Source organism: Oryx dammah, unplaced genomic scaffold (assembly GCF_014754425.2).
Source record: "Oryx dammah isolate SB20612 unplaced genomic scaffold, SCBI_Odam_1.1 HiC_scaffold_21, whole genome shotgun sequence".
Lineage (NCBI taxonomy): Eukaryota > Metazoa > Chordata > Mammalia > Artiodactyla > Bovidae > Oryx > Oryx dammah.
Genome location: NW_024070205.1, coordinates 29,645,777 through 29,761,615, shown reverse-complemented (window position 1 = coordinate 29,761,615; position 115,839 = coordinate 29,645,777). Strand labels below are relative to the sequence as shown.

General features: G+C 53.6%; 5 protein-coding genes across 32 annotated transcripts in view; 3 read left to right on the top strand and 2 right to left on the bottom strand.

The window, feature by feature from the left end:
* The first annotated feature begins 4,301 nt into the window (after positions 1 to 4,301).
* NADK (NAD kinase) lies at positions 4,302 to 23,813 on the top strand. Of its 2 annotated transcripts, none has more exons than XM_040264110.1 (12): positions 4,302 to 4,473; positions 13,435 to 13,656; positions 15,149 to 15,232; positions 18,303 to 18,432; positions 18,677 to 18,785; positions 18,899 to 18,984; positions 19,875 to 19,977; positions 20,330 to 20,484; positions 20,636 to 20,735; positions 20,811 to 20,968; positions 21,574 to 21,656; positions 22,082 to 23,813. In XM_040264110.1, exons 2-12 carry the CDS (start codon positions 13,484 to 13,486, stop codon positions 22,260 to 22,262), a joined length of 1,362 nt encoding a protein of 453 aa, XP_040120044.1. In that variant the 5' UTR covers positions 4,302 to 4,473; positions 13,435 to 13,483; the 3' UTR covers positions 22,263 to 23,813. The 2 variants fall into 2 exon arrangements, with proteins under 2 accessions (XP_040120044.1, XP_040120043.1); XM_040264109.1 differs by having other exon boundaries at positions 4,311 to 4,473; positions 20,799 to 20,968.
* A 4,971-nt stretch (positions 23,814 to 28,784) lies between these two features.
* Positions 28,785 to 70,259, top strand: LOC120880608 (cyclin-dependent kinase 11B). Of its 11 annotated transcripts, none has more exons than XM_040264055.1 (28): positions 28,804 to 29,695; positions 32,501 to 32,734; positions 37,844 to 38,249; positions 38,531 to 38,666; positions 38,851 to 38,978; positions 40,601 to 40,721; positions 41,590 to 41,643; positions 41,963 to 42,035; positions 44,671 to 44,816; positions 53,459 to 53,582; positions 54,379 to 54,494; positions 55,646 to 55,743; positions 56,785 to 56,923; positions 64,455 to 64,591; positions 64,954 to 65,076; positions 65,353 to 65,448; positions 65,530 to 65,685; positions 65,873 to 65,938; positions 66,456 to 66,634; positions 67,346 to 67,436; positions 67,927 to 68,048; positions 68,230 to 68,335; positions 68,545 to 68,666; positions 68,744 to 68,851; positions 68,934 to 69,050; positions 69,141 to 69,289; positions 69,379 to 69,568; positions 69,650 to 70,259. In XM_040264055.1, exons 3-28 carry the CDS (start codon positions 37,928 to 37,930, stop codon positions 69,740 to 69,742), a joined length of 3,312 nt encoding a protein of 1,103 aa, XP_040119989.1. In that variant the 5' UTR covers positions 28,804 to 29,695; positions 32,501 to 32,734; positions 37,844 to 37,927; the 3' UTR covers positions 69,743 to 70,259. The 11 variants fall into 11 exon arrangements, with proteins under 11 accessions (XP_040119994.1, XP_040119989.1, XP_040119988.1 ...); XM_040264054.1 differs by having other exon boundaries at positions 55,646 to 55,773; positions 65,876 to 65,938; XM_040264053.1 differs by having other exon boundaries at positions 55,646 to 55,773.
* Positions 70,260 to 70,670: 411 nt separating this feature from the next.
* Positions 70,671 to 72,986, bottom strand: MMP23B (matrix metallopeptidase 23B). The gene is made up of 8 exons (XM_040264119.1): positions 72,798 to 72,986; positions 72,352 to 72,488; positions 72,131 to 72,270; positions 71,899 to 72,066; positions 71,370 to 71,534; positions 71,183 to 71,293; positions 70,982 to 71,108; positions 70,671 to 70,890 (listed from the first exon to the last, which is right to left on the bottom strand). The coding sequence occupies exons 1-8, from the start codon at positions 72,954 to 72,956 to the stop codon at positions 70,716 to 70,718; spliced, it is 1,182 nt and encodes a 393-aa protein (XP_040120053.1). The 5' UTR covers positions 72,957 to 72,986; the 3' UTR covers positions 70,671 to 70,715.
* A 1,598-nt stretch (positions 72,987 to 74,584) lies between these two features.
* MIB2 (MIB E3 ubiquitin protein ligase 2) lies at positions 74,585 to 86,775 on the bottom strand. 17 transcript variants are annotated; one of them, XM_040264074.1, is made up of 20 exons: positions 86,550 to 86,775; positions 84,983 to 85,138; positions 81,029 to 81,284; positions 80,777 to 80,948; positions 80,526 to 80,643; positions 79,745 to 79,851; positions 79,369 to 79,563; positions 79,073 to 79,215; positions 78,862 to 78,969; positions 77,773 to 77,877; positions 77,528 to 77,690; positions 77,317 to 77,450; positions 77,083 to 77,231; positions 76,841 to 76,997; positions 76,588 to 76,748; positions 76,372 to 76,498; positions 76,052 to 76,285; positions 75,502 to 75,680; positions 75,100 to 75,434; positions 74,585 to 74,923 (listed from the first exon to the last, which is right to left on the bottom strand). In XM_040264074.1, exons 3-20 carry the CDS (start codon positions 81,044 to 81,046, stop codon positions 74,685 to 74,687), a joined length of 2,844 nt encoding a protein of 947 aa, XP_040120008.1. In that variant the 5' UTR covers positions 81,047 to 81,284; positions 84,983 to 85,138; positions 86,550 to 86,775; the 3' UTR covers positions 74,585 to 74,684. The 17 variants fall into 17 exon arrangements, with proteins under 17 accessions (XP_040120008.1, XP_040120005.1, XP_040120003.1 ...); XM_040264071.1 differs by lacking the exon at positions 80,526 to 80,643 and having other exon boundaries at positions 75,100 to 75,165; positions 75,241 to 75,434; positions 78,862 to 78,957; positions 86,550 to 86,773; XM_040264069.1 differs by lacking the exon at positions 80,526 to 80,643 and having other exon boundaries at positions 75,100 to 75,165; positions 75,241 to 75,434; positions 86,474 to 86,772.
* Positions 86,776 to 115,329: 28,554 nt separating this feature from the next.
* Positions 115,330 to 115,839, top strand: part of FNDC10 (fibronectin type III domain containing 10) — a 7,388-nt gene continuing 6,878 nt past the window's right edge. Inside the window, exon 1 of the mRNA XM_040262819.1 lies at positions 115,330 to 115,390. Coding sequence (XP_040118753.1) covers positions 115,330 to 115,390 — 61 coding nt within the window. The remainder of the gene's footprint in view (positions 115,391 to 115,839) is intronic.

The window sequence follows — 115,839 nt, the reverse complement described above, 5'->3', positions numbered from 1 at the left end:
CAGTGCACTTCAGTGAGGAGAGCCCCTCACTCCACCCCCCACCCCCACCACAGGATAGAGTCCTGCTTCTGCTGCAGGATACTTTTCCTTCAGCCCTCAGTATTCCATAAGGTTAAGGCTGCCTCAGTATTCCCCTGGGTCAGGTTCATGAATAAGCGAAGACTGCTCTCAGTGGGAAGCGTTCCCGCCTGAATCTCCCATTTCCGAGGATCAGGAAGACACAGGCATCAGGTCCACACCACCTCCCCCCCCCAACAGCTTTGTCCCTGGGGAGGGGTGGCTGGGACTGGCACCTTCTCGGGTTGCTTCTGCAAGGACCATGGGTGCAGTTTCTCAGTGACTGACAGCCTGAACAGTGGGTTCGCCTGGTTTCAACCTCCGCCCCCACTTCTCTCTGGAATAAATCTATTACTTGAATGTTTTAACTGCCAACTGCCTCACAGAATGCCAGAGAGCATCTAAGGTGCTCCCTGGGCTGGCAGCCTGAGGTTAGGGAGGGAGGGTCTCCTGGGGTCAGGAAGCCTTTATCCTGGCAGAGGGCACCCCTGCTGCTGGCCACCTGCAGAGGGAGCAGATGGGCACAGGAGCCTCTGTGAGGGCCAGCTCACCCAGAGATCCTCTTGAGTTGGGGCCGGGGATGCTGAGACTGAGCCCTCTGCTGCCTTGAGGCCACTGGTCCACCTTCTCCGGAAAGTGGTCACTGAAAATGGGTGTTGGGGATGCCGAGGGCAGGCAGCCAGCCAGAGGTGTTAAGTGAGGACCTCCCTATTGTGTGGGTGCTGGTGCTGGGTGGGATGGACACCACGTGTGCACGTGAGAACAGAGATGGGGGCCCAGGTGACCCCAGGCTCCCTGCAAGGACTGTGTCCAGCAACCATGGGTCCAGGGGTCTAACACGCAGATGTCGGCACCTCTGTAGAGCTCTCTGCACCCTGTCCCTCACCTTTTGTATTTAATTTTAAAGTCCAATGTGAACCTTGGACTTGCTGGAAGCCCAGGACCCTCGGCGCAAGCACGCGGCTCCCAGGGCCTGGATGCACCTGGGACGTGACATCCCCCTGTCCCACCTCCTCTCCAGGGCGCCTGCTCTTCTCCTTTCTTCCTCCAGCCTCATCCCACAGCCTCAGTCCCTAGCGTCCAAAGTAGCCGCTAGTTCTGGTGGGCATCCCTCTTATCAGGTGTGATGTCCATACTCTGCCCTGGACCCATGGTTGCTGGACACAAACAGTCCTTGCAGGGAGCCTGGGGTCACCTGGGCCCCCATCTCTGTTCTCAAGTGCACACGTGGTGTCCATCCCACCCAGCACCAGCACCCACACAATAGGGAGGTCCTCAGAGCCCCTGTTCCCACCCCCAGGGTCCCTCCTGATGTGTGAGAGCAGGAAAAGCTGCCCTGCCCCCACCACTCTTGCTCCAACTCCCCCACATCTCCACCATTCCCCACTCCTGGAGTCCAGCCAAATGGAAGGGGCAGAAAATCCTGCTCTTTGACATCTTTGTGACCTGGGGCCAGTTACTTGGCCTCTCTGTGCCTGGGGTTCCCTGTGAGAAAACTGCAACAACAAAAGCACCTGCTCTGAGAGGCCTTGTGAGAACTTGGCGAGTCCCACGTGTGAGCGGGGGCTGCACCATCAGAGAACCCCCCACCCCCACCGTAGGCCCGTGCTGTCTGCTCCCTAGGCCCAGGTTGCCTCTGCTGGGGTTCTTATGGGCTCTTGGCAGGGCATGCCCACACAAACACAGGCATGCCCCTGTGCCTGAAGGTTTGGTTCCCTGCAGTATTGTGTTCCAAGTGGGCAGTTCCGGACACTGGTCCCTGGGGAGGACTGGGAAGGGTGGGACAGGAGGGGTCAGCAACCGGCCTGTTGGCTGGAGGCCAGCACTGGGGGACACCCCCGTCCACAGGGAGACGCCATGTCTCAGCCACTTTCCCTTTCAGGTGTGAGGCAGCCTCCCACCACCCTGTCCCACACAGCCAGGCATAGCTGAGGCCTACATCCCCCAGAGCTTGGAGCAGGACCCCAAACAGAAGTGCCATCTCCAGACCCTGCACCCAAATCCAAAGGTGCTTCCTGCCTGAGTGAGTCCAGCTCTGGGCAGGCAGCCCTGTCTGCTCCCTCTACAGCCCCACTTCCTCCATTTCCATCCCCCACCCTTGCTGTCCCCCATCTTTCCACCCTCAGAAGAGGAGGGGTCCAGGTTTGGGGTATCTAAAGCTAAAATGGTAGGGGAGCCATGTTTACAAAAAAGAAACATTAGAGTCCACCAGTGTGGCACTGTGAAAGGTCACACCCATGGCCTTTCCTGAACCCTCAGCCCCTCTGAGGCACAGTGGCATACCTGCCCAGCCCACATGGGCCTGACTGGCGTCCACCCCCCATCCCTACACCTACCTGCATTCCTGCTGCTGACCTTTCCCTCTGCCCCAGCTCATTCCAGCTCAGCCCTGCTCTCAGCCCAAGCAAGATCTCCTCCAGGAAACTTCCAGAGGCCTAAAGTACCCCTCCCTGCACTATCCTGGACCGCAGGGTGTAAGCCGGAGGCTCTGAGGCCTGGGAGAAGCCTCAGGGCCTCCTGGGAGAAACTGCACAATAGGTTCAGCTGAGGGAATCCACAGCCCCATCTTCTCATCTCTGAAATGCGGAAGCACTCCTGCCCGAGGTCTGCCTGATGTCGCGGGTGGACAGACTTCCGTGCTCACAAACACGCACCACACAAGTTCCCTTTAGAAAGGGGTGCACAGGAAGGGTGCCTGCTGGGTGACCTTGGCTTGTTACCAGGCCAGGGCTGCCTTCTCTGCCCACTCTGCCTGCTCTAGAAGGTTCTTGGGGCCCCTAGCCAAGCATTCGTATTATTGTGCTGCTGCTGCTAAGTCGCTTCAATCGTGTCGGACTCTGTGCGACCCCATAGACGGCAGCCCACCAGGCTCCTCTGTCCCTGGGATTCTCCAGGCAAGAACACTGGAGTGGGTTGCCATATCCTTCTCCAATGCATGAAAGTAAAGAGTGAAAGTGAAGTCGCTCAGTTGTGTTCAACTCTTATCGACCCCATGGACTGCAGCCTATCAGGCTCCTCCACCCATGGGATTTTCCAGGCAAGAGTACTGGAGTGGGTCGCCATTGCCTTCTCTGCACTAATAATATCCAAAAAATGCAACTCAAAAGGCTTTTCTTTTCTGTGGGTGTGGCTGGGGGGAGGTCACTTTGAGGAAGTGGTTGAGTTTTCAAAATAACCAGATATGGGGAAGTTTGGAGCTTGAGAAATCCCCCCAAATTACCACCATCTTTGCCCTGCTTGCCATTCACCCTTGATGATCCCATGGTCCTGTGGTCATGTAAGAGGTGTCCTTTGCTGTGCCCAGGTGTGTTCGAGGTCTCTGAATACAGGGCCAGGAGTTCCCAGCCAGAGATGTCAGCAGCAGGTATGCAGATGCATAAATTTAGAGGCCAGGCTGCTGCAAAGGACCTCGTTGTCTGCATGCGGCCTGGACCAGATGCTCTGTCCAGGAGGCCTAGGCGGGGAGGAAAAAGGTGGCTCACCCAGGCTCATTTACAGAGGCCCTGCATCATCGCATCCAGGAGCCCAGCACACCACTGGGACACTTGACTCACTGCCCTGGTGGTGGGTAACCTGTCAATTCAGCAAGACTTGGGTAACCTACCATGCCTGGACTTGGGGGTGCAGGAGAGCAGTTCCCTCCTGGGCCTTTCCTCCCTCCTTCTAGGTCCTTCAATGAGGAAGCACAACGTTGGCAGGTCACCCTTGAGGGCTCCCGCTTGAGACCTTGCCTAGAGTCCCTCAGGTCCAGGGGGTGTGCAAGGACCCGCCGGGCTGCTTGGGGTGGGCCAGGCCCACGACGGCAGGACCAGGCCGCTGCCTCCACCTGTGTCCTGTGCTGGCAGCCAAGGGGCGCAGTTCTATTCCAAAGTACTTTCCTTCTAAGCAGTGGCTAAGGAGTCCGCGGCAGGTAGTGTCACCACTAGCTGGGCCGCAGTCAGCCCACCTGGAGGGATGCGGGAAGGGCGGGGCCCGGGTTGGCGAACGTGCTTAGGACACAGCGAGGTGAGTGGACACCTAGCGTAGCCCTGAGGCCCCCGCTCCTCCCCAGAGGGCAACTCCTAGCTCGCACGCACTCTGCGGACAGTGCCTCCAACCCAGGCCTCGGTCCCGCCCTCTGTCCAGGTCCAGCTTCAGAGCCGGCCTCCCCACCTGCGAGGGGCGGGACGAGCGTGCAGCGCATGCGTATGGCGCCGGGCGCGCATGCGCGGGGCGCGGAGCGCGCCTGCGCACTGGCGGCGCGGCGGTATTGCTGCTCGGCGGGCCGGGTGGCTGTGGGGCCGGAGGCGGCCATGGGGCAGGGGGGGGCCGCGGTTCCAGGGGCCGGCTAGTGACGGCGAGCGGCGGCGGGGCGCCGGGACGCGCGGGTGCGGCCTGGCGAGGAGACGGCCCCGCAGGCGCCCGGGGCAGCGAACGGTAAGTGCGCATCCCCTCGGCCCGGCCTTCTGCCCGGGGTCGTGGGGTCGGGGTCGTGGGGTCAGGGTCTTGGGGGCGGGGCGGGAACGACCCTGCCCACTGACTGGCCACACCCTGCCCCGGGCGCCGGCGCAGGTGTCCGGGTGGCCGGACCTCGATCCCCGCGACCGCACTGTGAACGAGGTGGCGGGCCCGGCCCTCACGCGGGGCGGTCAGTTAGGGGTCCACGTCGCGGTATTCATCCTCGGAAAGCTCCTCTGTGCTCGGAACCCAGCGCCCAGCCGACGACCCCTGAGGCCGGCGGCTGGCCCGTCTGAGCCGGGTCCGAGCCCCCGGTCTCTCTGTCTCTGCGTTCGGCGCGCTCTGGTTCTCGTGGAGCCTCCTCACTCGCCGGGGACCGGGCCTGAGCCCAGGCGTACGCACTTCCTGCTGGACGGCGCCCTGGGCTCTGGCCGTGACCTTTGCCCCGTTGCGGGAACTCGAGGACGAGGACAGGGACCCGCAGGTGCGGCCGACCGGCTACGGCCCTGGGACTCGGGTGCCCAGGTGTCCTGGGCCTGCCATTCAGGTGGGCGTGGGATGGGCCCGAGTCGGCCCCGGGGGTGGACGGGGCACCCCGAGCCGGGCTGGAAGGGAGGCCGGGTTCACCCGCAGGATGACTGGAGGGGTCGGTTCTCTGCGGGGGCTGCGGGCCACCCCCCAGGCGCTGACCGACAGTGCACGGGGCCCAGTCCTGCGGGCGGGGCTGCCGGCTCGTCGTTTGCGATGTCCCCGACCCGCTGTCTCAGCCGAGTTCAGTGCGTGGGGCCGGGCAAATGCGTGTGTAGACTGTTAGCGAAAAGAGGAACTGGGTGAAGGTGTCCCGGAAGCGGGCTGTTGTGCAGAGAGAGCTAGATGTGCAAATACCTGGTTCAGCCCAAACGCGTGCGAGATCTCCCAGGGGTCGGGTCTGCCACTCTGGAGCCCCCCTCACGTCTCTGATCCTGTTCTTCCGCCCAGCAGGCTCTGCCGCTCTGCCTCTCTTCCGCCCAGCAGGTCCTGGCCAGCACTGGGCATCACCTACCAGCGCGAGAGGGGAGATTTAATAGGTACCTTTTATTGCCTCAGTGTTAAGGAGGGGTAAACTTTGCTTTTTCATTCAGCGTTTCAGCAGCTGTATGTTGAGAGCTCGCACTGGGCATCATGTTATGTTTATATTTGTGTGTGTGACTTTTGCTTATGGGCATCACGGTGTGTCTCCTTTCCTTCTGGGGAAGTTCTTTATCTTGGTCATTATGCACCCAACACTTTTCTGTTAAAACTTCCCAGTGTGGATGTCTTTTGAAAATGAACTGAAATAATTCTAGACTCCCAGAAAGTTTTGAAAAACAATACAGAGGAACGCCTGCACTTATCCCCACATCCGTGGCACAGTGACGTGAACCCTGGCACCTCCGTCACACTCCTTGCTGGGGTTCACCACTTTTCCGGGGCACAGCTGTGTGGCTGCCACCACAGACTCAGAGCTGGTGAGCCCACCCCAGGCTCCCCACACTCCCTGGCCACCAGTGTTCTGTTCTCCATGCACTTGTGTTTTGTCATGTCAAGAAAGTCGTGTAAGGGACTTCCCTGGTGGTCCAGAGCTTTTGACTCTGAGCTTCCACTTCACAGGGCCCTGGTGGAGAACTAAGATCTCAGATGCTGCGTGGTATGCCCCCAAAAAGAAAGAAAGAATGAATGAAAAGCGAGTTGTGTAAATGGGAGCATTTATCATGTGACCTTCCTTGCCCTGCAGTCAGCCTGGAGTCACCCAGCTGGTTTCGGAGTCCATGTCCACTCCCTCTGGTGTCCGGGCCTGCTCACCAGTGGGGACGCTTGGACTGTCTGTGGTGTTTGGCTGCTGCAAATTGAAAGCTGCTGTGAATGTTGAGGTGCAGGTTTTTCTGTGAGCATCAGTGTTTCTCTGGGGTAAATGCCCAGGTGCACTTGCTAGGCTGTCTGTTTAGTTTTTAGTTTTTATAAGACGGCATCAGCCCTTTCCAGAGTGTCTGGCCGTGTTCTGGTCCTGGGTGGTGTGTGAGCAGGTGTTGCTCTGCGACCTCCAGCGCTGAGTTGTCTGGCTGTTCTGGTCAGTGTGCAGTGGCATCTCACTGTGGTTTTAGTTCCTTCTGGCCCATCGGTATGGAGCATCTTTTCACCTGCTTCTTTACCATGGGCGCATCTCATCTGTCCAGTCAGCTCTTGTCTACTTTCTAATTGGACTGTCTGGTTTTTACTGTTGAATTTTGATAGTTTTTGCTATTTTATAGGTACAGATCTGTTGGATATCTAGTTTGAAAATATTTTCTGTCTATAGCTTGATTTTTTTTTTTTTTTTGGCTTTCTTTACAGGGTCTTCCACAGAGCAAGTTTCTAAGCACAGTTTACCAATTTTTTTTTATCTTTTATGAAGTGTGCTTTTTATATCATGTACAAAAAAGAGTCTGTCTAACTTTAGGTCCCCAAAACTTTCTCCTGCATTTTATTTACTTGTGTATTTATTCATGGCCATGCCATGTGGCTTACTGGACCTTAGTTTGCTGACCAGAGATCAAGCCTGTGCCCTCCGCAGTGAAAGCTTGCAGCCCTAACCACTGGACCACCAGGGAACCCCCTCTTCTCTATTTTATTATGAAGGCTTTCTAGTTTATGTGGAGTTAATTTTTGTGTCAGGTGTGAAGATTAGGCCTAGGTTTACTTTTTTTGCCTATAGATGTGAATGATTCCAGCACCCTTTGTTGAAAAGATTGTCTTTCCTTCCTTGAACTGCTTATATACATTTGTCAAAAATTAATCGAGTGTGTTTGTGTGGTTGTGTATCTGGGCTCTCTCTTCTTCGTTGACTTGTATCTGCCCTCCCCCAAGGCCACAGTCTTGACTATTACAGCTAAAGAGAAATCTTCAGAGTCACTCATCTGCCTTTATCCTTCTTAAAAAAAAAAAAGTATGTTTGCTTTTTACACATACATTTTAGAATAAACTTGGCCATATCTACCAAGAAATCTTGCTGGGATTTGTGTAGAAATCACACTAACCCTGTAGATCGATGTGGGGAGAACTGACATCTCTGCTACATTGAGTCTTCTCAGTTACATCTTCTTTGATTTATCTCATCAGGGTGTTTAAAATACAATTCAGCATACAAGTTCTCTGTGTATTCTGTTATATTTCATCCAAGTGTTTTTTTGGTGACTGAAGATGATACCGTCCCTGACTTCAGACTACCTTCTTTGCCTGTTGCCGTGACATGCAGAGCTGTGCTGATTAAGGGTGGTCAGAACAGACATCCTTGCCTGGCTCCCAGTCTTATGTTTTCACCATCAAGTTAATAGTAGTGGTAGCTTTTTTGTAGGTGCTCCTTACCAAGCTGGATAAGTTACCCTTGATTCCTAATTGCATGAGAATTTTTACCACTATTGGGTGTTGAATTTTTTCCACTTTCTTGCCCATCAGTTGGTGTATATGAGATGGGTTACACTGACTGAGCCAGGCTTCCGTTCCTGGGATACGCCCCACTTGGTGTCGATTGATCCTTTTTAAACATTCTGTGTTGTGTCCGTGTTGAGGATGCATCAAATAATGCATTACGCTGGGAGTCAGTGCGATGTAATTCTTAAACTGCAAGTAGAAGCTGAGATAACATCACTGGCATACTTAGCTGCAGAAGAAATGACATCTCAGCACTTGTCCCAGGGTCGGTTGAGAGGCTGTTGGAGAGATTTGGGTCCTGGTCAGTGAGCAGCTCAGAAGGTCCTGCACTGCTTGTAGGTGGAGGCCCCTGGTGGGGATGGGGGCAGCATTTGAAACATTTTTAACAGACATAAATTCATCTCGGCCATTTAGATGAGAATTACTTTGAAAAATGGTTTGTTCTTTTGAATGAATATATTGCCCATAATAGCAAAGTATGTAAAAATCCAATGATTATATAATCAGTTATAAGACTTCTGAAAATTTCAGCATCATAGGATTTAACTACTTCCTTGTCTGTATTTTCTCAGGATTATAGTAATCTAACTGGATTATAGTAATCTAACTAGATAGTTATTTCTGTGTCTTCTTGGGGTGATAGAATTTTCCACACCCTCCTAGGATTACCATATCGCCTGCATCTTCGTCCACACCTTCTCAGGATTGCACTACTGTAACTGGATAGTTATTTCTGTGTTTTCTTGGGATGGTAGAGTTTTCCACACACTCCTAGGATTACCGCATCACCTGCAGTCTCAGCTGGCTTTAAGGCAGGCTGGTGGCTCAGACGGTAAAGAATCTGCCTGCAGTGCAGAAGACCTGGGTTCAATCCCTGGGTTGGGAAGATCTCCTGGAGAAGGGAACAGCTACCCACTTCAGTATTCTGGCCTGGAGAATTCCATGGAGGAGGCTGGCAGGCTACAGTCCATGGGGTCGCAAAGAGTCAGACACGACTGAGCAACTTCCACTTTTCACTTTCCTGGCAAGCAGGTTTCAGGTTCTTGCAGCTGGTGCAGTGCCAGGATAGTGGTCTTCACATTCTGTTTGGCCAGGGTTCTGACATCACTGCCTATAATCATTGTCTCTTGATCTTACGTGTTACTGGAGCCTGGGGTATGTGCCCTGAGAGAACCTTATTGTCATTCAGGAGGGGCTACGTCAAAGGCCTCTTTTCCAGAAGATGAGGCAGGAAGGGTCCTCTCTCCTCCCAGGACCCTGGGCCTTTCTGCTGGGTCCTGTCGTCTGTGTCACTGAGGTCATGCCAGGGGCCCAAATACGAGCTCTGCTCTCCTCACTGTGTCACCTTGGGCTTTGGTCTCCTGGACACCCCCACGCAGCTCCTTGCAAGGGCAAGTCAGGCAATTTGAGTCAAGTGCTTGGACAGGGCCTGGCAGTGTGGGCGCTGGTTCTGCTGCTCACTGGTCATCCTGGCCTGGAGTGAGTGTTCACAGTCCCACACTATGATCCTGGCCTCCCTGGCCTGCTCTTCCCTATGGCTGATGTCCTAGGCCAGGGTAAGCATCCACACTCCTACACTGTGACAGCTGTTCTTTATGTTATTGTTGTTCAGTGGCTAAGTCATATCTGACTCTGTGACCCCATGGAATACCGAGTGCCAGGTTCTTCTGTCCTCCACTATCTTCCGGAGTTTGCTCAGATTCATGTCCACTGACTTGGTAATGCTATCCAACCATCTCATCCTCTGCAACCCCCTTTTTCAGGTCTCAGAGTGAAGCCACTACCAGGACTCTTAGTAACAGCTTAAAGCAAGTTTTTTTGTTTTTTTTAAAAAACAATATTTCCTCTTAAAGTTGTAAATTCACGGTCCATCACAGCAGTTTGTGGGGTCCCCATGGGGATTAAGTGATATACATGAGTGAGGCAATCAGAGCAGGGTCAGCACAAGAAGGCAAGCAATGAGGTTAGTGATTGCATTTTTATCTTGGGCAGTTTTTACTGAAATGAGGGAAACGTGTGCATAGCTTTTGTATATTAACTGAGCCCAAACCTGCCTTCTTGTATTTCTTGCGAATTTGTCCTGTGTCCTTTCAGGCATCGTGACCTTTCTGTGTAGCCAGACTCGTGAACTCACTCTGCCCCCTCCCCACCCCACCCCACGGCTGGTGGTCTTGTCCTCATCTCCAAGCACTTGAGCCCGCCTCGGGCTCTCCATCCCAGCACCCTAGCACTCTTGTGTCCTCCACTAAGCATTCCAGGATTCCCCCAGACTCGTATCCAGACCCGTGTATTTGGTGTGTCCCGGGTTCAGTGCTGAGAGCCTGTCTGGTTCTATGGTTGTCAGTGTTACCGTGTGCTGACAGAGCCCAGCCCCTCATGTCCCCGAGCTCTGGGCTTGAACTGTTACCTGCCAGCACGTCATCTCCCCTTGGCCAGTAGTGATCACGTGAAGTCAGGCCCGAGAGATGCAGAGTTTCTGCAGCATTGCTTCTTGGGCTGTGAGGAAGTCAGACCCCTGTGAAGAAGAACTCGGCAGCAGGTGGTGGTCAGGGTTGAGGAGAAAAGGAACTGGGCACCGGTGGGTAGGAGCGGGAGGTACAGGTGTTCTCTTGAGCAGGTGGCATCTGAGCACAGATCCAAGGGACAGTCGTATCACGGGTGAGGTGTCTCAACAAGTCGTGTGGCCATGCTTTCTTCTCTGTTGGGTAAATGTCTCAGAGTGGAAGGGCTGTAGCAGATGGCAGAACCATGCTTAATTAACATTTTAAGAAACCGCCAAACTGTTTTCCAAACTGGTTACCCCGTTTTCATGCCACCAGCGCTGTCTGAGGGTTCCATTTCCTCCTCAGGCTCTGCGACACTTGGCGTGGTCAGTTTTCTTACATTTTAGCTGTTCTCCGTAGGTGTGGGATGATGTCTCCTGGTTTTAATTTGCATTTCTCCAGTGACTAAGGATGCTGAGCATCTTTTCATGTGCTTTTCAAGATGCAACCAATGTATCTTGGGGAAGTTGCCCAAAGTTGGTATCTTTTGCCTGTTTTTTTAATTGAGTTGTTTTCTTACTAAGCTTTAAGAATTCTTTATATATTTTGGAAGCAAGTTCTGTGTCATATATAAGTTTAGCAAATATTTTTTTGTCAATTTCATATTTTCATTAAGATTTTTGTCAGCTCATATTTTCATTTTCTTAATAGTGTCTTACAAAGGGTACAAGTGTCTTACAAGGGTACATTTTAGTGAAATTCAGTTTGTCAGGTTTTAAACTTTGTACTTTTTGTATCCTATTTAAGAAATCTTTGCCAAATCCATGGCCATGAAGATTTTCTCTAGTGCTTTTTTTTTTTGAAAGTTTTATAGCTTTTATTCTTACATTTAAGTGTATGATCCATCATGAGCTGACCTTTGCTAACTTGTGAGAAGAACTGAACTTCATAGAATTGGGTGTGGCTGTGGAATTTACCTGGAAAGGTCTGGAGGAAAGATTGTCCTCTCCCTGTTGACTCTCCTCGGCACCTCTGTTGAGAACCCCTGACTGTTGTCTGGGTCCTTTGTCTACGTGTATGTCTCTGTGTCAGTACCATACAGTCTGGTTGCAGCAGCTTTATAGCAGGTCATCAGATCAGATAGCATTAGTCCTTCAACAGGGCTTTTTTTTTTTTTTTTTTTTTTTTTTAGCTATTCTCAGTCCTTTTAAGTTTCCAGTTTCCAGCTGAATATTAGAATCAGCTTGTTACTTCTGATAGAAAAGGCTGGGCTTGGGAAGAATTGAGATCTCACCAATACCATGTTCTCTGGTCTGTGAACATGGCATGTCTCTCCACTGACTTGTTTGCTTTCAGTTGTGTCCACGGTGCTTTGAAAGTGAGGTAGAGCAGGAAACCTAGTGATTCAGTATTTGTGTGTGTTGTGAAGTGACCACCACAGTAAGTCTGGCACCACGTTTAATCACCAGGCTTTTTTCTCATGGGAACTTTGAAGACCTCCCCTCTCAGCACCTTTCAAATAAGCACAACAGTATCACTGACCGGAGTCACCATGGTACGTGCTACACTCTGTGACTGACTGACTTTACAACTGGAAATAAGGCTCACTCTCCTTTTGCTCACTACATCCGTATATGTCTTATATCTTAGTGCTACTGTAAATGGTATGTTTAAGCTTCAGTTTCTTTTTAATTTTTCTTCTTTTTTTGGCCACATCACAAAGCTTCTGGGATCTTAGTTCCCTGACCAGGGATCGAACCTGGGCCCTGGCAGTGAAAACACAATGACTGCTGGAGCCTTTGGTCTGGGTCCGGTGTAGGAGTTAGTATTTCGCAAGCTCCTGATGTGAGTGTAAAGTGCATGTGGAGGCAGGGGACTCGGGGGCCCTCACCTTCAGCCTCGTTGTAGAGGCCCGGGACTTCTCTTGGCCCCTGCGCTGTCGCTTCTGATGCTGGCACCTGCCTTGTGGTCCTGCCCCATTCCCCTCCCTTGTCCTCAGGGCGTCTCGAGCCAGGAGGCAGGCTGAGCTGCTGGGCCTTTCTGAGCGCGGAGGATGGGCAGGCCCCATGGCCCCAGCAGCAAGGCCAGGCCTCTCCCGTTAGTCAGTGGTTTCCTAAGAAAATGACCTTTTGGCCCAAATTCTCAGAGTGTAGCTCTTTCCACCGTCATCCAAACTGGCTTGTTCATGTGGTTTTTGCCCAAGCTCTGCTCTGCTCTGCTCTTTCTACTTGTCGGCGCTCTGGTTTCTGCCGTATTTCTGTCACTTCTCTTAGGCTCGTTTGATTCCTGCTCCAGCTCTTTGACTAGGCCTTGGCTGTTGACCGCTGTTCTCAAGGACCTGGGGGCAGCTCAGTGGGCATGTGGACCCGGCCTGCATTCCCTCTGTGCTGTAACATCACGTTGGTCTGGATGGGCGCGTGGACCGGGCTCGCGCTCCCTCTTGGCTGCAGTGTCACATGGGTATGGGTGTGGTTGTGAGCCCTCAGTGGCTTAGGAGGAAGTTGAGATGTTCCCAGGTGGTCGAGGACTGTTGTTTTATGTCTGCTTCCATCTTTTCCTGCTTTACTGCATGTGGTTGGGAGATGAAGCTCTTGGAAATTGAAGTTTTCTTTGAGGACCAAATAAGTCAGTTTGGGCAAGTGTTTCGTTGGCCCTGGAGGAGAGTGTGGCTTTGTTTGCAGGACGAGGGTGCAGTGTGCCCATGGTTGGTCTTCAGTCATGTTCACCCAGACTTTTCTGGGTGAGAGGTACCTCATGACCGTTAATTCTCTCATCAAAGTCCCAGCATGTGCCTGCGTGCTAGGCTGCTGGTTGTTACCTCACTCTTGGACTAGTCCAGGAGTGGCCCCATGGCCCCATGGGGATTCATGGAAAACCACAGTTGTTAAGTGCCTTTGGGATGAAAACAGACTTCTCAGACTGGATAGGCTGGACTTCAGCCATTTTCCCTGATGAGGGGTGTAGGTGTGTGTGTACACTGCTTTACTTTATTTTATTGAAACAATAATAATATTTATTTTATTAAATCAAGGCATCCTGGGTTTTCGGGCCAAAGTCCTCCACGTCCATCAGTTGCAGAAATGGAACAAGAAAAAGTCAACGGGAACAAGGAGCCGTGTGCAGAGGCATCCTCGTACCGCTGTTCTGCATGCCATGGGGACGAGGACTGGGGCCCGGGCCACCCACTCCGGGGCCGCTCCAAGTCCCGCAGCCTGTCGGCCGCACCTGTCCTGGCCAGCGCCCGTGAGTTCAGGTACTGGCCTTCTGGGCCTGTGGGGGTGCTCAGGAGGCAGGAGGGGGTTGTGCTGGCTGGCATGGCCTCCCAGAGGGCACTCCCAGCCGAACCTCCCAATGCCCATCCTCACTGTGGAGGCTGAGGTGTGGGGGTGCTGTCCAGTGTGGCCCCAGGCCCTGGGCACGCAATGCGGGGTGGGAAGGGTATGCCGGCCTCAGTCATGCGAACGTCGCTCAAGTCCAGGGCGAAGCTGTCCTGGCCAGCACTGCCATGGGTGCGGGGCCTGAGATGCTTCCGTGTGAGCAGCTGCGCCACCCTCCCGTGTCAGAGTCCCAGTGCGGGGCGGGAGACCTTGGCTGCCAGCTCTGCGGGGTGGGGTGTTCCCGCCCTTTCCCTTCAGAGAACGTTGAACTTGGTGCAGTGGCAGCGGGTCAGAGGTGGCTGCTCTCAAAGGTTGACTGTGATGCAGACTTAGAGAAACCTGCTGTGAACAGCATTTCCCCAGAGGCCAGGCCGTGGCCGGTGGCCGCTCCTGCATGTTCTTGAGCTGGGGAGTTGGGGGAGCCCTTAACCAGGCCAACTCTACTCTGCTCGGCTGCCCTTCACAAGACAATAGGAAATCTGCCTTGTCCGTGTGGGGATCTGGCGTTTGTTGAGCCTTGAGATGGGCAGAGACGAAAAGCAAGTTTGCCATATGTGTTTGGCTATCTTTGTGCCAGTATTTTTGGTGCAGAAAGGGACCATGAGGGGATCTTCCTGTGGTCCACTGGGGAGGTGGCAAATATCCCTGGTCAGGGAACTAAAATCCCACAAGTCATGTGGTGTGGCCAAAAATTAAAAAAGATAACCAAAGGGACCACAAAGCCTCTGGAGCTGGCACTCTGCGTGAGGGTGGACACACCTCCGCCCTGTCTCCATGGGGCATCCACATGGCTCCCAAGGACCAGCGCTGGACCTTGAGGGGAGGACAGGGAAGGCCACCGAGCAGTGTCGTCCCTAGGACGTGTGCTGGCCATGGTGCCCTGTGATTCAGTTGTGGCTGGAAATGCTAAGCTGCTCAAGTGCTGTCTTCTTCGTCGACAGTGCAACTCAGCATGGGTGTTTTGTTAGAACCCGGATGGCTGGGGGATGGTATCTGAGGTCTTAATTCCCAAGGACATGCCCAACAACTGGTCCTCAAGTAGACTTGCCTGGACAAGAATTCAGAGCCGCAGGCCCGTGCCCCATGGTACATCCCCTTTTTCTAGGGTGGGGCCCGGGTGCCTGCCCTGGTTTGGGTCCTTTGTTGTAAGGAGTTTCTGGGAGTCCCCTCTGAGGGCAGTGCCACAGCATGTTGCCCTCAGAGCAGCTCTGGGGATCAGGTAAGTGTTCTGGGACCGTTGCTCAGGTGCTGGCAGATGGCGGTGCTCAGGCTGTTGGAGTGAAGATGGCAGAGAGTCTGAGAATCAGTGCCTCGTCCGCATGTGTGTCTCTCAGCGACTGAGGGCCCACCCTGCATCCTCTCCCACAGGAGGACCCGCTCCCTGCACGGGCCATGCCCAGTGACCACGTTTGGACCAAAGGCCTGCGTGCTTCAGAATCCCCAGACCATCATGTGAGTCAGCGGGGGGCTCCACGGGGATGGGGAGCTATGGGAGGTTCTGATGCTCTGGGGAGCAGGGCATGGGCCTGGCAGCCACGTGGCACTGTCCCCGACTCCGCAGGATGAGAAGGTGGTGGGGTCTGCTCCTTAGGCCATAGGAGCTTAGACAGGAAAAACTCAAGGAGAAAAAATAACGTATTGCATGCTGATGCATTTGGTGACTCACATGTGTTTCTCTTCATTACTATTGAAATGCAGAGATGTCAGTTGGTGTTTTTTGAAAATCTGAGGTGTTTTTTGAAAATCTGAGTTGACTTGTTTGAGTCACGCCTTGTGGGCATGGCTCTCTTTTTAAAGATAAGCCCTGCATTTTAGCAACACCTGCCACCTGAGAAACTAGTTAAAAACTAAGCAGTTTGGGTTGCTTCACAGACACTTAGACCTAGGCTGTCTTCCCCACTCGTCCACCGCCGCCTCCTAGCACTGGACGCTGCCAGAGAGGGGCCGTCGTCTGTTGGCTCTGTGTGTTCTGTCTCGGGAAGAAGACACGCAAATGGCTCCGGCCACCAGAGCTTGGCGAGGAAGCAGCAGAATTCCAACCAGCTCTGCGGTCGGGCCTGGCAGTGGGCTGCCCACTGCATAGACCATCTGTGCCCCCTCCTCGAGGGAGCTGTGGAGGGTTGACGTCTATGGGGGGTAGGCCAAGGCCCACACCCAGCACAGCAGCCAAACTGGCAACTGGGCCCCCAAACCCTTCGCCTGGCTGCGCCCTGCTGTGCCCGCCCTTTGTGGCCTTCGCTGGCTGCCCAGACCCCTCCCTGTGCCCCAGCCCTGCACTGCCGCGCCCTCCTCGTCACTCACAGCCCGGCCTCAGCACATGCTGGTGGCCCTTGGCTGTCCAACCATAACTGGCCGTTGCCGCCCTGCCCAGCCCACAGCAGCCCAGGTATGTGTGCTTTGCCCTCACAGCCCTTGGGTGGGGTCTCAGGGCAGTATCTGAGCTGCTCCCCAAGGTCAGGTAGAGTTGTGGGGTGCTCCAGGCAGAGGAGCAGGTGCCCCAGAAGTGTCGAGGGCTGAGCAAGCAACTTTCTCTGCCCACTGGCCCTGGCTCAGCTCAGTCAGATGGGCTGAGCACCTTGGTAGGGTGTGATCCCTTCCTGTGTGGTCCCTGCCCCTCCTACAGCCTGGCCAGGGGCAGGGGTTGTGTGCTAACCTAACTTCTCCCCTGACAGTGTAGAGGAGCTGATTACGAGAGTCTTATCTTCTATTTGGTTGTCTCACATCTCACCAATGAGTGCGTGTTTTCTGTTATGTTGAAATGTTGGAATTACTAGCATCTGACGCCTTCAGCTTTTGAAACTGTGGCTCACGTGGGTGTCTGGCCAAGCTGTCCAGCGCCCAGAGCCTCCTTGGGAGGGGTCAGTATCCTTCTTCGCAGTGACCCAACAGGAAGTTGAGTGACCAGTTGGCGCCCAAGACCGAGCCGATGGCGCTACAGTGGCTTTGGCTGGGTGTGACTGACTCACAGGTCTGGAGGGGCTGTAAGCCTAACCTACCTGGTCAGTGGGGAGGGGGCTTCAACGTCTACCTCACCAGCCAGGCAGATTTCCATCTGCCCTCCTTCTAGGCCCAGAGCCAGGTGGAGTGACGAGAGGCCTGCCAGTGCCCGCCCTCCGCGTGTAGGCCCCTCCCGTGGGCCAAGCCGGTTCTGCAGCCCAGGGCTGTTGTCTGCAGCTGGACAGGGCCCGTCCTGACCGCCCAGAGCGGCAGAGCTCAGCAGCCAGCTGGTGAGGAGCAGTTGTCTGAGGTCTGGCCCCTTTGCTGTTAGAGGCGATTGGACAAGAGGATGGTGTGAGCAGTAAGATCAAATATAGTTTGTTTGGTTTGAGTTTTCATTTTAGGAAGCTCTGCACTTGTTTTTTGCAGCCTTTAGCAAATCACTTTACTTTATGTTTTGCTTTCAGTTTTGAGGAGACAGACAGCGGGGTTATGGTGCCAGTGCACAGTTGGGGAGTCTTGGGGGGGCTGGGGTGCATCGCACTCCCGCCGTTAGTGAAGCACGACCGAGATGCTGGGCACCCAGCACCATCCTCCGCCAAGCTGCGCGTGTGACCCAGGCTGGCGGAGATGCCGGCAGAGGGCCATGAGTGACCCCCTCCTTTGCAGAAACGCCTGGAGAGGGTGAGTGATGGTCAGTCAGTGACAGCCTGCAGCCAGGGACCTACCACTTGTTTAGTGGTTCGCATCATGGTGTGGAAGGTTGCTGGTGGGGCCGTCAGGTTCTCAGGGAGGCACCGGCCATGGGGCGTGATCTGGAGCAAGTGTCTCGGTTGGGGAACTTGCGTCAGAAGGGCCGTTCCCATGGCCTGCAGTCCTCAGGGCTGTTTCCCAACAGGCGGAGGTGCTGCCTGGGGGCCAGCCCTAACGTGAGGGCTTGGTCTCAGACACCCCTGCCCCTGGGGGAGGACCTGCTGCCCACAGACTGTACCAGGCCCTGCCCCTTTCTGACCGAGGCTGGGTGCCACGGGACTCTTGGAGCTGTCATTGGCAGGCAGGCCCAGCTGACTTCTTTTGGTTTTTGTTTTTTAATTTTTTGAGGAGTTTCAGGTTCGCAGCAAAAGTGAGAAGAAGGTGCAGAGCTCCCTGTTACACTCCTCCTAGCCTCCCCACCGTCATCATCCCCGAAGCCAGTGCATGTGTGACAATGAACTTACACTGACGCGTCGTCGTCACCAGAGTCCTCTTTGTATCAGGGTCCTGGACACGCATGGTGACATGTCCTTGCCATTGAAATCATACAACACAGTCTCACTGCTCCAGATCCCGCCACTGGCTTTAAAAGAGGCTTTTACTGTGGAGGCAAAGGTCCACTGAGTTGCGTGGGCCTGGGTCAGCGGAAAGCCCAAGTCTCTATTGGCTGGTCTGGGTGCGCATGGGACGTCCTCTGAGCAGGTCCCTGTGTGGGCCTCGTCCCGAAGGAGCCTCAGGCAGGGGCACGGCCGGGCATGAGGAGGGTCGCCACACTGTGCAGGTGCCAGCGGGTCAGCCTGGGCCCCGTGTGAGTGCTCCTCTCCCTTCAAAGGCACATCCAAGACCCTGCCAGCCAGCGGTTGACATGGAACAAGTCCCCGAAGAGTGTCCTCGTCATCAAGAAGATCCGGGACGCCAGCCTGCTGCAGCCCTTCAAGGAGCTCTGCGCGTACCTGATGGAGGTGAGTGGGCATGGGCGCCAGGCTCTCCTCCCATCCGCTCAAGTCAGGAGGCCTCGTAAGCCAGGCGCAGGAGCTCAGAAGTGTTTACTGTGAGCCCAACAAAGGCACTTTGCATCTGAGAGACCGAGGAATCGTGCCCCTCTCCCCTGACCCCATCAGAAAAGCCTGAGACGCAGAAGGAGGCTTCTAGACCAGCGCCCTAACCTGTCTTCCCGGTGGGGCTGACACCACCATGTCCTTCCAGGAGAACAACATGGTCGTGTATGTGGAGAAGAAGGTTCTGGAAGACCCCGCCCTCTTGAGCGATGACCACTTCGGGCCGGTAAAGAGGAAGTTCTGCACCTTCAGAGAAGGCAAGTTGTCCCTGGGTGGCAGGGTGCTGCCCCCAACCCGGCGGGCTCTCTGGTACCCCTGCCTTGGCCCACGCCCAGCAGTTGGGGTGCTTGACGTCTCCTGTGTCTTCCAGATTACGATGACATCTCCAATCAGATCGACCTCATCATCTGCCTGGGGGGCGACGGGACCCTGCTATATGCCTCCTCCCTCTTCCAGGTGAGGCCCCAGTTGCCTGAGGCCGTAGGGCTGCAGGTGATAGGACATGGAACTGGGACTGCTATGGGTGCTGTAAGCTGTGCCAGGCCAGCTGATGGCGCATGAGGGCCCAGGGACCGGGCTGGGAGGAGGGCGACCCCTGGGAGAGCTGGCGTGCGGGCTGAGTGAGGGGGCCAAGAGTCAGGGGCAGGTGAGAGCAGCAGCCCCAGGCCGCCGGGGAGGCGTGGTGGGGGAGGGACTGTGGAGGCTGCAGATGGCAGGGATCTGCTGGGGAGGGACCTTGCCAGGGTGTGTTAGGAGGTCGGGTGGGCCCCCAGGGCGAGGCCTGGAAGTGGGAGGGAGCCAGGGGGGCAGGAGGGTGGAGTCCAGCAGGGCCTGGAGCAGCAGCGGCTGGCAGAGGCTGAGGTTGAGGGTCCCGGGATGTCCCACCTCCTCAGAGCTCTCATTCTCTCTTGGGAGCCTTCTCGGCGGAAGTGGCTGCAGAGCCGCCTGGTGGGACCCGAGTCCCACCCTAGGCTTCCTGCCCCGGCTGCCTATGCTCTTCCCTGGCATCTCTGTGGGGGCTCATGCCCTCCCAAGCCTGCTGGACATGGCCTGTGTGTGTCAGAGCCCCCATGTCCTGCTCTGCCACACCTTCCTGCCCTGCCACACCTTCCTGTCCTCTGGCCAGTGGTCGGTCCCCCTGCCCCCATTTCTTGTCAGCTCTCCAGCTGTTCTTCTTCTGGCTCCCAGGCTTCTGGCTGACCCTGCACCCTGTGTGTCAGCACCGCCCCCTCCCCCCACCCCCCCACCCCTCACAGGGACCGTCCAGGTGCAGGTCCATCTGGGCTATTGCTCACGTGCCTTCCGCGTGGTTTGGCCAGCGAGTGACCTGTCTCGTTGGCTTGCAGGGTAGCGTGCCTCCAGTCATGGCATTCCATCTGGGCTCCCTGGGCTTCCTGACCCCCTTCAACTTCGAGAACTTTCAGTCGCAAGTTACGCAGGTGATACAGGGTGAGTTGGGGTGTTCCTGAGCCCAAGAGCAGTTCCCATGGGGGATAGTCATCCTGCCTGGTGTGGGAGGTTTTTAATGATGCTGAGAACAGCGCTGAGTGCTTGGGGCTCAGAGGACTCTGATTCTGAGGGTCAGACACCTTGTCCTCACAGAGAGGAGCTGAAGCCACCATAGTTCAGCTGCCGTCTGTGTCGGGCGGCAATGGATTGATTTCCACAGGAGCCCAGGGTGTCGCCTTCCATTTGTGTGAAGATGGGAGGGGGTCCCTGGTCGAGGGAGTGGGGAGCTCTTCTGTGGCATGACTGTCCCCACCTGCTGACTTCCCTGGGTATGACCCCTGCTGGCCTCCAGGGAACGCAGCTGTTGTTCTCCGGAGCCGGCTGAAGGTCAGGGTCGTGAAGGAGCCCCGAGGAAAGAAGGTGGCCGTCCCCAATGGCATCAGCGAGAACGGGGTGCTGGCTGCAGGCCTGGACGTGGAGGTTGGGAAGCAGGCTGTGCAGTACCAGGTCTGTGGGCCTGCCCCTCCCCAACCAGGTGCCGGGCCTTGCCCTCAGGCAGGGGGTGCAGGGCAGGGGCTTTGGGCTGGACCTCCTAGGGAGCCTGGGAGCGGCCCACGCGCTGCCCTGCCTGCTCAGTGTGCGGTGGCCTCGCCCCCAGGTCCTGAACGAGGTGGTGATCGACAGAGGCCCCTCCTCTTACCTGTCCAACGTGGACGTCTACCTGGATGGACACCTCATCACCACAGTACAGGGTGATGGTAGGTGGGCATAGGGCCTGCCCGGGGGTGGGCGTGGGGGCAGTGCCCTAGCCTGACCTGCAGCCTGTCCCGCAGGCGTGATCGTCTCCACCCCGACAGGCAGCACGGCGTATGCAGCCGCCGCAGGGGCGTCCATGATCCACCCCAACGTGCCCGCCATCATGGTCACGCCCATCTGCCCCCACTCGCTGTCCTTTCGGCCCATTGTGGTGCCCGCGGGGGTTGAGCTGAAGGTCAGAACCCCCACCCTTGTTTGTTGGAGCCCTTGTGGGGCTGCCTGCCTGCCCTGCTGAGGGCGGGAGGGACTCTGTCCGCTCTGGCCTTTGGTCATGTGTCCTTGCCCCAGAGGGTCTAGTCGGCGGGGCGGGGCTCTCAGCCTGAGTGGGTGGGGACGGTCGGGGTGGGATGGCCCTCAAGCGATTAACCACTGCTGCCTGGCACGTCCCTGGGGCCACATTCTGGTGTCTGACTGGCCTCACTGCCCTTCCACATCCACCTCTTCTTTCCCTGGCCCGAGCTCCCTGCTACAGGCCACCACGGGCCAGCACGTCCTTGATGTGAACCTTGGCGGGCAGGGCTACGTCTGCTGGACACAGCTCCAGGCCTCTATGCCCTGTGGGCCTCTGTGCGCTGTGGTTGGTGTCCGCATAGTGCAATGACTTCATGGCCTGGAGCTGACCTTGGCATGTGGTGGGCACTGTGTTGCCTATGAAGTTGTTCCTGGCTGGTGCAGTGCCCCAGGGTGGGGTCCGTGGCACTTAGCTGTGCTCAGAATGCATCTGATCCTCAGAATCAGAGTCCTCTGAGCCCCCTACACATGTGCTGCTTGACCCTTCAGATCATGCTGTCACCAGAGGCAAGGAACACTGCATGGGTGTCTTTCGATGGACGAAAGAGACAGGAGATCCGCCACGGAGACAGGTGTGTGGACTGTGGGGTGCAGTGCCCAGGGCAGGTGGGCCCAGGGTGGCGGTTAAGCTGTGGACCTCTGCCTGGGTGATGGCGCCCTACCAGCTGCACCTGCTCCTCATCTTCCCACCGCCTTGCCCTGGGAGTCCCCTTCACTGACCTGGGTGGAGTGAGGGGGTCCACGGCTCTGTCCTGGGGGGCACAACGGCACCACTGAGCCTCTAGCCCGGCTGTCCTCAGGGCCAGACTGGAAAATGGCCAGGTGCCCATGACACCAGAGGACATGGGGCCAGGCTGCACAGCAGAGGGTACAAGCAGAGCTGAGGTGATCCAGCAGCCAGGCTGTCGAGGGTCCTGCACGGTGGGCGGCAAGGGGCTCAGCTCCGTGAGGGGGCTCAGTTCTGGGAGGGGCTACATTCACCTCCTTTCTGCTGCAGCATTAGCATCACGACCTCTTGCTACCCTCTTCCCTCCATCTGCGTCCGCGACCCCGTGAGCGACTGGTTCGAGAGCCTGGCACAGTGTCTGCACTGGAATGTGCGGAAGAAGCAGGCCCACTTCCCAGAGGACGAGGAGGACGTGGACGAGGAGGGCGGGGAGGAGCGGGCGGGGAGCTAGGCCGGTGCCCTGTCTGTGCTCTGTGAACGTCACGGGCCCCGCGCCACTTGTCTCTGGCCAGAGGAAGGGCCTGCAGTCTGCCTTGTGTCGACCAGATCAGTTGTTTTTAACGTTTTAAATCTGACTTTTCTGCATTTCTAAACAAGCCAGTCAGCAGGCCACACAAGCTCTGAAGTCAGCCCAGGCACACCCACCAGGCAAGCAGTCAGAGCCCACTCCAGTTGGGGATGGCCGAGCCGGGTGGTTATGGCTGAGGTGGGTGATGGGCTCCTTGTGATTCCTTGTCAGGAAACTTCCACGAATCAGTCTATTGAAATTGAGAGGGGATCAGAATGAACGGGTCTATCCTACAGTCTTGAAAATAAACGTCTCACGGCCAAAAATCTCCCTTCAGCTTCACAACGTCCCTGAAAGCCACTGGGGGGAGTTTGTGCCGAGAGCTGCTCCCCAGCTCGGGTTCATCCTGAATCTGCCAGGCCTCCTGCCTCAGTCCCCAGGCCTGGTCTCCTCCCTGCTTCCAGTGATGCCATGGCAGGCAGGGGTCGGACCACACACATTCCTCGGGAAGCAGGGGTATGCCTCCCCACCCTGGAAGGTGTTTTCAATCCTGTGTCTACTTTTCAGAGATTCTTTTAAACTTTTCTGAGAGTGCTTATGTACAGATTTTCTTGTACACACTGTGAGATTTTTGCGGGAGGGCTTGTGCTGTGAAGTGGGACCATTCTGTGCTGCCCAAGTGGCCATCTAGAGAGCTGGGTGGCTCTGCTCAGAGGGTCTGGCACTTGGTGGACCGGGAAGGTATGCTGCTGCTCTGGCTTCTCCCCAGGGGCCTGGCTTCAAGGGCACATCTGTCATTCCAGCCCCTATGCCTCTCTTGCTGGCTGACCGACTGCCTGGGCTGGGCCCACAAGGAGTCTTGTGAGGGTTGTGGTCAGTGGGCCTCTGGTTACTGGTGCCTAACGGGTGTCCTGGTTTTGAGTAACTGAATAATTTCTGAGCTGCATTTTCACCTGTGAAATTGGCCAGAAACGATGGAGGGCCTGTACTTTCTCGAACTCACTTCTGGAGGGCCAGAGGCCGGGAGGTTGAGCTCCGCCCATCTGGAACGTGATGGTCTGATAGGAGGGCACCTGGGGGCTCCAGGGCCGGCCCTGTAGCCTGAGCACCGTGGCCACTGTTCACGTGTCTGTCGAGAGCTGTCCACCCGAGTGGCTGTCTGGGCAGCTCGGCCAGTGCTGGGGTGGAAATGGGCTCCTACCCTCTGCCTGCGAGCTCCAGCACAGAGGGTGGCCCACCAGGCCTCCCACAGGCTGAGGGGGCGACACCCTCAGCTTTAGCTCCAGAAGAGTGGTCAGAATGCAGGTCACGCATTCAGACAACAGAGCAGGTGCAGACCAAGTCCTGCAGAATGATGGGGAATGACCTAGGAAACTGGGTTTTTGAAGTAAATTCTTAATGTTTCATATTGTTAATATCTTGAAATTTGTTAAATGTTGAAAGCCTTATTACTATTTTCAGATTCTTTCAATAAACAGACTTGTTTAAAAATTGGGGTTTAGCAACAACTTTATTTGGTTCTTTGTAACCAACACCAAATCACGGAGGGGGTGGGCGGGCCTGGGGAGTCCCGACGCACTGAGGCTACCCCTGGCACACCTGTAGGGGGTGTGTGTGGGGGTTCACACTCCAGCAGCACCCCACCCGTCACATCCTGGGGACAGGCTTCTGGGCCTATCCTGCAGGAACCCAAGCTCTGGGCCAGGGGTTCCCCACGGAGGCCAGTGGGTGCATGGTCCCCTCTGGTTCTGGGCCTACCCCTCTCGGGCCTGGGCTTAGGCGGGGCCAGGCTTTGCCAAGAGCCTGAGCAGGTACTTTGGACACAGACACAGCCTTGTGGGCTGGGGCCTGGGAGCTGTGACAAGCACCCTGTGGGCACTGCTGCGAGGCCAGCACAGGACAGGTGCAGTGGGTGTCCCAGCAGCGGAGCGGCTCAGGGCCTGCTCGTTGGGGTCAAAGGCATGTGTGTGCGGTTGCCTCCCCAGCTCCCTTAGCACCCAGGCACATGTGGGAGCATGACCCCATCCTGCATGGGAGTCTCAGTGGCTGTGAGGCCTCTGCTCTCTCCTCTGCAGTGGGGCTCGGTGGCCAGCATGTCTTCCTGGAAGCCAGTGTGTCCGTGGGCAGTGGGGTGGGCATGCTATCGGAGCCCAAGTTTCTATGGACTTAGCTGAGCATGCGCGGACCTCAGGCTGGGCCCTGCTGCTCCAGGAGCAGAGGATCTACTTGAGGGCAGGAGTCAGCCCACTGGCTGCGGTTTCTGGACCGCAGGTGCAGGCTCTGTTGGCACAGGCACCACCTGCAGGGTCACCGTGCTTATCAAAGGCTGTTGATCTCTGAACTTTGACCTTCCAGGCTTTGTGGAGCACATGGAAGGGGGCGGGGAGCTGGAGGCACAGAGGCCGCAGGATGGGAGGGTATTTATGTGGGCTCAGGCCTTTGGTCCCTCAGAGATCCCAGCTGTCAGGGTGGTGGCCTTTCCTGGCCTGTTTGACCTCCCAGGCCTCAGTGCTGGGCACCCACCCAGCCAATCTCCCTTCTCTCTCAGATCAGGCTCCATGTCCAGCAGTTCCTGCCCTGGGGCAGCCTGGGCCAGGCCTGTCCTGCAGAGGTTCCCACACCCGGGAGCCACTGGCTAGAAGGACACTGGAAGTCTGCCAGGGTGCCAACCGGGAGGGGGAGCTGCTGTGGAGATGGAGGCCCTGTGGGAGGGGGCTATCAGAGGAGCCCAGAGAAGTTGGGAAGGGGGTGTTGGGGACAGGGGTCAGGGTACTTGAGTCATCACATCAGGGAGTAGGCCACTGCTGGCACATTTCACCCCAGAAGGGCCAGGCTGGAGCTTGGGCTGCGCGCAAACCAGGAAACACCAGGATATTTGATGGAAGAGGTGAGGTCAGGGCGGGCGAGGCCAAGGAGGAAGGAGCCCACAGAGGACACTCAGGGCTGGTCTGGGCACTCTATGGGGAGGGCCTCTCGCCCCCAGAAGCTCCAGACAGGCAGCCTTGGGGACAGATGCACAGCCTGACCTCAGCTCGACTTACTGGAAGCTCGGTGAGGACCCTGGGTTCCCAGGACACTCCTGGACACTGGTCTGAAGCCACAAGGGGGCCACCTGCAGCCCTGGGGTCTGGCGGGTGACTTTCAGATGTCCTCTCCAACCCTCATGGAGTTCAGAGGCTGAGTCCCAGGGTCAGGCCAAGGTGGGGACTGTGGAGGGCCAGCCAGGGCAGGGGTCATGGCACTGGGCGTGTAGAAAGGGTACCCAAAGGGCAGCCAAAGTGGTGCTGTCCCTGTTTCCCCACCTGGCAGTCAGGACGGGCCAGAGCCCCTAGCAGCTGCGGCTACGGCTGCCCCCACCTCCATAGGCAAGGCACAGTGCCCATATAGACGGAAACCTGGCTCCCTAGGAGCAACTGGCTGAGGTGATGGCCAGGATGGCAGGTGAGTGGACCCACAGGACCAGGGGCAGCATCCAGAAGGGCTGCTTGGCCATCCCAAGGAGAGCCTAGAAGGAAATACCCAGGAAGGTACCGGAAGCCTCAACTCCCTACAGCCAAGTGACCTGGGGTGGCCAGAGGCCCGGCCCAGGCCCAGGCAGACCCCAGTGGGCTCATCTGATGGTGGGGTTCCCCCTCCAGGCCCTATCCGCTAGCTGGGTCTGAAGGCCCACACACTTGGGATTGTACTTAAGATCTGTGAAATCCTTTCCCAGGGGACCACGTCCTGGGATCCCCTCACCCTCAGACACCTAGAACAGGCTCAGATCCCAATGCCTTGGGTGCCCAAGGGCCACCTGTCCCTGGTCTGAGCCTCCGCCCTCTTCTGCCCTGGCAGCTCTGGTGACCCCTCACTACTGACCACTCCACCTGCCCTCCTCCAGAATGTCTAATTAGGGGAGGGCAGCACAGGTGCCCAGAAGCACCCCAAGATGTGGTGAGGCCTAACGAATGTGGATGGTAGGCAACACAGAGACACCTTGAGGCCTAATGTGCAGCGATCAAAAATGGGCCTGGAGGGGCTGTGGTCAGGATGGGAGTCCTGGAAGCTACATTATGCGAGTCAGTGTTGGCAGTGGGTCAGGAGGTTCAAGGTGGGGGGCCCATACCCTTTCTCCCACCCACGGATCAAGACCCAGTTCTCAGGACCCTGTGGGCTCCTGAGCCCAAGCCCACATCTGCTGCTATCTCATGTTTCCCTGGAAACATGGGCTCCTCTGGGCCCACCTGACTGCAGCCATCACTTCTGACCAAGATATGGATGTAGGTCAAGCCTGTGAGAGGGGGCAGGGGACAGGCTTGGCAGTGGGGAAGGACTGAGAAGGCCCAGCAGATACCAGCATGCCATGGGGGATGCGGGGGAAGGGGCTGTGCAGGAGTTTCAGGGAGCGGGGCCAGGGCAGGGGGTCGGCTAGGGCTCCTTCATAAGAATAACTTCCTAACAGGTATTGTATCTAACTTGCAAATAAGCAAACAGGCTGAAACGGCCACATTTGAAGCTGACAAGGGTGTGAAGAACCCTGGTCGGTCTACTGTCTTTTACCCCAAATTCTACTTCTTGAATAAGTCGAAACTCCAGCAAACATCGGTAAAACCACTCAGGTCCTTGCTGTGGCTTCTCTGATACTGGAAGTCACACACAGCCCTTCACAGGCAGCAAAGCCACGTCTTCTGCAAACATTTAGAGAAGAATTATCTGAAAATTAATCAAGGGACACCTCAACTAAAATGGAGTTGGGAGGCCACAAGGTGGAAGTCCTCAGGCATGTACCCCCAATGTCCACGCAGAACCAGAGAGGAGGGGAGTACTGCACCTGTGACCAGAGCAGCCACCTCACCACCACCAGGCAGATCTCCCTGCTTGGCAACAGCTCAGCCAATGAGAAGCCACCTTATTTAAACTCCAATGTTTCCTCTAATGGACTTCTTGTTTATAACAACTTCCCTTCCTCCTCTATAAAAGAATGTCCTCTTTGCTTTACCAGACTTGTTTGTGGTTATCACGGTTGCATGTCCTGAGTTGTAATTCTTTACTGCTGCCAAACAAACCTGAAAGAAAGTGAAAGTCACTCAGTCCTGTCCAACTCTTTGCGACCCCATGGACTATACAGTCCATGGAATTCTCCAGACCGGAATATTGGAGTGGGTAGCCTTTCCCTTCTCCAGGGGATCTTCCCAACCCAGGGATCCCACATTGCAGGTGGATTCTTTAACAGCTGAGCCACAAGGGAAACAAATGTGACTTTCTGGTAAAATAACTGGCTGTTTTTTTGCTTTGTTTAGGTGAAAAATCATTAACAGGACAAAGAAAGGGGGGCAGGATACAAACTCTGGAAGTGTGACCATGGAGCAAAGACTTCCTCCAGCAATGGTCGAAGGCCTGGGTAACACTGTCCCCTGTGCTGGAGTGGCCAGCCCAAGAGGGGAAGGTGACTTGGCACTCCGACATCATTTCAGAATTGTTACAGTGAACTGTCTCAGATAAAATGTAGAAAAGACTCAGCTATAAAGTTTTTGCTACTTTTCATACAACTGCTTTTGAAATTATTTGACTACAAGTAACTCACTGACCAGCAACAACCGGTGCTGCTGGGCAGTCATAAAGCATCTCAGAGTTGTGTGCAAAGTAGGAAAATCTACCCCATAAACTTTGTTCAGTGTCCTGAATACTCACTTTCAGGAATGATGAAGGTGTCATATTCTGCTCTGAGATACAGATGTTAAGAGAACTTCACTTTAGCTTTCTTTTTTGCATTTTAGGCCCAGGCCCCTGACCAACCCCTGGGGTGTCCAGGCCTTTCCTTCAGTCATACCTTCTGGAGGATCCCAAGGAAAACCCTTCCCTTGCACCTCATGGCCCAAACCCTGTCTGTAGACGCCAGAGGTAGGCAGATACCACCATCCATTAACGGACCCTCTGGCCAAGATCTAAAGGAGAAACTATTAATTTTAAAACAATATGAAGCAAAATATATGAAAAGTTTGACAAGAAGAATAGGCCTTGGACTTCCCTAGTGGTACAGTGGATAATAATACACCTGCCAATGCTGGGGCACGTGTTTGATCCCCAGTCCGGACAGATTCTGCACGCCACAGAGCAGCTAAAAACCGTGCACCCAACTACTGGAGCCCATGCTCCTGGCCTGTATGTGCTCGGCAACAAGAAAAGCTACCACAATGAGAAGCCCAGGCACTGCAACAGAGTAGCCCCTGCTCGCCACAACTAGACAGAGACCCCGGGCAGCAACATGTGCCCAGTGCAACCGAAATAAATAATTTTTTTAAAGTAGGCCTTAAGAAGACCCCATTAGAAACTTCTCTGGTGGCTGACCAGCTAAGACACCAAGCTTCCAACGCAGACGGCATGGGTTCAAAAACTAAGTCCCACATGCAATGACTAACACCCAGGACAAACAAATAAAAGTAAATATTAAAATGAAGAGGAAGAAGAGCCCGTTAGCAGTAACCTCGCTCCTAAAAATTACCTTTAAAAGTAAGTGGAGAGAATTCCTTGGCAGTCCAGTGGCTAGGACTCCTAGCTTTCACTGCAAGAGCCTGGGTTCAATCCCAGTTCGGGAACTAAGATCCCACAAACAGTGTGCACGACTAAAAAAAATTTTTACTAAAAATTAATAATGTAAGCCAGGAGGAAAACCGGGCCAGGAAGATGCTGCGCATGGTGCCAGGGATGGGTTGGGGAGTGAGGGCGCGTGCGCAGGTATGACAGTCCCACTGAAGCCCCTCACCCACTAGGGCCAAGGCCACGCCCCCTGGTGGAGACTCCCCAAACTCAGCCAACCAGCATCCTCGTCAGGGGCGTGGCCTCGGATTCTAGCTGCCCCTAGAGCACCCCCGTGGCTGGCTTCCTCAGCTAGGACGGTCCCTTTGTCTTTCCTCTTCTGGGGGAGGCTCCTTGAAGCTGAAATTTCTGTCTCTTGAAACCAAAACTCAGAGCCAGCTTATAGGTCGGCTCCTCCACGAACTTGCCGCCCCTCCTGGGTCGCGGTGGTACGGCCAGGAAGTTATCAAGGGGAGGGCGGTTCCTAGAAGCATCACCCCTAACTGGGCTGAATTGGTATGGCCCGGAGGATACCAAGGGGACGACCGTGAGAGGGTGCCGTTATCCAGAAGCACCTGCCCCGCTGGCCGAGATGGTACGGCCCGGAAGGTGCCAAGAGAACAACCGCGAGGGGGCACCATCGCTCAGCAGCACCACCCCAGCCTGGGCCGAGGTGCTACAACCCGGAGGGGACCAAGGCTGCGGGGGCCGCCATCGCCCAGCTGCACCACCCTCGCCTGGGCCACGAATTACGGCCCGGAGGGTACCAAGGCCGCGCGCCGCCATCGCCCGGCAGCACCACCTCCACCTGGGCTGATGAGGTACGGCCCAAAGGGTGTCAAGGGGATGACCACGGGGGTCGCCATCGCCCAACAGCACTATCCCCATGTGGGCTGATGTGGTACGGCCCAGGGGGTGCCAAGGAGACGACCACGGCGGGAATCGCCCAGCAGAGCGTCCCCGCTCCCAGCACCCAAGCGGCAGCTTAGAAGCCCGGACCCTCAGGACACTGCGGAACGAGTCCCGTGGGATAGGTCACGCGGGACGGCTAGGAGCCGTGGCGGACTTCAGACGCGTCACTTCCGGCGCGTGGCTTCCGGGCCAGTAGCGGCTTCTCCCCGCCTCCGGCCCCGCCTCGTCGCCCGCCGGGGCCTGTGGGTTTTCTCCCGGTCCGCCCACCCAGCCCAACCCGCAGCCTTCGGCTTCTTGAGCCGCGGTCACCGGGATGAGGGCGGGTCGATGTGTGGAGTAGGGGGCGGCGAGGCCCTAGATGACCGCTTCGTCCGTTCCGGCGCGCCGGGTCCCCGCCGGGCCCACGTCCCTGAGGCTGGGCGTCTACCCGGGGGCTCCTTGGTGGGTGAAGGGCTGAATAAAGTTGGCGGGGCGGGTCACCTGCGGGGGTCGCCCTTTGAGTCCGTGCCGACCCCCCGCTTCCCCTGGCAACTCGGCCAACCCCGGGCCTTGGCACGCGCGCCTGGCCGTCCGAGGCCGCCCGGGGGCGGGAGGGAACCATCCCTAGCGCTTTCATGCCGGGTCCGCTCCTGGAGCGTCCACCACGTGGGCCCCAGCCACGCCTTACAGGCGTCCAAGTGGACCTTAGGTCTCCGAGGCCGGCGCCAAGTTCCCGCTCCAAATCTGCCCGCGGCGGGCGGGGCACAGGCGGGGCGGGAGCTGGGAGTCCGTGGGGCCCACAGCGCCTGGATACCTGGGGGTACTGTCAGAGGCCGAGGTGGGGACACAGGGTCGGCGCTCTTGCGTTTTAACCCCCCGCCCCCCACCGATGCGCCCCGAAGTGGGCACGGCCCTGGAGCAGCCGGTGCAGCCGCTCCTGAAAGAACCGGGCAAAGGTGCTCTGTCCGCTCCAGGCACAGTCGCCCGCAGCAGATTCATTGCAGTTGGTGTCTTCGCAGGATTTAAAAAAAAAAGGAAATTATATAATGACTGACGTCCTGCCAGGCGCGGGTCCTAGCGAACTGTTATTTTGTAAATTGGGTTGGGAAACTCCCAGTCAGGCCCAGAGCTAAGACTTCATTGTAGTTCTCAGCCTACTTTCTGTACGGGGTTTTATGGGGCCTGCAGTGCCGCCCCCTCCTCCCCCAGCGCTCACGCTCTGAAGCCTTGAAAATCTTGCTCACCCGTCACTGCTGTTTAAAAAAAAACACACAACTATTTAGAAGCAGACTGTTTGTTTAATGGCTTAAAGTTCTTTGTTTTTCAGTAGAGTGCAATGTTTTTTACCCAAAATCCTTTAACTTGCAAGTAACATTTTAAAGTAGAATGAAATAATATTAAACTGCCTGAAAAGGAACATTGAGAGGGAACAGGAAAAGTTTTTACATTAAAGAAATTGTTTTTGTCTTAAAATTGAAGTATAGTTGATTTACAGTGTTGTGTTTGTTGCTGGTGTATGGTAAAGTGATTCAGTTGTACATACGTAACGTTCTTTGTCATTCTTTTCCATTGCATCATAGGTTATAATAAGATACTGGCTATGGTTCCCTGATTTATATATAGTAGTCTTGTTAAAAAATCAATTTTCAATGCAAATAAATTAGAAATTGGAGAAAATGCAAAAAAAAAAAAAAAGAAGAAGAAGAAAACTGAAGGATCTGAGATTCTGCCTCTGAGAGTTGACCACAGTTGTTACCTTGGCCTGTGTTCTTCTGAACCGTTGGTACTTTTTAAACCTGAAGACAATGTACAGAGAGCTTGTAACTCTGACTCTGCTCTCATTTTCTCTTATGACAAATATATTTTTGTCACAACTGGTAGGCCTACAGCGTCCCGTTATGTGACAGAGTTTGTTAGTTTTTTTAATCTGACACTTAGCCAGTGTCAGCTTCTCAGTCTTAAAAACAAAGCTTTTGAACATCTTTGTATGTACAAGCCTGGGCCTTTGTTGGATTATTTCTTTAGGATAAAGCCCTAGAGGTGGAATTTCTGAATTAAGAATATGAAATTTGTAGACTTTCAGTGTATTTTATATAAACTGCCCAGCTGACAGTGTGAACCGACCTAGATTTCCTCACCAGCTGTTTGAGAGTGTCCTAAGTTGCTTGTTGTAGAACAACAAGAGACTCTTAAACTCTTGACTGATGGGCCTCAGAATTCAATGTTCTGCAAAACTGGATGGGAAAGTTGACAACTTCCTGTCAGTAACTTCCACCCCGAGCTTCCCTTCAGTGGTTAATGTGCCCACGTTTCAGAACCAGACAGCCTCCCCAGGGTCTAGAGCCCTTGTTGCAGGGTTGGTGGAGACTGGGAGCGTCTCAGTAACTGCATGTGAAAGCATCATGTGTGTGCTTTTTGCAACGTGATGCTAGTTTCCTTTCAGTGCCCCATCTGGACCTTGTCCTATGCAGGCTTTGGACAGGAAAACAGTGGAGTCAACCCCCACCTCATAGGCTGCTGGCTCTGAGCTGAGCGGAAGAGGCTACATTACAGTTCTTGTCATTTGTGCTATAAGCCCAGAGGGCAGTAATTCAGACCTGTGTCACCAGGAGCCTGGAGGTGGGGGGCCCCACAAGCCCCGCGCTCAGCCTGGTCTGCCCCATCTCCAGGCCGCCCTGGGTGAGGTCAGTTTTCATCGTTATCAGGTTGGGCTGATGACCTTTGGCTTTTCACAGGATAAGAACTGCCTCTCGTGAAAGTGCCTTGAGTCACAGAGACAGAAAGAAGACGGCGGTCAGAGCCAGGGAGGGCAGCTGGGGTCCCGGTGGGCCTGGCTGAGCTGGACCTGCTGGGTTCTAGGCTGCTGCCCCCGGCCTCCATGTGCAATGCCAGCACAGCCACTGAGGGGCTTCAATGCACCCGGGAGCAGGCCGCCTGCACAGGACTGCTGCTCTGGCCAGTGACCAGCGGTAAGTGCTATGTGCCCGCCTGCTATCTGAGCAAGAGGACCTGGCTGACCGTCAGCTGTGGGTGCCACCAGGCGTTTCTCACTCCTCGCGGGTGGATAGTTGTGATTCCTGATGGTGGTGACCAGCAGTCCCGCCCTGGGCACTCCTGCTGGACATCTCTGGGGGACCCTCAAGGATGGAGGTTCTGGTTTGTAGGGTGTACAGGTATGTCCCTCTCAGCGTGGTGCCCAGTCCTCTCCCAGTTCTGGTACCATCCACTCACTGTAGCCGTGTTCAGGCCTCTGGATCTGTACCTCCCAGCAGCTCTGGGTGTTGTCAGACCTGATGGCTTTTGGCAGTAGGGGTGGGTGGTGTGTATCTCCCTGACCATGGATGAGATCATCACCTTTGGTCAGCGACCTCCAAGGTAACACCTGTGACCCTGCCTCCTGGTGTTCTCACCCTCTGTAGCCTCCTTCCTTGACGGTGGGCTTCTCATGAGTGCTGTCCAGCAAATGCTAAGGGGCCAAGGTTCCAAGAAGACTCGGCCTCCGCGGGCGCTGGCTCTCAGCCGCCAGCCCTGATACAGGCCTGGAGCTGTGTACACAGCCCTGTGGAGGGTCTTCCCCTCACAGCTGCTGGAGCTGCACGTGTGGGCTTGGAGGTGAGACCCCAGCCCCTTCCACCATCATGCTGGTCGACCGCCTGAACCACAGAATCTGTGGGGTCATGAGTGTGCTGTCACTCTGAGCCTCCAGCTGGGTGTGTGTTGTCCAGAGGTGCAGAGCTGACGGCTCCTTGTGTTCACTGGGCGTGTGGACATTGTCTCCCTCCTGGCATGTTACCCACGTTTCCTGTTGATAGTAGGTATCCATCCTCTTTCCATGTCGTGTTGTCATGACCCCTCCAGGTGTCACTTGTCATTTAGCATGTTTAGTGTGTTGGCGTTACATCATGATGTACTGTGAAAGCACAGAAGCTCTTCCTTTAGCAACCTCATCTGATTTGTTATATTTGTAGGTAATGCTTTGGGGGATTGGTTTAAGATGCTCTTTTCTGGGAATTCCCTGTGGTCCAATGTGGGATTTGGCATTTTCACTGCCGGGCCTGCATTCAGTCCCTGGTGAGGGAACTAAGGTGCCACAGGCTATGTAGCACAGCCAAAAAAAAGGCACTCTTTTCTTACCCCAGGATCAGGAAGATACTCCCTACGTTTTCTAAGTGTGAGGTTTCACACGGTTGCATTCCATAGCCCAGCTGCCCAGGTTCAACCCTGGTCAGAAGCTGTGTCTCACACGGTGACAGCAGCCTCCCCAGGATTGCTGGGAAGAGCCATGGAGTCATTATGTGTGCCCTGCTGGGTCAGACCCTGCCTGGTTCCTGGCAAGTGCCCTGTGGATGTTGTGAATTGTTAGCATATGTGTGGAGCTGTGAGGCTGGGATCTGGTCTCTCTTCACTGGCGCGGATGACAGTTGTCCTGGTAGCAGGGAGCTGAGGCCACCTTCTCCCGGAAGCTGCAGCCCTGCTCTGTCTTGGGTCCGGGTTCTGCCGGTGCACGGACCCTGAGCCCCGCATCCCAGCTTGTTTACATGTCTCTGCACCAGTGCAGCATGTGGCCTGCTCTAAGTATCTAGGGGGTAGCCCCCCTTCTTCAGTGGAGTCTTCTTCCCTTCTCCCTTTTGTGCCTCCATCGTGCTCTTTGTAGTTGCCTAGTACCTTGTAAGGACGTGACTAAGACTGAACATCCTGTCACTGCTGAACTTTCACCAGCTTCCAGCCTCTGCTGGTGGGTCTCACCTGGGGCTGCAGCCAGGGGCCTGGTGGCACATCTTCTAGTCACGTCAGTCATGTGACCCTATACCTGAAGGAACAGCTTTCCTCATTTGTTGATCCTGGTGGTCGTCTGTGTGCTGGCCCTTTGCATGCTGGCCCTTTGCTGTTATTTACTTTCTCTCAATCCTCCTGGATTTCGCTGGCAGGCACCCCTTACGCTGGCCTTGTGCCATCCAGGAGCCCACCCTCCTCCCGGCCCAGCTGTGGCCCCAGCCCTGAACTCAGCCGTCTCTGCGAGGAGGCTGATGCGGTTCAGCAGAGCAGAGATTCAGAAACCAGCTCTGCCCCTGCTGCAGGGGCGTCCCTGTTCCAGGCCGCGCGGGCAGAGTCGCACGTGGACATGGAAGCAAGCACACTGTGTCCCCCGCTTCCACGCAGCCCACTCCCTTGTCTGTTCCTCCTTAAGTGCTCCCCACCAGACTCACCCAGGTCTCGTCTGGAGCCCGCGCTTGACCTCAGCACCCATGCATAGGCTCCCCAGTCACTTCCTTCCCTTTGCTCCTCAGTGGGCTGAAGTTGTTCCTCTGAGTTGTGCTTTGGTTTAGGTATTTCTGTCTGTATTGCGCATTAGAGACTTTGTATCTAGACGTGTTATTGATGTGGGCATTTTTTGTTTTTTAAGCACATGGAGCGTGGACCTGGTTCCCAAGGGCATAAGTGTTTAGAAAGTGCTGGCGTTGGCAGGATCCAGGACATGGTTCCTGTGAGGATCTGCACCCTGGCCTGGTGCTCGGTCCTCTGCCGTCCAGCCTCCTCTGCTCGGCTTTCTTTCAAGACCCTCACTCTCTCACCGTCAGAGTTGCGCTCGTGGCAGGGAAACTGCAGCGGCACCAGGTTCAGTGTGGTGAATCAGGACGTGTGGTGTCTGTCTCATCCCTGGGGGTTCCAGTTTGGTGACTCCGTGGCAGGGCAACCGCTTATTTCTCTGGGGAGGAAAGTTGTGATGGGCTCTGGTCACTGGCTAACGCCCTGCTGGGAGATAGTCTGAGGCCACCATGGGATCGTGGTCGCTTCCTCTCTAGGCTTTCCATTTTTTCCTCCCACTGGTTTGTTCCTGACAGTTTCTTGTCTGTCCGCAGGACTGTGTCCTGCCTTCCGTCCCTCCTTGAGTTTTGCCTGTCTCTCCTTGAGTTTCCGGGAGGTAACTCCTCCCTCACCCTCAGGGTGATTGCTGATCTTTGATCTTCACCCAGGAAGGTCCTCAGACTGAGTTGGAATCGGTTCTCCAGGGCACCCGACCCCTCCCTCTGGTGCAGGGCCCCGATTGGGCTGCTTTAGCGCCTACAGACTGTATCCAGAGGCAGGATCCTGGTCAGTGTGGTCCCTGCTGTCTGCTGCCTGACCCCTCGCGCTCCTTGTGTGCCGCTGGGGCTCCTTGGAGCGCCCACATCCAGGCCCGCCTGAGTCGAGCTCCCTGGGAGCCTGGTGCCCTGGGTGAGGTTTCCGTCTCTCCTGCCCTGGTCTTTGTTTCCAGGGGACCCGCTTCTGGTGACTTTTAGAGCAGAACCTCCCGCTTTTCGATGGGCACTTGGCCCCCACCATCTCCATGGCTCAGGTGCCAGGGCACTGAAGGGTGACCAGAAGCCCAGGCTGCCCATGGAGGTGCAGCTCCCAGCATGGTATTGTCTGGAGGGAATGGGGCCCAGGCTAGGAAGAGGAGGGAGGACGGGGTGTTGGTGGAGATCTGACCCCAGCAGTGCCAGAGGGGTCGAAGGGCTTGTGCGTTTTGTGGGGAAGTGGAGCCCACAGGAGGGCCGGGCGCATCCGTCCTGGGCTGGGGTGCGTCGGGACAGCTGTGGTGTCCCCAGGGTCAGTGTGCATGTGGAGGCTTGGGTGCCCGGCGACCCCAAGCGTTGCTGAGCTTGTGGAGTGAGTGAGGACACTAGGTGTACACTGGGAGCCAGGGGCAGCTTAGCTAGGAGCCCTGGCCCGGGTGGGAGTCAGAGGTCACAAGTCCACCTGGACTCAGAGGTCCAGAGTTCATTGGAGGTCACGAGTCCATCACAAGCCTGAGCAGAACTGGGCCTGGGGCAGTAATGGTAGAGGAGCCAGCCCTTTTGGTGGGTGGCACAGCAAGCTGAATACCTGATGCCTCTTCTACATACACCTGGCAGTTAGGTGATAACACGATGGGCATCCCCCAAACACCAGCATCTGAGGGACCAGGACATTGCTGGCCGGCTTGGCTGCTTGGGGGCGGGGGATGGGCCAGGGGCTGGGACTTCCTGTTTGGTGTCACTGGGGAGGAGTAGCCAGGCCTCCTGGGCTGGTGGTCGTCACTGGGACACTGTTTATAGCCCAAACTTGGAATTTCCTGGAAGTCCAGTGATTAGGACTCTGCTCTCATTGCTGGAGCTCGAGTTTAATCCCTGGTTGGGGAACTAATATCCCATAAGTTGTGTGGCACAGCAGGGAAAAAAGCCAAAACCTGAAGCACCCACCTACCAGCACACATGAGAGGCTGGGTCTGACTGAGTGTGGTCTTAGGGCTGAGGGAGGCCTCTCTGGAGAAACCAAGACTTGGTGTGAGTCTGTGGAGAAAGCAGCGTGCTTTCCTGGCTGCAAGACAGAGGCAGCCCCCTGCCTGCCCGCAGGCAGGCCCTCAGGTTCAAGAGGAGTCTCCTCTCAGGGTCTGTGCTCAGAAACTGCCCCCTCAAGCTGGAGGTGGCTGACCACTGAAGGATGGGGACTGTACTGTCCGGTCCTGGGTGATGAACTGTTGGACCATGAAAGAGATGGAAGGAAGGAAGAAAGGAAAGTCATGAAAGGAGGAATGGAAAGTCAAGGGGAACAGGCTGCTTTGGTCAGCCCTCCCACCAAGAACAGCTCAAAACTCTGGATGAAACATCAAGGGGTGGGGGAGGGTGCTGAGCGCTGGAGAGCCAGCTGGGTGAGAGGGAGCTCAGGGCGGCCCCTTCTGGGCTCTGTCTGGTCCCGGTGGGTGGAGAGAGATGCAGAGCACTGGAGACAGCTTCTGAGGTGGGGGCAGGGGCGGTGAAGACACAGGCTTCTCCGAGCTGAGGGAGAGGCCGAGGGAGGAGGGCAGCTGGAGGAGGCCAGATCACCAGGTGCTTTGGGCGGGACTTACTGGAGGGTCAGGTGTGTGGGGAGGGAAGGGAGGCTAGGTTGGTGTAGGCCATGGTCTCAGCGGGGCGCCTGCTCCTGCTCCTTTGGGGCTCCTGGATGTGTGGCTGCAGACTGTGTTCTCGAGTTTGCTTTAAGTTACTGTAAAGGGGTGACTGAACCTGGCAGGACCTTGGCTGCTCACGACAACCTTGTCCCGTCCTTTCCGTCAGCTCCAGCCCACGCCCCTCTCGGTGTCACCATGGCTGCCACTTCTGTCCCTGGGTCCCTGACCCGAGCCCTCTGCCACCCCTGAGATGTCGGCGTCTGCGAAGCCCCCAGCCCTGGTGGAGCTGGACCCGGGCCCTGGCGAGAAGCCTGGGGGACGGCCACTCCTGGCCTGGGCCCCTGTGTTCAGCCACCGGAGTGAGAAGATCGCGTTGGGCCAGAGTGATGGCAGCCCGGAGGAGCAGGTGCTCACGGTCACCGTCACGGAGACTACCGTCATCGAGGCAGACCTGGGCGTGTGGGGCACCCGCGCCCTGACATACCTCACGCTCTGGTTCTTCTTTAGCTTCTGCACCCTGTTTCTCAACAAGTACATCTTGTCCCTGCTGGAAGGGGAACCCAGCATGCTAGGTACCCGCCAGGGCTGGTGGGGACGGAGCCCCAGGGAACCCAGCATGCTAGGTACCTGCCCGGGCTGGTGGGGACAGAGCCCCGGGGAACTCAGCATGCTAGGTACCCGCCTGGGCTGGTGGGCACAGAGCCCCAGGGAACCCCTCTGTTCACTAGGCCCCCATCTGGGCTTGTGGGATGGAGCTCCGGGGAACCCCTCTGTTCACTAGGTACCTGCCCGGGCTGGTGGGGACAGAGCCCCAGGGAACCCCTCTGCTCACGGGCCTTGTCTCCTCCTCCAGGGGCTGTGCAGATGCTCTCAACCACGCTTATCGGCTGTGTTAAAATATTCGTTCCCTGCTGTTTGTATCAGCACAAAACTCGGCTTTCTTACCCACCCAATTTCATCATGACCATGCTGTTCGTGGGCCTGATGAGGTAAGCCCACTGACATTTCAGGTTGGGTGTCTGAATTTTTTGTTTTTGTGAAACCTCTTCCCCCAGCTGGCTGGCTATTCGCATCAAGTGACCCTGGGAGTGGGGAGCAGGGTCGGGGCGGACCCTCCAGGCTGCCTCCTGAGGGAGGGAATGTACTGACTCGTGAGGCTTTTGGTTGTCTTAGGTTTGCAACAGTGGTGTTGGGTCTAGTCAGCCTGAAAAATGTGGCGGTGTCCTTTGCTGAGACCGTGAAGAGCTCGGCTCCCATCTTCACTGTGATCCTGTCACGGACGGTCCTGGGGGAGCACACTGGTGAGCAGCCCCCCACGCCTGGCCTCAGTGCGCCTCTGTGTCCCTCCCAAGATTCAGCAGATGGGACTCAATCACAGATCTCTAAGCTGGCCCAGGGCAGACACTGTCCAGCTGCACACATGTCCCTGACTCTCCTGCCAGCCTGTAGGGGGTGGGGTCCTGGGGGTAGGAATGCTGCTCAGAGAGGGAGCTGCTGCTGTTGCTGCCTAGTCGCTTCAGTAGTGTCCGACTTTGTGCGACCCCATAGATGGCAGCCCACTAGGGATTCTCCAGGCAAGAACACTGGAGTGGGTTGCCATTTCCTTCTCCAATGCGTGAAAGTGAAAAGTGAAAGCGAAGTCGCTCAGTCGTGTCTGACTCCTAGCGACTCCAGGGACTGCAGCCTTCCAGGCTCCTCCGTCCATGGGATTTTCCAGGCAAGAGTACTGGAGTGGGGTGCCATCGCCTTCTCTGGAGAGGGAGCTGAGTCGGCTTCAATTAGGAAATGGCCAGAAGGTAAAACCAGGCAGCACCCGGCACCCTGGGGAGGAGGTGGTGGGAAGAAGGCACAACTGGGCATCTCGCAGACCGCCCCTGAAGCCAAGCCAGTGTGCAGGTGATGGTAAAACAGCATCAGATCAAAGTGTGACCGCAGTTCCTGCAATCCCACACAGCGGGAAACAGCCTGACCACACTGTAGCCTTCACCACACAGAGGGGACTTCAAGGGCCTTGGGAATGTCAGGCCATGGAGAAGATGCTGTTTTGCTGGAACAGTTAGGAAATCTTGATAAATGCAATTGGTTGGGAAGAATGACTGAGGTACCCAGACTTGTGGGGCCAAGGTAATCCCCAGAGGGATGACCCCCGAAGGCACCCCAGCAGAGCAGCCTCATGGGTCCTGGCAATGGGCACAGCCCCAGCAGAGCCCTGAGCCCACCACCGCCCACCGCGCAGGCGTCTGCCTCCTTGGTGGCCTCCCAGCCACGGCCCCGCGTGTGGTCCGCGCCCAGCAGACATCTCCTTCCATGGTGACACTCAAGGCCTCACAGGCCCGTGCATTTGCTGTGTGGACAGCACTGTCCTGGGCGGGGTAGTGGTCATAGTCTCAGGAGGTTACCAGATTGTCTGAGGGCTGCACTCCTGCTCTGTTTTGCTAAGCGTGAAAGGCTTGTCCCTTCGTCTGCTTTGAATTTCAAGATAAATGAAATGCCATGTCTGAAATCAAAGTAGAGGCATGGGAGGTGGGGGAACTGGAGGCCCTGTGCCCAGTGACAAAGTTTTCTGTTGTCCCGAAAGGACTTTCCACCTTTCTGTCAAGACTGTTGGTTATGAAGGCAGGCAGGCTGGACGCCCTGAGGTGTGGGGCCTCCTTCCTCCCCTAGCCTTCCCTAGAGACCACCCTTCAGCCCCTTTGTTTCACAAGTGAGAGCTTGGGGACTGTGGGGTGGGGTGCAGAAATTGGGGCTTAGAGCTGGCAACTCTAGTTTGGACCCCTCTGCCCCACGTGCCTGGCTGGAGTGGGTGACACAGGCATGTGCTATTTTTTCCCTCCAGCGAGAAGTAAGCGAGCAGAGCACCCCTGGGGGGCAGCTGGGTCCACTGAGGGGCACTGCAGCCCAGCCATGTGTTCTCCCTCTGTAGGGCTACTGGTCAACCTTTCCCTCATCCCGGTCATGGGTGGCCTGGCACTGTGCACTGCCACCGAGATGAGCTTCAACTTCCTGGGGTTCTCAGCCGCCTTGTCCACCAACATCATGGACTGGTGAGTCTGCAGGGTGGGAGCTGGGCACATGGGGCCTCGTGTCCCACTGCCGGAGTGCGGGCATCAGGCCCAGTGGCTGACAGCTGCACGCAGCCTGCTCCTCACGCGTCACCATCTCTGAGGGGAGAAGGGAGGTGTCTAAGCTTGTGTCATTGCTGGTACTTGAGAGAGACCAGAGAGTTTCTGAGTGGTGCATGAGTAAAACGAGAAGCCACCTTTCATCCCATCTGATGCTTGCTGTGTTTCCTTCGGCCTTCTCCTCTGCTCCTCTAGTTCCCAGAACCTCAGCTCAGTCCCCGTTTGTATCTCACCTGTTAACTCCAGCGCAGGATGGTCTCAGAGGCCTCCTCACTCACCTGCAGGTGCTTCAGACCTCCTGGCCGCATCCTGCAGGGCCCATCCTCGCACAAGTCCCGCCAGGTTTCCCACTGGCCCGCAGTGTCAGCCCTAGAGTGGGCGGGCCTGTGAGTGTCTTCCCCCAGCCTCACTTTGGTTCAAGTCCCCTTGGCCAGAGCTGGGGGCAGTGTTGGTGGTCTGGAAGCTGTACACTGTCCTGTCTCCTCTCAGCCACCACTGGCCTTCCCAGCCAGGAGTTCTATCCCTGTTTCCCTGGGTCTTCCTGTGCTCATACTGTCTGTCCTGTGGCTGCAGCTGATTTGTGGGAGCTCTGGGTGCCAAGAGGGGTTCTGTGCAGAGCTGGGTAACCCCAGGTATGCCCTCCACCTCCGAGACCTCAGCTTCCCCACCTGTGAAAGGGGCAGCTCGGCCTCGCTCATGGATGCCCCACGTGTACCTGTTTCCAGAGGACAAGGCACTTCGAATGAGGTGGCCTCTGAGCTCCCATAATCTCTTCTCTTCTTTCTTCTAGTTTGCAGAACGTTTTCTCCAAAAAACTCCTGAGTGGGGACAAATACAGATTCTCGTAAGTGTCACTGCCCCACAGAGACCAGAGTGCCCTGGATCCCAGCCCCAACCCTCCCATAGAGCCCTGGACCCCAGCCCCACCCAACACTCCCAGAGCACCCTGTGCCCCAGCCCTGACCCTTCCATTTCCCTGGTGCCTTTAAAAGAACCTTGTTGAAACGGGAGAAAAACCTACCTGTTTCCAGTTGCTCTCAGCCAGGGATGCTGTCACTGTCCTGTAGCAGGGGAGAAGTGGGTAGCGAGGCTGGGGGCAGGGTAGGGGAGGCCGGGTGAGGCTGGAGGGGTTGGGAGGCTCAGACGCCTGCCCTGTCCTGCAGGGCTGCGGAGCTGCAGTTCTACACTAGCACAGCGGCCGTGGCTATGCTCGTCCCAGCCTGGATCTTCTTCATGGTGAGTCCCACCATCAGTCACCTTCAAGGGGGTGAGCCTGGCACTGTGTGGCTGCCATATGCCCGAGGGGGCCTGACCGTTGCAAACCCAAGCAGGTCCAGTGCCCGTGAGGGCCGGGCTACAGCCCCAGTTCTGGAAACTTTGGCAGATGGGTGTTAGGCACACTCTTGTGTTGCTTTTTGGCCACACCTCATGGCTTGCAGGATCTTCGTTCCCCAACCCTGGGCACAGCAGTGGAAGAGCTGAGTCCCGACCACCAGGCCGACAGGGAACTCCTGCAGTTGTTTCTTATTTCTTCTCTTACTTAAAAACATTGTGACGACCGTAGAGTAAGTCACAGGACAGAAACATGTCAAACAGAGTGGCCTCTCCCCAGCCCCTCGCACGCCCCCTCCTAGTGCAGCTGCTCCCTCGGTGTGTCTGTGGGGCCACAGACCTGCTGACGTGTGTCGTGAGTCCCGTAGGAGCACAGGTGTGCGTCTGTGTGGACCTGTCTCCTCAACACAGTGGCGCTGGGCTGTTCAGTCCAAGCTCTGCCCTGACCCACCAGACGTGCTGGTCTGGCCCTGCCACTGCTCTGTACATGCAGCACATAACAGGGAATTCCGTGTGTCATGTCTTTAGTGGGTGAGGATGTTCCTCTGGGTTGTGTTCTTGGATTGGAATGGTTGAGTAAAAGAACATTCACATCTAAACTTATTTTATTATTATAAAATACTATCAAATTTACCGTTCTAGCCATTTTCCAGTGTATATCAGGTACGTTATTCACATCGTTGTGTGACCATTACCCCAGTTTTTTCATCGTCTCAAACAGAAGCTCTGACCCATTAAATGCTAACTTCTCACACCACCCCACCCCACTGGGTGGAGGGGGCAAGACTTACCCCCCACAGGAGTTCCAGCTGGGCCTGAAAGTTAAACTGACTTACATCAACAGGAGACAAGGACATAAGTTCATATAATACGAGCTTCATGTGATGCTGGAGCAAATGAAGCCCCCAAACAAGTGGCAGAACCTCGGTGCTTCCACGTCAGGGTGAATGAGGAGGTGATTGTGGGCAAGTGACTGAGACACTGGGGCGGCTGAAGGGGGACGAAGGGGATGATGACAAGGCCCCTGAATCCCCTCTCCTGGTTGGGGGGAAGGGGCAGCTCCCATGTGGGGTTTGTCTCCTGCTTCTGGGAAGGAAAAGAGAAGTCAGAGCACCCTTCTGGCACCTGCTGTTTTCTCAGTGCTTTCAGTTCAAAAATAATCCTTACGCCAAAGAGACATACGCTGGGGGAGGGGTTCTGAATTTTGTTACCCTCTCCCCCCACCCCCGGTTCCCACCCTCCTACCTTGTGTCTCTGTGACTCTGACTCCTCCAGGGACCTCATAGAAGTGGAATCACATAAGATTTGTCCTCTTGCACGTAGTTCATTTCACTCAGCTTCATGTCATAAGGTCTATCCACGATGGAGCAGGTGTCAGGCCCTCTTCCCTGTTTAAGGCTGAATAGATGTATGGCGGAGAAGGTAATGGCACCCCACTCCAGTACTCTTGCCTGGAAAATCCTATGGACGGAGGAGCCTGGTAGGCTTCAGTCCATGGGGTCTCGAAGAGTCGGACACAACTGAGCGACTTCACTTTCACTTTTCCCTTTCATGCATTGGAGAAGGAGATGGCAACCCACTCCAGTGTTCTTGCCTGGAGAATCCCAGGGACGGGGGAGCCTGGTGGGCTGCCATCTCTGGGGTCACACAAAGTCGGACACCACTGGAGCGACTTAGCAGCAGCAGCAGCAGCAGCAGATGTATGGCTGGACCACATTTTGTTTACCAATCTTCCAATGATGGACATTTGGGTTGCTTCCACTTTTAGTCTGTTGTGAGTAATATTGTCCTGATCATGAGTGTGTAAGTACGTTTCAAGACCCTGCTGTCAGTTCTTTGGGGTACAGACCACAAGTGGAGTCCTGGATCACACGGCAGTTCTGTGTGTAATTTTTTGAGGGTTGACTAGTCTGTTTTCCCACGGCAGTCGCACCATTTTGCATTTCTACCTACAGTGCTCAGGGTCCAACTTCCCCTATCCTCACCAGTGCTTGTTATTTTCTGGTTTTTGTTTTTTGATGGTAGCCATCCCGATGAGTGGGAGCTGGTACCTCATTGTAGTTTTTTCCCCCGAGGCATTCTTTTCACTTGTTTGTTTTGGCTGCACTGGGTCTTCACTGCTATGCTTGGGCATCTCACTGTGGTGGCTTCTCTGGTTGCGGAGCACAGGCCTGGGAGTGTGGGCTCAACTGTGGCACACGGGCATGGTCGCGACGTGGCATGTGGGATCTTCGTTCCCTGGCTGGGACGGATCCCGCATCCCATGCATTGGTAGGTAAATTCTAAACCACTGGACCACCGGGGAAGCCCCCTTGGTATAGTTTTGATTTGTTCTTCCCTGATGGTCAGGGATGTTGGGCATCTTGTCATGTGCTTAGAGGCTGTGTGTGTTTTGTGTGTAAAGTTTTGATCATTGCCATCCACGTGCCGCCCCAGAGTCCTCTGCAGTGTCATTCCCTTTACCCAGACCCCGGGGCACAGGTGCCACCAGAGTTCCCCCGAGGTCCACACAGCAGGCGTCCCTCTGGCTCTGGTGCAGGACCTGCCGGTGATCGGGAGGAGCGGGAGGAGCTTCCGCTACAGCCAGGATGTGGTGCTGCTGCTGCTGGCGGACGGCGTGCTGTTCCACCTGCAGAGCGTCACGGCCTACGCCCTCATGGGGAGGATCTCCCCTGTGACCTTCAGGTAAGGACAGGAGGTTAGGTGCATCCAGGTCACATGCAGAGGGGAACGCTTGCCATCTGACGTTTTATCAGAGGGCTCTGTGATTGTGGGTCACAAGTGTAGTGATTGCGGTGCCCAGGGGTCATAATTACTTGGCCATTCTGTATTGGTGCCATTTGAAACATGAATAGGAAAGTCTGTGAAATGGATTTTTAGGGGGATCCCCACTGGGAATCTGTGCACAGAAGAGAGTTCCTTTCAGTGTTGTGAGGTACTTCTCCCCAGAACAGCACTGTCCGGGGAATCTCCTGGGATGATGGAGGGTGGGAGCCCCTGGCCGTGTGTGGATCCTGAGTATATGGAACTGGCAGAGTGCTGAGGAGTTGAAGTCTGTTTGTTTTTCTGACTTTCATCAGTTCACACTCAGCAGCCCCACGTGGCCACTGACTCCCTGCTGGGAACTCAGCACCAAGCTTGGGTCTCATGAGCTTCTTCCCTAACTAGACAGCCTTAGTGCTGATTTGACACCAGAGGGATTTTGGTAACAGAAAGGAAGGAGCCCAGGTCGCCAGCAAGCCTGAAAACCCATCCAGTGATTGTCCTTGAGTTTGGCTGTCATGTTGTTGTGGAAACTTTTTAGCGGCCCTTTGTCCTTTAACTTCAGAACAGTCACGGCAGAGCAGGACTGTCCGCATTACTGAGGGCCTCAGGGGCCTTGTGCTGCTCTCAGACCTGGCAGTCTCTTCCCACATCCTGGGAGAGGGGCCTACAGGGCTGTCAGGGCTGTCTGAGTGCCACGTCCCCTGACACTCACATTGTCAGTATGTTTTATGAGTCTGTTTCCTGTACAACAACAGTAATTATTTCCAAATATCCCTGAAACTTTGCTTTTCAGGGGTTGTTAGTGACGGTCCATATAAAGACAGGAAACTGGTTCTTTTTAAGGGAAATAGCTTATGGCAGAAAAATACAAAAGTTAACTTTAATTCATCCATAATGGTAGCCCAGGAGACAAACCCTTGTGGTCGTTGCATCCTCACGAGGTCCCAGCAGTGAGCAAGCAGCATGGTGTCACTCCCAGACAGCTTTCCTAAGGGAAAACTTCCCACTCTGTGGAGAGTAGGCTACAGCGTTGGGGGTGAAAGGTCGTAATGCCTACAGTTCACTTAGAAATATTTCCATCAAAGAAAGGACAAAGTAAGGCACAAGGCTGATCCTGAAGATGCCACCCAGCTCTGTTGTCCCTCTTCTCTGTGATCTCTGTTCTAGTAGGTAGGACCCCAACACAAAGAGGGGTTAGTGAAGGCACCTATGGCCCCGGCTGACCTTCCTGCTCTCCTGCAGCGTTGCCAGCACTGTAAAGCATGCCCTGTCCATCTGGCTCAGCGTCATCGTTTTTGGTAACAAAGTCACCAGCCTGTCGGCTGTGGGCACCGTGCTGGTCACAGCTGGCGTCCTACTCTACAATAAGGCCAAGCAACAGCAGCGTGAGGCCATGCAGAGCCTGGCCTCGGCCACCACCCACCCCCCGGATGGCAGCTCCGAGCTGCTGCTCCCCCAGGACCCCCGGCCACACCACTGAGTCCCAAAGCCATGGGGGCACCACACCACACCCTCTTCGCTGACGGGGGAACCCCTTTGCCTCTCCCTCCCCGTGGACAGCAGGTGTGGGACCACCTGGCTCTACGGGTCACAGTCATTGTGGGAGGCAAGGTCGGCAGCCTTTCCTTTTTTGGGGGGCTGTCAGAACTGGCAGGAACTTGAATTGGGTTGGAGAACACAGCTGCCATTGAGCCACGGCTGAGCCCCCTGACAACCTCCTCCTGGCAGCCTCTGCGCACCCCAGCAGCCGGGCCAGGCCCCAACTCTTCTGTGAATGATGACCACTTGGGACAGCTGTGAAGCTGGAGCTGTGTCCAGGTGCCAGCGGGCACCCCCTCACTTGAAGCCAGTGTGGGGAACCGGCTCCAGCATGTCAGCCATCAGCAGCTGCTGGAGTCCACTCTGCTCCTTGGCCACTGGGGGCTCTGCTGGGCTTGGCCAGGCTGAGGTCCCCAGGGCCAGGGCACGGAGGCCACTGCAGTGGGCAGAGTGGCACGGGACAGATGGGGTGAGAACCTGGGGTTCCCTGCTCCTGAGGACAGGGCGTCTATCTCCTCTACCCAAGGTGGAGCTGTCATATCACAACTACTTAGGGAAGGCGGGCTGCCCCTCCCCTCATCCGCTATGCTGAGCCTTCCACCTCCAGAGTCCTGTCCCTTGTGGGCAGCCAGGTTGCCCCCCCACACACACTGAGACCCAGATGTGGTTTCTGGCCTGAAAGCTGCAGGTAGATGACCACAAGGCAAGGAGGGCCTGTGTCCCTTGTGTTCCCGTACTCGTAGGTTAGAGGCAGGCTCTTCTAAAGAGGCTCCGGGAGCCCCTGTTTCTGCCCAGCCAGTCTGGAGCCTCCTGGTCTCATTGACAAGGGTGTTACAATTTCCCCCTCGTGAATGATGAGCAGGACAAATGTGGAGTGTTTACACTTTTGTTATGCTGCATTTTAAATGACAGTGTAAGTTTTAAAAGGACACACAGGTACAGCTGGCTTCTGAAATGCATGGAGTGTGCTGGGTAAACCAGTCAGACCCATGGCCCAGCCCAGCCCTCCTCCCCCAGGGCAGACAGCCAGCCAGCCAGGTGTTTGAGGCTCCACCTCTCTCTTTACTCCTCGCCCCACATCCTGTTGGAACTTTTGGTCAGGGTGGAGCCCCTCTCCCACCTACCAGACTTGAGCTCTGGGACTTGTCAGGCACAGCCCAACTCAGGGGCCTCGGACTGGCCACCTGCCCGTCTCTAGCCAGCCTGTGGGATGGAGCAACCCGAGGGCACAAGTGGCCCATGAGTCTCGGGAACAGTACCTGCTGTCCAGGCCCTGGGGCCTTAATTGCTTCTCCAGTTTTCTGGTTGGCTTCTCAACTGGAAAATATAAACCAGCCCTTCCTGGAGAGCAAGTCTCTTGGAAACAAAGAGCAATAAGTGCGTCTCATTAAGTTCTGCCGACTTTGAAAGTCTGTCCTGATGAGGGGTTAAAAATGGGGCCTTTTAACTACAAACAACCTTTTATGAAGCTGACCTCATTGCTCAGAGGTCGGCAGGTCATGCGTAGCTTCCCCCTACAGGGTAGCAGGTGTCTTTCCCAGGTTTCCCCCCTTTCCTCTTTTTCTGCTTACCCCTAAACAAAGCTAAAGAGGATGCCGGGGCAGTGGTTGGGGCAGCGCATTGCTCTGTGAGGACCAGAGGGAAAGCACCACTTCTGGGGGGCTCTTGCCTCTGCCTTCAGACTGGGGCCACAACACCTGCAGCTACTGGCGAGACATGAAGAAGGGGAGTGTGTGTGTCGCCAGCTGCAGACTGTCATCTGAGAGTGATCAGGTGCCAGCTGCTTGTGTCTGAGCGTTGTTAGGGGGCTCTTGATTTTCCAGATTTGGGGACCAGAAAGATTTTCCTAAATTATTAGTAAATGAGGCAGTTTCTAGCAAAGCTGCTTTGGGGGCATCCCCTCATCCCTAGCAGGGAGTCCGGGGCCTGGCACCCACAGGACACATGCTGTGGCTGCATTCCGTCCATTGACTCTGCCCCAAGTCGTCCACGTGGCAGGCGTTTCTGGGAGGAGACTCAAACCCCACAGCCTGCGTGGGCATTTGCTTAATAACTGTACAGACATGTTTTTAAATTAACTTTGTCTAGTAGTTTCCTAGTATGTTCCTTTCACTGAACCGTTGCAGGCCAGCTTGTACCAATGCCAACACTAGGTCCATTTCCTCTGGGTCCGTGGTCGTTGTCCATGTCTTTGTAAACAAACTTGTGAACCAGGCTTCCAACTCTGGTCATCTGCTTGCTTATGTCAATACTTAAAGATCTCTGGCTTTCAAGGAAATTTCCACTGTTGAGTGGCATGAAAGGCTTTAAAAAAAACTTCTGATAGTCATAACTTCCTGCATATTAGCATTAAAATCATCTGCCTTGGAAAGCTGAGAATACTCTTGCATAATCCAAAATGTGTCTTTAATTTGTAAATCACACAATAAAAAAGTGCCGCACAAAGAGGAAGCCACGTGGAACCGCACTACCGGCAGGCCCTTGAAATACTTGCCCCAAACCGAGGGACTTTGCCTTCTGTGTGGCACTGACTGTCCTGTGGATGGTCATTTATAGACAGGTCAGCAGAGACCACAAAAATGCAACATGACTTTCTACATCTGTCCAGGGGATGTGCTTCCTGAGGCCTGGAAGTATTTTCACTATTTACCTAGGTTGGAAAAACTAAACAAGGATGCTATTACAGGTAGAAACCCTCTTCTGTTTGCCTGTGACCAGTGTTGTAGTAAGGGCTCTGTTCTTTTCCAGAATACGTTCATGCCCTGGTTGGGACCTTTTCATTTTCCTAGCTTATAATAAGACCGCTCCTGCTTCCCTGATGAGTCAGCCTGTTTCTCTCTCCTGAAGAGCAAAGGGCAGCCAGGTGGTTGTGCCGACTATCACTTGGCTTGCTCACCCTGATGCTCTGGGTATAAAACCGTCCAGTTTTCTCTCTCTGTAGTATTTCCTCCTCTTCTCCGGAGGGCTTGGATGCTGCCATTGCATCCTTGCCTAGATGTCCAGACTGACTTGGGAATTGTTCTAATTGGCATAGTCTTTTTTTTCTTGCTTTTAACTTGAGGGAAACTGGCATTCAGTTGATGTGCTATTTCTAGACTGTAGATGTGTGAGTTGAGTCTGAACCCACCCAGGGAGTATTGTGGACCCACCATTGCAGAGGGTCACAGTGAGGGTGACTGTCCCATACTGAAAAACTTGAAAATTATATGAATAAACTGTCTATATCAGAACCAAATTATACTTGCTTTACACCCAAAAAAAAAAAACAAAACCCTGTGAAGAACTAAAAGTACATTACTAAAAATTTTAGTGTTTTTTATTTCACCTATTCCAGTATTTATGCAATTAGATCAGTTTTTCCTAGAAAAATGGTGGTTACATAATTTAGTGAGTCACTCTGTATTCTGCTATGGTAATACATCAGTGCTGTATAATTAATCCTGTGGATGCCTACTGGTTACTTTGTCCAAATTAAGCTACCATGGTAGCAACTATCTAGGACTCTTGTTCTGGAAAAGTAAAATAAATGTTCAGTGTGTACTTTGTTTTCTCCTTTGTGTAAGACTCAAGTGTTTGGGCTACTGAAATGAACATGGGTGGGTTCTTACTGCCTTCATCTGTTTTTTGAAGGTTTTTCCTGTCACCAAATACTCAGGAAGCAAAATAAGAGCTTGGGCACAGTAAAAACATTTCTTTCCAGGAAGAGAAAGAATTTCACTTCCATAACCCTCTTTGGGCCCTAATTTCTTGTCACATTTTTCTACATTTTCCATTTCTGGCCAGGTAGTAAACTGGAGGTGGCGTTAAGTGGTAAAGAATTCGCTTCCCAAAGCAGGAAATGCAAGAGAGGAAGGTTCAGTCACTGGGTTGGGAAGATCCCCAGAAGGAAGAAATGGCAACTCACTCCAGGATTCTTGCCTGGAAAATTCCATAAACAGAGGAGCCCGGTGAGCTACAGTCCATGGGGTCGCACAGAGTCGGACACGATTGGGTGCACACACTGCAAGTGAATGATACTTGTTTACCGTTCTCTTCCTGAGATTCACGATGTCGCATTACCATTTTTCTGGGACCACAAAGGTTCGAAGAATAATTTGCTTGACTTCAGCAGGTTTGAGGCCGAACCTCAGGATTCAACGTCTTTAAAAACCGCAGGCGAGCCTGAGTAAGCACTAACTTTGTCATCCCTGGTCTTCGCACAGCTTAAAATCCTGCGGTAACCGCTCTTCCCGCCCCGCTCCGTAAGCAAGATTCGTCTCCTTTTAGGAAGATTCAGGATCTTGCCCCGGGGGTCACGGGAGCGGGGAGAGGGGACACAGTCACGACCACCCAACCAGGCTGGTCCAGACACCTGCCGGCTACGAGCCTCCGCCCCTAGAGTTGTCACCAGCCTGCGCCAAGGCCGGAAGTGACGCGCAGCGCCACTCTGTTCAGGGCGGGAGTCGGCGGCGGGGACGCGTCTTAGCTAGTCATCAGCCCGGCGCCGACGCAGGAAGTGACGACATTCCTGTCGCGCGCCCGGCGCTGTTTCTTCTCAGGCTCCGGGACCGGCGGCGGCGGCGGCGGCGGCGGCGCAGGGGTAAGTGGAGCCGGGCCGGGCCGGGCAGGGGCCACGGCGCTACCAGCTCACTCGATCTCTCCGGTCCTGGCGGGCCTCGGGCGCGAGGACCGGGCTGGGCTACACTCCTCGCCTCCCCGGCCCATCTCGCCCTGCGCGGAACTCCGAGTCGTGGAGGCGGCGGGCCCAGGCGTTCCCCGAGCCCCGGGTTAACACGACTGAAACTCTAAAACCGGGACCCGCTGCCTGGTTTGCGAGCGCGCCTTTCGAGTCCTTCACTCCAGACCTCCCCTAATCTTGTGATGGGGCTGCCTCCTTCAAATGGGCCAGTGGCTCACGCGGCCCAGGTGGTCTTTCAACTAAATCCTGACGGCGAGAACAGTTCTTGGGGAATGCCAGGTACCTAATTACGAGCATTACCTGGGAGATGTCACTTAATCCTCTGTAATACCGTTACACAGGTGGTTTTCTTACCGTTTACATGATGGTAAACTGAGGTGAAATAACTTGCCCTAGACCGTACAGGAATGACAGAAAAGAGGTTGGAATGCAAGCAGTCGCTTTCCGCGACCCATCACCCTTTTTTTGAAACCTTTCCACCCCCCACCCGTATTTTCAATTGTTAAAAATCAGAGTATAGTTGATTTACAATGTTGTAAATGTTGTGAATGTTTCTGCTGTACAGCAAAGTGATTCAGTTATATATATATATACACACACGCATGTTTTTAATATTCTTTTCCATTATGACTTATCACAAGAAATTGAAAATAGTTCTCTGTGCTGTACAGTAGGATTTGGCTGTTTATCCATCGTATTTATACTAGTTTGCATCTGCTAATCCCAAAGTCCCACTCCATTTCATTTCCATCCCTTCCCCCTTGGTAGTCCCCAGTCTGTTGTATATGTCTGTGAATCTGTTTCTGTTTCATAGATAAATTCACTTGTGTCTATGTTTGAGTCCACATATAAATGATATCATAAAGTATTTGTCTTTCTGACTGCACTTAGTATGATAATCTCTAGGTCCATCTACGTTGCTGCAAATGGCATTTCATTTTTTTTTTTTATGGCTAAGTGGTATTCCTGTATATATATGTGTGTGTTTGTGTGTGTGTGTGTGTGAGGCATGTATAGGTATATATACCACATCTTTTTTATCCAGTTATCTATCAGTACACATTTAGATTGTTTCCATGTCTTGGCTATTGTGAATAGTGCTGCTGTGAACATAGAAGGCATGTGTATAACTTTCTTAATTATAGTTTTGTCTGGATATATGCTCAGGAGTGGGATTGCTGGGTCATAGGGTAGCTCTGTTTTTAGTTTTCTGAGGAGCTTCCATACTGTTCTCCATAGTGGCTGCAGAAATTTACATTCCCACCAACAGTGTAGGAGGGTTCCCTTTTCCCACACCCTCTCCAGCATTTGTTATTTGTTGTTGTTCAGTCACTCAGTCATGTCTGACTCTTTGTGACCCTGTGGACAGACATGCCAGACTTCCCTGTCCTTCATGATCTCCCAGAGCTTGCTCAAACTCATGTCCATTGAGTCGGTGATGCCATCCAACCATCTCATCCCGTCATCCCCTTCTCCTCCTGCCTTCAATCTTGCCCAGCATCAGTCTTTTCCAATGAGTCGACTCTGCCATTAACAATTTTCAAAATAAATGAACCAATAATGATGGCCATCCTGACCAGTGTGAGGTGATACCTCATTATGTTTTTGATTTACATTTCTGTGATAATTAGTGGTGTTGAGCATCTCTGCATGTGCGTATTGGTCATTTGTATTTCTTCTTTGGAGAAATGTCTATTCAGGTCTTCAGTCCATTTTTTGATTGAGTTTTTTGGGTTTTGTTATTGAGTTGTGTGAGCTGTGTGTATATTTTGGAAATTAAACCCTTGTCAGTCACATTGTTTGCAGATATTTTCTCCCAGCCCATAGGTTGTCTTTTCGTTTTGTTCATCATTTTCTCTGCCGTGTAAAAGCTTGTAAGTTTGATTAGGTCCCGTTTGTTTAGTTTGCTTTTATTTCTGTTGCCTTGGAGACTTACTAAGGAAACATTGGTACGATTTGTGTCAGATATTGTTGCGCCTATGACATCTTCCAGGAATTTTAGAATGTCATGTCTTATGTTTAAGTCTTTAAGCCATTTTGAGTTTATTTTTGTGTATGGTATGAGGATGTGTTTGAATTTCATTGATTTATATTCAGCTGTCTAACTTTCCCAGCACCACTTGCTGAAGAGATTGTCTTTTTTCCATGGTATATTCTTGCCTCCTTTGTTGAAGATTAATTGACCATAGGTGTGTGGGTTTATTTCTGGCATAGCCCATCCCTCTTAACAAAGATTTCTACTGAAGCGCTCAAAAGTGGTGAGGCAGAAGTGTTCAGGAACAGCGTAGCATCAAAGCATAGCTTGCTGTGTGCTGACGCAGTTTGAATTCTTGTCTTTTTGCAGTGTTTTAACTCAAATGGGTGATGAAAAGGATTCTTGGAAAGTGAAAACTTTAGATGAAATTCTCCAGGAAAAGAAACGACGGAAGGAACAAGAGGAGAAAGCAGAGATAAAACGCTTAAAAAATGTAAGCTATGTTTTTTAAGTAAGTGTTTTTATTTTAAAGGAGATTTAATTTCTTTGCCCTCATTTTTCCATTAGAACAACGCTTCTTCGGTGAAGTTCTTTTGTACTTCCAAATGTCTCAGGTGAGCCCAAAATCTTCTAAAAATTAACAAAAACATTCAGATGCTCAGTTTACTTTGGAGACAGATTGATAACTTACTAAAAATCTGCATATAGATGACCACAGCTACATGGAAAACAAAGTATTTTGAACCTAAAATCATTAGTGCAGTTGAACTAATTTTTCTCATTTCATCATTATATTCATGATACCATTTCCAAGTATTTTTTACTATAGTAGAAAATTGCCTTGAAATTAATGTTTTACACCTTTCGTGGTTTAGTAATTTAATGAGGAGCATTGAAAGAAATACCTCTTCTTTAAGATTAGCAACAGACTTTTCTTTTTTTTTTTTTTTATCAGAGACTTTTCTTAAATATTTATGAGATATTGCAAATTATTTAGTGTATGAAGTATGCTTTAAGGCTCAGTTTTGGCTCATATAAACAACTAACATACTTGGCATAGAGTCTAATGTCCCTTTACATATATGCTGGTTTTAATTTCTCAGGTTCTGGTTCACAGAGTTATTTGTAATTCTGATGTCATGGGATTTGAATGAAAGTTTTTTAGATTTTATCACATTGGTCATATGAAAAAGTGTGTATGAAAGTTGGTTTTGGGATGTTGGCAAGGTTTGCGTCTTATTAAAAATAGGCTTATCTGTAAGGAAAAGTACTCTCTCCTTGCTTCTTAGTCTGATGACCGGGATTCCAAGCGGGATTCCCTTGAGGAAGGGGAGCTGAGGGACCACCGCATGGAGATAACAATAAGAAACTCGCCATACAGAAGAGAGGACTCCATGGAAGACAGGTGAGCAGGGTGTGGCCCCGAGGAGCTCGCAGGCTGCAGGTGCACTCACATCTGGCTGTATGTGACCCTGGCTGGCCCTTCTAAGTGTGATTTTGTAAGTTGGAGGTCACAACCTCCATGGAAATGAGCCTTGTGTGGTGTCAGGTACCAACTCCCTGCTCTGCTTAGGAGAAGTGTGAGTGTGTGTTCCTTTCTTTGTGATTGCTCTTCAGTGAAGTCAGCACAAGTCACATAGTACATTTAAGGAATTGGATGTTTGTGATGATTTCTATAAGTACTGTCTAAAATTATCTACAAATAAACCAGAGTTGCTGCTGGAAGATACTTGAGCAAGGCCTGGGAGAAACAGAAACAGTCCTGCCAAAGCTGTACCTCTGACATTTCTTTCTATGCTGTGGCTTCTCCTCACTTTTTTTTCCCCTTCATGTCCATCATCAAACAGTCAAAAACACTATAACCAGAAATTAAGGCAAAAAGGTATAGACTGTGCATTCTCCCAAGGTTTTGGTTTTATGCTCAGTCGGGAATATGAAATGACCTTTTGAAGTCATTAAGTTTGACTAAAATTGTGGGACCTTCTTTTTTAACAGCTTTTTTAAGTGAGAGACTGCACAGATTTAACGTATGCGGTTTGATAAGTTGTTATACACGATCAAGATAATTAACACTGCATGTCTGTCACACCCTAGAGTTTCCTCAGAGAGCATTTTTGTTCCGTATAGCACACTGATTTCCACTGTACTTTCCATCTGAATCTGTGTTTAATACACAGTTTGGGCTTAAGTTTCATAATTGTTGTTGTTAAAGTCAATAAGTCGTGTCTGGCTCTTTTACGACCCCAACGGACTGTAACCCACCTGGCTCCTCTGTTCTTGAGATTTCTCAGGCAAGAATACTGGAGTGGGTTGTCATTTCCTTCTCCAAGGGATCTTCCCTACCCAAGGACAGAACACGTCTCCTGCATTGGCAGGCGCATTCTTTACGGCTGAGCCACCCCGGAGTGTCATAATGAGCACAGTCTTTGAGCTGACGGTTGAGGCTCTCCTTTATGTTCTGAACCCTTCCTTTCCCTGGGTTGGGGAGACTCCCTGATGCCCTGGTGCTCCCTACTTCTCTCTCAGGTGACATAATGCCATGATGTCTCATTGCAGAGGAGAGGAAGATGATTCTTTGGCTATCAAACCACCCCAGCAGATGTCTCGGAAGGAAAAGGCACATCACAGGAAAGACGAAAAGAGAAAAGAGAAACGTAGGCATCGCAGTCACTCAGCAGAAGGGGGTACAGAGCATTTGTTTCATTTTGTGTTGTGTTCAGATACGATCTCCTTCCTATTTCATTATCTGCTATGTTCTTCAGAGCACAGCTGAGATAGAAGAGAATAAAATTTTAGCTAAAAGTATAAATTTATTATAGATAATTCTGAATAGATACTTCATTTTCCTTCTGGTGTGTTTTCCCCTCACTGCTTTGTTCTGGGGAAGCTGGTCTGTCTATAAAATTATTGTGTTAATTCAGCGTGGGAAGGCCACTCTTCAGTGCTCAATTGCTTATAAGAAACATGCTTGAAAAAAAAAAAAAAAAGAAACATGCTTGATAAAGTCCAAGTAGTGGGTTTGCTGTCACACCAGTATCGAGAGCTTCTTAGGGGTGTTGGGAAACTGAACCTGGGCCTGATGTAAATCTTGTTAAACGCAGTTGGCTAATGTGGTTTATAATGTGATGCAGAAACTAAAAGGAGTTAAGCTTTGTCCTGTGTTCTTTACAAAGGATGACTTTTTTAAAATCGTGAGACTAATGTAGCCTAATCACAGTTTATTTAATACATAAAATTAAGAAGAGAGAAGAGTTCTGTTCAGTGATAATCACATTATTTTTGTTTTTTTCTTAACTTCAGGCTTACTGCGTAGAGTTTTATGTCTTCATCTTTTTTTTTTAAAAACAAAAGTCATGGTTGTTTCTCCAGGTCTTTTTTTTTTTTGGCTGCACTGGGTCTTCATTGCTACTCAGGCTTTCTTTAGTCGCAGCAAGCAGGGGCTTCTCTTGTTGCAGAGCATAGGCTCTAGGACACACAGGCTTCAGTCGTTGAGGCACATGGGCTTGATTGCTCCGCAGCATGTGGGATCTTCCTGGACTGGGGATCGAACCCTTGTCCCCTGCATTGGTAGGCAGATCCTTAACCACTGCTCCACCAGGGAAGTCACTGATTAGACATTTTTTCTTTTTTTCACTGGGTATTGTTGAGTTTTGGAGGTTAAGTCTCCTCTCACAACACATGCTATTTGCCCATAGGGAAGCACGCCAGAGTGAAAGAGAAGGAGCGGGAGCATGAGCGCCGGAAGCGGCACCGGGAGGAGCAGGACAAGGCTCGGAGGGAGTGGGAGCGGCAGAAACGGAGGGAGCTGGCGCGGGAGCACTCGCGCAGGGAGAGGTAGGTGCCCTGATGACAGCAGAGAGGGCACGCAGGTCACACAGATGGGAACTGGGCAGGAAGCAACCCAGAGGCTTGTCCTGAAGGAACCGAGGGCTCCCTGCACATGGGGCTGCCTGTGTGAGGTGACGGAAGTTGACAAGGGGGACAAAAACCTGTGCACCAAGGCTGCTCAGGTGCCCAGGAGCCCGGCTGAGCGGTTGAGAGAATGTGGTCCTGACTCAAGGCAGAGTCCCTGACTCAGCTTCTGAGGTGGTCCCTCAGGGAGGGATACTGCTGGAGGGAGCTGGGGGTCTAGGAGGAGCTGAGAGGTGAAGCGTGAAGGTTTGCAACAGCGGGGGAAGGAGAGTAGGGAGGGGTGGCGGCCATTAGGAGGCGGGGGCCTGTCCACACCCTGAGGTGACGTCCGTGTGGGGGTGGTAAGGGACGAGCCTGGGGCGAGGCGGGCTAGGCCACTGTCCCATCCCTGTGGAGCATCCTGGAGGCGGCCCTTCCTTGCGTGTGCACCTGCAGCACAGCAAGGAAGGGCTTCGCTGTGAGTGACTCACCGCCTCCTTGGTTGGTGGGCATGTGCCAGGCACCTGCTCCGTTCTAGGGACCTTGTCCAGGAAGACTGACTGACAAGGCGTACTGCTTAGAATTCTCAGGGGTTACAACAGAAATAGACTCGGGTTCTTCCAAACAAACAAACAAACAAAAAAGACAAAGAAACCCCAAAGGTCCTGAAATGGCCAGGAGCTAGGACACCAGCCTCTGGTGCTTTTGTCTCCAGGGGCCTCTCTGTGGGCTGAGAGTCCCAGAGGAGTGTCTCTTAACCCAGGTCTGCCCTCCATGGCCTAGGCGTGACCCCTAGGGTACCTCTGTGTCCTGTGGTCATTTCCAGGGAGAGCTTGGGAGCTGGGCTGCTCTACAGGAGAGGAATAGTAGGGCAGAAGGGGTGGACATTCCCAGCAGCTGGGGCCCCACAAAGGGCAGGGAAGGCAGGTGTGAGAAGGGTCTGTGTTTGCAGGCCCCGTGCTCTGTCCAGTGTGGTGTGGGCACACAGCTATGCAGACACAGTAGTGACCCCAAGGAATCCATGCTTGAAAATAAAGAGAAGCACATGGAACAGCGCAGCAGTGGCCACACTGTACAAGGCGACACAAGCTCACAGGGTTAGCCTCATAGTCACTGAATGGCAGCAACTGGGAGGAAAGATTGGAAGGCATGGTTGCTGCAGGACATTGTCTAGAATGTCCAGTGTTCAACAGAGCGCTCTAAAACAAATAAGGTTTAACCCTTTCTAAGGAAGAAAAACATAGAAACAGTGTGTTGCAGACTTGGCAAAGACCTAGAAGCATGGAGCTTGAAGATGGACATCGTGCCTCTAATGACAGCGAGGAAAAGGTTGAAGAAAAGCTGAGGGAGCCTCCAGAACCAAGGGACAGCATCTACAGGACCAGCATGTGCACAGCAGTAGTCCTGGAAGGAAGGGGGAACAGCTGAAAATGTCCCAAATCTGATGAAAAATATTTATCTACATATCAGAGAAGCTCAGTGAATCCCGAATAGGATAAGTACAAAGTAACAGTTGTACCAGGAAAACCAGTGAGAAACTGGGGAAGGGCAGGAATGCTGGTAGCCCAGAATTCTGTGTCCATCACAGCCTGCCTCACAAGTGAGGGGCAAGTGAGCAGAGGCTCTCTGCCAGCAACATGGGCCTTCTGGGAAATGCTTAAGAACAACCTTCAAGCTGAGCAGAAATGACACCAGAAGAAAAGGCCAGCCCTGGGCGTAGCTGAATTGCAGGTTGGGACAAAAGCCCCTGTAAACATGCTGCTTCTCCTATGTTGTCTGAATTACTACAAGAGACACAGGATTGCATAAAACAATGATTAAAACACTGTGTGCTCAAGTAGCCATAATGTGTATAAACTGCAGGAGGAAACAGGAGTGGGGTCTGTATGTGAACAAGATCTGCATTTCCTGGAGCCTAATCTCAAGATGCACACTGCGATCTCTAGAGCAACTTCTAAAAAATAGTAAATAGAGGAATTAAAATGGTTTGCTAAAAATCCTCATTTAAACCCCAAACGGGTAACTGCCTGGTAGTCCAGTGATTAGGACTCCCTCTTCTGCCACAGGGGGCCTGGTTTTGATCCCCGGTTGGGAAATTAAGATCGCATGCCTCATGGTGCAACCGAAAAAGAACCCATCCCAACTGGGAGAAACAGAGAAACCAAAAAAAAAAACAAAACAAAAGAAGGTGGGGGTACAGGGGGCAGCACCAGCTGTATCCATAGTTACATTCAATGTGAGATGGTCTCTGCACCAAACATGGGAGAGCCTGTCAGACAGAAAAGCAAGATCCAGCTGTGTGCCATGTCAGAGGGACATCGTAGAGTTGGAGACAAAAGTAGCTTGAAAGTAAAGGAGGAGGACTTTGTTGGAGGTCCAGTGGGTAGGATTCCATGCTTCCAATGCAAGGGGCACAGGTTCGATCCCTGGTCGTGGAACTAGGATCCCACACCCCATGTGGCAGCCAGAAAATGAAATGATGGGAAAGGATGGCCCATGCACACACCAACGGTAAAAGGGCCTGAGTGGCTACACTGACGTCAGACAAAATGGATGTTACAAGAGACACTGAAGGTAGAGACCCTCATGACAGCATAAATGCAGAGCAGGAAGATGCGACCAGGATAAATGTTTTGGCACCTGGTGTTGAATCCCAACCTGACACAACTGAAGGGAGTACTAGTCCACTGACTAGGGGTGGAAGCACTGGGGTCCCATGCCAGTCATCAGTAGTAAAGCTGGAGAAAATCAGCAAGGATGTAGACAATTTGGAAGATGCTACCAGCCAAACGTCATGACACGTGGGCACAGCAATGCAGCTGCAGGACACACGTCTGAAAGCATCTAGGATGTGTTTCCACAAAACTCCAAGCTGTGTAAGGAGTCTCAAAAGAATTGAGGCTGAACAAAGTATGCCCTCTTATCACAGAAGAGTTCAATTAAAGTTAGCAACAGAAAGAAACTGGACCAGGTGGGGTATCCTCAGATGTGTGAAATCCAACAACCCATTTCTGAAAAACCTATGGCTGGCAGAAAAAATGATGAGGAAAAATATAAAATTTTGACTTTTTATTTTGGGGGGGCCAAAAAATACATACAACTTGTGGGATCTTAGTTCTCTGATCAGGGATCGAACCCAGGCCCCACCAGTGAAAGTGCCCAGTCCTAATCACTGGACCGCCAGGGAACTCCCTGGAAATGTTTTGAACTAAAGGAGAATAGAAGCAGTATATCAGAACCTAGGGCTGCGGCTGCCGTTTTGCTTAGAGTGAAGTGTTTTGGCTGTAAACACCTAAACCAGATCCCTGCGTGGGGCTGTGGCTCCTCTCCTTTCCTTAGACAGAAGGCCCAGGAAGACTTGCCTTCTAGTAGAAATGGATTAAAATTATGCACACCTGGGGAAAGCCTTGGTGCGTCTCAGAGCATCAGCTGAGCAGAATGTTCTGGACCAAGTGGGGTTTCAGCTCCAGGCAGTTACCTCCTTGGACCAGAGCTTTCCTCTCTGCTGGTCGTTAGGGATGGGGTTAACAGGACTCGAGTTCTGGTTTTTAAAAGCCCTTGTGGGCTGAAAAACCCAGTTCAGTTCAGTCGCTCAGTCATGTTGGACTCTGTACCCGACGGATTGCAAAACGCCAGCCTTTCCTGTCCATCACCAACTCCCAGAGCTTGCTCAAACTCATGTCCGCCGAGTCAGTGATGCCATCCAACTATCTCATCCTCTGTTGTCCCCTTCTCTTGCTGCCTTCAATCTTTCCCAGCATCCAGGTCTTTTCCAACCTATCGGGTCCTCCCATCAGGTGGCCAAAGGATTGGAACTTCAGCTTTAGCATCAGTCCTTCCAATGAATATTCAGGACTGATTTCCTTTAGGATTGATTGGTTTGATCTCCTTGCAGTCTAAGGGACTCTCAAGAGTCTTTTCCAGTACCACAATTCAAATGCATCAATTCTTCAGTGCTCAGCTTTCTTTATGGTCCAACTCTCACATCCATACGTGACTATTGGAAAACCATAGCTTTGACTAGACGAACCTTTGTTGGCAAAGTAATATCTCTGCTTTTTAATATGCTGTCTAGGTTGGTCATAGCTTTTCTTCCAAGGAGCAAGCGTCTTTTAATTTCATGGCTGCAGTCACCATCTGCAGTGATTTTGGAGCCCCCCCCAAAATAATGTCTCACTGTTTCCACATTTTCCCCATTTATTTGCCATGCAGTGATGAGACTGGATGCCATGATCAGTTATTTGACTGTTGAGTTTTAAGCCAACTTTTTCACTCTCCTCTTTCACTTTTATCAAGAGGCTCTTTAATTCTTCTTTGCTTTCTGCCATAAGGGTGTTCTCATCTGCATATCTGAGGTTATTGATATTTCTCCTGGCAATCTTGATTCCGGCTTGTGTGTCATCCAGCCCAGCATTTCACATGATGTACTCTGCATATAAATTAAATAAGTAGGGTGACAATATACAGCCTTGGCATACTCCTTTCCCAATTTGGAACCAATCCGTTGTTCCATGTCTGATTCTCACTGTTGCTTCTTTACCTGCATACAGATTTCTCAGGAGGCAGGTAAGGTGGTCTGGTATTCTCCTCTCTTATAGTTCTAGTTTGTTGTGATCCACATAGTCAAAGGCTTTGATCACTCAATAAAGCAGTAGTAGATGTTTTTCTGGAACTCTCTTGCTTTTTCGATAATCCAGCGGATGTTGGCAATTTGATCTCTGCTTCCTCTGCCTTTTCTAAATCCAGCTTGAACATCTGGAAGTTCTTGGTTTATGTACTGTTGAAGCCTCGATTGGAGCATTTTGAGCATTACTTCCCTAGCATGTGAGATGAGTGCAATTGTATGGTAGTTTGAACATTCTTTGGCATTGCCTTTCTTTCAGATTGGAATGAAAACTGACCTTTTCCAGTCCTGTGGCCACTGCTGAGTTTTCCAAATTTGTTGGCATATTGAGTACAGCACTTTGACAGCATCATCTTTTAGGACTTGAAATAGCTCCACTGGAATTCCATCACTTCCACTAGCTTCGTGTGTACTGATGCTTCCTAAGGCCCACTTGACTTTGGACTCCAGGATGTCTGTCTTTCGTGAGTCAGCACACCATCATCGTTATCTAGGTCATTAAGATCTTTTTTGTATAGTTCTGTGTATTATTGCCACTTCTTTTTAATATCTTCTGCTTCTGTTAGGTCCATGCCACTTCTGTCTTTTATTGTGCCCATCTTTGCATGAAATGTTCGCTTGGTATCTCTGATTTTCTTGAAGAGATCTCTAGTCTTTCCCATTCTGTTGTTTTCGTCTATTTCTTTGCATTGATCACTGAGGAAGGCTTTCTTATCTCTCTGTGCTATTCTTTGGAACTCTGCATTTAGATGGGTATATCTTCCCTTTTCTCCTTTGCTTTTTGCATCGCTTCCTTTCTCAGCTATTTGCAAGGCCTCCTAAGATAACCATTTTGCCTTTTTATATTTCTTTTTCTTGGGGATAGTCTTGATCCCTGCCTCCTGTAGGATGTCACAAACCTCCATCCATAGTTCTTCAGGCACTCTATCTATCAGATCTAGTCCCTTAAATCTATTTCTCACTTCCACTGTATAATCATAAGGGATTTGATTTAGGTCATACCTGAATGGTCTAGTGGTTTTCCCTACTTTCTTCAATTTAAGTCTGAATTTGGCAATAGGAGTTCATGATCTGAGCCACAGTCGGCTCCTGGTCTTGTTTTTGCTGACTGTGTAGAGCTTCTTCATCTCTGGTTGCAAAGAATATAATCAGTCTGATTCCGGTATTGATCATCTGGTGATGTCCATGTGTAGAGTAGTCTCTTGTGTTGGAAGAGGGTGTTTGCTATGATCAGTGCATTCTCTTGGCAAAACTCTGTTAGCCTTTGCCCTGCTTCATTTTGTACTCTTAAGGCCAAACTTGCCTCTTACTCCAGGTATCTCCTGACTTCCTCCTTTTGCATTCCAGTACCCTATGATGAAAAGGACATTTTTTTTTGGTGTTAGTTCTAGAAGGTCTTATAGGTCATCATCAAACCATTCAGCTTCTTCAGCATTAGTGGTTGGGGCATAGACTTGGATTACTGTGTTATTGAATGGTTTGCCTTGGAAACAGATCATTCTGTCATTTTTGAGACTGCACCCAAGTACTGCATTTAACTTATATGGAGAGTACATCATGCAAAACGCCGGGCTTTATGAAGCACAAGCTGGCATCAAGATTGCTGGGAGAAGTATCAATAACCTCAGATACAGATGACACCACCCTTATGGCAGAAAATGAAAAGGAGCTAAAAAGCCTCTTGATGAAAATGAAAGAGGAGATTGAAAAAGCTGGCTTAAAACTCAACACTCAAAATACAAAGACCATGGCATCCGGTCCCATCACTTCATGGCAAATAGATGGGGAGACAATAGAAACAGTGACAGACTTTATTTTCTTAGGCTCCAAAATCACTGCAGATGGTGACTGCAGCCATGAAATTAAAAAACACTTGCTTCTTGGAAGAAAAGCTATGACCAATCTAGACAGCATATTGAAAAGCAGAGACATTACTTTGCCAACAAAGGTTCATCTAGTCAAAGCTATGGTTTTTCCAGTAGTCATGTATGGATGTGAGAGTTGGACCATAAAGAAAGCTGAGCACTGAAGAATTGATGCATTTGAACTGTGGTGTTGGAGAAGACTCTTGAGAGTCCCTTGGACTGCAAGGAGAACAGTCAATCCTAATGGAAATCAGTCCTGAATATTCATTGGAAGGACTGATGCTAAAGCTGAAGTTCCAATCCTTTGGCCACCTGATGGGAGGACCCGATAGGTTGGAAAAGACCTGGATGCTGGGAAAGATTGAAGGCAGCAGGAGAAGGGGACAACAGAGGATGAGATGGTTGGATGGCATCACTGACTCGGCGGACATGAGTTTGAGCAAGCTATGGGATTGGTGATGGACATCCATTTCTTCTAAGGGATTCTTGCCCACAGTAGTAGTTACAGTGGTCATCTGAATTAAATTCTCCCATTCTTGTCCATTTTAGCTCACTGATACCTAAAATGTTGATGTTCACTCTTGCCATCTCCTGTTTGACCACTTCTAATTTACCTTAATTCAGGGACCTAACACTCCAGGTTCCTATGCAGTCTTGTTCTTTACAGCCTCAGACTGTGTACCTCCATCACCGGTCACATCCACAACTGGGTGTTGTTTTCTCTTTGGCTCCTTCACTTCATTCTTTCTGGAGGTATTTCTCCACCCTTCTCTAGGTGCATGTTGGGCACCTACGGACCTGGGGAGTGCATCTTTCACTGTTGTATCTTTTTGCCTTTTCATACTGTTCATGGGTTTCTCAAGGCAAGAACACTGAAATGGCTTGCCAGATGGGTAGTTTATAAATGCAGCAAAAAGCACTGAGGGCCAATAAGAAAGCTTCCGGTTTCAGGGGTGAGAAAAGATTTGGCGTGCTCCTGTTCTAGGGACCGCCTCGAGCAGTTAGAGAGGAAGCGAGAACGGGAACGCAAGCTGCGGGAACAGCAGAAGGAGCAGCGGGAGCAGAAGGAGCGGGAGCGGCGAGCCGAGGAGAGGCGCAAGGAGCGTGAGGCCCGGCGGGAAGGTGGGCGAGGCCCCGGAGGTGGGTGGAGCCTGGGCGTTGGGCGGTGCGGGAAGGTAGAGGAAGGCTGAAGGAGGGCAAGGTGGGTGGGGCGAGCGAGAGGGCTAGGTGACACTGCAGGTCCCCGGGTGTGAGCTGTGCACCCTGGATAGCCATGTCTGGTGTCCACCTGCCTAATGACCAGTGGGTGATAGGCCTGGGCATGAGGAGGTGGGTTCTGTCCCCTGCCTTTGACCAGTAGAGAGCAGTCTAGAATGCCCACGTGGGTCCTCTGGGGGCTTCCTGGGCTCCTTCCCGGGCTGTAGGCGTGTGTGCGCCTAGAGGAAAAGGGGCCTGCCCCTAGCCCCTGTGCTGTTCTTACACAGTGTCTGCACATCACCGGAATGTGAGAGACGACTACAGCGACAAGGTGAAAGCCAGCCACTGGAGCCGTAGCCCACTCCGGCCTCCTCGTGAAAGACCTGAGCTGGGGGACAGCCGGAAGCCAGGTAAGGCTGCACAGTGCCTGCGGGCCCAGTGTGGGGTGGTCTTTGCTAGGGGGACACCTGAGCTCAGAGACTGGCTGATGCTTCACAACATCACAGGGTGCTGCAGTACCTGTGTGTGTGAAGGGCTATTTGTGTAAGTTCATGCGCTGGAGGATTTGAAGACTTGTGTTCCTCCCAAGTGTCTATAGATGAGCTGGTCCTCTTATATGAGAAGTACCATCTAATGTTATTTTAAAACATTGCCCCACATTCACCTTCAATGGTTTATTTTATAAGTGAAAGAAGAGAAAGTGGAAGAGAGAGACCTGCTGTCCGACCTGCAGGATGTCAGCGACAGCGAGAGGAAGACCAGCTCCGCTGAGTCCTCATCAGGTGACTGCTCACCCGGCCCTGCCCAACTTGGCTACCACAGGGCCAGCCCCAAGTTCACTGCCGCCTGTTTTCTTCCTAAAGCGGAGTCGGGGTCAGGTTCTGAGGAGGAGGAGGAGGAGGAGGAGGAGGAAGAGGGGAGCAGCAGTGAAGAGTCGGAGGAGGAAGAGGAGGAAGAGGAAGAAGAGGAGGAGGAGGAGACTGGAAGCAACTCTGAGGATGTGTCTGGACAGTCAGCTGGTGAGCTCAAGCATGAGGCTTAAAGTGATAGAAGCTTGGAAGTTATACAACAATAAAGTCTAAGTAAACAAATAACCATCTTGAAAATGCCTTGCTGACTGGGACCACGTGAGACCCCCAGTGATCATGTGAGGGCCCTTTGCTACCTCTTGTAGAGGGTCTTAGCTGACACCTGTTTCTCTTGCAGAAGAAGTGAGTGAAGAAGAAATGAGTGAAGATGAGGAGCGAGAGAATGAGAACCACGTCTTGGTTGGTGAGAAGCCCCCAAGTGGTGGTTCACCTCTTCCTTGTCCACCTCTGACCACGGTGCTTGACCCATGTCAGAGTTGTGGTGGGACTGTGACCCACAAATAACCCTTGTCTGTGGTACATCCCACCCAGAAGCCACAGGGGCACCCAGCTGCTATGTCCAGGACCCAGCTGCTGGTTCCCTGGGCACCCTTCTGGGGGCTGCTCGGCCTGGACATTGGGACAGGAGCTAGAAAATGCCAGCTGGGCTCTGACAGACCAGTTACTGGCCTGGGACTTTGTGGTTTCCGCCAACAGCCAGGCCAAGGCCTTGGGCCATTGGACACCAGTTCTGGGCCGGCCTTCTCAGACAGCTGGTCATTAGCTCACAGTGGTCCCGGCCTGGCCAGTGGCCGCAAGACACAGCGCCCTCTGTCCAGGGCAGTGTGACACAGTGTGTCCTGGCCCCCGGAGGCTCTCGTGCTCATAGTCCCCCCGAGACACTTGTCTGTCTCTGGTTCTGAAATTGGGTTTAATTTCAGAAGTTCCAGAGTCACGGTTTGACCACGATTCTGGAGAGAGTGAAGAGGGGGAAGAGGAGGCGGGTGAGGGCACCCCCCAGAGCAGCGCCCTCACCGAAGGGGACTTTGTGCCTGACTCCCCAGCCCTGTCGCCCATCGAGCTCAAGCAGGAACTGCCCAAGTACCTGCCCGCCCTGCAGGTGAGCAGCCTCCCCTTTGCTGCCCATGGATAGGGCTGGTGGCTGAGAGCAGAAGCTGGGTCCTCACTGTGGGTGTCTATCCCTGGCCAGGCCTGGCCCCTAGCCTCCGACATATCCCCTGTCACGGTTTGGTCTCTTGTCCAACAGGCTTGCTGGAGGACAGCTCCCGCAACTGCAGCCAGGACTCCCACAAGGGGCCCCATGCATAAGAGTCAGGCCACCTCGTGTGCAGTCAGCTCTGCAGTCACTTCTGCCTCGGCCTGGGCAGATGGGCCCTAGACTTCCCTTGCCTTATTGCCCCGTAGGGGTCAGAGGGCAGTGGTGCGCATCGCCCTGCAATTCAGTAACCTAAGTGCTGCAGGGAGTGACTTGGGAGAGGGTTAGGTCCCAAGAGGGTGAGGGCCCAAGGTGCACTGAGGGTGCCACTGCTCCTGAGGGGCTGCTGCGTCAGCTGAGGGTGCAACACAGAGGGTCCCTGCTGTCTTGGCATCATCTTAGGATCAGTGGCTAGAGGTGTGGCGGGGGGCCAGTGCCCAGGGCCCGCTGTTGGATAGAGGGTGCCTGCTCACTGAAGGAGCGAGCAGAGGCTGAGAAGATTATTGCTCCCGGGTCCTGCCTGAGCACCATCTGGGCCTCTGGAGATGTCTAGTTGAGGCTTTGCTGTGGGCTGTGAGCCTGGCTACCATGCCCTCACGCTGGTGCCTCCCCTAGGGCTGTCGGAGTGTGGAAGAGTTCCAGTGTCTGAACAGGATTGAGGAAGGCACCTACGGGGTGGTGTACAGAGCAAAGGACAAGAAGACAGGTGGGATGCAGCCCAGGGTGGTCCCCCACAGGGAAGGAGGTGTGGGGCATGGACCAGATGGCCCAGAGTGCCAGCCAGCACCACAGGCCCCTGGCTGTGTACAGGGCCCTGTCACCATCAGTGTCAAAGTCACTGGCCATAGTTCCTTCTGATCCCAGGGGTCACCCCTCCCCTGGTACTGGCCCTCACGGGGCCTCACGAGGCTGGTGCACACCTGAGCAACTGGCTCTTGGCACCCACAGAAGTCAGCCTGACCAAGAAGCCCTGTGCTGCTTGTGAGTATGGAGTCCACCAGGCCAGGCCTGGAGTGATAGCACCTGAGCAGGTGTGTGCCCGGGGGGCAGGGCCTCAGAGGCCGAGGCAGTCCTCTCTGAGCCCCCAGGGAGGCCAGTTGGCCACGTCCTGTGATTCCGGGAGACAGCCATAAACGGGAGCATGTGGGTAGAAGAAGGTCTCCTCAGTGTCCGTCTTGCGGGGACTTTCTTTTCAGATGAAATTGTGGCTCTGAAGCGACTGAAGATGGAGAAGGAGAAGGAGGGCTTCCCGATCACGTCCCTGAGGGAGATCAACACCATCCTCAAGGCACAGCACCCCAATATCGTCACCGTCAGGGTGAGGCCCACGCACCTCTGCCCACAGGGCCCCCAGGGCAGCGCCCCTAGAGGCCATCACACTTGGGGGGTCCCTGCTGTGTCACCAGCTGTCCGGCCCTGGGATCTCACGTCTCTTGGGAGCGCCAGTGGCAGCAGGGGTGGCTGGGGCCCTGACCCCTTGGACCTGCTGTGTTTCCTAGGAAATTGTTGTGGGCAGCAACATGGACAAGATCTACATCGTCATGAACTATGTAGAGCACGACCTCAAGAGCCTCATGGAGACCATGAAGCAGCCTTTCCTGCCAGGTGGGTCCCAGTCAGTCCCATAGGGTGGCCCTGGACCCACATCCCCTGAGGGATGTCCCACCCTCGGGCTCTTGGGGTGGGGGGTGGGGGTGGGGCTGCTGACCTTGAACTGTGACCCTATCCCACTGGGTGCGCATATGCTGGAACAGCCAGTGGCTGCCACGGCAGCGAGTAGCCAGGCACCAGCCCTGTGCTGCCCGTTGCCACAGGGGAGGTGAAGACGCTGATGATCCAGCTGCTGCGCGGAGTGAAGCACCTGCACGACAACTGGATCCTGCACCGGGACCTCAAGACGTCCAACCTGCTGCTGAGCCACGCGGGCATCCTCAAGGTGAGCCCTGCCCGGCGGTTGGGGGCAGGACAGCTCCCGGCCTCAAGCCATCTGCAGCCCACCCTCTCCCCTCGTAGGTGGGGGACTTCGGGCTAGCACGAGAGTACGGGTCCCCTCTGAAGGCCTACACCCCAGTGGTCGTGACGCTGTGGTACCGAGCCCCCGAGCTTTTGCTGGGAGCCAAGGTGAGTGTGGGTGTTCCAGAGCCCCCGGGGCATGCCAGCCCTCAGCCCCCTGAGCGCTCCCTGACTCCTCCCTGACCCCCAGGAGTACTCCACGGCCGTGGACATGTGGTCAGTGGGCTGCATCTTTGGGGAGCTGCTGACTCAGAAGCCACTATTCCCTGGGAAGTCAGAAATCGATCAGATCAACAAAGTGTTCAAGGTAGGTACCTGCTGGGGGCAAGTGCAGGTGCCCAGGCCGGGCCACCCTTCCCTGCATGACCTGAGTGTCTTGAGATGCTCCCTCTTGTAGGACCTGGGCACCCCCAGTGAGAAAATCTGGCCTGGCTACAATGACCTCCCAGCTGTCAAGAAGATGACCTTCACCGAGTACCCCTATAACAACCTTCGCAAGCGCTTCGGGGCTCTGCTCTCAGACCAGGGCTTCGACCTCATGAACAAGTGCGTCCTGCCCTGCACCCCACCCCTGCCCACCTTGGCCCTGCCCCCACGCTGCCCCATTGGTGGCACATAACGCCTTTTTCTCCCAGGTTTCTGACATATTTCCCTGGGCGGAGAGTCAACGCAGAAGATGGCCTCAAGCATGAGTATTTCCGCGAGACCCCCCTCCCCATCGACCCCTCCATGTTCCCCACGTGGCCGGCCAAGAGTGAACAGCAGAGGGTGAAGCGAGGCACCAGCCCGCGACCTCCAGAGGGAGGCCTGGGCTACAGCCAGCTGGTAAGGGGTGGGCAGAAGCTGGGGAGAGTCCCCGAGGCAGGGCTGGCCCAGCCTGGGCCCTACATGTCACTGTGTCCACAGGGCGATGACGACCTGAAGGAGACCGGCTTCCACCTCACCACCACAAACCAGGGGGCCTCGGCTGCGGGCCCGGGCTTCAGCCTCAAGTTCTGAGGTTCCCAGCCAACCTGGACCCACCTTGGGGAGCACTGACCGCGCAGGCGTTGGAGGCGGTGTCTGGTCCAGACTGTGGACCAGGGTACCACTGCCATAGGGCTGCCACGGGTACAACCTCAAGTCTTGGACTGCTGGCCTCATGGAGTTTTCCACGTTTTCTTTTTATTTTATCTTGGCTTGTAAATTTGTAGGATTAAATCACATTTTCCTTGTTGTGGGAGAAAAGGCTGTACTTTTTCATATGACTTGGACTTGCCCTGTGAGGGGAGGATGGGTGTTCGTACCCCCACACACTTGGCCACAGGAGGGCCATGCCGGGCGGTCACCGCTGGGACTGGGACCAGAGCTGTGGAGATTTTTGTAGTTTTTAAATCTTCAGGCTGCTGCTGGGGCACCTTCCTGCTCCTCAACGCAGGGCCCCCAGAACCAGGCATGTGAACTCTCAGCCACAGTGGGTTTTTGTACAAGGTTGTTAACTGTGTTTTAAGATGTAGTAAAATATTCTTGGAGGAAAGGTCTGGTATGTTCTTCTTTGAGCGGCTAGTCCTGTGCTGGATCCTGAGCTAGTGCTCCCTGGGGGTGCGGGGAGCCTGGGCCCCCACACTCTTGATAGGAGCGGGGGATAAAGGGTGGCCTCCAACCCCACTTGGGCCCATCTCTTCCTGACTTGGAAGACCTCCAGCTACTAGTCTGGCTGGACAGGCTCTCTGTCTGGGGCCCCCACCTCCTCCAAACTAGTTCCTTTTGCTGGTGCCCCCCGCCCCGCTCCCCAGCTCACCCCACTCTTGCAGCCACGGGGGCCCTGCCTCCCCAGCACTCAGCAAATGCCAGATTTGGCTCCAGTGGTCAGCCCGCTCAGCAGGCTCCCCACCCGCTGGGCGCAAGAGCAGCCGCCCACCCTCCCAAGAAAGGGCAAGGAGACTTGAGAGACAAAGTGTTTTATCAGCGGCCTCAGCCCCGAGGGCGGCGCTCAACTCCGCACGCGGATGCGCCAGGAGTAGGTGCTGAGCACGCGCTGCCGCCGGCGCACCACACACGTGTAGGTGCCCTCATTGATGGCATTGGCAATGATGCTCAGGTGCGCTTCGCCCAGGGCCAGGTAGCCAGGGTAGGAGAACTCTAGCGGTTCCTGGTCCTTGTACCAGCTGCGGAGAGGGAAGAGGGCTGGGCAGGGAAGGTCCTGCCCTCCCCTCTTCGTCCCCCGCCCCCAGTCGGGTGCCGGGGCGGGTCACTCACTATACTTTGCCTTTCTTGTGGAGGATCTTCTGACCGCAACGGAAGGTCACATTCCTGCCCTCGGGCACCAGCTTGGTTTTGGTCCTGGGGGGCGGCGGGGTGGCGGCCACCGTGGGGAAGGGGAACTCTGCTCGGGGTGGGGGAGCCAGATCAGCGCCGGGCGCCCCTGCGCACCCAGGCCAGGGGGACACCCGACCTCACCATAGCAGAAGTCGCAGCTGCTGGGGCACAGCCTCTTCATGAGTCGCCGGCGGGCGTCGCAGAAACCCCTCCGCGCCCAGGACGCGCACACAAACAGCCGGTCCAGGCAGCCTGCGGAGGCAGACTGACCTCAGGACGCGCCCGCCCCCGCCCGCCTCCCGCAGCCCACCGCCGGCCTGGCACTCACCGTAGAGCCGGTGAAGCCCCCACAGCTCGTCCTGCGACAGTGCCTTCCAGCCGCGTAGCGTGGCGTTGAGGTGCATGAGCGCCCGGCCGTGCTGGGAGTGCATCAGGCCCAGCGCGTGGCCGATCTCATGGGCCGCCACGTGCACCAGGTCGGTGAGCCACACGCCTGCGGGCCCGGCCGGTCAGCGCCCGGTACCCGGCCCAGCACCCACCCCCACCCCACCTCCTTGCTCCCCGCGGCCTGCACAGCTGCTGCAGCGCAAGGAGCCTCCCCGCCGCAGCCATGGAAGATAAGAATGTTCCAGGCCGGCTAGGCGGTGAGCTGGCCCCCAGGAATGCGGCTTCGGCTCCGGCTCCAGCGGTGTGGGGGTGGGGGGGCTTCAAGACTCCCGGAACCCAGGAGGCCTACGGCCTCCACCCAGCCTCCCCTCCCCGCCAGCCTGACCCCAAATCCCCTACACGACCCCTCAAAGATCCCCGCTGTTCCCACCGTGGTGGAGGGGCCCCATGGGAGGTCAGGACCGCGTCACCTTTCTTCCAGCTGTAGCGCGTGGGGCCCAGGACCCAGTACTCGCTGTCGTCAAAGTGGATGCCGCCGTGTGGGGGAAAGAAGGCGTGGGCCAGCTCGCCCGTGGGGCCGTCGAAGCAGTGGTGCAGCGGGGAGACCAGGCAGTCCGTGTGGTTGACGGGGTAGAAGCCTGGGGGAGCACGGGCCTGAGAGAGGGCCTCTAGGTGGGGCGGGGGCAGGGGCACGGCGCCCACCTATGCGGAGATCGCTGGGCTGCTCGGGGGCCACTTCGCGGAAGCTGAAGGGGGACACGTCACTCCACATGCGGAAGGCGGCGGCCAGACCCCGCCGAGTCTCGCTGGGGCTGAGCAGGTTCCTCGGGAAGGAGAGGATCCTGGGGTAGGAGTCACGGTCAGTGGTGGCGGCCAGGAGACACCGTGCTTGCACCCCCCACCTTCCAGGGCCAGGGCCGCACTTGTACGTAAGGTTGAAGTGTTCCCAACGCAGCCTGGCCGGGGTCAGCGTGTAGCGGCGTCTGCGGGGCGCCGGGGGTTGCGGCGGGCCGAGGTTCCCGGAGGCCAGGACGCCCGAAGTCTGGGGCGCAGCATCTCCCTTGAAGGGAAGCAAGTGCTCCGTGGGGAGATGGTAGGGACTGTCCCCAAGCCCCAGGTCGCGAGGAAAAGGGCCTGGAAGGGGGGCGCGCTCCAGGGAGCGCTGATGGCTGTTTCTAGTTTTCTACCCCGAGCCGGGTTTACTTAACAGAAAGAAAATGTTACTAAAAACAAGCCCGGTCGGAGTGGGCGGAGCTGGCGGCAGATTTGCCCCCCACCGGCCCCTCCCCCCGCATCCGCGGACACGCGGACTCACGCCGGGATCGCGGAGCCGGGGCCGGACCCACCCCGTTCCCGCGCCCGCTCTCACCTGCGCTGCTCTCGCCCCGGCCCCGTTCGCTGGGGTCCCTGGCCAGGCCAACAGCACGAGCGCGGGGAAGAGGCACAGCGCGCCCAGCACAGCTCCAAGCCGGCGGGCCCGGTCGCCGGCCCCCGACGCCGCCGAGGGGACGCAGGCCCCGCGGCCCATGGCGCCTGCGGACTCGCTGTCGGGGCTGGGGTGGCGGGGCGGCGCGGCAGCGGCTCGGGTTACAGCCCCGGGGGGAGGGCACGCGGCCGCCCCTGAAGGGAACCAGCTGGCCGCTTACTGTCGGGAGCACCCCCGCCGCCTCCAGTCTGGGGCGCAGGGACCTGGGCCTCTGGGTCGGTGGCGGTGGCCTGGGCAGGGCCCGCTGGGCGGGGTCACTTGGCAGTGGGGGGGCGAGGAGGGCCCCGGACGCCAGAGAAGGGACAGACGCCAGGGACTCAGGCTTAGTCGGGAGTGTCAGCTGGGGTCCCCATACTCGCTGGAAGTTTAATGACTCGGCAGCTTTTCTCCCAAACGGAGTCCCCCCAAGCCCCTCGACACTGCATGAAACCCGGCAGTGGAACCTCCATCCTGGTCAGCTGAGGACACGTCCCCCGCAGGCGCTGGCGACAGGGACCCCGCAAGAGGGGAGGGACGCGACGGGAGGGGACGTGGCAAGTGAGTACCAGGCTGAGGAAGAGGGACGGCGCCTGCGGAGCGAGGTTTGTGTGCCAGGAGGGAGAGGGACCGGCAGGGGCCAGCGGGAGGACCTGGCGGGCGACAGGGAAAGCGCACAAGGTGCGGGGGTGGGGGCCATAGGGAGCCAGGAATCTGCACTAGGCGCTCCCTGCGGCGCGCAAGGAGGACCGAAGTCTGGACAGTTCTGGGTAGGGGCTGGGGGCCGGGTGTCCTGAGAGCAGAAGACTCGACGGGACGGCTTTCAGGCTGCGCCTGGCTGAGGAGCCGAGCTAGGCTGAGGGGAGGCGAGGGCGCCTCTGGGCTGGGGGAACCAGTATCCAGGGCCGGGCGAGAGGCCCGCCGGGGCGGAGCGGACTGCGGGAGGGGAGACGGGATGGGGGCTGGGGAAATTGCTCCGAGTGGAGAGGCGCCCAGCCAGAGGAGGCCAGGGGTGCGGGCCCTCCCCATTCTCCATCCAGGCTTTGAGCCCAGAGTGACAGTGGCGCGCCGGGCCAGCAGGGTCAGCGCCAAGTGGCTGGCGGGCAGCCTTGAGGCTCCAGGGGAGCATTTTGGTGGTTCTTGGAAAGCGCCCGGCCGCTGGGTCCAGACAAGGGCAGTCCCCCTTCCCCCACTTCATGACTAAGTTCGAGCCAACACACCGAGCCTCTCTCCTGTGTCCTACCATCTCCCCAAATCCGTATTCCGCCTCTCAAGCTCAGCGGTCCTGGGACCCTGCCGGGGCTCCTGGCTTGAAACTGGAGGCCTCGCCCAACTCCCCACTTAGCCAGGACCGCACAGCCTGCTGCGAAACCGGGTCCTGCTTTAGCCAAAACGCGTCTCTGTAGCCCACCCAAGGAGCCGGGAGGTGGCTACTGCTGGGGTTTCGGTCCACTCAGTACCCCCGGACGACACCACAAGCCCGGGCCCCGTTCTTTCTGGCCAGGGTGCGGGCAGCACTCTGGACCCGTGAGTCTTGGGAAGAAGGGCAGAATACGGATCGGGAAGAGGCCCTGCAAGGCCTCTGGCCAAAGCGCAGAACGCAGTGCTGGGCCAGCGGTGTAAGGGGTGCAGTCAGAATGGTCCCCGGTGGGGGACCTGCACAGCCCCGCCCCAGACAGGCAACCAGGCACAAAGTCCAGCAATCTTTTTATAAAACACAGAGAAAGGGCTTGCGAGGGCGGCTGCGGGGCATGGCCCCGGAAATAGGCGGGGGCGGGGGGGGGGGTGCGCCGGCTACACGAAGATCTGGATGCGATCGCGGATGGGCTGGCGGCAGATGGGGCAGGCGCTGAGCGCCGCGCCACAGGGCGCGCACGCGCCGTGGCCGCACTGGAACACGAGGCGGATGTGGCTGTCGATGCAAATCGGGCAGGTGATGCGCTCCTCCATCTGCCGGTAGCGGCTCTGCAGCTCCTCCACCAACTGCCGCGGTGGGCCGGGCGCGGGGGCCGCGCTGACCACCTCTGTGCCGTCTGCGGAAGAGGTCCAGGTCAGGGGCGGGGGCTCGGGGCTGAGGTCTTGCGAGAGAACCGCGAACAGAGATGTGAGCCACGACAAGGGGCGGGGCCGTGGACAGCGGGCGGGGCCGCGGGCGGGTGCAGCGGCCCACACCTGGGGGCAGCGGGGCGGGGCGGGCGCCGGGCCCCACCTGGGCGCAGCTTCTTGCTGATGACCACCTGGCACCTGATGCATTTCTTCATCCTGCGCGCGCACTCTGCGGGGGGAGGGCACGGTTGAGTGAGGGGCCGTCCAGCCCGGCTGCCGCGCCCCCTCCCCACCCCGCACTCACCCTCGCACACTGTGCGATGCTGGCAGGGCGAGAACAGCACCAGCAGCGCCAGCTCCGAGCACACTAGGCACTCAGCGGCCTCGGGCCCCGTCGGCGCGGCCACATGCAGGTTGGTCACAGTGTTCGGAGCACTGAGCACCAGTCTTGGGCCCTGGGCTGAGCCCCCGCTGCCACCGCCGCAAGCCTGCCGCTCCCTGCGTGGGGACAGGGGTCTTGAAAGGGCCCGGAGTTTCGAGCCCGCCCCCCGCCCCGCCGGCTCACCGGAAGCGCTGAGCACAGCCCTGCAGGGCCTTGAGCAGGCGACCCTCAGCAGCCAGGTCCAGGGGGCTCTGGCCGCGGTGGTTGGCGTAGCTCAGGTCGGCGCCCTCCAGCGCTAAGAAGTAGGCTATTGCCGCGCCCGCCGTCAGCTCCGCGCTGCCTGGAAGGCCCGAGGCCTGTAGCTGGATGGCGGGACAGACGCTGTCACGTGAGGGTGAGCGCCTGGGAACGCTGGTCTGAAGGGAGCCTCCGCTGGTATCTGACTGCAGAGGCCTGAGCACCTGCCCCCTGAGGCCCCTGGAGCCGGAGGCAAAGGGCCCCACTAGGCAGCTGGTGGCATGGAGACCAACACTAGACCCCACTCCCTCTCCCCAGATGGTCAGAATCTCAGGAACACTGGGCCGGCAGTGGTGACCAGGGTCGCAGAACCACTGTGGCCCAGACGGCCCGCCCTACGAGGCCTGGTCCGGCCATCCTGAGGGCAGAGAGGGCAAAGGAGCCTGTGGCCCAGTTATGTGCCCCCTCCCCAGCACCCAGAGTCACGTTTCCTCACCCTGGACAGCAACTGCAGGGGACCCGGGTCCCCTGCACCCCCATCAGCTACCAGAGGCAGCATTTGGTGGCGCTGCAGGGCCACGTGCAGAGCCGTGTCCCCTTCCTCATCCTCGGCGTTGACGCTGCAGCCGGCGTCCACCAGCAGTGGCACCAGCCCCACGTGGGCCTGCTGCACAGCCAGGTGCAGCGGGGACTGCAGCTTACGGTTGCGAGCGTTCACATCACAGTGGCCCTGGGGAGGGGTGGGCACGGGCTCAACCCAAGGACCCTGGGGGGCCCTGACACCCCAGTCCGCGGCCCAGGGGACTCTGTCCACACCTCTTGGATGAGAACCTGGGCCACCTCCCCGTGGTTGTTCAAGGCAGCCAGGTGCAGTGCCGTGAACCCATCCTCCTTCTTGGCGTCCACCAGCTGCCGGGCCCGTGCCAGAATCCTCCTGACAGCTCTGCGGGAGCAGGGAGATGCCTCTGGGGTCAGGGGTGACCAAGGGTGGCCCGGTGGCACAGCAGGACCTGTGTGTCACCCCCAACTCACAGTGTGTGGCCTTTGAGGGATGCATGGTGCAGCAGGGTGAAGCCCTGGCTGTTGGTGGCAGTGACGTCGATGCCTGGCACCTCGGTGAGGACCTCCACAATGCCGCTGGCACCAGTGCCCGCTGAGATGGCGCAGTGCAGGGGTGTGTCAGCATGGGCATCCTGCCGGTGGTAGGCCAGTGATCACTTGGCAAGGAGGTCTCAGCCATGACCTCCTTGACCCCAGGGCCAGAGCCAGGGGACCCAGCACTCACAGGCAGGTTGACATCACAGCCAAGCTCACAGAGGACCTTCACCACCTCCAGGAAGCCCCTCTGCACGGCCACATGCAGTGCTGAGCTCCGAGTGCTGTTCAGAGCATTGGCCCCACAACCCGAGCTCAAGAGCACCCGGGCAGCCTCGGGCTGGTTCCTGGCAGGAGAGGAAGCAGGAGGGGCGATGTGCCCGCCGGCTGGACCTGCAGGCCCAGCCCCCTTGCACTCTGGCCGGGCCTCACCCCAGGGCGGCGTAGTGCAGTGCCGTGTTGCCCTCGTCATCTGGCAGGTCAACGCCTGCCTGAGCCTGCAGCAGCAGCCGCACCAGCTCCACCTGGCCTAGGTAGGCAGCCATCTGCAGGGCAGTCCTGCCCTGATTCTTGGTGTCCACCTGCCAGGAGAGGCAGAGGGTCAGTCCCTGGCCCTCAGCCCCCTTGCTGGGGCTGTCTGGGCCGGGAGGCAGGTCTCGGGCTCGCCTGTTCCGGGTGCCGCCGCAGCAGGTCCAGAGCCCGGGCCATGTTGCCCAGAGCCACCTCCACCACCAGCCTCCCTGGGTGCTCCGAGTCACTCTTCTGGGCTCGAAGCTTGTCCAGGACAACACTCAGGGAGCCTGGGGAGGGTGGGGTTGAGGGTCAGTGGTGGCCAGGGCAGCCCTGGCCCAACCAGCTGCTCACTGGATGCCCTCACTTTTGTTCTCCCGGGCTCGCCCAGCTACGTCCAGGTTGGCATCTTCCTCAGGCCGGTAGGCCACCAGGCAGGAGGGGCTGAAGGTCCACAGCTTCCCACTGACCAGCACACCCACGTTCCCGTCTCCGAAAACCTTCAACACTCTCCCAATGCGGCCCAGAGCCTGAATGAGGAGAGGGTGGGGTCACAGGCGTGCCTCCCAGGGGTTAGTGTGATGGGCATGGAGGTAGGCGTGGGGGACTCACAGGGGCCATGTCATCGGTCCACTCCCCATGGCCAGCCTGCAGCCGCTTCACCATGTCAAGGTCGTCGATAACCCGCACCACCTCACCCACCAAGCAGGAGTTTTGCTGAGTGACAGAAGAGCACAAGAGAAGCACGTGAGGGGCCCCAGCGGGCATGGTTGCCCAGGGTCGGAGAGCAGGAAGGCCCCCACCCTCGTTCAGCTCCACCTCACCAGGACCCCAGCCCCTGCCTGAAAACACAACCAGAGTCTCACCCAATAAGGGTGACAGGTGACCAGGACAGCCCTGCCGGCCCAGCCTCAGAGCCATGGGGGTGACGGCCAGAGTCAGCTCAGGGGTGTTCAGGCTGGGGCAGGCCTGACCACGGGCTGGTGAGGGGGCGGGCAGTACGGCCAAGACCAGCCCAACTCAGCTTGGAGGAAGGGCGCCAGGACAACTGGGGGCAGAGCCTGAACATGGCAGGGCCAGGGGCTGCTCCTCCCGCACCCCAAACCTTCCCTGGCAACTTTCTCCATACCTGTGCCCTCACCTGCACAGACAGAACTCACTGTATAAACCACCTGTCCTGTGACCCCGCCACAGCCCCTCCTTGAAGGCCCACATGCCCCAGGGGTCCCCAGCTCGAGCTGAGTGCTGGCTCCACATTCTGTCCAGGGGCTGTCACCGGATGCTCTGCCACCTGCCCTCCACCTCCTCCCTCCTGCTTCTGAGAAATACTGCTTCTCAAACAGCTTTCACCATGCCCCACCACCCTGATCCAGGGTCCACCCCTGTCCTAAGGGGCCTTCCCACCCTTTTGGCGGCACCCATAGGAGCATTCTAGGAACTCTGCCCAACCATGCCACCTGCAGCCTGTGAGGCTCCCCTGGCCCGGACACACAGTGGGGCCTGGTTTGCCCCCACTTCCAACAATGCCCGGGGCCTCCCCTTCACATCTAGGTCCCTCTCCCTGGACTGAATCCCCTTCAGACCCACCAGGCCCTGACCTCGTCCTTCAGGGCCAGAGGAAGGCACTCCCAGGGCCGAGCGGGTACATGAAAGGGGGTGCAGAAGTGAGCAGAAGGGGCTCAGCTAAGCCCCCCCATGCACCTTGGTGAGAGCCCCAGGGTGGAAGGTCCAGCGGGTCTCGTGGCTGAACTGCACACGCACGTCCCCACGGTCTGTGATGCGGTGCACGGTGCCCGTCTGTCCGATAAACTGTGGCGGGTCATGGAAGCGGTGGCCAGGTGGAGCAGGAGGGCGGGGGGCCAGAGGACATGGGGAGGGTGGGCATGGGAACTCACCAGGTGGGGCATCTCACCTTGGCCATCCGGGGGTTCCACCCGCCGTGGCCTTCCTGCATCTCCCTCAGCACGTCTGTGTCCAGCAGACACTTGACCTTGTCCCCACGCTGGAAGGTCTGGCCATCAGCACTGACCCTGCGCTGCAGCTCTGCAGGCTTGCCTGGGGGTGGGGGGTGCAGCAGGCCTGGCTCAGGCAGTTCCTTCTGCCTGCACTGCTCACCTCAGTGACTGCAGAGACCACCCCCGGGCCCAGGGCAGGACAGAGGGCAAATGGGGGGGGGGGCGGGGCACGTGGTGGACGGCCCGCCCATACCAAGCCTTGGGAGGTGCTCCCTGTAGTAGAAGCCGCCAGCTGCCTCGCCCACACACTTGAGGTCCACCTTGCCCTTGTGGCCCACACGGTACACGTTGGTGGTGCCATCAGCCCATGTCACACTGGCCACACTCCGGCCTGTCTCCACGTCCCAGCCACGGATGTCCACTACTCGGCCTGGCTTCCCTTCTCCTCCTGGGAGACAGTGGCCCGCACCAGCAGGGTAAACCCACACCACAAGGATGAGCCACAGCTGGCAGCAACCGCCCCCCCCGATTCCCACCACCCCCACTCAACATCCTGTGAAACCCCCACCTCCCTGCCCTCTCACTCACCATCCTATGAGCCCCCCACCTTCCCCCCGGCCCCCACTCACCATCCTGTGAGCCCCACTCCCAGTCGGGGCCCCGAACCACCTTCGCCCCCTGGAAGATGCCCCTTAACGGGATCCTTGGGAGGCCCTGGCGGGGACTCAGCATGACCCTACGGGAAACAGAGTAGGTTCCAGGCCATGAAGGGCAGTGGTGCCAGGAGCAGGCCCTATGCTCTGCCAGCCCTGCTCCCCATTCCCAGCCCCGAGTCTCTTCCCCTGGAAGTGCAGGGCCCCCAGGCCAATGCCCTTCACACTGGACCTTGAGTGGGGCTGCTGACTGGTTCCCTCCAGGGGCCTTTCATGACACCAGGTTGGATGGGTGCTCCAGGCCCACCCTCACCACATGGTTCCTGTGTGTGGTCACACCACATCTGCCACCTCCTGGAGAGCTAGGTATCCTGTCAGAGCTATGCCCAGAGCTCAGCACCCGGCCTGGCCTGGGGAGGGTTCAGCATGTGGGAAACAACGGGCATGAGGAAGGCAGGCCTGGCCAGAAGTGTCGGATGGCTGCTCCCAGCTCCCTCGCTAGCCAGCACATCCCTCCCCGCCATGGGTGGGGGTGTCGAGGAGGCGAAGGCGACAGTGCAGGTGGCAGGGGTGCACCTCTGGGCGCCCATCCGCCCTAGCGTGGGCCCTCCTGACCACAGCAGATGCAAGCAGCACACCCCACGCAGGCCACTCTCAGAGCCCCGGTCAGGCAGCACTGGGGGTGCCAGGGAGAGCCTGGCGAGAGGAGGGGACAGGGTGAGAGGAGGCACCATCCACAGCACCGACCTCCGCGGACCTGCTAGGTGGACACAGTCGCCTTCTGTAGGGGGTGGGGGCTGGTGTCAATGCCCAGGCCCCTGGGGTGATCGTCACCCTGGTCACTCCTCCAGGAAATGGCTCAGGACAGACTTGACCTGCAGCAGAGCAGTCAGCAGGAGGCAGCTCCAGCTCTCCCGCACCAAGGCTCGTCGTGTGTCAGAGGCATTCTCAGGAGGCCCTGGACGCTTGCAGGTGGGGTGGGACACTGGGACGGCCGGGGGGACTCACGGGCGCGAGTGGGCCGTCTCGTAGCGCTCGAAGGCGTGGGCCAGGTCGTGCTTGTTGTGCATGTAGCACTGCGTGCAGAGATCGTAGTCGAAGCAGATACGGCATTTCCAGCGCATGCCCCGCAGCCCGTGCTTCTTGCAGCAGTCGCAGATGATGTTGGGGTGGCGGACACCTGCAGGGCGCAGCGTCAGGAGCACCGCCGGGCCCCGCCCCCAGCCCAGCTCCGCCCCAGCCCCGCCCCCAGGCCCGCACCGATTTGGGCGTTGTCATAGAGCAGCAGGTCGTGTGCGCCCTGGTAGCCCGCGCGGTAGTTGGTGCGGGTGCCGTGGTCCCACTGCACAACCACCGTGCGGTCGGGGGTCGAAGGGCTGCCGTGGCGGCCGAGCTCCACCACCGTGCCCACGCCGCCCTCGCCGCCGTCCTGCTGGCCCCACTTCCAGTCCACGCCGCGCACCACGCGCATGCCCACCTGCACGCCCGCTTGGGGGTCTGGGTCCATGGTGGAGACCTGCGGGGAGAGGGGACCATCGGGCCACATGGAGAAAGCCACACGAAGTCACACCAGAGGACTGCCAGGGAGAGGCAGAAACTAGTGTGGGGGAAGAGCACGCAGGAACGCCCTGGGGCTGGAGGGCAGGTGGGACACCTCTCTGGAAAGGGAGCCTCCCCCAGCTCCCCTCCTCCAGCAGCTATGGGGAGCTGCAGCAGTAGTGTGGGGGCAGTCCTGGTGATGGGACTGCAGATCCCCAGGGACCAGGGAATAGGATCTGGTCAGGAGGTCTCCAGGCCAGCAGATCAGGTTCTGGGTGGCTGGCATGGGGTGAGGGCAGGGGGGCCCACTAGGACTGCAGACATCAAGCAGCAAGGTAAGACAAAACTTTCTGAAGAAACACTGGCCAGCACTTAAGACTGGAGAGGCACAAAGACCGTGTACCCAGAGTGAGGAAAGAACCTGCTGACCTCATGCACAAAGCAGACTATCTGACAGAAAACAGGAAAACCCGAGGACAGGTGCCTTCAGCACCTAGCACACTGGGGGGCTGATGCGACCCACAGCCCGGTGAGCGGTGCTGCACCGTCACTCGGGCCTCACTGCCGGGCCTTCTTCTGAGAGGTCTGGCCTGGCCACCCCAGGCAGGCCCTGACGGAGGTGGCACTACTCACAGCAGTGCCCGCCTTGCAGGCTCAAGGGTGAACCAGGTCCTGACAAGATTTACTTTCAAGGTAGCACAACCCACCACACTACACAGCAGAGCTCACAAACAGATGCTGAAGGAGAGGAGCCGTGCACCTGACCCCACCGACAGGAAGCTCACAAGCAGAACAAGCCAAGCCAGGGCGTGGGAGAAAGGGAGACCGTGGCAGAGCCAGTTATGGGGGCTCGGAACCGGGGACATGCTATTTCCTCATCTGGGTGCCAATTACATGTGTGTTCACTTTGCAAAGCTGGATCACTCATGACCTGTGCCTCCTGGCTTTATGTGATTCCTCAATAAAACTGGTTTAACATCAATGGATTTGAACAACCACCAAGAGTTTAAAGCAACAGGACCTGAAGTGAGAGGGGACTCGGGGGCCCCCCAAGACAGTAATGAAGAGGGAGGGGTTTCAGGGCCCCAGGACAGTAAGGGAGCAGTCACCCCTCCATCTCTGGAGACTGCCTGACCAGCAATGAGGGCCCCAAGGCCGGGGAAGATGCAGGCCTGGATCCCTGAACGAAACTCATTGCACTTCCTGTGGCTCCTGGAAGGCCAGAGGAGGCCCGGAGGCCTGCTGGGATATAGCTGCTCCCTCTAGTGCCCAGTGGCCCAGAGCAGCCATAGCCCGCCAGGACAGCCCAAGGCTCAGCCAGCAACAAGGAAGGAAACCCACAAATCACCCCTGCACCTGGACCACCCCCTCCAACCACAGCCCAACAATCAGCATCCCAGGCCTAAGCCCACAGGTCACCTGATGGCCACCCTCTGTCCAGTCTCACCAGCAGGCCAGTGCCTGGCAGAGGGTATGCAGGGGAGGGGCACTGCCTACAGGGCAAGGCTCCTGGGCCACACCCAGCCTAGAGTCCAAGTGAATGACCCTCAGATTCTCAGTGGTATGAACTGCTCAGCCAGCTCAGCCTTCTGCGAGTCCTCCTCCACCCCTACAGGTGCCTGTGCCCACTCCCTCCTCACCCCGCCCAGGACTGCCAGGGCTTCCAGATACAGGTGGACCATCTGAAATGACGAGTCTTTCAAACTCGATGCCCAGTCTCAGCAAAACACCCTGCTGCTCCTTCACCTGGACGGCTGCCCCACAGGGGCTGTACGGCCTCCTGCTCCCACTGCCCTCCAGCTACCCTCCCCCCATGGCCTCTGGACCCACTGAAGAGGGGGCACCAGGGCTTTTCTGTCCTGCTAGCCACAGCAAGAAGCTCTTGGGTGCCAGTGAGCCCCAGATAAGGGCAGGGCCTGTGGGCTGCCGCCTCGTCAGAGGGCTGTTCACATGTGGCCTCTGCCTCCTGCCTGGTGTCTGTCAGCAGCTGCCACTCACGTGCAAGCGGGCAGGGCAGCCCAGCCTGAGTCAGTGGCCCAGTGGCAGAGAGGAGGTGCTGCTCTTCAGGGCACAGGCCCTCCTTCTGCTGGGAGCCTCCAGGATTGCCATGGCTCCTGGGCAGTGCTGAGCTGACCCCTACTCTTCCCAGGCGCTCCTGCTGAGCTAGTCAGCCAGGCAACCACATACCCAACAAGTGTGGGCAGACAGGCAGCGAGAGTGCCTGCTTGCAGGGGACATGCCACCTGCAAGGCCCAAAAACTGGCCTGGATTGAGATAAAGGGGCAGGAAAGGACGCTCTCCCAAGAATCAGCACCACAGTTATTCTGTAGCCTGTGAGCCCAGCCTCTCAGCCCACCTGGCCAGCCGCTGCACCAACCCTTCCTGTAGGCCTACAGATCCACGGGCCATGGGCTGCAGACTGTCTCCAACAAGACTTAGGGTGACTGGACATCTTAAGTAGGAGAGCAGGTGTGGCCAGTGCCTGGCTCTGCCCTCAGGGGGATGGGCAGAGAATGGTCAGGAGTGGAAGGTGCCCAGCAAGGTCTGTGGGAAAAGAGGACCAAGTCTCAGCCAGCAGTGGCTCCACTAGGTCACCAGCAAAGTCCAGCCTGTCACAAGAAGTGCCTCTGACCAGCACCTGTCGTGTGCACATCCCTGTTTATAGCACACCCAGACAGTTCTCCAGTGCTGGCCAGCAACCTGCCACGCTCTCTAAGTATGTGCCCCTGGGAGCCCATTAGCCCACTGGGGACAGAGCTGAAGAGACACGCTGAGCCTCGGGCTTCCTCCTGCTCAGACTAGTGCCCCTGAAGAAGGACAGTGGACAGAGAAGAGCAGTCCTCCCTCCCCTCCACACTCCACCCCGGGTGCCCAGGTGGGTCCTGTGCCTCAGCACCTCCATCCAGCCTGGCATCACCCCAGCTGGGTCTGAGCAGGGCCCCCAACAATGCCCCCTGCTTGCCCTCCTGGCTCCCAGACCTCAATGCTCAGGCACAGCATTGTAGGACCCCTGTGAAGCAGCCCAGAGGCTCTCCAGGCCTCTCTGCTACTCTGCCACCTGCCTCCCTGCCTGGTCTTTGTCATTGTTGTCACCAGGACCCAGGGGATGGCCATTTGTGCTCCATGTGACCCCCAGGTCCCCAGCCCTCCCACTATCAGGGCTCACTATCTTACCTCAGAACGTCTCCCAGGGTATGAAGGGAGGGGATGGCAAGTGGGGAATGGACCAGGGTCAGGGGAAGGGAGAGGATAGGGAAGAAGGGAACTCTTGTTTCAGTGAGAAATTCACCCAGAGAGCTCTTCCTTTTTCTCCTTTTGGCAGAAACACTGTACTCTGACATCTTCCTCAGAGTGTACAACCCAGGCATCTGGTGGCATTAGAACCCCCAAAGGGTGTCGCTGCAAACGTTTATGATGACCCTGAGGGTTTCCCAAGTGGTGTAACGGTAAAGATTTCTCCTGCGAATGCAGGAGACACAGGAGATGGGGGTTCTATCCCTTAGTGGAGAAGGTCCCCTGGAGTAGGAAATGGCAACCCACTCCAGTATTCTTGCCTGTAAAACTTCATGGACAGAAGTGCCTGATGACCAGCAGTTCATGGGGTCGCCAAAAGTTGGACACAGCCTAGCGCGAACAAACACAGAGGCACTCAGGGCATGAGCAGCTGGCACTTACCTTAGTGTATATACCAGCCTCTTGTCAGCATCCCAAATGCTTAGCTGCTGTTTCGCGGGTCACAAGTTTGCTCAGCCACCAAGATTTCCTGTTGGAGATTGGAATCCATGGCTGACACAGAGCACAGCAAACCAAACAGGTAGAAAGTCAGCAGGTCTGGGGAAAAATGGGTTTTAAAAGGCAGTCTTACACTTTTAGCATTTACCATCTCAACCAAATGGGTGGACACCTGGGTCTGCTCTATTGGTTTACTAGTTTCTCTTTGGAAGGCAGAAGTATTTCTAAAGCACATGTTTAGACAGTATAGAAATAAAGTATTTGCACTATTTTGATTATTTTATGAAAAAAACTTTACAAAGCTGCAAAGAGTAAATCCCATTTAGCTAGGAAGTTGGTAAACTGTCTTTATTGAGAAGAATCAACTTGGGTGCCGACTGCTGGCCACCAGAGATTGCCACTCCTTTCTGAGCACCTCCGGCTGGTCTAATGACGGTGTTTAAATCCGCACCACATGTGGTACAGTCAACTGGCAAGACTTGGCGAATCACAGGCTCGGGTCATGTGGCAGCTCTGGCTGAGGCCGAGGTGGACATCCTGAGTGGCCAGGGAGTCTGGCCTGTCAGTCACCTGCTGGAAGAAGGCCTAAAGGAAGTAGAAGGCGGCCATCATCCTAATTCTGGTGACCCAAACAGAAGCCCTCAGGCTAAGGCAGTCACCACCCAACCACTGCACAGGGCCAGTCTTGGACTGGAGCATGACATTCAGAAACTTGTTGCACCTGGAGCAACAGGCCAGAGGGAAAGGCGAGAGGAGAGGACCCGCCAGGAATGACCTGCTGTGCCAGTGCTTCCACTGCAACGGTCCTGCAACCCCTGCCCCGCTGAGGCCCACCAGGAGCCTGTCTGGCACCTTTACTTATTTTCTCTATCGGTTCTGAGCTCAGAAGGAGAGAGGCAGGATTATTCACACCCCAACACCCTAGACACATTCAAAAACAAGCAAAACCTCTCTGACGTGGCATCAGACAAAATCTGAGCCCCTCAAGAGCTCTCTTATCTAGCTGTCCAGTCGCCCCCTGCCCGCCTACATACAGGTGGGCTGCAGCCCTGAAGCCTGGAGACTTGGGGGCTGGCCTTTAACCTTCGGCTCAAGCCCTGAGCCACCGACCCTGCGGCGGCGAGGGGGATGCCAAGACGCACAATCAGCGGCTGGTTTGTCTACACGCCCATGCACGGCCCACGCTCACGACACCAGAGCTGCACCAAGGGCCTGCCTCCTACCCTGCAGGGCTCCGAGGGTCTAGGGCCACCGGGGTAGGGACCGGAGGGCTGGCAGACCCGGCTCAGCCGAGGTCAGCGCCCAGCGCTGCGCCTTGGATCCAGCAGCTGGCCTGCGGGGGGGGCGGGGCTGGACAGGCTGAGCCGGGCGCCCACACTGAAAGTAACCCCTTCCTCACTCGCTCGGGTCCGTCCCGCCCCTGTCATTCGTCACCTTCCTCGGGAAACCGCCCCGGGCCCCCGCCGCTGCCGACCCCGGGCCTAGTAGCCTTGTCGACCCTTCCACTTGCCCGGAAGTTTGCGACCGGGCCGCTCTGCGCCTAGGCTCCGGGGGCCTGAGAAGCGCAGAGTCTGTCAGTCGGTCGGCTGCGGCCTCAGTGTGTGCGGCGGCCAACCCGCGAGCTAGACTGCTCTGAGCCAGCCAACCTGCCAGGTGCTCAGCTGTGCCGCGCAGCGCCAGGGTCCACTGGCTGAGGCCGCCCAAAGCCCGGGGCGCCAGGGGCTCAGGGGCCAACGCGAGGCCTGCCGGGACCCGTAGTCCGCAGCCCCCTGGGACCACGGCCGGGGGGCGGGCCCGAACCACAACTCCCAGGAGAACCAGCAGAGCCGTGATGTAAGGGGAGTGAGGGCTGAGCTACGGCCCTAGCCCCGCCCCGACAGGGAGGGGAGCCGCCAGCTTTGCTTCCGGGACAATAGTTCGGGTCCGCTCTCGCGTTTGACGTGTGCACACGTCGTGAAACGAATACAGACTGCAAACTACGGCAACTCTAGCGCCTCTCAACGCGTGGGGCCGCGGCCAGCGGGGCGTAGGGACACTGGCACCCAAGCCCCCGGCTTCCGAAGACTGCGCACGCGTACGCCGGGAAAGAGGATACCAGACGACCACGCCCCTATGGCGGAGGGGCGGGACCAGAGGCGGAAGTGCGTCACCCTCGCCCGGCCCTACGTGGCGCAGCTGGTTTCCGAGCCGCGTTGGGTTGCTGTGGAGACGGTTTGCTGAGCCTTCTGGGTGTAGCGATGAGGCGTTTTCACAACTTTTTTTACTTGATATATTTTAAAGTTAGAGTTACGCCAGTGCATGGTTTGTGTGTGTGTCGTTTTAATTCTCGCATAAATGAAGACAGTGTAAAACAGCTGTCACATGCCAGTCTCCCCCAGAAGCAAATACTTCCAACCCTTGTAATAGCTTTTCTTCTGACAGAAACATGTACGTTTCTCAGCCAGAGAAGACTGGGTTTTGATATATTAAATTTAGACATTTTTGGGACTTCCCTGATGGTCCAAAGCGAAAACAACGTCCAGTTGTGGATGTGACTAGTGGTGGAAGTAAAGTCTGATGCTGTAAAGAACAATATTGCATAGGAACCTGGAATGTTAACCCATGAATCAAGCTAAACTGGAAGTGATCAAACAGGAGATGGCAAGAGTGTACATCAACATTTTGGGAATCAGTGACCTAAAATGACTAGAATGGGCAAGTTTAATTCAGATGACCATTATAACTACTACTGTGGGCAAGAAGCCCTTAGAAGAAATGGAGTAGACCTCATAATCAAAAAAAGAGTCTGAAATTCAATACTTGGGTACCATCTCAAAAATGACAGAATGATCTGTGTTCATTTCTAAGCAAACCATTCAATATGACAGTAATCCAAGTCTATGCCCCAGCCACTAATGCTGAAGAAGCTGAAGTTAAACGGTTCTTCTATGATGACCTACAAGACCTTGTAGCTGCTGCTGCTGCTAAGTCGCTTCAGTCGTGTCCGACTCTGTGCGACCCCATAGACAGCAGCCCACCAGGCTCCCCCATCCTTGGGATTCTCCAGGCAAGAACACTGGAGTGGGTTGCCATTTCCTTCTCCAATGCATGAAAATGAAAAGTGAAAGTGAAGTTGCTCAGTCGTGTCCCACTCTTCGCGACCCCATGGACCGAAGCCTACCATTCTGGTATGACCTAAATCAAATCCCTTATGGTTGATTATACAGTGGAAGTGACAAATAGATTCAAGGGATTATATCTGATAAAGTGCTTGAAGAACTATGGATGGAGGTTCGTGACATTGTACAGGAGGCAGTGATCAAGACCATCCCCAAGAAAAAGAAATGCATAAAAGCAAAATGGTTGTCTGAGGAGGCCTTACAAATAACTGAGAAAAGAAGAGAAGTGAAAGGCAAAGGAGAAAAGGAAAGATGCACCCATTTGAATGCAGAGTTCCAAAGAATAGCAAGGAGAGATAAGAAAGCCTTCCTCAATGATCAATGCAAAGAAAGAGATGAAAACAACAGAATGGGAAAGACTAGAGATCTCTTTAAGAAAATTAGAGATACCAAGGGAATGTTTCATGTAAAGACGGGCACAGTAAAGGACAAAAACAGTGTGGACCTAACAGAAGCAGAAGATATTAAGGAAAAGTGGCAAGAATACACAGAACCATACAAAAAAGATCTTCATGACCCAGATAACCATGATGGTGTGATGACTCACTTAGAGCCAGACATCCTGGAGTCTGAAGTCAGGAGGGCCTTAGGAAGCATCACTACACACAAAGCTAGTGGAAGTGATGGAATTTCAGTGGAGCTATTTCAAGTCCTAAAAGATAATGCTGTCAAAGTGCTGCACTCAATACCCGGCAAATTTGGAAAACTCAACAGTGGCCACAGGACTGGAAAGGGTCAGTTTTCATTCCAATTCCAAAGAAAGGCAATGCCAAAAAATGTTCAGACTACTGCACAATTGCACTCATCTCACACGCTAGGAAAGTAATGCTCAAAATGCTTCAATCAAGGCTTCAACAATACATGAACCGAGAACTTCCAGATGTTCAAGCTGGATTTAGAAAAGGCAGAGGAAGCAGAGATCAACTTGCCAACATCCACTGGATTATCAAAAAAGCAAGAGAGTTCCAGAAAAATATCTACTACTGCTTTATTGACTATGCCAAAGCCATTGAAGTCAAGGCCCACCTGACTTCAGACTCCAGGATGTCTGTCTCTAAGTGAGTAATCACACCATCGTGGTTATGAGTCATGAAGATCTTTTTTATGGAAAATTCTTAAAGAGGTGGAAATACCATACCACCTTACCTGTTTCGTGAGAAATCTGTATGCAGGTCAAGAAGCAACCATGAGAACTGTACATGTAACAACTGACTGGTTCCAAATTGGGAAAGGAGTATGTCAAGGTTATATACTGTCACCCTGCTTATTTAACTTACACACGGAGTACATCATGTGAAATGCTGGGCTGAATGAAGCACAACCTGGAAACAAGATTGCCTGGAGAAATAACAATAACCTCAAATATGCAGATGACACTACCCTTATGGCAGAAAGTAAAGAGGAACTGAAAGCAAAAGAGAGTGAAAAAGCTGGCTTAAAACTCAACATTCAAAAAACGAAGATCATGGCATCTGGTCCCATCACTTCATGGCAAATAAATGGGGAAACAGTGGAAACTGTGACAGACTTGACTTTATTGGGCTCTAGGATCACTGCAGATGTTGACTGCAGTCATGAAATTAAAAGATGCTTGCTCCTTGGAAGAAAAGCCATGGCAAACCTAGACAGCATATTAAAAAGGAGAGACATTACTTTGCTGACAAAGGTCCGCCTAGTCAAAGCTATTGTTTTTCCAGTAGTCATGTATGGATGTGAGAGTTGGATCATAAATAAAGCTGAGCATTGAAGAATTGATGCATTTGAACTGTGGTGTTGGAGAAGACTCTTGAGAGTCCCTTGGACTACAAGGAGATCCAACCAGTCCATCCTAAAGGAAATCAGTCCTGAATGTTCATTGGAAGGACTGATGCTGAATCTGAAGCTCCAATACTTTGGCCACCTGATGCAAAGAACTGACTCATTGGAAAAGACCCTGATGCTAGGAAAGATTGAAGCCAGCAGGAGAAAGGGACGACAGAGGATGAAATGGTTGGATGGCATCACCAACTCGATGGACATGAGTTTGAGCAAACTCTGGGTGTTGGTGATGGACAGGGAAGCCTGGTGTGCTGCAGTCCATGGGGTGGCAAAGAGTCAGACACGACTGAACTGAACTGAACTGAACTGAACCTGATCATCCAGACTCCACGCTCCTAATGCAGAGGCCCAGGTTTGATACCTGCTCAGGAAAATGGATCCCACTTGCCCACATAAGACCCAGTGCAGCCAAATAAGTAATAAATATATTTGTGACTACTTTATAAAAAGTAAAAAACATAAATTTAGACATTTCTATGGACTTCCCATTAAGGTCAAGGAGAAGCATGCTCTCCAAACAATTCTCTGCCCACCTCACCCCACCCCTACATTTTCACGACTGTTCACAATGAGGGCGTAAAAACCACACCTCCTCCTCTTCTTTCTCTTCATTTGTTTTGGTCGCTAAGTTGTCTCGGACTCTTTGGGACCCCATGAACTGTAGCCTACCCGGCTCCTCTGTCCATGGTATTTTCCAGGCAAGAATATTTGAGTGCATTGCCATTTCCTCCTCTAGGAGATCTTCCTGATCCAGGATTCGAATTCGTGTGTCTCCTGCATTGGCAGGCAGTTTCTTTATCATTGAGCCACCAGGGAAATCCTCTTTCTCTTCATAGTGACCTAGTATTTCTCTTGGCCTGGAATATTATGTGGTTAGTTTTCTTTGTCACCTGCTTATCAATAACATTTTCCAAAGGCTCAAACACATCAGAACCATTTAATTTCTGGAAGCCCCTTTTCACTCCAGACTGATGGCATTCTCAACCCACTACACAGCACTGCCCTCTTGACCCTTCCTCTGCTGTCATCCTTCTGACTCTTGGCCTTTCTCCTGTCTGGTTCCCTTTTCCTGGAACCCCTTTGTGGTTTACTCTCTTATTTTGCTGAAGTCAGTAGCTTCCTGAGAAGAGTGCTTGTCTGAAATGTGTTTATCCTAGTCATCACCTATGGATAGTTTGGTAGGGTATAGAATTCTAAATTAGAAATACTTTTCCTTCAAACTTTCTGAAGTCATAGTTTTTAACTGTTGGCTTCCAGGGCTGCTGTGTAAAAGGTCAAACTCATTATGATTCCTCACCACTTGTGTGTGATTTGTTCTCTCTGAAAGATTTTAAGATTTTCTTGTTACCCTTCAGTTCAGTTCAGTTCAGTTCAATAGCTCAGTCGTGTTCGACTCTTTGTGACCCCATGGGCTGCAGCACGCCAGGCTTCCCTGTCCATCACCAACTCCCAGAGCTTGTTCAAATTCATGTCCACCGAGTCAGTGATGCCATCCAACCGTCATCTTCTGTCATCCCTTTCTCCTCCTGCCTTCAATCTTTCCCAGCATCAGGGTCTTTTCCAATGAGTCAGTGTTTTTTGCATCAGGTGGCCAAAGTATTGGAGTTTCAGATTCAGCATCAATTCTTCCAATAAATATTCAGGACTGATTTCCTTTAGGATGGACTGGTTGGATCTCCTTGCAGTCCAAGGGACTCTCAAGAGTCTTCTCCAACACCACAGTTCAAAAGCATCAATTCTTCAGCACTCAGCTTTCTTTATAGTCCAACTCTCTCATCACATCTTTATTCTTGGTGTTTTCAAATAACACAACAATATACCTTGATGTGGGCCTTGCTCATGGTACTGTGCACACAGTGGTTCTCTCCATTCTACATGTTCATGTCCTTTAATTTTGGAACTTTGTGAAGAACAAGCCCCTTCCATAGTATATGTTCTGTCTTGATGAAATTCCTTTTACATTCTGACTGGACCTTTAATTTTAATTTTCTGTTCTCACATAGTGTTTACCTCTATTTCTGTTAAATATTCCTTTTTAAGTTTTATTTATTTATTAATACTTTTGGATGCACTGGGTCTTCATTGCAGCAAGCTGTGGCCACTCTGCTTCTCATTGTGGTAGTTTCTGTTGTTATGGAGCATGGGCCCTTGGCATGTGGGCTCAGTAGTTGTGGCACAGAGGCTTTGTTGCTCTGTGGCATTTGGGATCTTCCCAGTGAGTGTTAGTCGCTCAGTCATGTCCAGCTCTTTGTGACCCCATGGAGTGTAGCCCACAGGCTCCCCTGTCCCTAGAATTCTCCAGGCAAGAATACTGGAGTAGGTTTCCATTTCCTTCTCCCAGATGGGGATCTTCCCATCCCAGGGATTGAACTGGGTCTCACACTTTTCAGGCAGATTCTTTACCAGTGAGCTACCAGAAAAGACCCAAGTAGCATTTGGGATCTTCCCAGACTAGGGATCAAACCCATGTCCCCTGCACTGGCAGGTAGATTCTTAACCACTGGACCACCAAGGAAGCCCTCCAGTAGATATTCTTAAATTTACCTTTCATCCCTTATTTTTGTTAATTAAGATCTTTGATAATATTATTTATAATTAGAAATAGTCATTTTGTCTTTGTCCCTAGTTTCTGATACACTGTTCCTAAAACCCTTAAATTTTCTAAGTCAGAAGAGTCATAAAGGTGCATTTTGATATTCATAATATGCCTCTTTCCATCACACCTGAGTTTATTTTAACAATGTGGTCTTTGGAAAGCTCCTAGGGGTGGGGGCTGGTTGCCAGGGGAACCAACCAAGTGATTAGGTGGTTGGGACTGTCAGCCTCACCCTCTGACCTCTGGGGAGGGTGGCAAGGGCGCTTAATATTGAGCTCAATTACCAATGGCTAATTAACCAGTTATGCCCATAAAAATCCCAAAGGATAGGGCTGGGAGCACTTCTGGATTGGTGAACATGCAGAAATTCAGGGAATGTTGTGCCCAGAGAGAACATGGAAGCTCCATGCCTGTCCCATACACCTGGCCCTACATACCTGTGCCATCTGGCCATCCCTGAGTTACATCTTTTTATAATAAACTGTTGATCTATGAAGTAAACTGCTTCATATGAGTCGCAGCATGCCATTCACACAAACTCACATCCATAGAGTCAGTGATGCCATCCAGCCATCTCATCCTCTGTCAACCCCTTCTCCTCCTGCCCCCAATCCCTCCCAGCATCAGTCTTTTCCAATGAGTCAACTCTTCACATGAGGTGGCCAAAGTATTGGAGTTTCAGCTTCAGCATCAGTGATGCTTCAGTTAAGTTCAGTTCAGTCACTCAGTTGTGTCCGACTCTTTGCGACCCCATGAATTGCAGCACGCCAGGCCTCCCTGTCCATCACCAACTCCTGGAGTTCACTTAGACTCATGTCCATCGAGTCAGTGATGCCATCCAGCCATCTCATCCTCTATCGTCCCCTTCTCCTCCTGCCCCCAATCCCTCCCAGCATCAGTCTTTTCCAATGAGTCAACTCTTCGCATGAGGTGGCCAAAGTACTGGAGTTTCAGCTTCAGCATCATTCCCTCCAAAGAAATCCCAGGGCTGATCTCCTTCAGAATGGACTGGTTGGATCTCCTTGCAGTACAAGGGACTCTCAAGAGTCTTCTCCAACACCACATTTCAAAAGCATCAATTCTACAGCACTCAGCTTTATTTATGATCCAGCTCTCACATCCATACATGACCACTGGAAAAACCATACCCTTGCTTAGGACCTTGTTTTTTATCCATTTTATATATACTAGTGCCGGGAACCAGCATGAGGAACCCCACCCATGGCAAAGGTCATGAGGAAGGAGGCTTGGCATACGCAAAGGTGTGATCAAGCCTCAGGAAACCCCCTGTTCCCAAGCATCTAACCCCAAAACCAGAGTCTGTTTTATGCTCTCACCTACACCTCTGACTTTACGGGGGGCTCTCCCCCATAGCCGTTTCTCTCAGAGAAGGAGTAAACGTGCAGCTCCAAGGCAATAAAAATTCCTGGGCGTGACAAGAGTGTTTCAGCTTACGGACTCCTCTGAAGGTTATCTAACCCACCTGTATAGGTTCGTCCGGCCACATGTGATTGTTTACAGCCTCCCAATCTGAGAGGCATGAGATGTTTTAGACTTACTAAAGGCAAATTCTTTTGGGGAGTTAGAAATTATTAGTATAGTGGGTTGGTTAGGAATTATATTGGTGAAGGATTTTTCATTTGTTGTGTCAATAATTGCTGCTAATTCTCTCCCCTGGGTGGGACAAGGATGTCTCAGGTCAAACCTCTCTGCTGACAGACTAGCTTGTGTGACAGGATTATCCATCCTCCTGCCACATGATTATTTACTACCTCTTAACCATAAACAGCACAGAGAGTTTTGGAGTATTTTGAGAGTCTTAATTAGCATAGGGCTTTTTCTTCTTGTGGAGTCAATGATTGCTGCCAGGCCTCCATATCCTTAGGCACCTGGGAATATATTAATCAATGTATTTGGAATATAGAAAAGGAAATATAGTAGTTTTTGATGTTAGCAATACTAGACTTTTTGAGTTAATGGATTTTCTCTTTTGTAATAGGTCACTGTGCTTTGTTATAAATCACTATGTCCTTGCTATGTAAAAATGTAACTTTATCACTATCTTAAGACTAAACAGATCTTAAGGGGAGCATTGGTGAAAGGATTTTCATTTGTTGGGCTGATGTTTGCTGCTAAATCTCCATGTTCCCTGCCCTTATAATGAATATAACTAACATATAGGAGAAATAAGTATTAACCTTTAAGCATATAGGAGAAATAAGTATTAACCTTTAAGATTAATCATGTTAACCTTGGGTTAAATAGATTCCTTTCTTGACTGTAACTCACTACACCCTCACCCTATAGGAATGTAACTTTATTTGGAGGGTGGTGCCTGGTTTAAGAAAAAACACCCTTGGAAAAAGTAAGTTTTTTGGTTATCAAAAAGAAAGGATCATAAAATGTCAGCGGGTCTCATGGCCAGAAGATGATGTAATATTCCTAAGACCTTTTTTTATACATTTATGGGCAGCACCTGATTTTGATAAAGGTCAGGACTGCTGACCCCAGCGTGACTCTGTATTCATCCCTATGTGTAACAAAAGGTATATAAGCAAACCCCAAAATAAAGAAATCGGATCAGTTTCTGGAAAGACTGATTCCCTCATGTCGTTCTTTTCTGCTCCCCGTTTTTTCTGGCTGAATTCCCATCTGGAGTGTGGGTGCCCTCCAAGTCTACTTATTTGCCCCGGTTTTCAAGCCCACGCAAGAAGGAGCCCAAGGAGGGGCACCTTCCGATATTCAAGTGGCCCCGGTGGCCCAATGTAGATGGTGCAAATTCCTTGTCTTGGAATTTTATTGGTATCCCACGTAAACCAAGTTATTCAGCCCCTTTTTCTCTCCTACTATTTTCTGGCCGAATTCCCATCTGGTGCATGGGTACCCACCACACCTATTAATTTTGCCTGGGCTTCTAAGATCAGACCGGGGGGGGCCTCAGTGTCTCCTCTCCTTCGGGAGAACGGGAAGACGCCTGTAGCCTACGTAGGTGGTGATTGGTATCCCATGTGAACCAAGTTATTCAGCCTCTTTTTCTCTGCTAATCTTTCAATCCCTCTCTATCTGTAATTAAATGTTATTTCCAAAGACGCTGATGCCGTCCCCACCTTCGAATTCCCTGGATCCACCGGGGCTGGACCCTGGCATACTAGTTTGCATCTGCTAACCCCAAACTCCCGCTTCATCCTTCCTTCAGCCCCTCCCTCTTGGCAACCACAACTCTGTTCTCTATGTCTGTGGGTTTGTTTTTGTTTTGTAGATAAGTTCATTTGTGCCATATTTTGGATTCCACACATAAGTGATATCATGTATCTGTCTTTCTTTGTCTGACGTAATTCACTTAGTACAATAATCTCTAAGAATATTCATGTTGCTGCAAACGACATTATTTCATACTTTTTTATGGCTGAGAAGTATTTCATTGTGTATATATACATCTTCTTTATCCATTTATCGGTCCATGGACATTTGGATTGTGTTCACATCTTGGCTATTGTGAATAATGCATGTACCTTTTTGGATTAGAGTTTTTCTGGATAGATGTCCAGGAGTGGGATTGCTGGGTCATATGGCAATCTCTTTTTAGTTTCCTGAGGAACCTCCACACTGTTTTTCACAGTGGCTGCAACAACTTACATTTGCAGCAACACTGTAGAAGGGTTTCCATTTCCCCCACACCCTCTCCAACATTTATTATTTGTAGAGTGAAACCAAACTGTCTAGTGTAAGGATCAGAGGGAGGAAGAGGGCTAAGGGAAGCAGCCTTGAAAGGAAATAGCAGGCCATTCTGTGACACAGGATGTCAAGACAGAGCAGGACAGTTGCTGGAGGGACAGGCAGACCAATGGTCCAGTCCAAAAGGAGTCCAGATGGTAGCAAAATTGATGGGCTGCATGGAAACCTTAGTGGGATCTGTCCTGTTTGGGATGATCAACCCTCTTCATGGAAAACACCAAGAAATTATGTGATGACAATGCCATGATGTTAACAAAGTCACATGAGCTTTAAGGGCTTGTCTCATTATAGAGGAACATAGTGACTGTGTAGGTGAAATCATAATTTTTTAAATTTGTAAATAGTACTTTTCCCCAAAATGCTGCTCCAAGTTACTCAATAGGATTTCTTTGTATTACTTTCTTTTCAAAGGAAACAGTGCATGACAAGATCATAAACAGGTCATTCTCTTTCAGCTGTAATGTTTTACAATTATTCCTGAGTATACTGTGACATCAAGAAAGCTATTAATTCATTTGGTTTTAAAAAATTGAGTTAAACTGTAGGATGGGGGTCATTGTCTGCAGAGATGTGGAGAATGGCTGGGTTGTTTACCTCTCTGAGGTTTTTTCTGACTTTCTCATGGATAATGTTCCTTCACAAGTACAGCTCCCCCTCCCCCCATTTTACTGCAATTACAGATTTCTAAAGGCCTTTCTTTTGCGTTCTTCACTGACACTTCCACCCAGGCTCCTGTCCTTTGTCTACTCTGGTCTCCTCTCACCCTGCTGTCTAGGGAACTTTCCTTGGGGGATGCAGCTCGACTGACAGTTTCGGGAATCCACCTAATTGAAGAGGCTTTAAAAGGCTGCAGACGTTTCCCTTCTTCAGTAGTGGTGGTCTAGGGCTGGGAGGGGTCCCCAGGACTTGGGACCCCATCTGACTCTCTTTCTTGGATCCTTGTCAGGGGCTCCTGTCCAGCTTCATGTCCCACTTGTAAGCTGAGGATAGAGAAGGAGGAGGGCAGTCTCCATGGCTAACATCCCCCTGGCCAGAACTTCTTGGCCCACCTGCTGGGAAAGTGAGGACATGGATCAGCTTCAGATGGAGCTACTCAAAGACAAAGGAGGTTGGGGACTCTGTTCTCAGATACTGGTGGGCTGGGCTCACCACCTGGGACACCTCCAGAGGCCCAGGGGGTTGAAGAATTCTCCACCCCCTGGAGTTGACCATCTTTTCTGTTTCTTCTGAGACAGTTCCTTTTCTCCCCCATGTGAAGCCTGGGAAGGTTCCTTCTAGAAGCAGAAGAGGAGTAGAAGTGGGAAGTGAACCCTACCTCCAGGGAGGGGTGGGCACCCTGGGGTAGGAGGGACACAGTCTCTGCATTCGGGCGCTGCTGTCTGTCCCAAGCTTTGTGGGGTTCCCTGGTGACCTCTCCCATCCTCTCTCCTGGAGACTCTCTCAGGGCTCCTACACGGCCACACTCGGGCTAGAGAGAAGCATACCTTCTGAGACCTCTGCTCCGGGTGGTGCCTGAGGCTCGCTCCCACCTCCAGGACCAGCCTCTCACTGTCCAACCAGGGACCCAGCCCTGTGTCGTTTCCTACCATGCTCAATACCTAAAACAGCACATAGGGAATTCCCTGATGGTCCAGTGGTTAGGACTACTTACATTCACTACCAAGTGTGGGTTCAAACCCTGGTTGGGGAACTAAAATCCTAAAGAGAAAACAAAACAACATATGTACCAAGTACATAATAAACAATTATATAATACAGTATAATACCTGTTGTTACCTTAACATAAAAGTATGAGAAACAAGAGTTTTTTAAACTATATATTCATCGATATTATTTACTTCTCAGTTACATGAATGTTACTTTTATTTATTTAAGCCACAGTGTAAGACTTGTGGGATCTTAATGGGGCAGCCTAAACACTAGACCACCAGGCAGTTCTCATAAATATTTTAAAACATAATAGCAATGACTAATTAACATGGCATTAGTAGTAATTAATTAATACTAGGACTAATAATTACTAGGACTAGTAATTAATTAATAGTAGGACTAATTAAACAAAAATATGTGTTAAACATAACAATATTTTATGATTTTTTATTCTTGATATATTAATTTATCTTGTCTATTATTTTAACTTTTTATATAAAAAATCTGTATAATAATATTTTGTATTCTTAATATACATAAATGTAAGACATATATAAAAGAGAACATAAATAAATAGGATTAAACAGATATTCATATTTAATAAAAGTTACAATGACACATTTTTCTCTGTCCCATGATAAAACAGAGAATTTTTGCTTTTTCTGTCTCTTTTCTAATAACTGTCCAACTTTTCTGAATGGCTTGTGGACTTTTGGATGTCCTTTCCTTGTTCTTTGTGGTAAAACTTAAAACATGAATACAAACACATAAACTGCCCTCTCACCACTTCTGTTCAATATTGTATTGGAATTTCTCACCAAAGCAATTAAAAGAAAAAAGAAAAGAAAGAAAGAAAAAACGGCGACCAAATTGGAAAGGCAGAAGTAAAACTATCAGTGTTCACAGGTGACTTGATCTCATACATAGAAAAGTCATAAATAATTCTCCCATAACTACTACAGCTAATAAGCATATTTAGCAAAATTTCAGAACACAAAATCAACACACAAAATGGGTTCTATTTCTATACAATCACGATGAGCAATCTGAAAAGGTCCTTTTATAGCAGCATTCAAAAGAATAAAATACCTATGAACAAATTCAACCGAGGAAGTAAAGGACATCAGAAACTACACATGATTGCTGAAAGAAATTAAAGAAGATCAAAATAAATGCAAAGACATCTATCCTACATTCGTGGATTGAAAGACAATATTGGTATAGGGGTGTTCATGCTTAGTCGTTCAGTCATGTCTGACTCTGTGCTACCCCACGGATTGTAGCCCACCAGGCTCCTCCGTCCATGGGATTCTCCAGGCAAAAATACTGGAGTGGGTTGCCATGCCCTCCTCCAGGGGATCTTCCAAACCCAGAATTTGAACCTGAGTCTCTTCTGTCTTATGCACTGGCGGGCAGGTTCTTTACCACTAGCGCCACCTGGGAAGCTTTGGAAAAGGAGCAGTACCTCTCCAAAACTGTCCATAGATTCACTGGAATCCCTATTAAGATTTCTATATCCTTTTTTTCTTTGTTTGCATAAATGGAAAAATTGATCCTAAAATTCACATGTAATTGCAAGGGCCTCTGAATAGCCGAAACAATACGTCTTTTTTCAGTTGGAAGATATACTTATCTCAAAACTTACAAAGTTAATATGATCAAAACAGCATAGGACAGATAACAGAGATGAATGGGGTAGGACCAAGTGGAAATAACATATAGCTATAGTAAATTGGTTTTCACCAAGGGTTCCAGGACCATTCAATGCAGAAAAAACTTCCTCTTCTACAAATGATGCTGGGCAACTGGCTGTTGTTGTTTAGTCACTAAGTTGTGTCCAACTCTTTGTGACCCCATGGACTGTAGCTCACCCGGTTCCTTTATCCATGGGATTTCCCAGGCAAGAATACTGGAGTGGGTTTCCATTTCCTTCTCCTGAGTATCTTCCCTACTCAGGGATTGAACCCACATCTCCTGCTTGGTGCAGATTCTTTATGAAGCACCTGAGAAGCCAGACAACTGGTTAGCCACATGCAAAAGAATGAAGTTGGACCTTCACTTCCCACCACCTACAAAAATTAGAATTGACTAACGGCCTAAATGTAAGACCTAACACTATAAAGCTGAGTGCCGAAGAATTGATGCTTTTGAACTGTGGTGTTGGAGAAGACTCTTGAGAGTCCCTTGGACTGCAAGGAGATCCAACCAGTCCATTCTAAAGGAGATCAGTCCTGAGTGTTCTTTGGAAGGAAAGATGCTAAAGCTGAAACTCCAGTACTTTGGCCACCTCATGTGAAGAGTTGACTCACTGGAAAAGACCCTGATGAGGGGAGGGATTGGGGGCAGGAGGAGAAGGAGATGACAGAGGATGAGGTGGCTGGATGGCATCACTGACTCGATGGACGTGAGTTTGAGTGAACTCCGGGAGTTGGTGATGGACAGGGAGGCCTGGAGTGCTGTGATTCATGAGGTCACAAAGAGTCGAACACAACTGAGTGACTGAACTGAACTGAACTGATAGTTGATTAACAATGTTGTTAGTTTCATATGTACAGCAAAGTGATTTAGTTATACTTAAACGTGTATCTTATTCTTTTTCAAGTTCTTTTCCCATTTAGATTATTACATAATACTGAGGAGAGTTCCCTTTGCTGTACAGTTGGTCCTTGTTGGTTAACTATTTAAAATATAGCACTGTGTGTGTATATGACCTTGAAATTTTTTAGAGGATTGATTTATTTTATTTTTGGCTGTGCTGGGTCTTTGTTGCTGCAGGCAGGCTTTCTCTAGTTTTGAGCAGGAGCTACTCTCCATCGCAGTCCACAGGCTTTTCATTGCAGTGTTTACTCTCGCTGCAGAGCATGGGCTCTAGGCACATGGGCTTCAGTAGTTGCAGCATGCAGAGTCAGGAGTTGTGGCTCATGGTTTTAGTTGCTCTGTGGCATACAGTATCTTCCCTGACCAGGGACTAAACCTGTGTCCCCTGCATTGGCAGATGGATTCTTAACCACCGGACCATCAAGGAAGTCCTTATGACTTGAATTTGACAGTTCATTCTTAAATATGATACCAAAAGAATGGTCAATAAAAGAAAAAATAAAGTAAATTTGATTTCATCAAAATTAAATGCTTTTGTGCATTAAAGGATGTTATCCAAAAAGTGAAGAGATGACCCACAGAATGGGAGGAAATATTTACAAATCACATTTCTAAGGGTCTAATATTCAGAATACATACAGAACTCTTACCTAACAGAAAGATAAACAACCCAACTAAAAAATGGATAGAGGACTAGACTACAAAGACAGTTTCCCAGAGAAGACATACAGGTGGCCAGAAGCATGTGAAAAGATTTTCAACATCATTAGTAATTACAGAAATGCAAAGACTTCCCTTGTGGTCCAGTGGTTAAGAATCTGCCTGCCAATGCAGGGGACATGGGTTCAACCCCTGGACCCAGAAATGAGATCTCGCATGCCAAAGGGCAACTAAGTCCCTGTGCAAAACTGCTGAGCCCATGCTCCACACCAAGAGACGCCACCTCAAGGAGAAGCCTGCACTCCGCAACTAGAGTAGTCGTCATTCGCTGCTACTGGAGAAAGCCCGTTTGCAATAACAAAGAACCAAGGCAGCCAAAAATCATAAATAAATAAATAATAAATAAAGTTATTTAGGCAACACTTCATACCTACTAGGATGAGTATACTTTTAAAAAAGAAATAATAACAAGTGTTGGTGAGGAGCTGACGAAATCGGCACCCTCGTACATTGCTGGTGGGAACGCAATATGGTGCAGTTGATGTGGTAAACACTTAAACATAGAATGAGCAGCAATTCCACTCCTAGGTAAATATTCAGTTGAAAATGGGCACCCAAACACACACTTGTGCACGTGTTCACAGCAACACTACTCACAAGACCCAAAAGGTGGCAGCAACCCAAATACCTATCAGAGGAAGAAGGATAAACAGAGCATGATCCCTCCATCCAAGAAGTGTTACTCAGCCACAGAGGGATGCAGCCTGACACAGGTTACAGGAGGAACCTCTAACACAGCAATCTCAGTGAAAGAACCAGACACGAAATATCACACACTGATGATCCTGTTTACGTGAAATGAAATATCTAGAACAGATAAATCCAGGGACCAAGAGGGAGAGTGATTGGAAAATGCTAACGGCTGTGGGGTCTCCTTTTGGAGTGACAACATCTGGGAACTAGTTACTGGTGGTATAGGAACTAGTTACTGGTGGTAACCAGTAGCAAATTATGGTGAATGAGAGAAATGCCACTGAATGATACACATGAAAACAGATAATTTTATGTTGTGTGAATTTCACCTAAATTAAAAATAAATAATGGAAGTCTGTCGAAAGGACATAGGAGCCAACTGAAATAGTTCCCAAAGGCCAAAGCTCAATCTGAGCAATGCAATAAATAATGATAAAATAAGGACTATAACTCATAGAACAAATTAAATGTGTAAGATTCCATATTGTTATAAGGAATAAATAAGTTAGTGGGGGAGAAGACACAGCTCTTCCTTACCTGGAAGTGAAGTGAAGTGAAGTTTCTCAGTCAGGTTTGACTCTTTGGCCACCGCAGGGACTGTAGACTGCCTGGCTCCTCTGTCCGTGGAATTCTCCAGGCAAGAATACTGGAGTGGATAGCTGTTTCCTTCTCCAGGGAACCTTCCCAACCCAGGGACAGAAGCCAGGTCTCCTGCATTGCAGGCGGATTCTTTACCATATGAGCCACCAGGGAAGCCCTTACCTGGAAAACTCTAATAAATATAGAAGGAATGAAAGAAAAAGAAAACAGCACTAGACAAACAGCACAGTTGTCCTGGTCTGAGCTCAGGGTGGAAAAGAATTTCCAGACACAGAGTACTTCAGAAAGGAGTGAGTTTATTCAGAACAAAGAGTGGAGATAATGAGGGTACTTCAAGTACAGCAGGCCGACCCCCTGACAGAACAGGGAGCGCCCACTATTAAAACTGCAGGCCGGCTCAAGGGAGAGCCGACCCCTTCCCTAGGCTAGTAGCCAATTTTTATAGTCTTAAGACAGAGAACATTCCTGCTGGAAGGCTGGCATTAGGTGATTTGTTAGTGTTGGGGCAATATTGTAATTTCCTCAGTTCTGTCTCACCGCAGCAAAAATTTGAAGCGACGGATGGACCTGTGTTACAGCCCCGTGTAATTTCCTCAGACAGACCAGTGTTACAGCTCCATGTTACAGCTCACTTTTATTCAGAAAACAAAGGAAAATATATCCTTGAGATGTGAGGGCGAGCTGACTCGAAAGATGTGAAGAGAAGAGAAGCCCCCAATCCTTCTAGGCTTCTTCCTTTTATACATTTGTCTCCTCCCCCCCGAGTCTGCCCTATGTAAATTGGGCTAGCCTGGAGTGCTGTTTTATCTGAGGTTCTCACTCTGGTCGTAGGACATTCCTTTGTTCTATTTTCATGGGCTTTTCCCGTCTTTGTTTTTTAGCCACCACCATTTTGGACTCCTTTTTCCTATTCTAACTACCTAACAGTTAGGGCGGGTATTTTTACCTAACATGGGGCTTGAGAACTGGCTGGTTTAGATCCAGGGGGCTCATGGCAACGGTTGTTCTGGGGTTCAGTCAGTTCTGGAGATGACCTTGGTGCAGAGCTCTACACTTGTGACCTTGGTACCAAGCCTCACACCTGTGACCTTGGTAAGGGGCTCCACAACAGTGAGAACTGTAGACAAGGCCCATAGGTAGATGCTGAAATTAGTGATGAGGATGTATGATGAGAAAGAGGATGTTGTCAGAGTCTCTAAGTAGCTTCCTACTGGATATTTATTGATTATAGTGACTTTACCGCAGAGAAATCCACCTTACCATGATATCAATGTGAACGTTGCTGGCCAAGAGACAGACGGATGCTGTGTTATCCCCGTTACGATGCCCAAGGACACAGCACTTCTTGCCAAAATGTATGAGCTCATTGTAATCTGGAGAAAACATTAGACATGTCCAAGGGGCAATCAACAAAATAAACTTCAGAAGTGTCAAGGTTATGGGCAACAGGCAAACCCTGAATATCCAGGACTGATTGGAATGCACACAGGGGCCATGACAACCAAAGGCCATGTGGGTCCGGGGCAAAGGGCATTGTGGGAAAGCCACCCACACCTGAGTAAGTCTTGCAGTGACCAGTGCTGTGCTCAAGGCAGCTGCCTACTCTTCAGAATCTCATAAGGCTGGGTTAGTTGTGAGCATCAGGAGAACTTGGCGGTAGTGTTCGGTTGCTCAGTTGTGTCCCACTCTTTGCAACCCTGTGGACTGCAGCCCGCCAGGCCCCTCTGTCCATGGAGTTTCCAGGCAAGAATACTGGAGTGGGTTGCCATTTTCTTCTCCAGGGAAACTTCCTAACCCAGCGTTGAACCCATGTCTTTTGCATTGCAGGTAAAGCCCAGGAGAACCTGGGTGGAGGGTACATGGGAACTCTCTATACTAATTTCTCAACTTTTCTGAGATCCTAAATTATTTTCCAAATAAAAACCAGGACACACACAATGGGGCATCACTACCCACTCACTATCTTTATTTTTCTCTTATTCTTTTTACTGGAATATAATTGCTAGCTTTAAAGAGACCAAAATAGGGACTTCCCTGGTGGTCCAGTTCTCCCAGGACATGGACCCCTAGTTCAATCCATGGGCAGGAAACTAGATCCCACATGCTGCAGCAACTAAGAGTTTGGGTGCCCCAACTAAGAGTTCGAATGCCACAAGTAAGGATCCCACATGATGCAACAAAGATCCTGTGCGCCACAACTAAGACCCAGCACAGCCAAAGAAATAAACACACATTAAAAAGACCAGAAATCCCTAGTGTTAACGAGGAGGTAGAGCAACTGGAGGTTTCACACCTTGCTGGTAGAAATATAAAATATGTAAACTATACAAGAACCACTTAGGAAAATGATCTGGCAGATCTGACAGTGTCAGTCATAATCCATACCCCACGTCCCCTAAACTCCACTGCACCCAGGTCTTCAGTTAAGATAACTGGAAGCACAGAAACACACAGCCCTGAACATGCTTGCTGGTAGCAGCTCATCCACCAAGGCAAACCCCGCCTGGCGTCCACCAGCAGGGAAGGAAGCACAAGCTGAGTGGTGGGTTGGGTGCTGCATGGGGGTACAAGGCAGTGAACTGCTGAAAGGAGTGGCAGCCTGGAAGGATCTGGATCTCCTTATGCTGAGAGAACAAGCCTGACATGCAAGGGAGTGGACAGCAGGATTGCATTTACATGAAATCCAGAAACAGGCAAGACTACAGCGAGTGGACGGGCAGGGAGGGGCGGCCGGGACTTTTCGGCTATACATTTGTTGACTTACCCGACTGTACTCTAGAAATGGAAGCATTTCACTTTAAAAATCATACCTCAATAACCTTTTCAAAAGGTAGATAAAATTAATACATTAAAAAGCAAGAACAGGGACTTCCCTGAGGGTCTAGTGGTTAAGACTCCATGCTTCCAATGCAGGGGGCACAGGATCAATCCCTGGCTGCGGAACTAAGACCTCACAATGCCGCATTGAGAGGCCTCCTCCTCCCCCCCAAAAAAAGAAGAAATAAATTAACACAACACTGTAAATCAACTACAACATTTTAAAATCAACTACAACATTGTGAATCAACTATACTTGAATAAAATAAATTTTAAAAAGCAAGAACACCCAAAATACTTCTGGAAAATGAAAGTCCTGAAGGGGTCCTCGCCTTACAGAGGGTAGACCGTCTTCAGACCCGGAACTAGAACAGGGTGGAGCAGCCGAGGGCGGAACAGAGGAGGACACCCTGTGGACTCCTGGCACAGGGCGGCTCAGATTTCCCGGGGAAAGTCCAGGTACTTTCTCAAGGAAGAACCCTGCCGCCCCCGGGACGCTGGGAACGCAGGGCCCGCGCAACCTCGGTTCACCACGCGGCCAGCAGGTGGCAGTGCTGCCGACCCCGACGGGCCGCAGCCGCGCGCCTCCTGCTGGCGACTCCCGGAGGCGCGGCTTCCTGCAGGTGCACGTGGAGACAACTCTCCCCGCGATGCCCCGAGTTGGGGGTGACCCAGAAGCTGAACGCGAGGCTGGTCCTTCATCCATGTGCGCTGCCTCACAGCCTCCACGTGTACCCTCAAGCCAGAGTGGGAAGCAGTTACTAGGCTGCATCTCTGAGCACGGGGTCGGGGGAACACCCCCTCTCCAGCCCTCGGAGCTGCCTGTGCCGGAAACTGGAGCCTCGGACCACGGCGGGGCCTGGGGCTGGGGAGTAGGCAGCTGATTCATCCACTACACTTTTTTTTTTTTTTTAGCGCGTTTGTAGCCAAAGATAAATCAACGATTAAGAAGGAGGAGCCCCATTTTCAGCAACGAGGTGTTTTCAATCACTGGAAAGTCCTTCTGGAAAATCTGTATGAAACACAGAAAGCTTCCTTTTAAATGCATGGCCAAATGGAGAGAAAGAACAGGAGGGAAATAGCAAACCCAAATGCAATGAAATCAAAACCGTAGGGCTTCGCTGGTGGTCCAGTGGTTAAGAATCCACCTGCCCATGCAGGGGACACGGGCTCAATCCCTGATCCTGGAATATCCCACATGCAGTGGAGCAACAAATCCTGCGAGACACAACTACTGAAGCCGGTGCCCCCAGGGAATAGTAACCCCAGCTCTGGGCAACAGGAAGCCCTCAGGCAGCAATGAAGACCCAGGGTAGCCAAAAATAATAAGCAAATAATTTTTTTAAAGGGGGACCATAAGAGGGGCTGAGCCCCAGGATGTGCCGTTGGAGGAGGGGGCAGGAGAAGGGGACAGGCAGGGAGAAGTGGACCCAAGCAGAATGTGAGGTCAGCTGCAGGTCAGGGTAGGGGGTGAGGCTGAGGACACTGCTTATTAAGAGGGCAGGATTCTGTATTCATTCCCATTTCTCCCAGCCCGGTGGGGGCCTAGCACTTTAAAATAACTACATGTCAAGTGAATAGATTCTGCCTGTGAAGACGGCTGGCTACTCGGGCTGCAGGTGTACAGAGGAAGGAACTGGGGACACAAAATGAACAGGACAGCCCAGCTAGCTGACCCAGAAATGTGTCCTGGAGGATTAATCTTAATCATGACACTTCCAAGAAAACATCTGAGCGTATTAGTATGAAAGGAAACAGACTTTTGACGCTAAGGAAACCAACAAAACTGAGATTTGGCATAACTTTTTGCACAAAAAGAAAAGAAGGAATTCCAGAGCTTTCTTCTGGTTTCACTAAGAAATTGCAGAGTTGCCCATAAGAAATAACAGATGACTTACTCTTTTTCTTTTTTAAAAAATAAAAACAATTCCACAGCGTTTGTTTTCATTTGACATAAGCATGATCAAAATCATATGAATAAGTGTTTTGAACCTGTGTCCATCAACAGATGAATGGATCTTGTCTCTTCTCTGTCATATCCTTTCAGGGTTGAATTTACTCCTTGCCAGGTCTTCTCACAAGACTTTCAGGATCACGTAATTCCAGGACAAGAAGCAAAAGCAGAATTGTCCCATTCCTCAATGGATTTAAATGAAAACTGGTAATAAAATCAGTACAACTACAAGAGAAGACATTGGAGAAGAACCAGGCTGGGTCTATAAGGAGCCCCCATGGGAGGTGGCACAGATTTATGCTGTGTCAAGGTCACTTGCATCTTACTGTATCACTCTGAGAACATCACTACTGTCTGCAAAGCTGGATGAGTTTTAGTGGGAAATGATTTTTCTCTTTGCGTCAGTGTTTCTGCACTAGTGCTTTGGCTTAGTGAAAAATGCAAGACCTTTTGTTGGGAAAAAAACAACAGCAGATGAAAGGATAAAGAAGATGTGGTATACTGAGGACTTTCCTGGTGGTCCAGTGATTAAGACTTGGAGTTCCAATGCAGGGGGTCTGGGTTTGATCCCTGTTCAGGGAACTAGATACCACATGCTACAGCTAAGAGATTGCATGCCGCAACCAAGATCTGGCACAGTCAAGTAAATAAATATTTTAAAAAGAAAATGTGGTGTATATATACTCAATGGAATATTACTCAGCCATAAAAAGACTGAAATTCTGCAATTTACAACAATGTGGATGGACATAGAGATTACTATGCTTAGTGAAATCAGTCAGATAGGAAAAGACAAATACCACATGTTATTACTTACATGTGATGCCTTTTTTTGGCCGTGAAGTTTGCAGGATCTTAGTTCTCCAACCAGGAATTGAACCTGGGTCCCCACAGTGAAAGCACTGAGTCCTAACCATTGGACCACCAGGGAATTCCCCGTACATGGAAACTTCAAAATAAAACAAACTAGCGAATACATTTAAACAGAATCAGACTCACATATATGAGAACAAACTAATGGCTACCAGTTGGGAGAAGGGAGGGAGAGGGGCAAGACAGGAGTATGGGATTAACAGATACAAACTACTGTGTATAAAAATAGATAAGCAACAGGGATTTACTGTACAGCACAGGAAAATATAGCCATTGTTTTGTAATCACTTTAAATGGAGTATAATCCATTAAAATGTTGAATCACTGTATTGTACACCTGAAACTAATACTGTAAATCAACCATGCAGCAGTAAAATAAACAATATGAGTAAATGTTTCGGATGCCTAAAAAACTGTTTCACATTCCCAAGAATTTCTCACTCCGTTGATAATTTCTGGTTGGAGACACTTTGGAGCAGAGTAATGTTATATTCTTCAAGCATGATTCACCTTGTTGTTTCCTTGACTTTAATTTTGAATCAATCTCTTCTGCTTCTCCTAATGTGGGATTCATATACTCATCGAAAGTGCTTCCCTAGTGGCAGATGTAAAGAATCCGCCCGCAATGCAGGAGACCTGAGTCTGATCCCTGGGTCAGGAAGATCCCCTGGAGAAGGGAATGGCTACCCATTCCAGTATTGTTGCCTGGAGAATTTCATGGACAGAGGAGCCTGGTGGGCTACAGTCCATGGGGTCGCAAAGAGTCGGACACGACTGAGCGACTAACACACACACATACGCATCAAAAGCAAGGAGATCGCCCTCTATTCACATACTCACCTGTGGCTAAAGCCACACTTGAAGCCGAGATCTAGTTTGCAAGAATTTAAAGATGAGGTTGAGGGTTGCACTGTCACCCTTTCGTTCCTGGCCATGGAGTAGCGAGGTGGACGCCCACGGAAACCAGGCCGACTCATCACACTGAGAGCTCAGTGTTATCAGGGCAAAGCCCCAATCAGGAGGCTGAATCTGGGGGGACATGGGTCCACTCTTGAAAGTCCGGGTGTCGTGGAGTTGCCTTTGTGCCACCTGCAGGCAGCCAGGGATCGGGGGCAGCTTTACAGCATCAGAAGAACAGAAGTCTCTCCCCGTTCACCACACTGACTGGAGAAGAGGGACATGAATGTTCTCAGAATCAGAAATTCTGAGGAAGCAGCAGGTCAGGGGTGGCTGAGCCTCCCTCCTACTGCCCTTTTAAACCTCTCTCCCCCTACCCCTGCCCCAGCAGCTGGGAATTAAGCTGGTCAGAGGCTGGATCGCCCTGGTTAACATTCCAGAAATAAGGGCCTACAGAGCTCACACTTGCTGAGATTAGTGAAGGGCAGAGCAGACCCTTTCTAAACACATGCCATACATGGTGAGCGGTACCTTTCTCTTTTATGTTAGGAATGAAAAAGAACATAATTGCATCTCTTGCGGGAGTGAGAGCACTGTGAGAGTTTTCATGCTGATAAGTCTGGAAACATAAACAAGATGGACAACTTCCTAGGACATCTGAATAGTTTCAAGCCAGTAAAGTGTCCAGGCTGATCAGGGCCAGCAGATCTGCTGATGCCCTGAGCCCAGGCTGACCAGTGAGGCTCAGCCCTTGTCAGCCTCCCTGGGGCCCCCGGCCACGATGGGCTCCAAGGGGGTCTCTGTACAAAAGCAGAAACAGGCCAAAGGGAACCTGAGTGACTTCACACAGGGGCCTCCTCATTGGAGACCCTCTCCACTCTGCTCAACACCTCTTTTTGCTCAATTCAGTGCGCTTCCAGCAAAAACTGCCATATTGCTGATGCCTGTGCTGATCTGTTCTGGGAGGAGGGACCCACTGGAGCTCTGTGGGTCCCTCCAAAGGGAAGACCCCCGGGTGGGACCTGCCCCACATCCCAGGCTCATGGAACCCCGAGCCTCAGTTCTGCCTCTCTGCCAGTTTCCAAGCTCACGATCAGGCAAGCTTGGGTCCAACTGCTGCCCCGCGTACTGCCGGCTCTCTGTTTGTCTACTCTAGGGAGAGAAGGGAGCCAGGTCCCAGGCCAGGTCCCGTCATGCATGTCCTGGGAGCCCAGGAACCGGGTCTGCCCCAATAGTCCACGATGTGCTGTCCTCTGATAGAATCTTTGGAGGCCCAGAGAAGCCGGCCATTCCAAGCTCCAAGTCTTGCGGGCCAGCTCCCTGGTAGGGGCTCCTGGAGGCCAGAACTTACCCCCCACCTCTGCAGGTGAGAAAACAGGCACCAGTCCACTGCCACACTGCCCTGGGGACATGTTTGCAGCCTCCCAGCTCATCTCTGTCCTCAGGGAGCAGAGAAGCAGGGGCTCTGGGTAGGAAGACATCTGAGGCTGGGTGCAGAGGCTAGGTGGGTGCCAGGGCTGGGTGCTGGATGGGTGGGTGGGTGCCGGGGCCGCCCCAGCCACCTTGCTGCAAAGGCAAAGGGGGCAGTGAATTGTGCAGAGGCTCTCGACACACCCCAGTGATGGTGTGTGGGGGTCCTCTCTCTAGTGTCCCCTTCACTCTCCCTCCCCATAAGGTGCGGGCTGTCTCCCTCAGGTCACCAGCTGAGGATGGGCTGCTGGGGGGCCCCAAAGGCTGCACAGAAGCCCGGGCTGTCTGGCCAGTGGCGGAGGCACCTTTGGGTCTTACAGGGGAAAAGAGTGGCTGGCCGCATCATGAGAAATATGGCCCCACAGAGGCCAACCTGGGCTTGACAACTTTCTCAGAGCCCAGATCTGCCGAGAGGAGAGCACTGCACCCCCCAAAAAGACCCCCTTCCTTGGATGTCAGGTCCCCACCCCACCCCACAGGAGCAGTCTGTGGTCTTTTGGGGCATGAACAGAGGTTGGCCCCAGGAAGAGAGGACCCAGCCCGGGGTGCCAAGGCTGTGGAGAGGGTGGTTCCCATGAACACAGAAGCCTAGGAGGGCAGTTGCCGCCCTGACCCTCTCTTGCTCAGACAACTCAAACAGCTTGGTCACCTGCTCATCCCACGACCCTCCATGCTCAGAGTCTGAGGGGCCCCATGTCAGTTGTTCTCTCAGGACCCTGATGGGGTACAAGGGGCCACCCTGTCTAGAAGTCCCCCCAAGAGGTTTCCTGGAAGCCCCTGTGGTTGCTCCAGGCTGGTCAACCACTCCATCACCACCACCACCGCTGGGCAGAAGCATTTCCCACAGGTCCTGGAGATCGGCCCCGACATGAGGTGTGAGCTGGGTGGGCTCCCCTGGACGCCCCTTCCCAAGTAGGGGCAGGGACCACAGGGACACCGTGGGTGACCAGCAGCCTCCAGGGATCTGAGGGGGCAGGTGGCATGCGGAGAGAATGAAGGCCATGGAGGCTTCTGAGGTCACCCTTAGATGGTCAGTGTGATGCCTCCAAGCAGGAAGCCAAGACCGTCCGACACTGACTTTTATTTTATTTGCGGTCATGATATGAAGTCTCCTTTAAGTGGATTTAAAAAGAACATCCAGGAAATAACCACACGGCTGGTGAAACTGAAAGTGTTAGTTGCTTAGTCGTGTCCGACTGTTTATGACCCCATGGACTACAGCCTGCCAGGCTCCTCTGTCCCTGGGATCCCCAGACAAGAATACTGGAGTGGGCTGACAGTCCCTTCTGCAAGGGATCTTCCCGACACAGAGATTGAACCTGGGTCTCCTGTACTGCAGGTAGATTCTTTACCGTCTGAGCCACCAAATATACTGACTACCAGAAAGGAGCTTCAGACAGGGGAGTGTGCCTGAGCGGGACCTGTGGGAGCTGGATGGAGGCCTTCCCTCCCTGCCTGCCACGTCCTTAGGGCCAGCTCCAGCTGGATCTCCCAGCAGGGGATCTGAGAAGCCATGTTTTCCTTGCCCAGAAACGGCTTCTTCTTTTCCGTGCTCTCGCTCACAGGCACGGGCCATGGCCTCCCCCTTGCCTTGCTGGCCCCTCGCAGGCAGCTCAGCCCCCTGCTCAGTCTTTGTCCAAAGCTCACAGCTGGAGCCAAGGGACAGCGGGCCAGGCTGCCCACCCTGCTGCCTAAGGCCCCCGGATCCCAGCCAGGGTAGGGGCAAGTAGGGCTGAGGGAAGATGCTCATACGTTCAGGGAGGGGGTGTTAGGCAGAAGGAGTGACCTAGGGTTCTTGGAAAGAGAAGGGGTCAGGGTGGAGGGTGGAAGGTCAAGTTAGGGAGGTCAGCGGGGCGCGCAGGCCACGCATTTGTGGAACTCAGTTGCAATGGTCAGAAAACTGGTGTTCTAGTATTTACACAAGAGGGGCTTTCCTGGCCTCTGTGACTGTGAAGTCCAGGGGTGGGCTTGCTTCAGACAAGTTGGATCCAGACACCTGGTGCAAGGGATTTTCCTGGTGGTCAAGGGGTTAAGACTTCACCTTCCAGTGCAAAGGGTGCAGGTTCGATCCCTGGCTAGGGATCTAAGACCCCACATGTCTCAGGGCCAAAAAACCAAAACATAAAACAGAAGCAATATTGAAACAAATTCAGTAAAGACTTAAAAAAAAAATTGTCCAGACACCTGGTGCAAATACTCTGGTAGGTTTCTTGCCTCTGTCTGGGGGTGGCTTCAGCCACAGACCAGCTCTTCCCGCGACACCTTCCGGTCAGCACCTGAATGTCTATCCTTGCCAGGGGAGGAACCACACTTTCTGTCAGCTTCGGGAAAGGACTTCAGGCCAGGCGGACGGTCTGACTACCCAGGTTTGGTGCTCTGGCAACCCCTGGGTAAGGTGGGTGAACCTACCTAAAGCCCCACAGCCTGAGAGTGGAGAATGGAGGCCCCTGAAAGGAAAACGGAGGCACTGGCACTGGAAGGCAGAACAAACGTGGGGGAGGCAGGTGCTACCCATCTAAGACATGGTGGGGGTGGGGGTGTTGGGTTTGGTTTCAGTTCACGTGCTAATTCCTGTCTGCTGACCCTCCCCTGTTCCCTGTGCCCAGCAGGCAGCCTCCATGTCTGCATAGCCCAGGCCCTGTCCTCTGGTCTCCAGTGGGAATGCTCAGGAAGCTGGTTCCAGCCAAAGTAGGGTCTCTTTGTGGGGAGGGAGCAATTATGATGGGTGGACAGTTGGTTAAAGGTGGGCCCTCTGGTCTTTGCAATCTTGCCCATTTGCCCTTTCTGGTGGGAGAGAGGCCACCGGTGCCACACTTGACTACATGAGGGCAGTGGGTGCTGATCTTGACTTCTCCTCCCCGTCCCTTAGTAGGGAAGGAATGACAGAAGCTCCAGCTGCTCCTGCAAACTCCATGAGCTCCTGCTTCTGGGTTGGGGGCTGTCAGGCAGGGGCTCTGGTGAGGGGATCTCAGGGCTGGTGGATCCAGGATCCGAGAGGGTCCATCTCTGTGGGGCTAGGAGAAGGGACCCAGAATTCACCTACATTCCTCACAGGCTGTGGCTGGTGACAGAGGGGGTTCCAGCCCCTCTGCAGAGATGAGCCCTAGGACCGGGACTTTGCAGAACTAGAGATGGCAACCCTGCTGGCCACTGGCAGGGACAGCTGCAGAGGTGGGTGTGGGGGCTGATGTGAGGTAAAAGGCGGATCTCTGGGGAGTTTGTTTGCTTTACCAGCCCAGAACCCTCCACTGGGAAGCAGGGCTTTGTCACACTTGCCCCTGGCCCAAGCCTGCAGCAGCTCCACATACCCTGGATAGGATGAGCAGAACATGCCCCCCCACCCAACACCTGCTCTTTGCCCAGACATGCTCTGCAGAGTCAAGCCCAGATGGGGAAACAGCAGATCGCACAACCCCAAGCCTGGTCCATCCCTCCAGCCAGGAGCTGCCAGACCAGGAAGCTCAGCATTGGTGTGTGAGCCCCCAACCACAGAACAAGCTCAGGGCATGGGCGCCAGGCTCCCCAGGGACATCTGAGGTTGGATCTAACTGGACTTCTCCCCTCACCCCCGATCAGCTGCAAAAGCTCTGAACAGTCCTGTTTCCAGCTGTCTCAGGCGTGGGCAGGTGAAGTGGTTACCTGGCTGCTCTCTGGCCCACAGGACCTGATAGTGGAGACCTGGACCACCATAGAGCATGGCCCCCTCTGACAACTAACCCCTCGGGCAGAGCAGTTGCAGCAGCCTTAGCTCCCACCGGAAACCCGGTGTGAGCAAGCTGGTCCAGGCCCCAAGAAGCTGAGAGTGAGGATGCGGGGATCCCTGGGTCACTGTAACTTTCTGCCTTCCTGGGGGAGCTCCTGACTCCCCCATGATGCTGCGCAAGTGGCTGAACCCAGCCCCATCCCCACCTGCAGAGAGAGTAGAAGCCAGAGGCAGGGCCAGGGTGCCTCTCTCTAAACCCTCACTCCAACCCTACCCCAGTAGGTGTAGAGACCAGAGGAGACCCTGCTCGCGATCTGAAGGAGCCAGAGAGCCCTGGTGTTGAGGGGCAGGAGTGTTGGGCCTGGGTAGGGGGCCGCTAACCCCTGGCTTCAGGCTTCGGTTGAGGTCTTGTTATCCAGTGCTGACAGAATTCCGAGGGATGACCAGGAAGCAGTGAGGCGGGTGGAAGTAGGATGCTCCATGGGCGGGTGCATGGGGAGCAAGGACTCAGTGAGTGCTGAAGACCACCTCGTCCCTCCTCTCTGTCCTCAGGTGAGAGCAGCACCTGGAAGGGGCTGCGGCAGGGAGACCAGGGTCCACAGGACAGTGGCCAGGGACCCCTCCCCCTCGCTGCTCAGAGCTGTGCTCCCTGCACGTGAGGCGCTCCTGCTTCACATCCAGTCAGGTCGGGCAGGCTTGGCTAGGCGCCCCCTGGCCCTGGAGAGGCATCCTGACCGACAGGGGCGGGTCCGGTCTCGGGCCCATGCTGAAGACAGGAGTAGGGGAAGGTGTGTAACCTTCCTTCCCCGGGGTAGTGAGGTCCGCCCGCTGCATCGGGTGGGCTTGTGGAGGGTTGTTGCCTTTGTGCAGTCTGCTCTCTTCTAGGAGATCCAAAGGGCTGCCCCAGGGCCCTGTCTGCGGAGCTGAGGGAAAGATTAGAGTGGTCCACCCTGTAGCTGCCTCTTTGGTGCAGAATGAATAGTTTTCAGATGAGGAAGCCTCTTCTCGATGGCGCCCCTCCCAGGTCGGTGTAGTCCACCTCTCAAGGAGCAGAAGCCCGGGATGGGGAGTGAGGGGCCGTTTCCATCCTCACCCCTTCCAAGTTAGGGCATGTGAGACCCTTTCTTTGCCGGTTGCCACCGTGGGTCTGGGATGCGGCGGCGTGAAGCCGCGCGCGCTCCAGGCCTCTGGTTCTCCCTACCCAGTGGCACACCGCGTCCTCGCCGGGCATGGCCAAGGAGAGTCGCGGAGCTGCCCCCGTGGGCCACAACTCGAGACCCCAGTCCGCCAAAGCCACGGAAAAGCCCTAGAAAGGCCTGGCAGGGCTCCGAAGGGCGCTCACACGGCGAGAGGCTAACAGGCACAGCGGCCTCGGCGCAGCTGGCCACAGCCGGCCCCCGCCCCACTCGGGCGGCCGCCCGTCTCTTCGCGATCCGATCTCCAGGTGGCTGTAGCCCAGCGAGGGTTAAGGGGGGCGGGACGTGGGGCGGCCCCGCCTCCGCCGCCGCGCCGGGTCCA

Excerpts from the sequence above, each read along its gene's own strand:
- NADK (XM_040264109.1), top strand. The coding sequence starts at position 13,484 with ATGGAACAAGAAAAAGTCAACGGGAACAAGGAGCCGTGTGCAGAGGCA. Across the intron at positions 13,657-15,148 it reads GCCAGCGCCCGTGAGTTCAG|GAGGACCCGCTCCCTGCACG; the intron begins GTACTGGCCTTC and ends CCTCTCCCACAG. Across the intron at positions 18,433-18,676 it reads TCTGCGCGTACCTGATGGAG|GAGAACAACATGGTCGTGTA; the intron begins GTGAGTGGGCAT and ends ATGTCCTTCCAG.
- LOC120880608 (XM_040264049.1), top strand. The coding sequence starts at position 37,928 with ATGTCGGCGTCTGCGAAGCCCCCAGCCCTGGTGGAGCTGGACCCGGGC. Across the intron at positions 38,667-38,850 it reads CTGTTCGTGGGCCTGATGAG|GTTTGCAACAGTGGTGTTGG; the intron begins GTAAGCCCACTG and ends TGGTTGTCTTAG. Across the intron at positions 55,774-56,784 it reads CAGTCACTCAGCAGAAGGGG|GGAAGCACGCCAGAGTGAAA; the intron begins GTACAGAGCATT and ends ATTTGCCCATAG.
- MMP23B (XM_040264119.1), bottom strand. The coding sequence starts at position 72,956 with ATGGGCCGCGGGGCCTGCGTCCCCTCGGCGGCGTCGGGGGCCGGCGAC. Across the intron at positions 72,489-72,797 it reads CCGGGGCGAGAGCAGCGCAG|GGAGATGCTGCGCCCCAGAC; the intron begins GTGAGAGCGGGC and ends CTTCCCTTCAAG. Across the intron at positions 70,891-70,981 it reads CACAAGAAAGGCAAAGTATA|CTGGTACAAGGACCAGGAAC; the intron begins GTGAGTGACCCG and ends CCCTCTCCGCAG.
- MIB2 (XM_040264062.1), bottom strand. The coding sequence starts at position 81,275 with ATGGACCCAGACCCCCAAGCGGGCGTGCAGGTGGGCATGCGCGTGGTG. Across the intron at positions 79,216-79,368 it reads GGAGCACCTCCCAAGGCTTG|GCAAGCCTGCAGAGCTGCAG; the intron begins GTATGGGCGGGC and ends CCCCACCCCCAG. Across the intron at positions 76,998-77,082 it reads CTGCACTACGCCGCCCTGGG|GAACCAGCCCGAGGCTGCCC; the intron begins GTGAGGCCCGGC and ends CTCTCCTGCCAG.